We start from the raw sequence: 117,534 nt of genomic DNA, 5'->3' as shown, positions 1-117,534 counted from the left end.
AAGGACTGCAGCAAGAAAGGGATGAAATGCTCCTGGAGTAGCCACCTGGGGGGTGTCAGAAAATCACTAAGGGATTAGTCACCAGATGGTGAATGAGAAATGACAGGAGTCTCACTATTTTGTTGCTGAGCTGGCTTCCTGTGCTCTGGCCTTTTGGCTGAGCAGGAAAGTCTTTATATTTCTAGCTGGAAGGCTGGGGCTGTATGTTTGTGACTGCTCTATTTTTTGTGTTTTCTTTTCTCATGGATTGCAGTGTACTGTAGCCCTTATGGTTTTCTCTCCCCAATATCTAAGAGGGGTATATGTCCCTTAAGTCCTTCATTTGAGGAGGGCCTGAACAAATTTTTTGATGTTTGTACATTTCTTTTTTGTGCACTTGGGTGAGAGAGCACCTCCTCGAAATTCAATAAAAGATAATACTCCAGTTCCTTGTGCCTCCTCATTCTACAAATCACCAGAATACACCCCTTTCTCATTCTGGATGTTACAATACAAATTTTTTCTTTATCTTGACTGCTGCAACCTCCTGCTATCTGGATTCCCTTTAACTCTCTTTTCCCACTGAAATATGTCCTAACTGCTGTGGCGACACTGATCTTCCTCTCTCACTTCCGCAGCATCTCTAAATCCCTACATTACAGTTGCCAATGGCATGTAGCGCTGTGCTGTCCTCTTAAAAGTAGGGAACGATCCTAATTAATCTACTGATCCATTATAATGAATAATGCTGTGCTAGGTATAATACAAAAAGCAGCAGGTTATTATCCAGGGTATGAGAAGTCGGGTAGGTTTATCTTAAACTCAGAGTGAAAACTGATCATTATTTTAAGTACTATCCTGTCCACATTTTCTAGGAGTGTAATATAGAGCCCTTAATGTGATTTGTTGCTACTCGAGTCTTGGGGCATTTGGACTATGTTAGTTAATAAGCTCGAACTCTCTTTAAGGCCCGTATTCAATTTGAGGCGAAAAGTCCAGACTTTTCGGCTGCTGGACTTTTCGCCTCCTTCGCCTATTTTCAAGGCAGAAAAGTATCGCGCACATGCCCGCTATTCCCCGTATTCAATTCCAAAGTAGGCGAAATCAGGAACAGGTGAAACTTTGATCAGCGAAAAAATATGGGAATTTTCGGGAAATAATTGTAGGACCCCCCTAAAGATGTCCAGACCTGGGGGATCACTATGGGTATCCCCGTTTTTGCCTGCAGAAGAAAGTCGGGTTTTTAAATAGCTGCGGCAGGTGCATAACTTCGGCTTTGAAGAAGGTGATGCAGAAGAGCATTTAGAAGGGTTTTTTGGGGAAAAATAACTATGCCCATCAAATTTGGGGTACTTGAAAATGGGTGCAAGCATATTTTTAAGTCCCTTAAATTATTTTTTAAAAGTCTCCAAAAATGCACCTGCCGCTACTCCTGCAATGAAGAAAACACCTGCCGCATATAAGGGAACCCCTCTGGACTCCATTCCGCTAATTTAGAAGTGTGTTCCCTATTTATTTATTTTTTAAATCCCAAAATTTTAACTAATTTTTGGGGGTTTCCCTATTTTTTTTTTATACTTTTTTTAACACACATTGGGCCTGATTCAGAGCCGTTCGCTATTTGTGGTCGTTCGTTCAAAAACAAGGGGTGGCTATTCAAATGATCCGTTCGCAAATTGCAGTCTGTTCCCACCTCTAAGTCTGAACGAGCGAGCAAAACATACGCTCGTTTTTTTGATAAAAACGCCCCCTGGCCGCACGCACCATACGTCATGTCCGCTATTTATTAGATTAATCGAGTACATCATACAGCGTATGAACTGCTCGCTATTCTTGTGGTTGGTGTTTTCAACCGCTATTTTGCGAGCAGTTCTGAGTTAAAAAAAACCAAGTGACGTGGTCAATGACGCTGCTGTATTAATTATGCACTCCCTTAAAACGCCCGTTTTGACCTTTAAGCACGCCTGCGTTCGGATCTCCACTCCCCGTTTTCAAGCACCTTCCCCTGTTACCACCCACATATGCCTCATTCTGTCACTCAAAATAGCAGGCCCTCGCTATATTGCGTACCAACGATTTTCGGCCGCACTGACTGGTTCGCGCATGCGTACTAAAAACCGTACGCATGCGCAGATGTGCGAACATCGCTCGGAACGAGCGTACTGCCGCTAGCGAGTGGCTCTGAATGAGGGACATTATTTTTAGGGACCATTTCCAGGGGTGTAGGCTATTTATTTTAAGCCTGCATCCCTAAACCCCAATTCTGCACTTTTTTTCGCCTGCTAAAGGCAAGCGAAAATTTATCCTTGTTTTTTTACATTGACTTTGAATACGTGGATAATGGAATTAGCCGAAAATGACGGCATCGGCGATTCCGACATTTTGCCTCAAATTGAATACGGACCTAAGTAGGTTGTTGGCAGATATCTAGACACTAGGAAATCATAGCGATGGGAGTACCACTGTACCACAGTTATAGAAGCTGTTGGTGAAGTAACATGTTAAGGTATAGATTACAACGTGACATTTATAAATGGACATCGCCAGCATAAATAGCTTTCTACAGATAACCCAGAACCAGTATCAGGCATTTCATGCCTATGCAGGAAGAGCTATATCATTTAAATGAAGATGTTCACCAAACTATAGTGGGTACATATTAATTGTACAGATGATGTCTATCCATGTAATATACAAATATCTCCCCTTTCTACTGATCTGTCTCTACTGTACAGTCTCCACCCATTCTGTCTGTCAGGTCACATGCAGGTTAATGTCACATTGCCTGGGGACACTGGAACTGTCAAGTGATTCTGTGCCTCATCCTCCACAGGGGTGATGATAATCAGTGGAAAGGAGGAGGGGGAATGTGTTCACAAGAAGCCTTTTGTAGGGAGGTTTTTGAGAGTGGGGTTAACAAGGCAAAGAAAGGAAGTGTTAGAAGTAGGGTGGAAGGAAAGTGGGTGAATTTTGGGAATATAAGTTTAACTCCCCAACCTCTCCATACCGGCCCTACATGTGTGTGTGTGTGTGTGTGTGTGTGTAAGTGTGAGTATATATATGTGTGTGTGTGAATATATGTACACACAAACACACACACTTATAACATCTTGTCCATTTATTTCATGTATAATATATCCTTTGTCCCTGTTTACATGTATGAAACCATGCTTGTGTCTTCAAACTGGCACATTCCATTGAAATACAAGCAGTTATAAATGACTACAGTGTAATACAGAAACAGCTACCAGAGCGGTTCTAATCCTGTTGGTGTTTGTGACATTTCTGCATTTGTAACAGCTGCTGACATGACATCAGTCACTCCTCCACTCCCTCTGAATACAGCTATGCCTCTGGTGTGTTTTGTTGTGAAAAATGTTTACATTTGTGCAATAAAATATACATTTTTCAAATTATATCAGGCTGTATTTTCAGAATGTATGAGTCTCAAGAAGGCGATACATGCAAGACTACTATAATCCCCAACAATACCTAACTGCTGGGCACGATCATAATAATGTAAATTCAATTAATCTTCATAAAGAGCAGATTTAATATAGTACCTTACAAAAGTATTCACCCCCTTGGCTTTTTACCTTTTTTGTTACATTACAACCTGTAATTTTTTTTTTATCTGAATTTTATGTGATGGATCTGCACAAAATAGTCTAATTTGCTGAAATGAAATGCGCAAAATATATATTAAAAAGAATCTTTATAAATAAAATTCTGAAAATTGGCATGTGCATATGTAATCATCCCCTTTGCTATGAAGCCCCTCAAACGTTCTGGTGCAACCAATTACCTTCAGAAGTCACATAATTAGTGAAATGAAGTCCACCTGTGTCAAATCGAAGTGTCACATGATCTGTCAGTATAAACACACCTTTTCTGAAAGGCCCCAGAGGCTGCAACACCACTGAGCAAGAGGCATCACACCATGAAGACCAAGGAACTCTCCAAACAAGTCAGGGACAAAGTTGTTGAGAAGTACAATTCTGGGTTGGGTTATAAAAAAATATCCAAATCTTTGATGATCCCCAGGAGCACCATCAAATCCATCATCATCAAATGGAAAGAACACGGTACCACAACAAACCTGCCAAGAGAGGGCCGCCCACCAAAACTCACAGACCGGGCAAGGAGGGCATTAATCAGAGAGGCAGCACAGAGACCAAAGGTAACCCTGAAGGAGCTGCAGAGTTCCACAGCAGAGACTTGTGTATCTGTTCATGTGACCACAATAAGCCGTAAATTCCATAGAGCTGGGCTTTATGGAAGAGTGGCCAGAAAAAAAGCAATTACTGATAAAAATAAGAAGACACGATTTGAGTTTGCCAAAAGGCATGTGGGCGACTCCCCAAATGTATGGAGGAAGGTGCTCTGGTCAGATGAGACTAAAATTGAACTTTTCGGCCACCAAGGAAAACGCTATGTCTGGCGCAAACCCAACACATCCCATCACCCCAAGAACACCACCCCCACAGTGAAACATGGTGGTGGCAGCATCATATGCTGTAGGGTTGTTTTTCAGCAGCAGGGACTGGGAAACTGATTCAAGTCGAGGGAAAGATGGTGATAAATACAGGGATATTCTTGAGCAAAACCTGTTTCAGTCTGTCTGTGATTTGAGACTGGGACAGAGGTTCACCTTCCAGCAGGACAATGATCTGAAGCATACTGCTAAAGCAACACTCGAGTGGTTTAAGGGGAAAAATTTAAATGTGTTGGAATGGCCTATGCAAGGTCCAGATCTCAATCCAATTGAGAATCTGTGGTCAGACTTGAAGATTGCTGTTCACAAGCGGAAATCATCCAACATAAAGGAGCTGGAGCAGTTTTGCCTTGAGGAATGGGCAAAAATCCCAGGGGCAAGATGTGGCAAGCTCATAGAGACTTATCCAAAGCCACTTGCAGCTGTATTTGCCGCATAAGGTGGCTCGACAAAGTACTGACTTTAGGGGGGTGAATAGTTATGCACGCTGAAGTTTTCTGTTATGTTGTCCTAAATGTTGTTTGATTCACAATATAAAAAAAAACGCAACTTCACAGTTGTAGGCATGTTCTGTTATTGAAATGATGCACACCTTCAAACAATCCATTTTAATTCCAGGTTGTGAGGCAACAAAACCTGAAAAATGCAAAGGGATTTGAATACTTTTGCAAGGCACTGTAAGTACAATTATACAGCATCCTCAACTTGAAATTTGGAATTGTATTATTATCCTTTATTTATATGGCGCCACAAGTGTTCCGCAGCGCCTTACATAGTACATAAACATAGTGCACAAACATAGTACATAGACATAGTACATAGACAGTTGAGCAGAACAAGAAAACAGTGTCATACAGTTTAAGACAATGCAATACAAGTACATGGTATATAAACACTGCTGCAACAGAAGCAGGATGGCAAAAGTCACGGGTTAGGTGCTTTTGAGTATAGAGCAGATAATATAAGTAAAGAAAGGATAAGCACAAGAGGAAAGTGGGCCCTGCTCGTGAGAGCTTACATTCTAGAGGGGATGGGCAAACAGACAGGAGTGACACGGATGGGGTAGACAGTGAGCATTGGACAGAGGGTTAGGATGACAGATGGGTGGATTCCTATTTTACAGTATGTGTGGAAGTCATTTGAATTAAGATTTATGCCACTGACATTCTACTTTAAGAGGCAGTTTTTGTAGGTGTCTGTGGAAAGCCATTGCTGTTATATCAGTTTACGTGAAGTCTGACGGGTAGCTAAAGCCACTTCATGAAGGGCTAATTAGAGAGTTTGGTTAACGTATAAACCAGCAGTCTCAGGTAAATGTAGAAATTGGTAAAAGTAGTTATTGTAAAGAGATGTTCAGAAGTAAAATAATAAGTTGTGATCAAGTGTGAATTCTATAAGGCACATTTATTGATTTGGAGGGTGATGTGAGGTTTGCAGGATATTTATTCCATAGTATATCCGCTGTCCGTGTGTGGGGCCTGGATTTGGTGATATGTCAGCAGATAATAAAAGCAGGAGGATAGAGAAGTAGATATAGTTGTAGGTGTGTAAAAGTTTTTTATAGTGACACAATGAGGCTGTAATAGTCAATTTTTGATGAAAAGAAATCTCATTAGTCTTTAGAGGAGGTGAGTGACTCAATAGGGCGGCAGTGTGCCCTGAGAGGTGAGATGCAGGGAGAGTTAGGGATGTTATATCCTTAGAGAAAATACAAAGGAGGGAGTTGCAAAAAAGAAATGTGTAGTACATGGTGAGTTTTAGGTTTGTTTTTTTTTAGACAAATTTTAAAGTAATGGTATCTTAATCTGAAATTACCTTAGATGTTGGTCAATGTTTGTTCAACTGTTTGATTAACTGTTATGTAATCGCACTTTGTGCATTTAACACTTGGTGTTTTTAACCCCAGCTGCAAACAGCCCCAGCTGCCCCTAGACTGAATATAAGGAGTGGTAACCCATAAATCATATAGAGCAAGAGAAGTGCAGTGGTTTGCAAGTGCAGACTAAAGCTGGCCACACAAATAGCGATATTTTTACCCGATCTGGCCGATTCCGACACCTTGGAACGATAGATTGTGTAAAATATGGCCAAATTGAGAGTAAATCGTGAGTCCCCACTCACGATCACAATGCGATGCGCGTCCCCGCTGGTCGCACATCGCATCGTCAGATCTGCCGTGCAGTAGGGCAGATCTGACAATCTGGGACACAATGCACTTGGAAAAAAAAAAAAAAGTTAAGATGCACGATAGATCTTAAGTCAGATTGGATGCTTTTTACTCCAAATCGTGTGTAGGACTTCCAGGAGCTGCCGGGGGAGAGTTCAGGGGAAATCATACACAATGTCGGATCGTGAGCACATCGCTATGTGTGTGGGCACCTTAAAGCTGGGTCCGCACCTTACCTTAGCAGGGGTTCGGTATGATTTACCCGGCAGCGGCAGCCTGACACAGGTGGAAAGCCCGAATGTCGGAAGGTAAGTATAAACTAACCTATTCTACCCCTTAACCCTCCATTAGGGGTGGCTAACCCTAACCTCCCCCCCCCAAGTGCCTAAACCTAACCCCCCCTTCCCCACCGCCTGAACCTAAAGGTGCCCATACACGGTAAGATATTTTACTCGATATGAACAGTTTCAACAGGTTGGACAGACCAGTCTTATGAAAATAGGTGTTTTTTGTGTCTTCTGCGACCCGATGCGCGTCCCCGCCGTCCTCTAGTTGGATCGCAGATCAGATGGTTTTGCAGAGAGATCTACAATCTTTTGAGTACAATGTGATACACTTCTATGCATCTTATCCTATGATCGTAACGATCAATCGTACACCATTTGACCATATCTTATGAAAAATTTCAAGGGAAGAATTTAATGGGCAATCGTACAACACATCTTACCAACTTTTAATCGCACTGTGTATGGGGGCCTTTAGTCCCCCAGGGGGGTGCCTAACCCTAACCTCCCCCCGGGGTGCCTAACCCTAACCACCCCCTTCCTCTAGCCTGACCCTAACCCTAAGTCCCCCCCGGGAGCCTTAAACCTAACCCTCCCCCCCAGTGGCTGTCCACGCCTGGCGCCCGGCATCCCTTCAATCGGGATGCCAGGCGCCGGTCTCCCGGCGTAGGTAAAATGACAGGCATCGAGATTTTGACGCCTGTCATTTAACCATTGCCAGGATTTAGCAGTCGGGAAGCCGGCTGTCGGCACTGCGTCAGACGGCTTCCTGACTGTTTCCCCCTTAGCACAAGGGGCGATTCAATGAATGATGGACGGGAACGAAGGATCAGGCATACACACTATACGATGTGTACAATGTATCATTCCGATCCGATATACCTGATAATATATCATATGGTGTGTACCCTGCTTAAGAAGAGATATTAACAACTCCAAAAATATATTGGTAGGGTAATTGGCTCCCAACAAAAATGAACCCTAGTGTGTAAGTATGTGTGTGTATATATGATAGGGAATATTGATTGTAAGCTCCACTGAAGCAGGGACTGATGTGAATGGCCAAATATTCTGCGTAAAGTATCGCTGATAACGGGATTTCGCAGCCTAATTGAACACGGCCCTATGATTTTTGCCCCCTCCTGTGTGTAATATTCTATATAGTATACTATGAATTTGGGACACTGCTGTGTGGCATTTTATTTAACTGGGGAGACTGAAGTGTGGCATATTATGAATTGGAGGGAGCAGGGGAGGTTGGTGAAATGTTGTCTAGGGCGCCCGGAAACCTTGCACCGGCCCTGTGCAGGCACTAGCCTCCAGGGTCAGCCCAGCATCTCCAGGGAGTGATGCGGTTGGGATTTCCCGCGAGGCCACGCCTCCTTTTTGAGGCACGCGGCAGATATGAAGTGCGCACCGGGTGTCACCAGACCCGGTGACGCCTCTGACTAAAATAATAATATATGGGCAGCTGTCCATAGACCAAACTATGCAGAGCAGCGGGTGAGCAGCAGGAGAATAGTTTCCATGTGTGCGGCATCTATTCTCAGTGTATTCTCATCTATTCTCTGGGGGCAGGCCAGCATCTTGGAGGTGAGTATCGCATCGCAAGATTTGATGTTGGAGCCCGGCAACCATTCCATAGCGAGCTTCCGATGTTCATCCCTAGGGCTACCCTGTTGAATTATGCTGCTGTCTTTCACCTGCTGTTGCTCTGCTGACCTGCTTCAACACAAAATCCTGTCTCAGCTGCTGCCTCGTCTCCCTTTTGTTCTGGTCTCCTGTTCAGTGCTACCCTCTGGACCCTGTTTGGTTGCTGATTCTTATCTACTGTTGCGGATTTCTTATTGTGACTTTTGGGCCTGATTCAGAAAGGGCCCCATGTGAGAGATCACACGCACTCGGTCGCTGCGTGTATATGCTAATCAATGCATACGCATGGCAACCGCAGCATAAGATGCAGACGCCCAGCACCACACAATGCTGCCCACTTCGTTTTACTCTAAGCCTGAGTAGTCCGCAAGACAGCGGAAACATCGGTAACATTGAGAACCATGTGCATAATAGAGGTTGACCTGATGTCGTGCAGGATTTTGGCCACTTCCTGCATGTATCGAGTCATCTGGCTGTGTATGCTGCCGCACTGCCTTAATTATGCATGCCCCTATAACAGCGTCCCAACGCACAGACACGCCTGTGTTCGCCGAACCACCCCGGGGAACCACCCGCAAACGGCACTGTCAATCAATATTGGAGGGGTCTGCGCACACACTGCGTGTAGTCTGTGTACCCTTACCCAATCGCACGGGCTAGTTTTGGAACGCGCAGAGCGATGCATACGCATGTGCAGTGTGAAACCTCGGCCGAGTGCGTGCGTTTTCTCCCTTGCACTCCTTGCTGCATCAGGCCCTGTATCTCCTGTGTGCAACATAGAAAGTGGAACTGCATGCTGAATTGTCTCTTTTACGTCAAATTCTGCCACAAAAGCGGGTTGGGATTATTGAGGCTTAGAATTATGTTTCCACCTTTATGGACTGTAGTGCCCCTTTTACTGACCAGCTGATCTCTTTGGAGTCTCGGAGGGTGGCCTGCCCGGAAAACTTTGCCGTCATTGAAAGATCTTTTGTTTTGGCGTCCTCTGTCTGGTGGTCCACTGGGATCATTTCTAGCAACATTTTTCTATTATGTTGATCCTGCTGTTCGCTTAAACAGGATTGGCAGGGGGAAATGGTCTTCAAAGCTTTTTCTACAGATTCCCAGAGGACTTCGGCATGGGTCAGCTCACATGCCCCGGTGTGTGGTGACCCTCCTTGAATGAAATATGTGCACTTCCTGTATACTGTTAATGCATGCTTGCCATCATTTAATTTATCCTCCCCGGGAGAAGCCTGGGGAGGAGAAGCAGGTAGGAAGTGTTGGGGGCAGGGGCGGACCGGTCGCATCATTAAGCCCCACCCCCTCTCGACAATTAGCCACAAATGGCTCATATTTAAATAAGGGGGCAAAGCCAAATGACATAATTCTAATAGAATCGCGTCATTAGGCCATGCACCCCTGCTCGTGGACCCGCCGGTCCGCAAGAAAATTCTCCTTATTCTGTCCACTTCACTAGGAAGTGGGCAGAATGTGGGGGAAGTGCCTACCCCTCCGGGGGTGCGGGCAGGGCAAGTTTAGGCTAAATGGGCAGTTGCCCAAGGATCCCAGGATTCCAAGGGCCCGTTGCTAATAGCACCCCTACCCCCCATTGCACAGCTACCACCGCTGATAGTCCTGCATGGGGAGGAGTCAGAAGCGGGTACCGTTTCAGGGCGGTGCAACCAGTGCATTGCCGCCGCTGCACCCCCACTAGTATCCCCCGGGCCCCAAGTGTAGGGAAGACCACAGTGAGAGCGGTCTGCCATACACAGTTTACAAACACAGCTGCCAGCCAGACTCTCATTGGCTGCTGTGTTGTCCACGGTGGGAGCCGGCTGGAGCTCACTCTTTAGCTCCGCCTTCTGGCTCCCCCATAGCGGGTGAGACGTCTCTCCCATTCCACAGTGCAGAGCGAGAGCGGGCCCGGAGAAGTGGACAGTGGCGGTCATCGGCAGGAGTGGGGTAAGTTGCTGTCTTGTGTTTGTGTGTGTGTGTAAGGAGGGCACGGGGACTCGCAGAGCATAGGGGGGCGCTACGGGGGGCCTTATATAGGGGGTGCACTACAGGGGGCACTGTATGGGGATGGTGGCCACTACTGGGGGCACTGTATAGGGGGAGGCGCTACCAGGGGCACTGTATAGTGGGGGCCGCCACCGGGGGCACTGTATAGGGGGGAGGCCACTACTGGGGGCACTGTATGGGGGGGACTACTACTGGGGGCAATGCATAGGGGGGGTTACTACTGGGGCAATGCATAGGGGGGGTTACTACTGGGGGCACTGCATAGGGGGGACTACTGGGGGCACTGTAAAGGGAGGATTACTACTGGGGGCAATGCATAGGGGGGATTTCTACTGAGGGCACTGCATAGGGGGACTACTACTAGGGGAAATGCATAGGGGGATTACTACTGGGGCCATTGCATAGGGGGATTACTACTGGGGCCACTGTATAGGGGGGACTGCTACTGGGGACAATGCAAAGGGGGGCTACTACTGGGGGCAATGCACAGGGGGACTACTACTGGAGACAATGCATAGGGGGATTACTACTGGGGGCAATGCATAGGGGGGACTACTACTGGGGGCACTGCGTAGGGGGGACCATTTCTGGGGGCACTGCGTAGGGGGAAGAACTGGGCGCACTGCATATGAAATTTGTTGTACTATACATGTTCAGACTGTGACTTGTGTTTTTTTCCTGTAAATGATTCTGTTTGTCTGCCGGCACAGCTTCCACCGATAGCATCCCCGGCAGTGGATTGTTTAATAGGGGCCCCAGTGCATTGCTTTGCCCAGGGGCCTGCACTGCTGTTAAGACCCGAGGAGCCTCCCGTGACTTCCGGGAGGGCAGGCATGTATATGTTTACGTTTCGGAGCAATTGACTTTTCGCCATTATTTTTTTTGTAATGTTTTGTCATTACTGTCGCATCTGAAAATGTTTGTTTTTTCCTCTGTTAATACTTCAGGGTTTCATCTTTAATGTCATCCTTTTAGTTTTCTTTCTTTGATTGCTTAGGTTTTATATTAGGTAAGGCTATTTAATTTTTTTTATTTTTGGGAGTTTCTTGTTGCCCCTTGAGCCTGGTTTGGATACACCATGGCCTTAGGTACACTGGAATAGTTGTCCCCACATTTTCATAGTTGTAGAGTAATTGGATGGGGGTGGGGGGTGGGGGGGTCTGTTTGTGGATCCAGATATGCTGTAACTTGGGAGTATGGTCATATAGGATGGGGGAATTGGGAGGAGGGGGGGTTAATTGCTCTATTCTGTTGTCCATGTTTTGGAGATCATTTCTAGAGTATATTTTGTTAGTTTATCTATACTGATCTGATATTTGTTTGAGGGGGGTATCCACTAGACGATAAAGTTGAACGATTGAACGATAATAACAAAATCGTTCGATAATCGTTCAAACATCGTTTGAACATCGTTTGCAAATCGTGCAGTAATTGTTTCTAACGATGTACGATGCACGCTCCCGCTGGTCGTTTGATCGTCTCCTCCATCGACTGAACATGCAGGTCAATTTCACTTGATTGCTTACAAATCGTTTACACATCGTTTACACATCGTTTACACATCGTTCATGCTGAACGATCAAACGATGAACCACTGTCTGCCCACTATAGCTGAAAGCTCTCAATTACAGATTAAAACAACATAGTTTATTGTTAGATCTTTTGCAAATCGTTTGCAGATCTTTTGCAAATCGTTTGCAAATCTTTTGCAAATCCTTTGCAAATCTTTTGCAAATCCTTTGCAAATTGTTCAGAGTGGAAGATCATATTTCAAGGGAAACTTCAAGGGAAAATCGTTAAGAGGTTGGACAGGGATAAAATCGTCTAGTGGATGCCCCCCATTACCCTCCTGATTTGGTCAGGAGCCTCACGAATATCGGGTGCAGCTCCCGACCCCCCGGAAAGGCAGGGAAGCCTCCCGACTGCCCCCCTCCCCCCCGACTACCTACTAGAAATCCCCCGCAGCGGGGGGCCCGATGATGCGATTCGCGCTGAATCGCATCATTGTGGCTCTGCCCCCTGCTTCACAATGCCTTTATTTTCGGCATTGTGACTAGGGGGAGGGGCCACGATGATGCGATTGTGCGGCTCTGCCCCTGGCCCCACCCCAATATGGACCCATTGCCCGGCCACGCCCCCCACTGTTTGCATGCATTCCGCTCTCTCTCGGAAGGAGAGAACTAAATGTCGGCAACTACGCCATCTGCCCTAACTGAAAAGGTTGGTATCAGAGCGACTTGGCCTGGTGATAGGTGCCGGGGTATAGATCCGTTGCGCTGATTAATTTTCTTAGGTTTTTTTTTTTTCAGAAGTGGATATGTATTGGCTACGATGATACCCACTATTCTTCTGGTTTTGTGTTGTGTGGGCCTAAATGGCAGATTTTGGGTTCCCACATTACTACTCCTATATCATAAGGGGTTTTAGTGTATGTAGGTTATATGTTTTATGTGAGATACCACTGTGCTGTGTTTTGAGTCCCTGACTACCGCTGAGCTGCTATTTTTATGCTGTTTATTATGTTCTGTTTATGTCTTGTCTGCTACATTTATTATCCGCTTTCCACTGATGAGACCTGATTCAGATGTGGACGCAATGCAGATATTTACGAAGTTGAGCGATTATCAGCTTGGTTTATCCTTTAACATGCATTCCCATAGCAGCACCAGCTCGCAGGCTATTACTTTTAGCTCCATGTGTTCATTTTAAACTTCTGCATGCATTCTATTTCTATTAGTACAGTATTGTAAATGCAATTATTGTTGATAAAATTTCTTGTTTTTATTTTGCAATGTTGCACTAGATTTTTTTCAATTTAATTTTTCATATGCATTACACAACGGAGCTTGTATGGGAACGATTTAAGAAGGACTCCAAGATATTCTGATTATTGACCTAAAGTAGCCCCGATTCAGACCCGGTCGCTAAGCTGCGCTCGCTCGCTGCCAAAGGGGGTCGGGTATGCAAATTCCACGAATGCACTGTCTGGTGTAAGGACGCCCTCTATGTCTTAAAGAGCGACGGCAGTGAGCGTGCACTGGTGTATAAAGACGCCCACTTTTCTTTCACAACACACGTCATCTCCAGGAAGTGTATGAATAATCGGTAACATCCAGAGCCATCGGAGCTGCTCGCAGCCCTTAATGTAGACCCAACCCCACCACAAGCACTGCTATCAATTCAGGCTCAAATACAACAAAGTGACGTGTTCAATGATGCTACTTTGCTAATTATGCACACCCATTAAACTCCGTTTTGAGGCTCAGACACGCCTGCGTTCGCACATCCACTCCCCCCGTTCACAAGCACCTTCCCTTGTCACCACCCACAAACGGCGCTGTCACTCAAATTAGCGTCCAGTCTGTGTACTACGAGCGCACGATTCCCAGCCGCAGTGACTGGTTCGCGCATGCGTACTTTGAAGCATATGCATGCGCAGATGTGCGATAATCGCCCCTAGTGAGCGAGCGCAGCTTAGCGACCGGGTCTGAATCAGGCCCTTAATCCAGAGAAACTGTGGTGTGGTGAATTGTGTCTGAAAAACACCTTCAACTTGTACTTTTGGGAAGAAAGAATCACTTGTTTCTATTTCCACACAAGGGAGTACTGTATATTTGCATTTATGGTTAATACACAATTGTGTATATTTATATTATTTGTTTACACATGAATTTTTGATCAAAAGAGTATTGGTTGTTCACAGCGCTGAAATAGATATACAGTATATTTCATTATTATCACTTACATAACTGTGTCTCTAGCCTTTACAGTACCTCACCACCACTTCCATACTCCACAGCATCATACAGAACATTTCAAATCAGAAGTTGAGACACAGTATGATACATGCAGAAGTTATTCTCCTTTTTGTAGACGAGCAGTATTTTCCATATAGACAAAAAAAGATATCCACCGCTGTCTGCTACTCTGTCTGCCATGGCTGCCCACACTGGCATCTACTCCTCCTAATATGGCTGCACCTACAGCTCATTTGTAGGCCATAAGCCTAGATATATGGAAGAGCTTCAAATATTTGGCATCCTTAAATATATAGCAAAAAGTGTGTACATTTTATAGACACCAACTTAGTGCAAATGACCACTGTAGTTCATATGTTACTGCCCTCAAATATAGCCACTAGACCAGTTACCCAAACTCTGCCAATACAGTCCATGTTTTAAGGATATCCATGCTTGAGTCCAGATGGTTAAATCAAGTTGACTGAGGTACTAAGTAAGTCATCTTTGCTCAAGCATGGATATCTCTAAAAACCTGTACTGTAATGGCGGAGCTTGGGAAACTATGCACGTGACTAGACAATTGCAAAATACACAGCTGTCTCCTTTACCTGGTCCATTTACTTCTACAGAGACAAGTCACACTAGTACACAACCTAGGCCCTCATTCAGAGCCGTACGCTCTGAGCAGAGCGCACGCTCTGAATGAGGGCCGCCCTCCATAAAAATGGAGCGTCCTCCTGGACGCTCGTATAGCTGTGGGTCACCACCCACAGCCTATACGAGCGTGCAGTTTGATGGCCGCGATGGTCTTGAACCGCAAGGTCCGGAGTGATTTTGGCTCTATCAGAGCCAAAATCACTCCCACTGACATCACTAGTGATGTCAGTGGGCCGGCTTCTGATGGGAGGCACGCCCCCGGCACGCCCCCGGCACGCCCACCAAAGGGGGCGTGCTGTCAATCAACATCGACAGCACGCCCCCTTTGATCAGACACAACGAGCGAAGAACTTTCCTTCGCTCATCGCGTCTGGCGCATACACACGACGGAACTCCCTCCGTCGTGCGCATGCTCAGTGCAGAACATCGACCCACTTGCGAGCGGACAGCCGCTCGCGAGTGGGTCTGAATCAGGGCCCTAGTTCGGTGCCAATGACTTCACCTAGGTGCAGTGTACTTACTATGGGGGCTGTGGAAGACTCAATAGGTGTTCAGATAATGAGGCGGCTGCCGAAAAGCAAAAATAGAGCAGTTTCAGAATATTTGGTAGCCATTTAATTTATCCAACAGTGACGACTATACTAAAATATTGCTAATCTATTCAAATTTTTTTCTTTTTCAACTATTTCTAGCATAGTCTTACCATTTGGTGCATACATATTATGGTTTTAAAATATTTATACCGGGAGTGCTGTGTCTTTTGATGCAGCAGATCTGAGAAGTTCTGCAAACGTCCACTTATTTTTTAAATAGATGCCAACGGCCGCCTTCCCAGATCCGCCACTTGAGTCCAAAGAGGTAGAATCAGATGAACATCGGTTGCACAATCGTACCTCTGAGCAACACTAGGGCCTGTGACACTGCATCCGAGACACAGTCGCTGGCTGCGACACGCCCCTGAAACTAACGCAACACTTTTGCATTTTCGCCACCACTCCCCTGTGCCCTTCCCCAAACGGTTGCTGTCCGTCAATAACCATGTCCCAATCCACACTGCAGCCGCTGTCGCAAGACCAATGCCTCAGTGAGGCTCAGACTCATGGACATTGAACAAAGCATCGTCCAGCTGCGACCAAATTTAAACTGCGCCCACCTCTGAGTCAGGTCCAATGTCAGCTAGAATTTTTTTTTTTTTAAAGTTCAAAGAATGTAAAAAATTTTTTTTAACTTGGGACAAGAAAAGGCAGAAACCGTCCCTGATCATCCCTGCACATTTAGGGAATGGTAATGATGTCGGTAGTATAGATTTCTGCTCTGAGGTGAGGAGCTTTCAGCCCAATATGTCTCCCAGGTCTTTAGATGGCACTGACTTTAGCTCTTGCCAATCAGACTCCTGGCTGGGTAAGTGGATATATTTGTACCACCGATTGTTGATGGGGTTTAAAAGTTGGCAACAGTATGTGCCGTGAAAATGTTAGTTGCATAGTACTTTTGCAGCTCAGTCTGGAAAGAGCCTGTGGCCATAAAGCTTATGGCATACAATAATTTGTGCAGCCCAGCCACTGCAGGTGTTCATAAAGATTTAGCAGATTCATGTAGGACATGCGCAAACATTTGCACTACCTCCAGGGCCGCTGCTACCATTAATCAGCTGCCTTCAACGCCTGCACCTAGGAGGCGCCATTGAGGCTGCGTATCTTCTTACAGGGTGCCTGCGACGCCCGCAGGTTTATTAGCTCTAGCCGGCGCTAGCTCAACACTTCTCCCCCACTCTCTGCTACAAGCCCACGACTGGAAATCGACCATGATGAGTCATAATCGATGGTTTATGGCCGATGACGAATACTTTTGACATCAATGGGGGCGAACCAGATGGTTTCTCTCCATCGATATCTAAGCATAAACAAATGGTTTCTTTTACAAGGTGTCGGGACTCAGAGCAGAGCTTCGCCCCACAAAGACCCACCCACAGGTTCTGATTGGCCCACAGGCCAGTCAGTCACAAAACAGGGGTGACCATCAGTTGGTGAAACCATCGATGGTCATCCATTGAATAGTTTGTAGCCATTGATGGCTACTTGCTATTTTGCCATTGATGGTAACACCACCGATGGCCATCCCTACACAACAGCCCTCAGAGTCCCGCCATCGTTTGCTCTTACCTCCCCTCCCATTCTTTCCCAGGCACGCAGAGGCTCCACTTTCCAGACGAGGCGCTGGCAGCTACTGCTGAGAGATTGGTGGAGGTTGAAGGGGGACTCTGAGGGTATCTGTTCTGGGCCCCCCCTCCTCAAAGAGTCCCACTTGATCATTTTGAGGTAAACAGCCCCGGTGGGCAGAAAAATGAGAAGGTGAGGACAGTTTACCAGTAGGGCGCGGGACAACCCAACACAGTGTACAGCACTGACTCCTGCTGACTGCAAAGTAACATAAGAGATAGGAGGGATGGTGCTGACACAGAGAACTACTCAGCGTTTTGGGTATGATATTCTGACACTCGGGATGACGGTTGTCAATAGACTGACAGTGGCATCCCAATGGCTAGAATCCCGACAGGAGAATGGTAAGTACTGTTCCCCAGCCCTATTTACCCCCTAACCCTGCTTTCCAGCACCCTAACACTAACCCTCCCTACCCCGCACCCAACCCTCCCGGTAAGTGCCTAAACCTAACCCTCACCCCTTAGTGCCTAACCCTATTCTACCCCCGGTGGTTTCTAACCCTAACACCCCCTGTCTGGATTCTAACCCTAACCTCCCCCCCCCCCCGCAGCCTAACCCTAACTCCTCCTGGAGTGCCTAAAACCTAATCCTCCCCTTCAGCTAACAGCTACCCGGCCCCGCTATACTTACGATCGGGATGTCAGCTGTCGGGATTCCGGCGTTGGCATCTCCACTACTATCAGGATTCTAGGGCCGGTTTTCTGTCCGGCATTGGGGATCTGGTGCCGCGATTTTGAAAGCCGGCATCCCGGGTGTAAGCATAGTAACTACATCCCCTACTCAGCCTGTGATGTATGAGAGACATTACATTGGGGGAGATGTATTATGCCATGGAGAGAGAAAGTGGAGAGAGATAAAGTACCAACCAATCATTCTGTCATTTTACAGGCTTTGTTTGAAAAATTACAGCTAGGAGCAGATTTGCTGTTAATTGATTCTTTATCTTTCTCCACTTTATCTCTCTCCAAGGCTTGATACATATCTCCCATATTATACTGTCCCAATCTCCCGCGCGTCGTTAGCAACAACCTCCTACATGCAGGGCAGACGGGGATGTTGCTAGCAAGGGCCATGCTCCCGAATGCAGTTTTAAACTCTTCCTCTGCTGCTCAGTGATCAGTTGCAGCTGGGCCTGTGTAACTGTGAAAACGTGTAGTTCCATATTCTATTGCAGCTGTAGAATGTGCAGGTCTTGTTTTCCTCTCCCACTGTGACAACCTGGAATTCCACACCTCCACTGCTAATGCAGAATACACAGGCTTTACTCCAGCCTCCCTTGGAGAGAGCAGATCCCACAGAAATGTGGGCAATTTAGGTGACAGATAACCCGTATCATTCCCCCCATTTCGCTTTCCCAAGCTTGAGGAAGCACACACGATGGCGGACACCTTTCAGTCTCCTTACTTCCTCTAGAGAAGATGTCCATGTTTCTGTGTCGACTACCTGGCTGATACTTCACTTCACCCTTTTCAGATGTATATCCTTTACTATCCCTGAATGTGGCACGATCTGACAAAGGGACATATAGGGGCAGATTCAATTGGGCGCGGGGTTTAGCGAGGAAAAAACCTTGCGTCCCTCGCGCCCAATTTTAGAATACCGCGGGTATGCGCGCTCCAGATAGACGCGGAATCCAATAAAAAAAATAGTGGTCGCGGAGTTTTCAGCTCTGAAAACCCCACACCACATAAAAAAACAAACAAACAAACAAATAATCCACTTACCTGCCCTGTGGTCTCCGCAGCTCCCGGTGGCCTCCCCTCTATCGTCTTACTGGAGAGAGGGCTGCTGGGAGAGTCGGGGGCTGCTGGGAGGTGTAGTTCTCCCAGTGCCCATTCCGGGGTCCCTCACTGGGGGGGACACACATACACAGGAGTCAAACAGACACACACACACACACTCATACACACTTATAAACATCACACACACTGACATACTCACCCTGCTGCAGAAGAGCCGTCTTCCGACTCTGGCCCTCATTCAGAGCCGGACGCTCTGAGCAGAGCGCTCGCTCTGAATGAGGGCCGTCCTCCATAAAAATGGAGCGTCCTCCTGGACGCTCGTATAGCTGTGGGTCACTACCCACAGCCTATACGAGCGTGCAGGTTGATGGTCGCGATGGTCTTGACCATCGCGACCATCGCCACTGCGAGCCGGAGCCTGCGGTTGAGTTTCTCAACCACAAGGCCCGGAGTGATTTTGGCTCTATCAGAGCCAAAATCACTCCCACTGACATCACTAGTGATGTCAGTGGGCCGGCTTCTGATGGTAGGCGTTCCCTTGGGAACGCCCCCGTCTGGGAGGCACGCCCCCGGCACGCCCACCAAAGGGGGCGTGCTGTCAATCAACATCGACAGCACGCCCCCTTTGATCAGACACAACGAGCGAAGGAAAGTCCTTCGCTCGTCGCGTCTCGCGCATGCGCACGACGGAGCTCCCTCCGTCGTGTGCATGCTCAGTGCACACCATCGACCCACTTGCGAGCGGACAGCAGCTCACGAGTGGGTCTGAATCAGTCCCTCTGTATGCAGAAGACAGCTCTGAAGGAGCTTATTGGAAGCTTCCAATTGCTTAATTAGTCCTAAGGGTGGGGTGACGCCAGGATCCCAGAGCAAGTCCCACTGATTTTTCCTAAAATTAACAATTTTAGGAATAATCACACTTGCTCTGGGGGTGCGAGGGAAAAAAACCTTGTGACATGGCAAACCCCCCCTCCCGCACCTAATTGAATATCAAAAATCTTGCACCTACAGGAATATTCTTACGGACGCTGGAATATTCTTACGGACGCTGGAATATTCTTACGGACGTACTTTTGCCCGCCACTCCGTGGACAACGTATCCCTCCAAGAGCCATTGCAACATCTGAGTGGTCTAACGAGAAGTTCCCGGATAGCTTGTCGCCGTACTTCAGGAATACGTTACAGTCGCTACTTTATGCCCACTCCTCCAGATGTATTTATCTTGTGCTTGTCAAGATCCGCACATAGCGGATTATCTTGGTGGCAGGTCCCAACCATAGTTGCGAGTGGGACACTGCATCATGTCCTGACCTTGTTCTGGTTGTTGCAGGTAGCTGGAAATCCTGTGTTGTCTATGTTTAGCTCATAGCCTGTCATTCCTGTCTGTCTGTGTGTTTTGTCTCAGGTGCTCGCTAATCATCATCTGTCTGTGTGCAGCTCAGGTGCACACTAGCCTGTGATTAGGAAAGGCTCTCTGCAGAGAATGGCTCTGATTGGATCCTGCATCTCATAATTTACAGCCAGTCCTGCACTCAATTGCCGGTTATACTGTCTGTTGTCCTGAGAGTATGTTTGTCTGTTCTCAGAAGACTGAGGCCCTGATTCAGAGCCGCTCGTTCGCTCTGAGCATGCGTATGGTTCGCAATGCGCATGTGCAAACCAGTCATTGCAGTCGGAAATCATGCACTCGTAAAACAACGAGAGGCTGCTAATTTGATTGACAGAATGTACCGTTTGTGGGTGGTAACAGGGGAAGGTGCTTGAAAACGGGGGAGTGGAGATCCGAACGCAGGCGTGCCTAACAGTAAAAATGGCGTTTAATGGGAGTGCATAATTAGTAAAGGAGCGTCATCGACCACGTCACTTGGTTGTCTTTTAGCCCGAACTGCTCGTAGTGATAGCGGGAAGTAAATACTACCACAAGAACTGCGAGCAGTTCAGATGCCTTTCGATGTTCCCGATTAATCTAATAAATAACGGAGATGACGTGTTATACGAACGGCAAAGGGGCGTCTTTACAAAATAGCGAGCGCATTTTTCAGATGCTTGCTCAGACATAGAGGCGTCAACACACCGCAAAGAGCGAGCGCTCAATTTAAATATCCGGCCCCTTTTTAAGAACGAGCGTCCGCAAATAGCGTCCGGGTCTGCATCAGGCCCTGAGTCTTAGACCTCTATTCAATTTGAGGCGAAAACTCCAGACTTTTCACCTGCTGGACTTTTTGCCTCCTTCGCCTGTTTTGCAGGCGGAAAAGTATCGCGCGCGTGCCCGCTATTCCCCGTATTCAATTCCAAAGTAGGCGAAATCGGGAACCGGCAAAACTTTGATAGCCGAAAAAATACGTGAATTTTCAGGAAATAATTGTAGAACCCTCCTAAAGATGTCCAGACCTGGGGGATCACTATGGGTACCCCCGTTTTTGCCTGCAGAAGAAAGTCAGGTTTTTAAATAGCTGCGGCAGGTGCTTTTTTTCCCCCAACATTGAAGAAGTGATTCAGAGGAGTACTTCACTTCTTTTTTTAGTTTTTAAAAGTTGTCCCATCAAATTTGGGGTACATGAAAATGGGTACTAGCATATTTTTAAGTCCCTAAACTAATTTTTTAAAAATTCTGCAAAAAAGCACCTGCCACTAATAGCCTATTCTAGAAATCACCTGCCACATACTTACAGAATACCCCTGAACCTATTTCACTATTTCAAACACTGTTCCCCTATTTATTTTATTTTCACCCCAAAATGTAAAATAATTTTTTTGGGGTGTTCCGATTTTCTTTTCCACTTTTTTTTGCACGTTTCGTTTTAAGGGTGCAGGCTATTTTTTTGTAAGCCTGCACCCCTAAACCCCAATTCTGCACTTTTTTTCGCCTGCTAAAGGCTGGCAAATATTTATCCCCCTTATGGGGATAATTTAAATAGGCGAAAATGACGTCATCAGGAAAAAATTATCGCCGAGTCCGACATTTCGCCTCATATTGAATACGGACCTTAGTCGGTCTTGTACATGTCTATTTGTTCTGCAGCACCCGTGCATCTTGCCTGTGGCAGCTTCATACCTCAATCCTGCTAAGCTGTGTCTTTTTGTGTCCACCGGAGTCTGTCTATAGTGTTCTCATCCTTGCTGCTTCCAGTCTATATTCCTGCTGTGTCAAGTTCACCTGTTTGCTGTATTGTTCTGGATGCACCTCTCGGCCGTTCAATGATACAGTTTTGCATATTAACGGGGGTCTGGAATCCAGGGGTATCGTGCAAAAAGCGGGGTACACAGCGCCCATACTAAAAACCTTACACTCCATAGGCTCTGTTTTTCTGGGACAGTCCCATCTTGAATGACCTGGCTCTCTGCCCTCATAGCAAAGGAGGCTGGTGTCTCCAGCGGTTTAGATCAAACAATGTCAGTGACCCAAACTAGTTGATTAGTTGGAATGAAAATCTGGTAAGGTATGGGAGTAACTGATGATCAGCAAGTTGCACCTAAATGCCAGAAAACAGATGAAAATGGACGTTCAGTTTGTTAAATGTTTGATCTAAACAATTCGTTTGGGAGCAAATTGCTGATTGTCATTTGCTTTCATACCTTACCAGAATTTCATTCCAACCAATCAACTAGTTGGCTGGTTGGACAGATAATCTTTAGATGTGTGGCCAGCTTAATTGCTTTGGGGCTCATTTACATTTGGATGTAAATCAATTTTATGACACGCCTCTCAGATGTTGCAGTACAAGACTTCACGTCTACTTTACTGATGTGATAATAGGTGTTGCTTTCACAACCTCCCTGAATGCTTTTTCAAAAGTAGGCAAGTATGCCTGATATATACAGTCAGGTGCACAAATATTGGGACATTGACAGAATTTTCATATTTTGGCCTCTATTCACCACCACAATGGCTTTGAAATGAAACAAACAAGATGTGCTTTAACTGCAGACTTTCAGATTTAATTTGACGGTAATTACATCCAAATCAGGTGAACGATGCAGGAATTACAACGGTTTCTATATGTGCCTCCCACTTTTTAAGGGGCCAAAAGTAATGGGACTTTCAACTCAAAAGCTATTTCATAGACAGGTGTGGGCTATTCCCTCATTATTTCATTATCAATTAAGCAGGTAAAAGGTCTGGAGTGTGACATTTGCATTTGGAATCAGTTGCTGTCGACTCTCAATATGAGATCCAAAGAGCTGTCACTATCAGTGAAGCAAGCCATCATTAGGCTGAAAAATCCAAACAAACCCATCAGAGAGATAGCAAAAACATTAGGTGTGGCCAAATCAACTGTTTGGCACATTCTTAAAAAGAAAGAATGCACCGGAGAGCTCAGCAACACCAAAAGACCCTGAAGACCACGGAAAACAACTGTGGTGGATGACAGAAGAATTATTTCCCTGGTGAAGAAAAACCCCTTCACAACAGTTGGCCAAATCAAGAACACTCTCCAGGAGGTAGGTGTATAAGTGTCAAAGTCAACAATCAAGAGAAGACTTCACAAGAGTGAATATAGAGGGTTCACCACAAGATGTAAACCAGGTTTTGTGGTGAGCCACAAAAACAGGAAGACCAGATTAGAGTTAGCCAAACAACATCTAAAAAAGCCATTACAGTTCTGGAACAACATCCTATGGACACATGAGACAAAGATCAACTTGTACCAGAGTGATGGGAAGAGAAGAGTATGGAGAAGGAAAGGAACTGCTCATGATCCAAAACATAACACCTCATCAGTGAAGCATGGTGGTGGTAGTGTCATGGCGTGGGCATGTATGGCTGCCAATGGAACTGGTTCCCTTGTATTTATTGATGATGTGACTGCTGACAAAAGCAGCAGAATGAATTCTGAAGTGTTTCGGGCAATATTATATGCTCATATTCAGTCAAATGCTTCAGAACTCATTGGAGGGCGCTTCACAGTGCAGATGGACAATGACCCGAAGCATACTGCAAAAGCAACCAAAGAGTATTTTAAGGCTAAAAAGTGGAATGTTATGCAATGGCCAAGTCCCCTGACCTGAATCCGATTGATCACTTGATGAAGACAAAACTGAAGGGAAAATGCCCCAAAAACAAGCAAGAACTGAGGACATTTGTAGTAGAGGCCTGGCAGAGCATCACCAGGGATGAAACCCAGCGTCTGGTGATGTCTATGCATTCCAGGCTTCAGGCTGTAATTGCCTGCAAAGGATTTGCAACAAAGTATTAAAAAGTGAAAGTTAGATTTAGGATTGTTTAGTTTGTCCCATTACTTTTGGCCCCTTAAAAAGTGGGAGGCACATATAGAAACCATTGTAATTCCTACACCGTTCACCTGATTTGGATGTAATTACCCTCAAATTAAATCTGAAAGTCTGCAGGTAAAGCACATCTTGTTTGTTTCATTTCAAAGCCATTGTGGTGGTGAATAGAGGCCAAAATATGAAAATTCTGTCAATGTCCCAATATTTATGCACCTGACTGTATATTTTATGCAAGATTAGTATTTTGCACATGCAGCACATACTAGTGCCCATACAATATCGTAGCGATTTCATATTATAGAATGTCACAGGACCACTGCTCGGGGAAGTCATTGAGCAGTGCTTCATAATATTTTGGTATGTGAACTCCTCCTACTGCCCATATTACTTTGGTAGGTTGCAGATGGGGCAGCTGTGAGGCATGTGATGAGAGGGCTGCATTCCAGTTTGCAGCGAGCACAATGTCACAAAGGGGTAAGTCCGGGGCGCCCTTAGTATTAAGCCGCACGCAGGCGGGGGTGGTAGGTTTATGTAGCATAGCGGTTGTTTAGGGTTAGGCACCACTGGGGCGGGATAGGGTTAGGCACTAAGGGGTGAGGGTTAGGTTTAGGCACGAAGGGGGGAGACTCAGGTTTAGGCACTAACGGAGAGGTTTAGGGTTAGGATACAAGAAGTGAGGGTTAGCGGGAGAAGGGGGGAGGGTAAGTATACCAACCGTCGGGATGCCGCTGTCGGTATTTTGACGGTAGGCATCCCGACATCCGGCATTAAATACCAATTCCGTCACAAAGGTATGCCAGTAGTAATATAAAGATTATTGCATGGTAATGGCAAAGTGGTAAATGCCCAGGTCAAACATTACATTACATGTGAGTGTCTTGTAATACAGAAGGATGGAAGGATAGTGGTTATGCATGTTGTTGGCTCATATAGGAGTGTGAATTTTTGCAGTGTAAACAGCTCCCTTTATCTAACAATTATACTGGATTATGGAATGGCTCTTCAGTAACACCTGCTGGTCACAAGTAGAACTGCATTGTCTGAGGGAGGAGAAATTCCACACACCAGATGTTCCCAAACTTTTCAGTGCTGAATACACCACTTCACACAAATACAACAGGATTTGCTTTCTCGTGAAATATTGTGCAAATAAAACCAGCAATAATAGAAAAAAAGAGAATTATGGGGTCTGTGTACAGTACTAAGCCTTGGATGGAGATAAAGTGGACTTAGGTAACGTAGCAACCAACCAGCTGCCATAGGCAAACGCAGGGGGGGTTTCCGTCTGCCTGGAAACCCCCCTCCCCAGCCCACACCATGACCACAATAGAAATAGTAATAGAATGGAATTTAACTAGCGCTGCATGTTCTTCTCAGTATCATAAATGAAATAAATAGCACCACCTGTGGATCTTTTAACATGTATCAGTCTGTAATAAATAACCTGTGCACCAATTAGGGGATTTGGAAAACATGCACTGTTAGAGATGCACTGGTATAGAGCCCAATATGTACATATATGCCCAGGGCAGTGCTAGGTTATTCTGCTGCTCCCCCAGACTCCCGGACTTGCTCTAATACTCTGGAATGCTGCTCACATCTAAAATAAAAACATTCAGCTCAGGCAGGATGGCCCTACTGCTGCATTTAATGGCTTACTGTGATCGCTGGTCCTCTACATGCTGGAATTATGACACACAATACACTTTGTATGACGCATATTAAAACTGGATAAGTGGTAATTATGCCCTCTTCATGGACTGGCCACACTCACTCTAAAATCAGGCATTTGGAAACCCCACTCTAGAAATCCTGCATTTGCCACTGAGCTGCAGCCATTTTTCAAACCCAGCCTGTGACATGGCAGTTAGGAGCTGATTGCCTGGTACTTTATCTCCATCCAAGGCTTAGCAAATAGACCCCTTAATTTGAAGCATAAGAAATCTAAATTGTCTTGCCACTAATTTATTTATTTTGCAATTGAAATGTAGTCCAATTCAGTTGTGTAATTTAGTATTATTTAAATAATTTGCCAATGATAACCAAAAACTCTTGTAACCCACCCAGTCTGGTGCCCAAGGCCCTGATTGTCACAATCCCTGCCATACACATACAATTTCTGTACTAGAGCTGCACAATTATATTGGGAAATTTGGACATTGTCTTCCAGATTGCACAGATATTGCTCTATATGTGTTCCAAAAGCACCCAGAAATCCCCATTACTAATTGATTGTAAGTGATAGAACATTAGTTGGCCTCTATCAGTAGTATGTGTTAAGGGGCCCATACACCGGTGACGGATCGCGCGAACCTGAGATGCAGAGATGCCGGGTTGCAGAATCGGTGAAATCCAACATGTTGGATTTCACTGCTTTGCCGATCATGATCAAAATATGATCATGATTTGACAATCTGTGAAAGTTAACATGTATAGTTTCAACGATTCTCAGACGGATCAGAGAACATCGATGGCCGCAGGTCGGCATTCTGATCCCATCGCAGGACCCGGCAATCGGTCGGATAATGTATGGGGGCCTTTATGCAGCCATCACTAATTGTGATCAAAAGTTTGGGTCACTTAGAAATTTCCTTATTTCTGAAAGAAAAGCACTGTTTTTTTCAATGAAGATAGCATTAAATTAATCAGAAATACACTATATACATTGTTAATGTGGTAAATGACTATACTAGCTGGAAACATCTGTTTTTTAAAGGAATATCTACATAGGTGTATAGAGGCCCATTTCCAGCTACCAGCACTCCAGTGTTCTAATGGTACATTGTTTGTTAAGCACGTTAGAAGACTAATGGATGATTAGAAAACCCTTGAAAACCCTTGTGCAATTATGTCAGCACAGCTGAAAATGGGTTTGCTCGTTAGAGAAGCTATAAAAATGGCCTTCCTTTGAGCTAGTTGAGTATTTGGAGCGTCACATTTGTGGGTTCGATTATACTCTCCAAATGGCCATAAAAAGAGAACTTTCATGTGAAACTCAACAGTCTATTCTTGTTCTTAGAAATGAAGGCTATTCCATGCGAGAAGTTGCCAAGAAACTGAACATTTCCTACAATGGTGTGTACTACTCCCTTCAGAGAACAGCACAAACAGGCTCTAACCAGAGTAGAAAGAGAAGTGGGAGGCCCCGGTGCACAACTGTGCAAGAAGACAAGTACATTAGAGTCTCTAGTTTGAGAAATAGATGCCTCACAAGTCCTCAACTGGCAGCTTCTTTAAATGGTACCCTCAAAACTTCAGTGTCAACGTCTACAGTGAAGAGGTAACTCCGGGATGATGGCCTTCTAGGCAGAGTGGCAAAGAAAAAGCCATATCTGAGACTGGCCAATAAAAGAAAAAGATTAATATGGGCAAAAGAACACAGACATTGGACAGAGGAAGTTTGGCAAAAAGTGTTTTGGACAGACGAATCGAAGTTTGAGGTGTTTGGATCACACAGAAGAACATTTGTGAGACGCGGCAGAACAAGTGAAAAGATGCTGGAAGAGTGCCTGACGCCATCTGTCAAGCATGGTGGAGGTAATGTGATGGTCTGGGCCTGCTTTGGTGCTGGTAAAGTGGGAGATTTGTACAAGGTAAAAGGGATTTTGAATAAGGAAGGCCATTTTGCAACGCCATGCCATACCCTGTGGACAGCACTTGATTGGAGACAATTTCCACCTCCAACAGTACAATGACCCAGAGCACACCTCCAAATTATGGAAGAACTATATAGGGAAGAAGCAGGCAGCTGGTATTCTGTCTGTAATGGAGTGGCCAGCGCAGTCACCAGATCTCAACCCCATTGAGCTGTTGTGGGAGCAGCTTGACTGTATGGTACGCAAGAAGTGCCCATCAAGCCAATCCAACTTGTGGGAGGTGCTTCAGGAAGCGTGGGGAGAAATTTGTTCATATTACCTCAACAAAAAACAGCTAGAATGCCAAAGGTCTGCAATGCTGAATTTGCTGCAAAAGGAGCATTCTGTGACGAAAGCAAAGTTTGAAGGACAAAATTATTATTTCAAATAAAAAATATTTCTAACCTTGCCAATGTCTTCTTGACAATATGTTCTATTCATTTTGCAACTCATTTGATAAATAAAAGTCAGTTTTCATGTAAAACACATAATTGTCTGGGTGACCCCAAACTTTTGAACAGCAGTGTATGTATGTATATATAATATATATATATATATATATATATATATATCTACTGTACTACCTTCTTTCGCTTTGGGACCACTTTATTAATGGGAACATTTCTATATTTCTCATATTTCAAGCCTCATTTATGTCTGTGATAAGTCATCTGAGGGTGGGGAAACTGGGTCTGTCTTTATTACATATGTCTTTTCAATAGGGTTCAATCAATTCTCAGTTTTTCTTTAAGATAAAGCTTTGTGCATTATTAGTGTTTATTTCTTAGGTGCATAAATCCGCTGTGGTGTACAGTGGCCAAGTAGGGCATAGAGATGTCAAGGACATATTGAAAGCATAATAATGCAACTCTATTCTTCACCTTTTAATGCTATCACGCCACAAAATCATTAGTCACCTATGTTATCACTGAATAAATATCGTCTGCTCACCAGAAATTCAGGGGTAGTGGCATTCAAATACAAATGTGTTTATTAAATTCACTGTAATTCCTGAATAAAGTATATTTTATTAAATAAAATAAAAATGTTTTTTTTTTTTTTAATTATTACAAGCCATCTAAAATGTTTGCTAGAGTTTGCCAGTCACCATTAGCACCAATGGGATTAAATATTAGCAGTGAAGGCTTTCCTATTGCCTGTTTATCAATTATTGTGTTGATACCTGTTCTGTGAATGCAAAAAAGCAGCGTGTCACCCCCCCCTCACCTCCCCAGAGACTACCAGCCCTAATTCTCTGTCTGGCTCCATTATACCATTATAGTCAAAACATCATAAAATAAATATATAGATAAATTTTTTAAATGAAGTTTTTTTGAGTAAAATCCTCTTCATTACTATCATAAAATCTTATTACTTTGTACTTCTATCAATGTAATAATACAACCTCCCCCCATAAAACCTGACACAACCTGCAGCTAAATGTCTGTGTCCTGGAGCAACCAAAAGCCCAATTAGCTGCTCAGCCAATCAAATGCATTTTTCCACACTGGTTGTTTGTGATTGAGTAGCGCCTAAGGAAAGTCCAGATAAATTTAAGTCACAGTCATTCAGCGGTGGGTGGTCGTAGCAAGCATTTACTTTAGCTTTTATGTGGTTATGTTTTTTCATGTTGTATTACAAAGACAGTAGAATTTTCCATCAATATATGTCATCGTAAGAAAGGTTATCTGTTGGTGTGATATTCAATTATTGAAAATTTTAAAAGTTGTTAGTGCTTTGTTTTATTTTTTTTCTTTTATGGAAATAATGTTCCAGTATGCATTGTAATTAATTGACCGGAAGATGCTTGTGGATTAAGGGGGTCATTCAGGCCCGGTTGTTAGCGCCGATGCGCTCGGACCGGGTCGATGGCCCCCCCACAGAGCATGCGCACGACGGCGCCGGCTCCGTCGTGCGCATGCGTGAGACCCGCTACGACCGACAGCACCGGTCGTAGCGGGTCTCGATCCAAAGGGGGCGAGCTGTCGATGTTGATTGACAGCTCGCCCCGTTTGGAAGGCGGGCCGGGGGGGTGGCAGCCCAAACGGAGGCGTTCCCATGGGAACGTCTATCGTTTGGGGGCGGCCCCACTGACATCACTAGTGATGTCAGTGGGGAGCTTCCGGCTCAGACAGAGCCAGAAGCTCTCCGGGGCTTACGACAAGTGAGACCCTACCCTAGGGTCTCGTCGTAAGCCCCGATGGTCGCGATGGTCTCTGACCATCGCTACCATCACCGGAGCGGTCGTTAGAGCTGTGGGTGTTAACCCACATCCTAACGACCGCAACAGAGGCGGGCGGTTAGGATGCAAGTGGCCGCCCAGTTTCTGAGCGACCGCTTGCATCCTCCTCTGAATGAGGCCCTAAGTGTCTGCCAGTGCATGCTGAAACATGTAGTTTCTCAAAAATTGTCCGCAGTTTCTCAATAGTTTTGGCAAACAGCTTGGGAATTTGCCCTACTCAAAACGTATTTTACTTCCAGTTTTTCAGCTTGCTAAAGCCCAGGGGTGTAGCATAGAGATGGCCATCGATCATCAATGATTAACAACCATTGATGGTTTACCACTGATGGTAGATGGTTTTGCCATTGATGGTGGCGATCCATTGGTTCTCCGTTATCGATGGTACAGAGCCCACCAATGTTTTTTTTTCTACTTGGAGATGGGACACTGAGCTTAGCTCCGCCCCCTGATGCGCCCCACCCCTACCTCTGATTGGCCCGGTGAGTAATAGAGCAGGGATGACCATTGGTGGGTGAAACCATCATTGTTCCCCTGTTGATGGTTTAATACCATCAAGGTCAACCACTAATGGCACCATCGATGGTTAAACCACCGATGGCCATCCCTAGTATACAGATTAGGGATGGACAATCTAAGAGCCTGCATTGATAATATACATTTATGCAGGATCAGCACCAGCACATAGGTGTCAGCCAATCATCATTAATAAAATAAATATATCTATTTTATTTTTTTTATATCTGTGCTGTAGAAACATTCCACAGCCGCTTCTCTTTGCTCAGAATGCCTTATAACTATGGCACAAGGGGGCAGTGTTGGGAGGGGGAAGAGTATACAGTATATCTTACTATATACAAGATTGACACTACTGTGTATACCACTAAGTACAACTGCATTAACTCTGCATATACCACTGTTACTGTTAACCCTGTGCATACCCGGTGTTACTGCATCTTTCCTGTGGGTTATAAACCATTTCGATTAAGCTATTCTTCATATGATCATACATTCATTGCACATCTGCAGTCCCTATCAAGACCAATCGGTTCTGCCAATAGACGGTACTTTTTATACTCAGCGAATGCACCTGTGAGTTTTCATGCTTGTATTGAGGCTGGGTGATGTCATCTAGTGTGTTATTTTAGCAAGTGAGTAAGTGGCAGCAAGAAAGCAAAACGCTGCACACTCTAAAACAGTTGAGGGGAACCTTTTTTCTGCCAAGGGCCATTTTGATATATATAACATTATTCGCGGGCCCGTTGCAGGCCACGTCCCCTCCGTGTGATGTCAGGACAGGGCCACAATCGCCAGTGATTACAGCAATGCCTGGAGCTATAAGGGCAGCGGTGTGACCATCTGAAGTGTCCTAAGGACGCTCCAGGCGGCACTGCTGCATAGATTCTGGCCACAGGGTGCCATTCTAGGCACCCTGCTATCCAGATGAGGCTAGCAGAAAAAAGCTCAGAGGGCCAGACCAAGTGATTCCACGGGCCCTATATGGCCCCCGGGCCTGAGGTTCACCATCCCTGCTCTGCAATAACATTTATCTGTTTTACACTGCAACATATTTAATAAACAACTGTGAATAAAATTGAAGCCTGCATCAGTAGACAATGTATCACACTACCTGCAACAATCACAATAAAAAATAATGAATAGTAATAATAGTAATAGACACATACTGATCTCCAAAGAATGATGATTGTGATTCATTGGTCTTGGATGTCCATCCCTAGGATGTATTTTTAAAGCAGTAAGCATATTAAAGGCTAAACCAGCTTGGTTTAGCCTCTTAACATGCTTGCTGCTTTAAACATATTGGCATACTCACATGTATTCCTGCAGAGGTACCAGCTCGCAGTCTATTACATTTAGCCCATGGACTTTGACTTGGCCATTGCAGAACTTTCACCTTTTTGTTGTTTAACCATGCCAATGTTGCTTTGACCTTGTGGTTTAGATCATTGTCCTGCTGAAAGGTGAACTTTATCCCAAGCCTTAGTTTTCTAGCAGACTGAAGAAGGTTCTCATGCAGTATCTCCTTGTATTTTGCACCATCCATGGGGCCTTCAATTTTAACAAGATGTCCAGTCACTGCTCAGGAAAAGCATCGCCACAATGTGATGCTGCCACTCCCATAATTCACTGTTGGACTGGTATTTGCTGAGGAATGGGCAGTGTTAGGTTTGCACTACACATAGCAGTTTGAATTTAGGCCAAAAAGCTAAATTTTTGTGTTACCTGACCACAAAACACATTTTAGCTCTGTAACCGTCATTTTCTGGCAAACTCCAGATATGTTTTTTCTTCTGTAATCATTTCTTTCCAGCTACCTTTTTCATACAGGCCAGTTGTATACATATAGTAGGTGTTGATATGGTCAATTAGTGCACCTGCACTTCAGTCTCAACCTCTGAACTCTGTAGCTCCTTCAAAGTGATAGTTAGCCTCTCTGTAGCATTCATTCTTGCTCTTATGCTGCGTGTGGCATTTTCTACGGATGGCATTGTCTAGGTTGCACCTGGGTGTATGCTATAGCATCATTTTCCTCACAATTGATCCTACAGTACTCACTAGGATATCCAAGTACTTGGATATTATTTTCAAGCCTTTTTCTATTTTGTGTAAGTCTATAACATTATTTTCAGTGTTCTTAGAATACTCCTTGGTCTTCATTTTCACAGATTTTCTTCAAACTCACAGTATGTCCAATGTTTTTTGAATTAAGGTGTCTTTTACCCATAAAAGCTGACCTTTTTAATTATTCACAGGTAGAGACTAAGTGAAAGACAATTGTTAGGGCAATATTTTTCATATATATAAACTTGGAGCTTCTGCAGCGCAGAGTTTGAAAACTTATGCAAACAGTATTTTTCAGTTTTTATTTTAGAAAGAAAAATCTCCGGCAACATAATGAATTATGAGTTTGAAAGTACTGTAAGAGCCCACTGTTTTGCAATAGAAATACTGTCTGGAACAATTTGTGTGTCATTTGTAATACCTACAAATCTGTTCAATTTATTTGGGGGTTGAATACTTTTGCAAGCCACTGTATAATATAAACAAGTACAGACTATGGGATCAATTTACTATGCGGCGCTATCATCCCTTGCACTTTAAGGGGAATTTAAATACAAACAAACTGGTTTTTGATTTAATACTATTGTCCCTTTCAATCTAGTAGCCGAATCTGCCAAAGAAGCAGTAGCTTTGAAAAGCGCTGGATAGTAAATTTACCCCTAGGTACCTTGGAATGTTGCGTTAATGGGAGGTTGTGACCAAGGTTCAACCTGGGCGGAAACATTCATGCAAACTATACACGACATCCCAAAATGGGACCTGGGAAGAATACTTACCGGAACCACCACCCGTCAGATGTCTGCGTCGGAACTGCTGCACACATGACCGCCTGGACAATGGAACTGGAGCCACTGCAGCCGCCTGCATCAGGTAAATGACTGCTAGTCCACCAGGGTCATTAGATCGACATTCTGTCATGTTGACATGTCATTCGTGTAGACATGATGAATGTGGACATGGTCAACATGCTAACGTGGTCACCTGATGCACAGTTAAATGATAAATGTCGACCTAACATACCACACCCCACAAAATAGCATTTGTGCTGTGCCCTGCAGTTTTACAGCTTTGTTATAACTGATCCTTATTATCATCCTCAGTATGCACTGTAATATGTCAGCCACTAACATTAATATACTAACTGTATCACTGCCTTTCTGTGAGTGACTCAAAAAAGCAAATAGTCGCATTGAGCAACAGATCTGAGAAGAAGGTAAATGGGATTTCTCTGTGGAAAACACAATATACAGCTTATCAGTGTATATTACAAGCACCACTTCTTATATAAGGATAGGGGCCTATTCATCATCGGAGGCCATATGGCCCACGATGATTAAGTAATGATCTTGCTGCGTGGGATACTTAAGTATCCAACTCATAGCGGGGGAAACCTTGCACCGGAGCAATTCATCATTGCTCCGGTGCGGGGACAGCTGCTCCGAAAAGCAGCTGTCCCCTCGGTTAGTATCACAGCTGCAGAAGTAGCTGTGTTACTTACCTCAGGGCCGGCTCTAGGGGTGTTCGACCTGAGCGGTTGAACAGGGGCGCCACCCATAGAGGGCGCACTCTTCCCCAGCATCCCGATTTCAGCGTGGGCCAAAGTGGCCCGCGGGTGGCCAAATCGAGGAGTAGGTGACCCCCACCTCCGCAGCTGTGCACTGGTGCCATGAGAGGGCTGTGGGAAGCCCAGCTAGTGAGGCTAACCCCAGCCTGATGTTATTTGGAGGCGTGCCATGCAGGCACGCTCCTCAGATAACGTCATGTAAGAAGGCATGGACTATGGTAATTGCCACGCCCCCACGATAAGGAGTGCAGAGCACTCGGCCGGCACAGGGCGCTATTAGCCCTGGAGCCGGCCCTGACTTACCTCCTCCCCATCAGTGGGGCTACACATGCCTGACCTGAGGTCACGCGTGTGTAAAGCCGCCGGGGAGGTAATGAGAAGGCGTTGGAGGGATCTGCTCGGATCCCTCTTCACATTCCCGGAACTCCTTCCCATAGAAAGGAGTGGGGACCCGAGAACAAGCGCCAACTCGAGATGGCGCTTGTTCTCGCAAGCAATCTCCGACAACTTTAACTTTAATTGAACCCGTTTTTACAGATCCTAACACACAACAGCAAGCACATATCTCACTGATATGTGCAGGGAGAGATTTGCAGAGAAAAAACACTGCAATCTTGGGTGAGTAATCTCATCTTCACTTGCAACTCGGAGGAGATATCTCGATCTGCTTCACCATCAGCCATCTCATTTTCAGGTAAACTCACTTCTTAGTAACTTGAGAGATGAAAAACAGGAAAATCACCCGAAATTCGGCGATGCAAATCGAGATAAAAAAAAACTAAAATCGACCATTCTCGATTCTTAGTAAATTTACCCCATGGAATCTCCCTGATGCACCTTACACCCATTATGAAGCTGTTTTATATATATATATATATATATATATATATATATATATATATGTATATATATATATATATATATATAAAACAGAGATATATACATTCAAATGGGATCAGTAGTATAATTGCAATGCGTTAGGTATAAAGCACAATCATCCCTATGGCGACATGCATTTTCTGAAAAGTGTCAGTGTGTTTTCATCAACAAATAGATCTTACTATTTGCTTTGGGGCTCATTTACATTTGGATGTAAGTGCATTTATGACACGCCTCTCAGATGTAGCCATACACGTCTACTTTACCACCGCGTTCATACAGTAGGTGTTGTTTTCACAATGTCCCTGAAATGCTTTTTCAAAAGTAGGCAAGTATGTGGTAGAGGGACATGTTATGCAAATGGTCAGTGCCTTCATACGATTGCGGTTAGGCCCAGGCATGCCACTGTCCCTATGTCACTACTGGCCAAGTCTCTCCTCCCCTTCCAGCTGGCATTGTCACTCTTTCCCTGTCCATCTCCTCAGCAGTCACAGGAGATATGGCATCAGAGAAAGTGGCTCTTCTGACAGGCATGTCCCAGCTATACTGAGTCTGTATGTATGTATGTAGCATGATTGCCGCCACCTTCACCCCATTTATTGTCCTCCTTCCTGTGTATTCATTCTGTACCTTTCTTTCTCCTCTATTTACTTCTCTATCTCTCTGTTTTCCTCTTGAGTTCACTCTTTCCAAACATCTCCCGTCTTCACTCTGCCATCATCTCTCTTCATACCCCCTTACTCTGCGTATTTCTGTCCAATTTTTCCTTCTATTCTTTATATCTGTGATTTCCCTTCTTGGCTCAGATGTGACAGTTCTGCTCTATATATATCCCATAGATATAAATAAATGCAGGCGTGTGTGAGTGAATGTGTGTATATTTAGCCGGATCTCTTGTTGAAATGTAAATGTAAAATAATTATACCACCCAGTGATCTGTAAGTCATGTTTGTGTTTGTGTAAAATCAGTGCTACAAAGCTATAACTGTGAGCAAGTCTGTGTATTGTATATGTATGAGCATACAAAGGTATGTAACAAAATGTACAAGTGAATGTTCCTATTCACTTCTAATATACCATAATTTGCTGTTGCGTTTTCATGTAGCATGTTCTATCATTGACCTAAATTTATTGATAAATGCATTGTCTATATAAAGTATATTTACAGAATTGTAATGCAACATCCAGTTCATCTTCTTACAAGCATATGTGCTTTTACATAAGCTCTATTACATTGCATATGCTTAATATCGTTAATATCTATTATTCTCTCTGTTAAGTTACTATGTATCTGTAGATGTCTTAAGGTGCATACACACGGTCAGATCTGTCAGATGAACGATGAACTACGAACTATTTGAACGATTTTACCAACGATTTCATGAACTACGAACTACGAACGATTTTTGACAGTATTAAAATGATTGAAAATCTGACAAATCTGACTGCAAACACATCAGATGTCAAATATTGTTATCTGACAAACGGGAACACGCATCGTTCATCGTTGCAGGGACACATGTCAGATTTTCTTTCAGATATGAATGATTGAACGATTTTTAAAATCGTTATTGTACAAATCTGAAGGAAAATCTGACCGTGTGTATGCACCATTAAGGTGCCCACACACATAGCGATGTGCTCACGATCAGCCGATGTGTATGATTTCCCTTGAAACTCTCCCCAGCAGCTCTGCACACGATCTGCACTTGATCTGCACACGATTTGGTGTCAAATCTTCATACGATCTCTTTTTACAGTGCATAGTGTCCTAGATTGTCAGATCTGCCCTACTGCATGGCGATGTGCGACAGCGGGGACGCGCATCGCATCGTGATCGTGAGTGGGGACACACGATTTACTCACGATTTGGCCATATTTTACACGATCTGTCATTCCAATGTGTCGGAATCGGCCAGATCGGGTAGAATATCGCTGTGTGTGGCCAGCATTAGACTGTAGCACTGGATTGAAGCTCAGTAGAATAAAGTTTTATATATTGTTCCGCTCACTGAATATTTTTATCCTTCTCTTCTTTCCTGTCTAGTATCCATCTGGCTGTCTCTTGTTGGTTGTCTCTGCGATCAGAATGTCTATCCGTCAGTAGGCACCCTCTTTGTACACGAGCTGAACATCAAGGATTACCAACAACAGTTCCTAAATAAATCTGGTGAGCGAAAGAAACATACATTCTCTGTGAATACAGGGCCTGATTCAGAGCTGCTCGTAAGCGGCTGCTCGTTCGTTCCTACCGATGTTCGCACAACTGCGCATGCGTATGGATTTTAATACGCATGCGCGAACCAGTCAGTGCGGCCGAAAATCGTGTGCTCGCTAAATAGCGAATGCCTGCTATTTTGAGTGACAGAATGAGGCGTTTGTGGGTGGTAATAGGGGAAGGTGCTTGAAAACGGGGAGTGGAGATCCGAACGCAGGCGTGCTTAAAGGTCAAAATGGGCGTTTTAAGGGTGTGCATAATTAACAAAGCAGCGTCATTGACCACGTCACTTGGTTGTTTTATAGTCAGAACTGCTCGCATGATTGTGGTAGGAAAAACCAACCACAAGAATAGCGAGCAGTTCAGACGCCTTTCGATGTACTCGATTAATCTAATAAATAGCGGACATGACGTATGATGCGAGCGGCCAGGGGGCGTTTTCTTCAAAATTACGTTCGCATGTTTTGTTCGCTCATTCAGACATAGAGGCGTGAACCGACCGCAAAGAGCGAACGGTTCATTTAAATAGCCAGCCTCTTTTTCTGAACGAGCGAGCGCAAATAGCGTCCGGCTCTGAATCAGGCCCACAAATTGACTTGCCAGAGGTTGTTGGTGCTGACAAAAGTTTAAGTTAATATGTCACTTTAAAGTAATACTTTCTAATACTGGGTAAAGGCCCCTACACACTACACAATATTGTAAATGATTTAGCTAATTCCAACGCATTGGAACGACAAATTGTTCATATCGTGCAGTGTGTATGCACTACATCATGTAGTGTGGACTCCCGTGGGGTCATCAGCCGCATCGCCTGATCTTTTGTACATGCAGTAAAATCAGGTGGTGGGGCTCACGATCCCATGCAGCAATATGTGGCGGGGGCTGGCATATCGGGCGGTCGGGCACCGGATCGTCCAGTGTGTACGGACCGCCCGATATACCGGCCTGTCGGCGCTGGGGTCGTGCGTCGTATCGCTGGGTACACAGTAGTTTAGTGTGTATCCAGCTTTAGTCCAGCAGAAATGTATAATTTTCCTAGAAATTATTATATCTAATAGCTTTGTCTTTCTCATCAGTCTCCTGCTAAGATGCATGGCTTGCAATTTAAGCAAAAGAGGGAGGAGGAATGTACAGCAGCATTCTACAGGTTTAAGAAACAAGATTTCTTCTGTCATCCCAACATTGCCTGTGTAAAGAAAATTTTGCAAAGACTTCTTTCTGTTTTAATACACAAGAACCAAATCCTTAGCTGATGTTTATTTACCATTGGTGCTTCATGTGTGGATGATGGGTCTACTTTAAAGGATACTTACCTATATCTCTCAACATATTAGCAGCCTGGATTGAGACAGGGAGGCATGTCATGACATAAAGAGGGCGTTTCTGTGTCACAGAAGGGTCTGTTGACATGGTTCAACATGTCAACAGGCACCAATCGACATGGTCAGGCATTGCCAGGAGGATTAGGGTTAGGCTGGGCGGAGTTAGATTAGGCTGTGTGTGTGTTTGTGTGTGTGTGTGTGTGTGTGTGTGTGTGTAAGTGTAGGGTTAGGCTTGGAGGGGGTTAAGGTTAGGCTGCGGGGGAGGAGGGGGTTTAAGGTTAGGCCATAGGGTGAGGATTAAGTGTAGGGATTAGGATTAGGAGAATAATACTTACCAGATAATCTGCTTCTGTGCCGGAACTGCTGTCCATGTGACCACAAAGAAAAAAAAGATACTGGAGCCGCTGCAGCTGCCGTGATCAGGTAAGTGACCGCTGGGCAACCAGAGACGTTTGATCAACATCGGTGCTGGCTCTAGACATTGCGGAGATCAGGGCTAAAGTTTCCTTTGGCGCCCTGAGCTCAGGGAGCGTAGCCTGATTGCGGGGCTTAGCAATGGACTAAAGAAAAGTAAAGACACAAAGAAAATACTAATTGTGACCCTGCGCTGCACAGGAGGGGGCACCAATTGGCAGGGAAGGGCGGGCACCGTTTGGCGGGGAAGGGGGGGCACAGTTTGCCGGGGGTAGGGAGGGCCATATGCCAGGGGGGGAGCGTTGTTTGCCAAGGGTGATCTGTTTGCCTATTCTTTCCTTGTGAAGGCAGGCGGGTCTCTCCTCCTTGCTGCTGTGCCTAGTGATGATTCCGTGTCTGCACGCAGCAAGTCTCGAAGCAGCGTGTCACGCTCCGGCTCTTAAAAAGCACTTTCTTACCTCTCCGGTGTCTATCCAGACTAGTGCATCACTCCAGGCCCGCTCGTGCATCACTCCAGGATAGCACAGAGGTCCGCTCATGCTGCACATCGCTCCAGGCTGGTGCTGAAGTCTGTCTGTGCTGCTCCCATCCGGTCAGTGTCCTGTCACTGAGCATGGAGATGGGTCTCCACAGCCCCATGCTCACAGGGTGTTTTCTCAGCATGATGGCACTCAAGCTGCACTCCAGAGTTCCCTCCTAAACAACAGTATGGGTGCACCTGACGCTTTTCCTCCACTCAGACCACTGCTCCTAGACCAGCTGACACCAGCATCCAATCCCTGGGTATCCTCCCCTATAAATTCCATTTCCTGACTGGCCTCTGCTGCCAGCACAACATTGCTTCTTGCTGAAATTACAGCTCTGTGCTGAGCTCTCAGGTACTGAACGGTCCCTGGGCCTGATTCAGAGCCGGACGCTCTGAACGAGCGCTCGCTCTGAATCAGGGCGTTTTTTTTTTTGGTGCGTCCTCCTGGATGCTCGCATAGCTGTGGGTTACCACCCACAGCTTATGCGAGTGTCCATGATGATGGTCGCGATGGTCAAGACCCTCGCGACCATCGGGCTTGCGACGAGACCCTGCGGTAGGGTCTCGCTGCCGCAAGCCCTGGAGTGATTTTGGCTCTATCAGAGCCAAAATCACTCCCACTGACATCACTAGTGTCAGTGGGGCCGGACCCAGACAGTAGGCGTTCGCCCCCGGCACGCCCACCAAAGGAGGCGTGCTGTCACTCACCATCGACAGCACGCCTCCTTTGGTGCGAGACCCCGAGCGACGGCTTCCCCGTCGCTCGCCGGGTCTCATGCATGCGCACGATGGAGCAGCCTCCATCGTGCGCATGCGCATTTGGGTACCATCGACCCGCTTGCGAGCGTCCTGCGCTCGCGAGCGGGTCTGAATGAGACCCCCAGTCCATTATATCCAGTTCCTATAACCTATATATTCCTATACCATCTTGCACACCAGTCTGGTTTTACTACTGAGACTTGTTCTTACAGCTGCCATCGTTTCCTTCTGATACCTCAAACATTGGTCTTATCCGATGCTTCCAACATTGAAGTCATATCAATTAGGTTCTTCAATTCATCAAAATCAGGCCCTGATTCAGAGCCGGACACTCTGACAGAGCGCTCGCTCTGAATCAGGGCCGGCCTTCTTGTTTTTTAGAGCGGCCTCCTGGCCGCTCGCATAGTTGTGGGTGACCACCCACAGCTATAGTGAGCGGCTAGGAAGATGGTCGCGATGGTCAAGACCACCGCGACCATCGAGCTTGCGAGGAGACCCTTGTGGTAGGGTCTCGTTGCCTCAAGCCCCAGAGAGATTTCGGCTCTCACAGAGCCGAAATCTCTCCCACTGACATCACTCGTGATGTCAGTGGGGCCGCCCCCAAATGGAGGTGTTCACATGGGAACGCCTCCGTTTGGACAGCCACTCCCCCGGCCCGCCCACCAAAGGGGGCGTGCTGTCACTCAACATCGACAGCACGCCCCCTTTGGTACGAGACCCGGAGCGACGGATTGCGCATGTGCACTGGGCCACCATCGACCCGCTTGCGAGCGCATAGCCCAACCAATCAAGTTAATCAATTCAATAATATCGGACTCATATCAATTAAGTTCTTTAATTCTTCAACATCGGTCCCAAACCGATCAAGTTCATCATTTCTTCAACATCGGATTCAAATTCATCAAGTTCTTCAATTCATCAACATCGGTTTCAAACCGATCCAGGTCTCAATCCAGCATCATCGGTCCCAATCCGATTCTGCCCATTCCTTCAGTATACTATATATACAGTTCCATTCCAACCTGCTGTTTAATAAAGACATTCTATTCCTGTCCTTGCCTTCGAGCCCATCATCCACTGCCGTACCTCTGCCTACACATCAATACATAAGGAAGTCCTGGCTCAAGCCACCTAAGTTCCTTCACGCCTCCTCTTCAGCCTTCCATGCCTGTTCAAACCGAAACCAACCTTCAGACGTGACAGTTTGTACTGGCTCCATGGATCCAGCCGAGAATCAGGCACAAGCTGCTGGGTTTACACCTGATCTTGTTGCTCGTCTAGAACACCAAGAAGCGATACAGGGTCAGGTGGTACAGTTCCTCCAAGAACTGACTAACCGGATGGATAACATTCAATTTACTCTTAAAGGCTCAGGAGCTGCCACTTCATTCATTCTGTTTTCTCCAGTTCCAGTTTCCTTAGTGGCATCTGGGATGGAGGTTTGCGCACCTGCATCGACTACAGGGGATTGAATGACATCACCTTAAAAACAGTTATCCTATCCCTCTGTCCCTCTGATCACAGAGCTTTTTGAGTAAGTGGAGCCACCATCTTCACCAAATTAGACTTGCGAGGAGCATATAATCTCATACGAATTTGGGAAGGAGACGAGTGGAAGACCGCATTTAACACCTGCGGTGGTCACTATGAGTACCTTGTTATGCCCTTCGGTCTCAGCAGTGCTTCAGCAGCATTCCAGAACTATGTCAATGACATGTTGTTGTCTATATTGACAATATTCTTATATTCGCCAATGATCTGGAAGAACATCGCCGGCAAGTAAAGGAGATTCTAACATGTCTCTGTTCCAATCATCTCTACTGCAAATTGGAGAAGTGTGTCTTCGAGGTCAAGTCTATTCACTTACTGGGATATATCATTTCAGGTTCTGGTCTCAAAATGGATCCAGAGAAACTCCAACCAATTTAGGAATGGCCGCATCCTAATACTCTCAGGACTGTTCAGTGCTTCATTGGGTTTGCAAACTACTATAGCAAAGTCATAAAGAACTTTTCCACCATCATTGCACCTATTACCGTTCTTACCCGGAAAGGTGCCAATCCATCCCGATGAGGAAGCAAAGGAAGCCTTCCAATAAATCAAACAGAAGTTAATTTCAGCTCCTGTTCATCAACCTGATGTCACACAGCCATTTGTCTTGGAAACTGACGCTTCTTCTGTAGGAGTCGGAGCTGTGTTCTCTCAATGTGCTCCTGATGGTCTTCTCCACCTCTGTGGATTTTTCTCCAGAAAATTCACTTTGGCTGAGTGCAACTACTCTATTAGGGATCAAGAACTTCTCGCTATTAAGTTCCATGGAGCAAGAAAATTAGACTACATCTGCTGAGAAGCATCTCATAATTGATCCAGTGGCCTTCTTTGCAGCCATATTAGAATCCTCACCACCTGTTGACTCTTATCAAGCCTGCATTACGCAAGAAAGTGCTACATTTGGCTCATGCTTACCACTTCGCAAGTCATGCAGGCATACAAAAGACCTTCGAGTTCATTTCCAGGTCTCACTGGAGGTCCTCTCTCAAAAAAGACGTCCAAGACTTAATTGCCTCTTGAAACAAGTGAGTCCAGCATAAAGTGCCTCGACAGTCTACAACTGGGCAGTTACTTCCTCTCTTTGTTCCACATCAACCATGGTCACATCTGTCGATGGACTTCATTACTTACCTCCTGGTTTCAAACAAATTCAGCACCATCTAGGTGGTAGTTACCCGGTTCACCAAGATGGCTCACTTCATACCCCTCACTGGTCTTCCATCAGCTCCCAAGTTGGCTCAATTATTCATGCAAGAAATCTTCAGACTCCATGGACTACCTCTGGAAATCATTTCTGACTGGGGAGTGCAGTTTGTCGCCAAGTTTTGGCATTCCTTGTGTTGTTCACTTCAAGTCAAGCTCAATTTCACTACTGCCTACCACCCCCAGTCTAATGGCCAGACGGAAAGAGTCAACCAAGATCTGGAGTTTTCTTTGTTTATATGTATCCTCCTCTCAGGACAACTGGGCTGAATTGCTTCCTTGAGCGAAATTTTATCACAACAATCAGTACCATTATTCATCTGGATCCACGCCCTTTTATGCCACATATGGCCTCCACCCTCGAGTTCCTCAATTTCAGCCTCTTCCTGCTTCACAGGTTCCAGCTGCTGACCGCACTTTGCAGCACTTTTCCAAGATTTGGGAAGAAATCCACTCCTCCCTTGTGAAGGCTTTGAGTGGTACAAGAAGTTCGCTGACAGGAAGAGGACAGCAGTTCCCATTCTCAAGCAAGGAGATCGAGTTTGGCTCTCTACACGAAACCTGCGGTTAAGAGTTCCATCCATGAAATTTGCGCCCCGCTACATTGGGCCTTTAGCTATTGAGCGTGTTATCAACCCAGTTTCATTCAAACTGAAGCTATATAAAAAACTGAGGGTACCAGCAATTCTTCCATATTTCTTTATTGAAACCACTCATACTTAACCAGTTTCATTCAGCACTTCCGAAGGCACCCAAAGTCCAGACTCATCGTGGAACCGAATACGAAGTGGCAAAGATTCTGGATTCTTGAAGCCGTCATGGACGTCTTCAATACCTGATCAACTGGAAGGGCTTCGGTCCAGAAGAACGTTCTTGGACGTTTGCCTCTGATGTCCATGCTCCCCAGTTGATACGAACATTCCATGCCAAGTTTCCACGTAAGTCTAAGAGGTGTCTTGGGCTGGTTTTTAAGGGCCGGAGCATGACAGCACAGGGGATGGGGCACTTCTGTCATGCCCCGCCCCTTAAAAACAACTTTCTTACCTCTTGGGCGTCTGTCCAGGCTAGCGCTGAGGTACGCTCGTGCTGTGCATCCCTCCAGGATAGCACAGAAATCCACTTACACTGCATATCGACACTGCATCCACCTCTGAATTAGGCCCTCATTGCATACTGTACCAACATACCAAAATATAGAAAATAAGAAAATTAGTCAAAATGAATGCATGTTAATGGATCTATATAACGGAATGAACCAGTATCACAAAACACAATTTCTACTAGTAATCTGAAATAAACTAATCAGCCTAGAATAGTTAACTGATCAAACTAAAAATGTACATTTTAATTTTGGATGTGATAAATATTTTACGCCTAAATTTGGAACATGAAAATTTTAATTTTCACGCAAATAGTAAGAAGCTTAATCTGGGAAATGGGTTCCGCTAAGATCCCATCCCGGCGAAGAGATGGAAGCAGAGTGACAGTAATGCTATTGCTTTGCTTCCTGGTTGCAGTCCTCTGTGCGTACTGTGCATGTGCGGCCGTCGGCCAGTGCAAGCATCAGTGAGGGCACATGGAAATGGATCCAGAGGCTTCCTCTGTGAAAAAATTCCTGATACAGTAGCACATAGCTTACTATATGCGAACACCATCTAAAGATGGCGTTAGCTTTTGGGGCCAAGCACCGGAATGCTTTACATTCTAGAGCTTGATAAATCCGACTGAACAGGTATGTCTGGAGGGGGTTGGGTATGTAATCCCGGCGGCAGCATAGCTGCCGGGTGAAATGCTGATGCCAAACGACCAAAGAGTCAGAATCCCAACATCTAAGGTAAGTACCCTATCCCTACCCCTCTCCCCCCCCTAACCCTCCTTTAGGGGTGCCTAACCCTCCCTTAGGGGTGCCTAACCCTAACACTCCTGGGGTGGTGCCTAACCCTAAGTCCCCCCAGGGGTGCCTAAACCTAACCCCCCCTGCTTGCACCCTAAACCTAACCCTCCCTGGGGGGTGCCTAACCCTAACCTACCACCCGGGGGTGCCTAACCCTTTCGACGCTGGCATTAAGTTAGACGGCTTCCAGGGGTGTCTATATTATAACTACATCCCGTCTGGAGAATATTTGCGGGTTACCCCCCAAAAACTGATGTTTTCAGGGGATATCCTGCAAATAATATTTCTAAAGAAAGTATTCAATTGGTCCACAGATATGTAGAGCACTACAACATCAGTTTCATCCGTAAAACATGCAACAGGCGCCATCTGCTGTACAGGGCAGGAATAAAGCGGGCCATAGACTGCTCAATATTGCAGTCAATTAGCAGACAGGGACAATGGTAGGATCGACTGCATGAATTAGAGTGCCTTCATACATTGCAAGATATATGGAGGTGATCTCTATTCACTGCCTGGAGTTGACTGAAGGACAGTCGGGAGGATTGGACAGTTTTGATAAGCAAGCAAAACGATCCTGACAGTTTTTCAGCCATTTTCAGGCTGTGAATGATTATCATTTCATCAGTTGATCTGAACAATTATTGTTCAGTCAATGGCCAGCTTAAGAGTGGAAAAACGGTTAAGAAGTATACAAGAAATTTCTTCCAACCAACCACAAATATGATTCACCGATTCTGGGTGTCTGCCCATCTCCTTAACTACTGTCTGTACCATTGGGGGCAAACACAGGATTTCTAGAGGGGGGTTTCCAAATGCTTAATTTTAGAGCAAGTGTGGTCAATCCATGAAGAGGATATAATTAGCACTTAACCAGCTATAATATACATCATACAAAGTACAGTATAGTGCATGTAATAATTCTTACATATACAGGACCAGTGATAACAGTAGTGTCGAAACTAGATTATTGGCTGAGACAAAATCAGTTTAAAATTGAATCGCAGTGACACCATCTTGCGACTGGCCGCAAGACGCCATTTTGCGAGATGGCCGCCTAAGCGCCATTTTAGATAAACTCACACTTTAGTACATGTGGCGATAATACTATTAGCAAGTTACAGCGATTCACCAGAAGCCTATTTCATAACTTTACGTATTATAAAGAATATATTTCAGAAATGACTTTACAGTATGCCAAAATTGATTGCATTAGCTGAATAAAGCAAATGACTACGTGACAACTAGCTTGTGTAGATAAGCTTCCTGGACAGTGTCTGCTCTCACTACAGGTGGTCTGGCTCGAATGCACACCTTACATTAGCAGGCTTCCTGCAATGACATGATTTCAAAGACTAGAGTGTCATCTTAGGTCTGTCTCTTGTAGCTGGGCTATTTGCATTTCACACAAGAGACTTGGAGAATAAATAATTTTTTCTTTTGAAGCCTGGGACAGGTGGGGGGGACTGCTGACAGAGTGGGCATGTGGAACTATCTGGCTCAGCATGTCACACTGTTAAGATGTTCACTTAGTGAGAGTTAAGTGCACCCTTCCTCATACACACATTAATACGTCTTTATATTAAACCCCGAATACTCACACATTACATATTCACACATAAGCTTTAAAGTATATGATTTAAGTTGGTTCAGTTAGTTTAAATGCTGAGAAATAAAGATATTTGATAACTAAGGTTTTATACATGTTAAGACAGCCATGTTTGGTTTTGTATTGATGCGTACTCTTTCCACAGTATTCCGGCGTAATCGGTGGGGAGATCGCATCATGCATTCTCGAGTTATGGATCGCAGAGACTTCAAACAACAAAATGTATATTTTATGAACAACTGTTAGGTTGACTGTTAGGGGGCGGGTGGGCAGAGACCCCTAGTTGTTGGAGGCTGGGTTGAGTCTATTTGAAGCAGCCTGTTAAACGCTCTGTAACAGATGGTTCCCCATGGGAAGCAATGGCATAAGCAAGAAACTTCTCTATTGTCCTGTCTATTCTGGGGGGGTATAAACATGTGTGCTCAAACACTGGGTCTGTAGTCTTCTTGCTGAATGCTAATAGACAGAGGTTTTTCTTTCTGAATGCCGGGATCTGGTCCAGAGCGCATATGTATGTATACTGTATTTGGGGTCTGTATAATTCCTTTGTGCTAAATTGTACACAGATCATAGCGAGTAACTGACTGTACTTTTACTTGAATAATACTTTGTGCTTCGGAACCACATGTTCTGAGTCTGGAGTCTCTATTTATTGTATGACTGCGTACGCTAATTAGCGTCATCCTTAGAGGTTTATAGGAAGGATTTTAGAAGGTACAGGCAGGGGTATATAGAGGTTCATTTTAATATCGTCAGATGGGGGCTCGTCGAGTGAAGTCACTTACCTACTCACACGGCACATACGGCTATCGATATCTCAGCAAAGGGTGGAGTGGCCACATACAGGGTTTTCCTGTAACCGCTTTATGCTGAAAAATCGCTATCGGTTTTCGTGTAAGCAAAGGAAGCTTACTAGATTCCAGGGACAAGAAAGGAAAAAGTTTGTTTTCCTTTGTTGATAGAACCTAACGTTTAAAAGGGGTGCCGCAGTATTGAAAACGCAGCTGAGTCGCAGCTTTGCGCACAGCAAAGATGCACTTTTGTGTAATCAGTTAAAAAGTCATTATATGGTTGTGTGGTAGTCGCAGTATTGTGTATGCGCCTGGTCGCACAATAGCGTATACACACTTCCGGTTCTGCTGCCACGTGTTTTAACAAAGCCATTGAGGTTTACTTTTTTTTCCAATTGTTACCAATATCTGGGTTAACGTTTATTTTTCTGCGCAGGAAAAAAGTGTGTAACAGTGAATATTTGTTGAACAAAGTTAAGGGTACCATATGACCTTTAAGGGCTAGGTGCAAGGGTTAGTCTAGCCGCTCGGTAAGTAGCTTTACCGTTCTATACACAGTAGCAGGTGTACATGTTGTCTTTGTTGTAGAGAGGTGTGTGAGAGTAGCCAACATATAAACTCTCATAGGTGTGGAAGTTGCCTTACTAAATCTTATCCGGGTGTGGAAGTTGCCTTTTTCAAATCTTATCCAGGTGTGGAAGTTGCCTTACTAAATCTTATCCAGGTGTGTGGGTGCCGCCGACTTAAATCGTCCAGAGGTAAGTGAAAGTATCTTGATTGTCTTTCACCAGTTTAAATCTTTATTGAAAAGCATAGGAGTTGTCTCAGAATGGGAGCCGCGCAAACAGTAGAGATGTTAGACAATGATGTGCTGCTAATGGAGGCGCCGATCGGATTGGTCCGTCGTATCATGCATACTAAGTACGGTACTTATGCAATAAGGTATTGTGATCTATGGTTTAATATGATGAGGAAGAGTGTTAGACCGTTTCCCAGAATTGGTAGTTTTGATAAAAATGTGTTAGACAATGTCCGGGATCACATCAGTTTGATGCGCTCCCGAGAGAAAAAGGTTAAATATTTTGAATGTTTAAAATTGTGGCAGCATGAAGGGGATGCGTGGCTTAAAAATGTTCAAACGACGCAAACTAGCGTCGTGAGCACATTGCCAGAAAATACATCCGCGGTGCTAAATTGCAATACGGGCGAGCCGCAAAATGGCGTGCCCGTGCGGCAAGGTAGCGTTGTGGAGAGTATTGCCAGCTGTTCACGCTCACCTCCCCCACCTTATGTGGATGGAGGTGCAAGTACAGTTACCAAAAATACCCATAAAAATGTAACAAGCAACTTGTACCCTCTCTTAAGCAATTATAAAGAAAATGTTCATGATGCGGATGATGAGCCTATTGTAATGTCTGCCATTTCCCATGCTGTGCAGATGATAGATGCTGCATCACCACAATCACGAGTGGTGCCGCCATCTCCATCGGTAACTGCAAGGGAAGTGTTAATGCCCTCTGCACCCGTAGAGGAAGTTGTTCATACCATACGTAGCAGCAGCAGACTAAACCCCCAGCCAGGTAATCAGGTCAAAGGTAGCAGCGCTACCGGTCTGTATGCCATTCGGACAATAACTTCCAAATGGATATGCAGATGCAAACGGTATAGTGCCCACGAGGGAAGTAGTAATGCATTGTCCTTGGACAAGAGCAGAACTAAATTCCATCATAAATGATTCCCCCGATCCCAAAAAGGAATTAGCCAAATGTCAAAGAATTTTGAGAAATTTGGGTAGTTCACATGAACCCACTAATAAAGATTGGCGTGTGGTGTTAAGGGCCTGTCTGCCACGCAATACCGACGTGACAAAATTTATCACGGATTGAGTATTGGATGGTTACGTTCCCTTAACAGACCAAGTAAACCAAGGTAACATTTTCCGCATTGTAACTCAATTGGGTTTATATTTTCCAGTAGTAGTTAACTGGAACAAAATTTTCACCATTAAGCAGAAGGAGAGTGAAACTGCAGAAGATTATTGCGATCGGGCTCTGCAGGCTATCACCCAGTACACTGGGATAGAGGATATTAAAGATAGCACTCACCACCGGGTGAGTCACAGTACTTGTGAACGGTCTGAAAGAGAGTTTAAAAACTCGGGTTCAGACCTCATAGCCTGGCTGGCGGGGACTAACAATAGATACCCTCATAGAAACCGCCATTGAACATGATAAAAACATCTCCAAGAAGAGAGAAGCCGAGAGCGAAAAACTAATGGCTGTCAGTATACAAGCTCTGGAGGGAATGACGGTAACATCACAGCCAACAGACACACTTGCACTTGCACACACACTCACTTCTGAACAAGTATGTGCTCTCACTAACCTCACGCAACAACACAACTCTATCCCACTAACCCGATGCAACTACAGGTCCCAGGCTACCCACCAACTTCTTATCCCCCGCAATACCCTTACCCTCCCTATCCTTACCCATATCCACCACCTTTACCCTCTGCGCAAACCTCACAACACCACATGTCTTCACCCGATACACAAACATGTTTTAACTGTAAACAAACAGGACACTTAAGTAGAAACTGTACAGTAAAAAGAGTAGGGACCCCACATCAGGGAAGATCTGGATATTCCCATAAGGGATATGCACAAAGGCCAGCAAATGTTCAGCAGGTACCAGCTCCAATTGTAGCCGTAAATGCTTTATTGGAGCATGGTAGCCAACGCTAGGGGTCAGGTCATACCTGTAGTCTACAGATAGTCAGGTTAACGGGAAGTACTAGGGAAGAACTGGTCATGATGGTTGATGTAGCTGGTACTGAATATCCTTTTCTTGTAGACACAGGGGTGACCAGGTCAGTGATAAAATCTCCCGTTAATTTGCAGGTGACCAACGAGACAGTACCAACAATGGGTGTAACAGGTAAAGTGGAACATTATCCTTTACCAAAGTCCACAGAGGTTACTATTGGGCCGTTGCATACCAGGCATTCTTTTCTCCTGGCTGCTGCGGCTCCTACTAACCTACTGGGCAGAAACTTGTTATGTAAGATGGGATGTGTTATATATTGCACCCCTGATGGTGTATTTTTAGATATCCCAGAGAGAATGGTATACGAGGTGCGGGATATGTTAGATACTCCTCAAAGGATAATGTATCACTCTACAGTTTTAAATGAAACTCCATCACAGGTAGATGAAATGTTGTCCCTAATTCCAGATTCCCTTTGAACTAAAGATGGACAGGACACTGGATTAATGGCAAATGTAAGTCCCGTAATGGTAAATTTAAAAAGCGGTAGGCAAGCTCCAAAAATTCCCCAGTACCCACTAAAACAGGAGGTAGAATTTTTCCAATAATTGAGCTATTATTGCAACAGGGAATTTTAGTTCGTACAGCTAGTGTAGCCAACAGTCCCATTTTCCCGGTGAAGAAGAATGGTGGGAGGGGTTATAGGCTGGTACAAGACCTTAGAGGTGTTAATAAGGTAGTAGAGAGCCAATTCCCTGTAGTGCCAAATCCAGCTGTCATTTTGATGCAGATCCCACCAAATGCAACCCATTTCACTGTCATTGACCTCTGTTCTGCTTTCTTCTCTGTGCCTCTCCATCCTGACTGTCAGTATCTATTCGCATTTACATACAGAGGTTTATAATACACATGGACACGGTTACACCAAGGTTTCATAGACAGCCCCAGTATCTTCTCCCAGGCATTGCACAACTGTTTGCAATCTTTTCAACCTGCCAATGGATCTGTTCTAATTCAATATGTGGAAGATTTATTGCTATGTTCTGACTCGTTTATGTCATGTTTGAGTGATACTAAACTTTTGTTACTTCATCTCTCACAAACAGGACACAAGGTGGCTAAGGACAAACTACAGCCGTGCCAATCCAGAGTAAAATATTTGGGACACTGCCTAACCCAGGGGTTACGACACCTTACAACAGATAGAATCCAGGCCATACAAAACATGACACTGCCGCAGAATCAACAGCAAATTAGTACCTTCTTGGGAATGTGTGGATACTGTAGAATGTGGATACCAGGTTTTTCTATTTTGGCCTTACCTTGACAGGAATTAGTCTCTTCCACAAAACCCAATCGTGTCATACCACAGAGGTATCAGAGCAGGCTTTCCTTAATCTTAAGGATAGTCTGATGAAAGCTCCTGCTTGGGAATATCCAATTATGAAAAACCTTTTGATTTGTATTGTACGGAAGCCGATGGTTGTGCTGCAGGTGTCTTTACACAAAAACATGGTGATGCCAGTAGGCCCGTAGCATACTACAGTGCCCAATTGGACACTGTGGCAAGATCACTCCCCACCTGTTTGAGAAGTGTAGCAGCTACCGCTTTATTGGTGAGTAAAAGTGAGGATGTAGTATTGGGCCATGATATGATTGTCTACACTCCCCATGCTGTATCTGCTCTGTTGAACTCAGCTCAAACCAGACACGTCTCCTCGGCTAGGTTCACCAAATGGGAACTAGCTCTAATCGCTCCTGCAAATATTACTGTTAAACGTTGCAGTACACTGAATCCAGCAACATACCTACCATATGTACAACATGATATACAAAGGGTGGCAGGAGAGGAGTTGCTGGCGGGAGGTGAGTTCGGCAGACATAATGATACGCACGATTGTATGACATATCTGAATCAGACCTTTACTGCTAGACCTGACATACATGACACACCTTTAGAGAATGTGGATGTAACTTTTTATATGGATGGGAGTTGTCATAGACAAACAGACACAGGTGAATTATGTACAGGTTATGCTGTTGTAAATGACACAGACATCATAGAAGCTAAACCTCTTGGTCCTCCTCACTCAGCCCAGGTGGCAGAGTTAGTAGCACTGACTAGAGCATGTGAACTGGCAGCAGGAAAATCTGCTAACATTTACACTGACTCGAGGTATGCGTTCGGGGTGGTACACGATTTTGGGGCTCTATGGCATCTGAGAAATTTTATGACAGCAGCAGGCACACCAGTTGCACATTCCTGACACATAAAATATCTTTTAGAAGCAATCCAACTGCCCAAAGCGATGGCAGTAATTAAATGCAAAGCCCATACGTGTGAGGATGACCCGGTGTCACTGGGCAACAACAGAGCTGATGAAGCTGCAAAATGGGCAGCAGGGTTAAAAATGTTTTCTCCAACTGAAACAATTATGTCATTTCAAACAATTGATATGCTGAAATTAATTGAGATGCAAAATTTGTGTTCAATTCTGGAAAAATCCATTTGGAAGTCCAAGGGATGTGGGCAAGAGTCCTCTGGGCTCTGGAGGGACGGACATGGTAAGCCAGTAGCCCCCAAGGCATATTACCCCAGCCTGGCTGAGGCAGCACACGGCCTGACTCATCTGGGTAAACAGGGTATGTGCAAGTTGGTGAGGGCATACTGGTGCGCACCAGGTTTTTCTTCACAAGCAGAAAAGATAGCAATGTCCTGTCTGGCCTGCTTGAGAAAGAACATAGGGAAAGTGATCCCTACCGAACCGTCCCACATTCCACCGACTGATTGACCTTTCCAGGTGATACAAATTGATTTCATCCAATTACCACCCTGCAGGAACCTTAAGTATGTATTAGTGTGCACAGACGTATTTTCTAACTGGGTTGAGGCCTACCCAGCGGCCACTAATACTGCTGCATTCACTGCCAAGAAAATAGTTCAGGAATTTGTATGCAGGTACGGTATCCCTAAAATGATCGAGAGTGATAGGGGTACCCATTTCACAGGTGATGTTTTTCAAAATATGTGTAAGCTGATGGGTATTAATAGCCGACTTCATACCCCCTACCGACCGCAAGCCAGTGCCAAGGTAGAGAGGATGAACGGGACTATTAAAAATAAGCTAAGTAAAATCATGGCAGAGACTGGACTAGGATGGCCAGAAGCATTACCTTTGGTCCTACATAGCATAAGGACCACTCCTAGACCTCCACTGAATCTGTCCCCATTTGAAATATTGTTCGGTAGACAACCTCATTTGATTATCAGTCCACACGAAGACCTGAAGGGTAACAACGAGGTAACTGTAAAGTATCTTATATCAATGAGAAAGCAGTTAAAGCAACAGCAGCAGAAACTGAAATTGTTGTCTAATGATATGCCTGAAACTAACTGTCATGATGTTGAACCAGGAGAATATGTAATGATCAGAAATTTCTTGCGTTCAGGTTGTTTGACTGATCGGTGGGAGGGTCCATACCAGGTGCTGCTGACGAGTACTACATCTTTGAAGGTGGCCGAGAGAGATAGCTGGGTCCATTCCACTCACTGCAAAAAGGTCAATCAACCGGTGGAGAAACAAGTCGGAGACAAAGCTGATAGCGTGGACCTGTCAATCGCGAGCTTGTTCCGGGAGGATTGAACAGGTTGTAGTGAGATACCTGAACTGAGAGAAATTTGCAGATCTTGTTGTGACAATGGACAGGCCTGCTGTGTTCATTTTCATATTCTCTTTTAGATTGTTCACCATCCTGGTCAGTTCGGGGATATCCAGTGTCTGTGATGGGGGACCGATTGAGGAAATGGGAGCTGATGGCAGTGCTGATGGAGTGGAGTCAGGAGGAGTGCAATGCCAATCAGGGGAGTGTCTGACCAATCTTAGTACTGTTATCGTTAAGAGAGCTGTCATTCTGGATACTCGGGGAAGTTGTGGAGGTTTATCGTCTGAAGATTCCTGTATTTGTGAGCTTTGTGGGTCCCTAGTTGATGAGAACTGTATCCAACGGTGCCAACCTAAATATAATCCGTACTGGGGTGGGTATCCTCTAGAGGATTATCATAGTATGGTAGCCAAAGTGTTAAATCAAACTGATTGCTGGGTGTGTTCACATGTGCCACAGGGACAGCATAACGTAGGGTTGGTGCCATTTCCGCTGAATATCACGGAAATTTTAGAATTGCAAAAAGGGAAAACATTGGACGGAAAATTTCTCTCATCCAAACCACCTCATTTCAAACTCCATCAATTCCATGTAGATAGATCACTTTTGTGCTTAAACATAACCAACCCCAATAGACCCGGAAGTTGGGAAGTGACGGGGAATAATCAGACGATGACCTTCTCACAAAGAGCTGATAATGAGTCCATAAACCATGATCTGTTACGCTCCATTAAGTCTGGTGGGAAACATTTTAGGTATCGGTATACATTGAGTTCCACCAAAGAAATTATTGGTAAGGTGCCAAATGGTTACTGTGCTAAAATAATACAGCCAGAACGCATGTACCAGATGGAAGAACCAGAAATAGGATTGTTTGCAAGGGAAATGTGTTTAATGATAATGATGCATACCATTCCTTATGTTCTCCCTGATAATGTATATTTCATCTGTGGAAGAAAAGCGTATAAATGGCTCTCCCCGATTTCCGAAGGTTTGTGTTACCTGGGAAGAGTAGTCCCCGAAGTTATGACCCTCACACATGTTGAAATGCTTGGTATACATAAAAACACACCATCACCATATCTTCACACACAATATGAGCACAGAGGCAAAAGAAATATGGTACCTGGTGACGTACATAAAGCCACTCAGTTAATCAGTGAGACAACTGGCTTTCAATTTCTAGTCGCATTGGATCCCACCAGGATCGCTCGGGGTACATTAAATTTTAGATATATACAGGAACTTGCTAAATTGATAGATAATATCACCGAGATGTACGATGACACATTCAGGTATACAGGGAGAGAATTGCAAGCGTACAAGAAAGAACTGGTGCAACACAGGCTAGTGTTGAATTATTTAACTGCTGTTACTGGAGGGTATTGCGTAACATTAGCCACCCAATTTGGAGTAAAATGTTGCACCTATGTCACCAATGATACCAGCGACCCTAAGGAGGTGATAGACCGGAAGATGGATGAAATTCTGCAGCGAAAGTGGGAATTTCGTAAGAACCATAACGCTTCAGTGGCTGAAGTAGGGGAGAAGATAGATGGATGGGTTTCATAGCTGAACCCAGTGAAATGGTTCTCAGGTCTAGGGGAATGGGTCCAGGAAGTGATCGCCAGCATAGGCAAATTCTTAATCCTTATACTGATTGTCATCATAATAATTGGCATATGCGTCCGGTGTGTTCCTATTGTGTTGAAGTGTGGAAAATGTAAAAATAGAGTAAAACAAAAGAATGAAATTATGATAGTGGCCAGTATGAATACCGAGGTAAATACAGAACTGCATTACAACCCTGAGCTAGGAAATACCATCATTTAATGTATTATATTTAGCCATGCATAGAATGTATTATTGAAATGTTATTTTTAAAACACCTCAGATAATGTAAAGTCCCCTTCAAGACTGCTTTTATAAGACTGGTGCATACCCACACCTTACACATGATCTTCCAAGATCCGCGGTGTGCGTATAATAGTAGTTTTATGTCCCCACTTAGAGACACATTATTGATGGATTAAGAACCACCTTGTGCCATCCCATAATAACACTAAATAATATTTAAATGTAAGCCTAAATTACATTTTAAGATCAGATTGTGATAGCATGTTGTTCGCTATCAAAGGGTGGACTGTTGAAACTAGATTATTGGCTGAGACAAGATCAGTTTAAAATTGAAGCGCAGCGACACCATCTTGCGACTGGCTGCAAGACACCAGTTTGCGAGATGGCCGCCTTAGCGCCATTTTAGATAAACTCACACTTTAGTACATGTGGCGATAATACTATTAGCAAGTTACGGTGATTCACCAGAAGCCTATTTCATGACTTTACGTATTATAAAAGATATATTTCAGAAATGACTTTACAGTATGCCAAAATTGATTGCATTAGCTGAATAAAGCAAATGACTACGTGACAACTAGCTTGTGTAGATAAGCTTCCTGGACAGTGTCTGCTCTCACTACAGGTGGTCTGGCTCGAATACACACCTTACATTAGCAGGCTTCCTGCAATGACATGATTTCAAAGACTAGAGTGTCATCTTAGGTCTGTCTCTTGTAGCTGGGCTATTGCATTTCACACAAGAGACTGGGAGAATAAAGAGTTTTTTCTTTTGAAGTCTGGGACAGGTGGGCGGGACTGCTGACAGAGTGGACATGTGGAACTATCTGGCTCAGCATGTCACACTGTTAAGATGTTCTCTTAGTGAGAGTTAAGTGCACCCTTCCTCATACACACATTAATACGTCTTTATATCAAACCCCGAATACTCACACATTACATATTCACACATAAGGTTTAATAAGCTTTAAAGTATATGATTTAAGTTGGTTCAGTTAGTTTAAATGCTGAGAAATAAAGATATTTGATAACTAAGGTTTTATACATGTTAAGACAGCCGTGTTGGTTTTGTATTGATGCGTACTCTTTCCACAGTATTCCGGTGTAATCGGTGGGGCGATCGCATCATGCATTCTCGAGTTATGGATCGCAGAGACTTCAAACAACAAAATGTATATTTTATGAACAACTGTTAGGATGACTGTTAGGGGGCGGGTGGGCAGAGACCCCTAGTTGTTGGAGGCTGGGTTGAGTCTATTTGAAGCAGCCTGTTAAACGCTCTGTAACAGATGGTTCCCCCATGGGAACCAATGGCATAAGCAAGAAACTTCTCTATTGTCCTGTCTATTCTGGGGGGGTATAAACATGTGTGCTCAAACACTGGGTCTGTAGTCTTCTTGCTGAATGCTGATAGACAGAGGTTTTTCTTTCTGAATGCCGGGATCTGGTCCAGAGCGCATTCGTATGTATACTGTACTTGGGGTTTGTATAATTCCTTTGCGCTAAATTGTACACAGATCATAGCGTGTAACTGACTGTACTTTTACTTGAATAATACTTTGTGCTTCGGAACCACATGTTTTGAGTCTGGAGTCTCTATTTATTGTATGACTGCGTATGCAAATTAGCGTCATCCTTAGAGGTTTATAGGAAGGATTTTAGAAGGTACAGGCAGGGGTATATAGAGGTTCATTTTAATATTGTCAGAAGGTATGCCATTATATGCAGAAGTAGCGCTACCCCGCCTGAGCTGAGTGTTTTTATTTCAGATGTGGGCTCCATTCCAGATGGATGGGAGTAAGTTCTGGGGAGCAGCAAAAGAACCTAGCACTGCCCTGGACATATATGTACACACTGGTCTCCTTATGCACTGGATAGTGTATTATTATACAGTATTAATAACTGACCCTATAGATGGTCTATATTAGTGCATCCCTAACAGTGCATGTTTTCCAGTGGTCCACAAGTGTATTTATTACTGGATCACACATTTTAAAAGATCAAGAGATGGTGCTAATTATTTCATTTGTGACACTGAGAAGGTCTTAAAAAGATGCACCTTTAGTATTATATGCTATTTATATGCTATTTCTATTGTAGTCATCATGGTGTGGGCTGAGGAGGGGGGTTTCCAGGCAACCAGAATCCCCACCTGCTTTTGTCTATGGACATTTAATGCATTTCTGTTGGTTTTCCAAATCAATTCTGGAACGTTGTGTGAAGTGCCCTCTCCATTAATACAGTCTCTCTTTGCTTTTCATTGTTTGCTGTCCCTATCAAATATGTTTTAATGCTTCAATACTCAGCATTAAAAAGTTACCTGTTCAATGTAACAGTTCAATGTTCGCATCGCACTGAAGTTGGATATCATTACCATGAAAATACCAGCACATATATATAAATGAGAAGAATTTTAGCTAATGTAAATGTAAAATAGTAAAATACATAATATATCTGTACTGTCTAGTTGGCTAACGTACCTATTTCAATCCTATCTTTTCTGTTTCCAGGTAATGTCCGTACTCACCCATTTTCCTTTCATGCTAATTTGGAAGGGTTCCCAGACCTGCCACAATGGTTGCGTTATACCCAGCGCTCTCCCTGGCACAGTGCTTATCTGTATGGATCTCCGATCAAGCCAGGGAAAGAACTCATAGAAGTAAAATAATTATACTTTGGAATGCTGACATATTGCATATTTACTGGTCAGTCTAATATATTGCCCAATTCTTCATATTTAGGTAACTGTGTATAACAGGCACACATTTGAAATTTTTCAAGAAAAGATCATTTTCCACATTCGTTCTGCAGCTGGTAAGTGATTCCAGCTCTTAGCTGAATAGTAAATAATGGTGCATGTATAAAGGGGATGCGGTCAAAAGGCAGACGCCTGGAAGCCATCTGACTAAATTTTCGGCGTCTAAATCCCGATGCGGGACTGAAGGCAGGCGTCGAAATCCCTATGCCTGCTTAGATCCCGACTCCAGAATCTAGGCAGATGGCTTCCCGAACAAAGGTAAGCCGGGCACTGTTAGCGCTTAGCTGCAGGGGAGGAGGATTAGGTTTAGGCACCTCCGGGGGGACTTAGGGTTAGGCACCACCCCGGGAGGGTTAGGTTTAGGGTGCGCGGAGGGTTGGTTAGGGTTAGGCACCACCGAGGGGAGGTTGGGGTTAGGCACCACCCTGGGAGGGTCAGGTTTAGGGTGCGGGGAGTGGGGGGTTTGTGTTAGGCACCACCGAGGGGAGGTTGGGGTTAGGCACCACCCTGGGAGGGTCAGGTTTAGGGTGCGGGGAGTGGGGGGTTTGTGTTAGGCACCACCGAGGGGAGGTTGGGGTTAGGCACCACCCCGGGAGGTTTAGGTTTAGGGTGTGGGGAGGGGGGGTTGGGTTTAGACACCCCTGGGGGGAGTTTAGGGTTAGGCACCACCGGGGGGAGGTTAGAGGGGGGGGGAGAGGGGAAGGTTAGGGTACTTTCTAGCCCTAGACGGGATCTTCAACTTTCAGACTTGCGGCATCGGTATGTAGTCAGACGGCTTCCCGGCCGTCGGCATTTCATACCCAACCCGTATAAAGTACCAGAGCCTCAGAAGTGCGATCACACTAATCAAGTGACAAATAGCAATGAGAGGCAGCACTAACATTTTCTTTTAAAAGTGGACATTTCTGCAAAAAACATTGTTGTATTGCCCTTATTGTGGCTCTGTCTTGATAAAGAGCCCTTCCTTTGGCCCAAAATGTTGTTCAATGTTATATATTCCTTCATCGGTGATGGCAAGGAGAGAATGTGCTTGCATTAATGACTGCTTGCCAGTCATGTTGCTGCTGCCAATTTCTTTGCTACTTATTGCTCTCAACTAAACCCATATCCTGGGCTGAGTGTTATTATTAGAGGAATGCTCTCACATGGAATTATTAAAATGGCAATAATTGTAAATGCAAAGAAATCCTGATTTAGCATTATTTCTATTGTCGTTTTAAATCTATCTGTCAAATGATTGTTGGCTTTGACAACCACTGCTTAGTATATATAACCCCAAACACTACTCAGATTCCCAAATTCTGTGCTACTTTCAGTATTGATCATTGACTTGGTCTAGATTTGTGGAATGGGTTTTTCCTTTAAATACATGTGATAGTTTTATTCTACTGTTTTGCTCATTTATGCTTTCCTTTTGTTAGTTTCCCAATATTTGCCACCATTTCATGTCCATCATGTCAGATTTCCAGCCTGTATGACCCTTCAGACATCTGTTCTTGGGACTTCATCATGTTTTTTTTATTTATCTCATCTTACCTTTTCTCTGATCAAATCAAGTTATTTATTTCTCCAATATTAATAATTTGTTCATCTTCATTATCAACTTCTAGATGTGCCACCCCTGTATCAGGCTGAATTCATGATTCAGAATATGGACGTGGAAGAGATGCTCCTACCGGAAGCCCAGCACAATTTTGAGATCCCCCTACAGGATGTTTGGAATACAGAGAGACTCACTGTCATTAACATAACATCAGCGCTGGACAAGGGTGGGAGAATCCCACTTCCACTGCCAGGACATAAAGAGGGGTATTTGTACACAGCATCCTTATCTTTTTTTCCTGTGCCCCTTTTAAACAACTACATACCACTGCCCTATGCCCCTGCCAATCTATTATACTTACAAAGGTCAGGCAAGTTGGCACACTAAACGGCTCTTAACACTATGGACCTCATTCAGAGGCGGTCGTTAGATGCAAGCGGTCGCACAGAATCAGGGCGGCCGCTTGCATCCTGAACGGCCGCCTCCTTGTCGATCGTTAAGCTGTGGGTTACCACCCACAGCTTAACGACCGACCAGGTTGATGGTCGCGATGGTGATCACCATCGCGACCATCTGGGCTTATGACCAGACCCTAGGGTAGGGTCTGGGCACTCGTAAGCCCCAGGGAGCTTTCATGCACTGATGGAGCAGAAAGTTCCCCACTGACATCACTGATGATGTCAGTGCGGCCGCCCACAAAACGGTAGGCGTTCGTAAAGGAACGCCTCCGTTTTGGAAACCACCCCCCCTGGCCCGCCTACCAAACGGGGGCAGCTGTCGATCAACATCGACAGCTGCCCCTTTGGTAATGAGCTCCGGAGCGACAGAGTTTCTCTGTCGCTCCGGGGCTTGCGCACGCGCAGTGCGTCCGCTGCGCGTGCGCAGGCCAAACCATCGAGTCGGTTACGAGCGAATCGGCTTGAGTTTGCATACTCAAACATTGTGAACACATAATTGATTAGTCTAGCTCTATTGCGTTTAATTAATATAACGTGAGCAAATACAAAGAATGTTGCACATTTTTGGACCAATTCGTTAAACTGCTCTGAGAATCCAGTTTGAGCATCCCTGCACAAAACACTTTTCCATGTCCTGGAAGTATTCCACTTAATTAACATGCTAAAAAAAAATAAACTATATGACTGACAATAAGGAAATCTAAAATGTTCAAACACATCTATACTGACATAATACATAAGTGATGTTAATAAATTCAGGGCTGATTGAGGTCTGTGGGGTCCCCTGGGCAACAAACATGTGGGGGCCCCTATTAAATTTTGACGAACTAGGGGTATACCAATGGGGACCTTATGCAGAGCCCACAGTAGTGTCAGTGCCCACAGTGGTAGTGTCCCGTATGCAGTGCACCCATTAGTAGTGCCCCCTGGAGTGGTGCCCCTTATGCAGTGCCCCCTATGCAATACCCCTATTACTAGTGCCCCCAGTAATCATTCCCCCTGTAGTCATGTCCACAGTAGTTATGCCCCCTGTTGTAATGCCCCCTGTAGTAGTGCCCACAATATTAATGCCCCCAGTAGTAATGCCCTCCGAGTATTGCCCCCAGTAGTAATGTACCCTGAGTATTGCCCCCAGTAGTGATGTCCCCCGAGTATTGCCCCCAGTAGTAATGTCCCCTGAATATTTCCCCCAGTAGTAATGTCCCCCGAGTATTGCCACCAGTAGTAATGTCCCCCGAGTATTGCCCCCAGTAGTGATGTCCCCCGAGTATTGCCCAAAGTAGTGATGTCCCCCGAGTATTGGCCCCAGTAGTAATGTCCCCCGAGTATTGCCCCCAGTAGTGATGTCCCCCGAGTATTGCCCCCAGTAGTGAAGCACAAAGAAAAAGAAAAAAAAATGAATAACTGCTGCCTTTGCAGTTTCTGTAAGTGCCTATGCCTCACTGGTGGATAGGGCAACAGTGGGTTGCATTCTGCTTGCCCAGCTGATACTTGTGCCTGCTAGTACAAAAAGATATCTTGTATCATACTTGCCGACTATCTGGCTGCCCCTTCCGGGAGGGAGCAGCCGGATTGGCATGACTGGGGGGGGCGTGGCCAGCAAACGGGGTGGGGCTGGCTAGATGATGAGTGTTTGTGGGTGGGGAAGGGGGCTGAGCCAAGCAATCACGTCATTTTGGCCCCACCCCCGCTACACACTGCCATTATTACAGGCAGTGTGAAGCAGGGGGCGGGGCCAAAATGACGCGATTCCACGTGAATCGTGTCACAGCCGTCCCCCGCTGCAGGGGCTTTACATGTAATTGCGGGGGAATAGGAGGGGTCGCAGGCAGCCGGGAGGCTTGCCTGCCTTCCCGGAAGGTCGGTAGCGGCACCCGATTTTCAGGAGGCTCCCGATCAAATCGGGAGGGTAGGCAAGTATGTCTTGTATATGAAGGACGATCATCCTCATCTGATCCCCCATCGGCATCACAGAAAAATTTCAATGCAGAATTTCCAGACTTTGAAACTCTGTCTACTCTAGATTCAATGAAGTTGAGAGCTAAGCGTTAACAGTAGCCTGCAGTTCTCCTAACTGCAGTCTAGTGTTGTTTCCCAGGATTAAATGCAAATTGGTTCATCCGGATCACAGCATGTGTAATGTCTGGACAAGTTCCAAAACTTGCATATATTAAACCATACTTACCTTCTTTTAGATTTTCCTTGCCGGGAGATGCTGGGAGAGGAGATGCAGGTGGGTGGCGATGCGAGGCAGGGCCAGACTACCCGCATCATTAAGTCCTGCCACTCATGGTAAAATGCAGCGAATCCCGTATATTTAAATAGGGGGCGGGGCCAAATGTTCAGACTCTCATAGAATCGCGTCATTAGGCTCTGTCCCCTACTCGCGGACCACTGATCCACGGAAAAATTCTCTCCATTCTGCTCACTTCACTAGGAAGTGAGCTGGATGCCGGAGAAGTGCCTACTCTTTCGGGGGGGCAGGGGGTTACCTGAAAAATCATGAGCCTCCCGCAGGTTTCTGTAGAGTAGGCAAGTATGCATTACACTTCTATTAGCATTTTGATAAGGAACTTTCCTCAGTTCCTCTTTCTCTGCTTTTTTTAATAGAACATGTCCTCATTTTAATGCTCAGGAGGTTCCATTGACATTTCCTTAACTAATTCTCAATTTAAGAAAGCTGAGTCAAATTCTAATGGGTACAGCAGCAAATCATGCATGGCAGATATGACAATGTCTTAAAGTAATGTACTGTACCTTGCAGCAGCCGAGAAGATTTCCCCGTAGTCAATTCTGAATTATTGTGTATATCCTTTAGTGACAAGGCTGGCTTTATAACCAGCAATATTTTCATCTGTATTTAGCTTTTTACAAACGACCCACTTTTTCTTGACTGTATTGCAGTGACTCGCATGTTTACAACAGGCCAACTATCATTATCATCCAGTGGTGCCAATTCTTTATCTATTACTGATTTCCAATCCTCCCAGTCATTGCTTGACCTTGCTTCTTGAATATTTTATGGTTCACAGAAAGCGATATTTGTGAACTCTTCATAGTATCTCCTAGGACTTTTTCCTTTATTGCTTCTCACAGAACTCCTGCTCTGGGATTGGATATCCACATTAGCAGTCTCAGAATCAGACACACTTCCAGCTGTCGGCATGTCCAGTGTAATAAACTTTTATTGCGGTTCTTGTTCCAGCTTCACATTAGGTGGCGCTGTTTCATAGAACACTATAGACCTCATTCAGACACGCTCGCAAGCGGTGCGATGGTTTGCAAACACGCATGCGCACGCTTTGTTCTGCGCGTGCGCGAACTACTCTGTGCGATCGCAGCCCGCTCGCTCACCCAGCAAAGATAGCCCAGTGAAATGAGTGACAGGAGAGGCCGTTTGTAGGTGGTAACAGGGGCAGGACCCTAATAACAGGGGTATGGAGGTGCGAATGCAGGCGTGCCTCGGTGTTTCAACGCCGTTTTTAAGGCGTGCATAATTAACAGGCAGCGTAATAGTACACGTCACCTGCCTGTTTTTACACTGAATTCCTCGCAGCGCTTGCAGCAGGGTAAGGCAACCACAAGCGCTGCGTTAGCTTCTGATGGTGCTCGATGTACCAATGTCTTAATACACTTCCTGAAGATAACGTGCGCTAGTAGGCTTCTCAACATACGCTAATGGGTGTTTGCATACACAGAGCGATCGCTCGCACCGCCAAAGTGGGTGTGCTTATGCCTTGGCGAGCAATCGCTTCCCATGTTGACAAATTTGCATACGCTGGATGCGAGCGATCGTATCTAGCGAGCGGGTCTGAATCGGGTCCTATGCCCCTAGATTTTATAAGCTTTTTGTTTGTAATATCCCATAGTCTGTATCTTTTAGTTTGCTGGCAGTATCCAAGCATGATACTCAACTGACTGGGGATCCAGTTTACGCCTCTTCTCCATAGGAATGTGTGCATATGCTCTGCATCCAAAGACTCGGAGATAAATGACGCTTGACTTCTTCCAGACCACACAGTGTTTTGCTTTTCACAGTTACTGTAGGCGCACATTTTTCAGATATACTGCAGTAGACACTACTGCTGCCCAAAAACTCTTTTCTAGGCCTGTGTCACTCAGCATAATCCGCCCTTTCTCCACATTTGTGAGTTTGACCTGCTCACTGACATCATTCTGTTCTGACATGTATGCAATGGTTAGCTGGTTCTCTATGCCATATTTCTTCAAGACGACAGCTACACTTCTATTCTCATATTCCCCGCCATTGTTACATCTCAGTTTGTGACCTGTTTGAGACTCCACCAAACTGTTGTAGTCTGCAATTTTGTTTAGTACCTCACTGTTAGCTTTAATGAAGTAAATTTGTGACTATTGTGGTCATCAATCTACCTCTACCAGATAACACACGTCTGAAACGCACCAAGCCTGCCTCAGCTCTGGTTGCTGATTTTGGAAAGGGACTAGGGGTAGGCTAAACCTTTATTCATTATCATACTGTACAGCTCCATAGACTGGCTCAATGCAGAGGCTGTCATTGCACCACATTCCTCCGTGTCTAGAACGTATAGTTGCTGGCACCGGGTTACTGTTGCTATTACAGTCCCTCTTTTATTCTGCACAACACACTTGTTCTCTGCAAACTTCACCTTGAATCCTTTGTCTTCTAGGACACTTATGGTGATAAGGTTGGTCCCCAGAGCTGGTAAGAATAACACATCCTGGACAGGGCCGGCGCTAGGTTTCTCGCCACCCAGAGCCGTCCTGATCTACACTCACACTGCCTTTTCCTTCTCTCTCATGCTCCCTCCCCCTAAGGTTTTCAACTAATAATTTTAGAGTGCGGGTAGAGGGCAGGGTTCTCATGAAGCCGGGCAGGCAGCGGTACTGGCACCCTTGTGCAGGCGCACTGACAGATTGTCCCTTGAGTCGGCCCTGATCCTGGATGTCTGTGTCTATGGTTTCACCTTGAATTCTCAGATGCACTGTAAATGTCCGACTTTCGTAGTTGTTGGGACTCTGGTCCTGATTCAGAGGTGCTCACTATTTGTGAGCACTCGCTCTGAATCAGGGCGGATTTAAAAAAAAAAAAAAAATACACCTCCAGGCCGCTCGCATAGCTGTGGGTGACCACCCACAGCTTGTGCGGGCGGCCTGGCGATGGTTGCGATTATCGTGACCACCGGGCTTGCGATGAGACCCTTGTGGTAGGGTCTCGTCCACCGCAAGCCCCAGTGAACTTCCTGTTCTAATAGAGCAGGAAGTTCACTACTGACATCACGTGTGATGTCAGTAGTGCTGCCCCCAAATGGCAGGCGTTCCTTCGGGAACGCCTCCGTTTGTGCAGCCACCTCCCGGACCCGCCTCCGAAATGGGGCGAGCTGTCGATCAACATCGACAGCTGCCCTGTTTTGCTGGGAGCCCCGAGCGAGTGAAGTTTTCACTCGCTACGGGGCTCGCGTGCGCACTGCCCAACCATCGACCTGCTTGCGAGCGCTATGCGCTCGCGAGCTGGTCTGAATGAGGCCCTCTGTCTCCTATCCTCCTGACTGACATAGGGTCACGTGCTCAATGGTGTAAACCATTCTTGATTGCAGCTGAAATGCCTAGTGGCTCTTGAGTCCATATACCAGTAAGCCTTTCTGTAACTGTCTGTGGCATTTAAAGCTGACTCATTTCTTTTTTCACAGTTGTTTTGTGCACCAGTTGATTATTTCAATCTGTGTTCAGAGGCCTTATGTCCCACTGTGTGACATATGAAACACTTGTACTTAGGCCTTTTGGGCTTAGTGTCCTCTGTGAGTAAAGCAGAACTCTCAGCATTTGTCTCAACCGGTATGCGTTCTTGAAACTGCAGCAGCTTAGCCCTGACAATCTGTTTTAATAGCTTAGTCACACATGATTCCAAAGCAACTACCAAGAAATCAAATTCAGGCATCAGATTTTGCAGCATCCCCATTTTCAACCACCTCGTTGGTCACCTGGATTCCTGCAGATGTCAGTTGTTGAGATATGAACAACTTTTTTGCAATGCACTCATTAAAGTCTCTGCATGCACTCAGTTTGATACTGTACAGTGTATGCCTCAGGTTTATCCTCCACATCAGACTTTTATCTTCATATGCTGCCTGTAGGGCTATCCATGTACTGACACTTTCCATTGAATTATGGAATACCTGTGTTGTTCTTCAGGTGGGTTAATGATCCCCATGGCTCTGTCCACCTCATCAGGATTTGGATTGCCACCTGGGTCATTTGTGATCTTCCACAACTTTCCTCACCTTAGCCTCTCAGCATATTCTATCTTGATCCAAATACAGAACTTTTTGTATGTTTTAAACTCTGTGTACTGGGCCCATAACCTGTTGAAAAACCTATTGATATAACCTGTTTGATTTCAGTAGGTGTCAGCAGAATGTGAAATGGATTTTTGTCCACACATGTCCTTAAGAAGAATGGTGGATTTATTTGGTAACAGCGGTGCATAGAGTGGACACAGGTTTAACAGTGGTAATACAGTAATGGCTGTGGCAATGGTAACAAGTCTCACAGAGAGTCCGTGCAGTTCTGTCGTACTGTACACAGTGGCACTATCAAAGTTCGCCCATGCTCACTAGTATAGCAGTGACATCATCCTGCCAGTGCGTCACTGTACAAAGGAGACAGCGAAAGAGCGCGCTCCTCTATAACAATGTCAACACATTGTTTTCAGTTGACTTTAGCCCTAACCCTAACTGCAGCCTACCCTAACACTGAAGTGGACTGTGGAAATTCTGTCTGTCGATATTATGACAATGTCGATATTATGCACAGTCGACATCTTGCCCATGTCGACATTCAGACCATGTCAGCATTTTGAATGTCAACATAAAGACTGCATATCCTGTGCTTTTGTATGGCTACAGAAATTCTCAGTGATTGGCAGCCTTATAATTTACATCAGGAAGCACATTATACAATACATACGATAGAGAGAGAATCCAAGACCTTTTATACAAATATTCATAACAAAAATAATATGACAATATATTTCTTGTTACATAAGGTACTAATGAATGACATTATATGGTCCTTTACTATATACTAATTACTGTAAAAGGCATTTTAGAAGGGGTCATGGTGCAATAACCAACATCAGCTTCAGCACTTACAGCAAAAACATCAGCGCAATATTTATGTATTACTTCCCACTTCCCAGAAAGTAATCTTCCAGCATTTATTAGTATTCCCAGAAAAATCAATTTTCTTCCCTTTTACATACAATAAGAATTTCATTTTGTATTTGTCATTCAACTTTCCAACTGTAGCAATCCTTTCTTTAAATAATAGGTGTTAGGCTTCACCGAAAATCCAGTGTCCTTATGTTGAACACCGATGATGATTAGACAGATCAACTAAACAAAGTACCTTTATTATTATTATTATCCTTTATTTATATGGCGCCACAAGGGTTCCGCAGCACCTTACAATGTACATAAACAAATGAGCACACAAGAAAACAGTTATTAACAGTACAAACAATGCAGGACAGATACATGATTAATACATTGCTGCATAACACTTAGATAAGCAGCATTTGTCGGCAGCCAAGGGTGGGGTACTGTTGTATATTAAAGTATAATCAAGTGAAGGAGAAGCACATGAGGGAAGAGGGCCCTGCTCGTGAGAGCTTACATTCTAAGGGGAGGGGGCAGACAGACAGGGATGACACAGATGGGCTGGATACAAGGGTGACAGTAATATAACATTTATGGAAAGGTTAGTTTAAACTTAAGACACATATGCTTCTTCCTTGCAGGGTGTTTATAAAGGTGGGATCGGTTGTCCCCTTTCCAGAGTGCTTTTATGAGACCCAGAGTCCAGTGTTCCGACAGCATTGTAAAGCAGGATTGAAGCCAGAGTTATGCATGATTCCAGAAGCAGTTGATTTCAGCATAGATTGGTGCAATGTAAGCTTGGTGAGTACCAGGAGTAGTACTGGGTATGAACACCAGGCGGCTTAGCAAACCAGTATTGCCACACAAGCAGCATACTGTAGGTCACCAGTTGAGAACAAATTTTGAATGTAATGTAGAAATATATAATATATGGTGTGTGTGTGTGTGTATATATGTATGTCGGAACTTCTCTGCTGGTTCCAGAAAGTCTGTGTCCAGGAAGACCCTGGGCTCAGCACGCCAACAAAACGGCGGCATCACACTCCCGTTTTGTAGAGCGGTCCGTGTCGCCGTCCCCTCAATCATGCTGTGGCTAAGGGGAGACTGCAAGTGATCACGCAGGGCCCTTTGTGCACCTGCGCAGACCCAGAACCATCGGATTTGTACAAAAACGATTGAGTTTGTAAACAAATCTGAATCAGGCCCATTGTCACATTATAATATCCTGCACCATGTAACATTATAAATCCACCCACTATTTGTAATTTCTTCCACCATGTCACTTTATAAATTCATTACCATGCCACTTTATAATTTCCCCCACCATGCCACTTTATAATTTCCCCTACCATGCCACTTTATAATTTCCCCCTCTATGTCAGTTTATAATTTTCCCTTATATGTCACTTATAAATTTCCTCCCATCTGTATCACTTAATAATTTCCACCACCGAGCCACATTATAATTTCCTCCACCATGCCACTTTATAATTTCCCCCACAATGCCACTTTATAATTCCCCCCACCATGCTACTTTATAATTTCCCCCTCTGTGTCACTTCATAATTTCCACCACCATACCAATTTATAATTTCCCTTACCATGCCACTTTATAATTTCCCTCATCATGCCACTTTATAATGTCCCTCACCATGCCACTTTATAATTTCCCTCTCTGTGTCACTTTATAATTTCCACCACCATACCAATTTATAATTTCCCCCACCATGTCACTTTATAACTTCCCCTACCATGCCATTTTATAATATCCCCCTCTGTGTCACTCTATCATTTCCCCCACCATTTCACTTTATCATTTCCCCCTCTGTGTCACTTTATAATTTCTCCCACCATGTCACTTTATAAATTCCCCCACCATGCCACTTTATAACTTCCCCCACCATGCCACTTTATAATTTCCCCCACCATGTCACTTTATGATTACCCCCACCATGCCACTTTATAACTTCCCCCACCATGCCACTTTATAATTTGCCCCACCATGTCACTTTATAATTTCCCCCACCATGCCACTTTATAACTTTCCCCACCATGCCACTTTATCATTTCCCCCACCATGCCACTTTATAACTTCCCCCACCATGCCACTTTATAACTTCCCCCACCATGCCACTTTATAATTTCCCCCACCATGCCTCTTTATAACTTCCCCCACCATGTCACTTTATAATTTCCCCCACCATGTCACTTTATGATTACCCCCACCATGCCACTTTATAACTTCCCCCACCATGCCACTTTATAATTTGCCCCACCATGTCACTTTATAATTTCCCCCACCATGCCACTTTATAACTTTCCCCACCATGCCACTTTATCATTTCCCCCACCATGCCACTTTATAATTTCCCCCACCATGCCTCTTTATAACTTCCCCCACCATGCCATTTTATAATTTCCCCCACCATGCCACTTTATAATTTCCCCCATCATGCCACTTTATAATTTCCCCCACCATGTCACTTTATAATTTCCCCCACCATGCCTCTTTATAACTTCCCCCACCATGCCACTTTATCATTTCCCCCTCTGTGTCACTTTATCATTTCTCCCACCATGCCACTTTATAAATTCCCCCACCATGCCACTTTATAACTTCCCCCACCATGCCACTTTATAATTTCGCCCACCATGTCACTTTATGATTACCCCCACCATGCCACTTTATAACTTCCCCCACCATGCCAATTTATAATTTGCCCCACCATGTCACTTTATAATTTCCCCCACCATGCCACTTTATAACTTCCCCCACCATGCCACTTTATAATTTCCCCCACCATGCCACTTTATAACTTCCCCCACCATGCCACTTTATAATTTCCCTCACCATGCCACTTTATAATTTCCCTCACCATGCCACTTTATAATTTCCCCACCATGTCACTTTATAATTTGCCCCACCATGTCACTTTATAATTTCCCCCACCATGCCTCTTTATAACTTCCCCCACCATGCCTCTTTATAACTTCCCCCACCATGCCACTTTATCATTTCCCCCACCATGTCACTTTATCATTTCCCCCTCTGTGTCACTTTATCATTTCTCCCACCATGCCACTTTATAAATTCCCCCTCCATGCCACTTTATAACTTCCCCCACCATGCCACTTTATAACTTCCCCTACCATGCCACTTTATCATTTCCCCCACCATGTCACTTTATAATTTCCCCCACCATGCCACTTTATAACTTCCCCCACCATGCCACTTTATAATTTCCCCCACCATGCCACTTTATAACTTCCCCCACCATGCCACTTTATAATTTCCCTCACCATGCCACTTTATAATTTCCCCACCATGTCACTTTATGATTACCCCCACCATGCCACTTTATAACTTCCCCCACATGCCACTTTATAACTTCCCCCACCATGACACTTTATAATTTGCCCCACCATGTCACTTTATAATTTCCCCCACCATGCCACTTTATAACTTCCCCCACCATGCCACTTTATAATTTCCCCCACCATGCCACTTTATAATTTCCCCCACCATGCCACTTTATAACTTCCCCCACCATGCCACTTTATAATTTCCCCCACCATGCCACTTTATAATTTCCCCCACCATGTCTCTTTATAACTTCCCCCACCATGCCACTTTATAATTTCTCCCACTATGCCACTTTATAACTTCCCCCACCATGTAACTTTATAACTTCCCCCACCATGCCACTTTATAATTTCTCCCACCATGCCACTTTATAACTTCCCCCACCATGCCACTTTATAACTTCCCCCGCCATGTTACTATATAATTTCCCCCACCATGTCACTTTATAATTTGCCCCACCATGTCACTTTATAATTTCCCCCACCATTCCACTTTATAACTTCCCCCACCATGTCACTTTATAACTTCCCCCACCATGTCACTTTATAACTTCCCCCACCATGTCACTTTATAATTTCCCCCACCATGTCACTTTATAACTTCCCCCACCATGTCTCTTTATAACTTCCCCCACCATGTCACTTTATAATTTCCCCCACCATGTCTCTTTATAACTTCCCCCACCATGTTACTATATAATTTCCCCCACCATGTTACTATATAATTTCCCCCACCATGTTACTATATAATTTCCCCCACCATGTCACTTTATAACTTCCCCCACCATGTCACTTTATAACTTCCCCCACCATGTCACTTTATAACTTCCCCCACCATGTCACTTTATAACTTCCTCCACCATGTCACTTTATAACTTCCCCCACCATGTCACTTTATAATTTCCCCCACCATGTCTCTTTATAACTTCCCCCACCATGTTACTATATAATTTCCCCCACCATGTTACTATATAACTTCCCCCACCATGTTACTATATAATGTCCCCCACCATGCCACTTTATAATTTCCCCCAACATGTTACTGTGTAATTTCCCCCACCATGCCACTTTATAACTTCCCCTACCATGTTACTATATAATTTCCCCCACCATGCCACTTTATAATGTCCCCAACCATGTCACTATATAACTTCCCCCAATCCCCCACCATGCCACTTTATAACTTTCCCCTCCATGTGTTCCTTATCTCATATACTGTACATACATAAACACATTTCTCCTACACATTGAGTAAAACTCCCTCTATGATACACACAGACTCGAAATCTTATGCACACTGTCATACACCTCTTCCTCTGCAGCTTACCCTGTGGCTTAGGTGGTGTGAAAGGCAGGTCACACACTGTGGCCCTGATTCAGAGATTGACAGAGGTGAAGTAGCGGCTGAGCCTTTTATTGCAGCTGCTGCTACAAATTTATGCTAATGCCGCAGTCGATGGGCTTCCTACTGAAATGCCCACAGGCTGTAGCTCTTATCCACTGCATTGCGTTAAAAGTCACACCATCAAGCAGACATTGGACGCATTATCAGACATTAGAGTAACCATATGTTTGCTCAGAATGTCCGTCCACCTCTGAATCAGGCCCTGTGCTCTGATTGGCTGTGTGTCTATGTGATGTCACTCAGCCCATGCGGAGCACAGCAGATGCTGCTGATGAGTTGTCAAGGAATTCCTCACTAACACAGGGCCGGATCCAGAGGTGAACGCTCATGCATGCGTGGCTGCATTATTTTTCGGATTCGCTGCCGGGTTAATATGCAATCACTAGTCTCAGCCTTCCCCTTCTGTAATTGCGAGCGCCGGAGATTGAAAGCCCTGAGATGCCCACTGTCCATGGACAGTGGAAATCCACCGGTGTACACGAGCACCATCGGCGCACCATCGCGATGATCATCTACACTTATGATACCCTGTGGCTGCCGTAGTGTTTACTATTACCAGCTGCCTAAAATAGTAAAGGGAGAGGGATAGGATGGAGTGCGCCCAATTAGACACTGTAAGCAACTGACTAAAGTTGCATAATAGTAGCGCCAGGCCTGACACTAAGAGCATCACCTTTATTTATTACCAGATATTCTAATACATAGCCATGTAAACTGAGCTTAATTTATACATATATTATATACTGCTAAGTATGTTCTTAGTGCCAGTGGCGGAACTAGTGAGTGGTGTGCCCAGGTGCAACAATATGCTTTGCATTGTTGGATGGTAAGATTTGAGAGAGTTCTAAGGACCTGGATGTGGGCATACACCTTGAAATTTATACAAGTAGGTGCTGCACAATGATAAATAAGCAGTGCGATTTTTTCTTTTTGTGGTTAAATTAGTCATATTTTCTTTCAAGAACCGTGTTTCGGAAAACTTGCCTACTGTAATGTGAAAATTAAAATATATACTTATTTTCACTCCATTATATCATTACAGATAGAAAAATCAGAACCATCTCCTACACCATATAGTTCTGAGGCTCTGCAATGGGAAGTCGAGTTTAGTCCTCCTTCTGATGACTTAGGTGAAACTCATTACCTTCCGGATTACTTGCTCACTCTTCTCCTTCCTATTCTAATTGCTGTGCTCCTGTGTGCTCTGCTGTCCTATATCATGTGCTGCCGCAGAGAAGGGGTGTAAGTGTTCATGGCAATACTCTATATGCTCTTGAAGGGATTTATGTAGGCAAATAGATATATATATGTATAATTTAAGTTTACTTTTATGGCACTATATAATGGAGAAGTACTGATAGCATGATTGTCAAGAGCAAATTACAGTATGTATATGTATTATTATGACATATTAGAGGGGATCATTTTAAGAGGGAGGCAGTGCTGGGGGATTACATCATCAGACCAGCAGTGCTGGGGTATTACATAATGAGGTAGGCAGCGCTGGGAAACACATAGGGCGGAATGTACTAAGCGTTGCATCCCCAATGTGGTACATCCTGCCTCTTATCGGGTACATACTGCGGTTGATTAAATCACGAAGGACAGCTTTTCCGACAAGAGCTATCCTTTGCGATAACCCTGGTGCCGCGGAGGGAGATGGCAGGAATCCAATCGTATCCCTCTCAGTGGGCATCCCGATAAGAAGCCCATAGACTTCTAATGGGTAACGCTACCTGATGATGGTGTTACCCACTGGGATGAAGCATTCTGGTGCTTAGTACGTATGGAAAATTCGGTAAACCGAGGCTTTTGCCGCATTTTTCACTTTAGTACAACAGGCCCATAATGAGGTAGGCAGTGCAGGGGGATGACATAATGAGGTAGACAGTGCTGGGGGATGACATAATGAGGTAGGCAATGCTTGGGGATGACATAATGAGGTTAGACAATGCTGGGGATGACATAATGAGGTAGGCAGTGCTAGGGGATGACATAATGAGGTAGGCAGTGCTGGGGGATGACATAATGAGGTAGGCAGTGCTGGGGGATGACATAATGAGGTAGGCAGTGCTGGGAGACTCATCCTTGCACATTTGGCCACAAGGAAGGGAAGGAGTTTGTAGTCCATTTGCATAAACTCACAGACGGACGACTGCCAATACACGCTGCTGGGTTCGCTTTTGCATGCGACCAGTGATTCAGAGGTGAATACGGTTTGAATGCACTGCTTATGTTCTCTGCTGCAGTGCCGATGCTGGACTCCAGAGAGGTAAGTATTATACAACCATTTTAGATTCGCCAATGGGGTTGGGTATGGGATGCCAGCGCTCGGGATCCTGGTGGTCAAAATCCTGATGCCGGCATTCCGACAGGTTAGGATACCGACACCGGTCGGTCAGTATCCTAACCCTCACCCTCTACCTAACCCTAATCCTCCACCCAACCCTAAGCCTCCCTCCCCGTTGCCTAAACCTAACCATACCCCCTTAGTGCCCAACTCTAACTCTCCCCATAGTGCCTAACACCAAACCCTAACCCTCTACCTAACCCCAGTACTTACCGTTGGGATGCTGACGAGATTCTGACAGGTGTCGGGATTCCAGTGCCGGCATCCCGACTGTCGGTATTATGACTGCATCCCACACCAATGCACAGAGGCCATGTTCAGACAGAGAAATTACACCTGCCATAGGGCTAGTGCAAGTGTTGATAGTGCGTCAATGGTGGCATGTCAAGAATCACGGTGGGTTTACAGCGTGCAGATATGCTGAAAGTGGGCATTTTCAGTGCCTGCACATTAGAGGCAGGCTACTACACCAGGGGAAGGATAATACTAGTATTAGTGTGATTGCGTGCGTAATCGCAGTTGCGATCCTTGCTGAATCAGGCCCATAATCAGCTCTTGGTACACTAAGGGGGAGATGTATCAAATCTTAGAGAAAGATAAAGTGGAGAGTGATAATGTACTAGCCAATCAGCTACTGGCCTGTTTAATGGCAGTTACAAGCTGATTGGTTGGTACTTTGGAGCTCATTCAGACCCGCTCGCAAGTTGCGGTCGCTTGCTGGCAAAAAGGTGGTGGTTATTTAAATGAAGTGCTCGCACTGCGTTGCGTAAGGACACCTACTATGTTATAGCGAGCTATGGCAAAGTGCGCTCGCAAGTGTCTAAAGACGCCCCCTTGCCACTCGCAACACACGTCATCTCCGGGAAATGAAGGATTAATCGGGACCATCGAGAGCCATCGGAGCTGCTTGCAGCCCTTGGGGTTACCTTAGCCTGCCGCAAGCACAGCGATCAGTGTTGGCTGAAATACATGAAGGTGACGTGTACAATGGCGCTACTTTGCTAAATATGCACGCCCTTTAAATGGCATTTTGGCAGCCTGACACGCCTGCGTTCGCACATCCACTCCCCCGTTCACAAGCACCTTCCCCTGTTACCACCCACAAACGGCACTATCTGTCACTCAAAGCAAGGGGTCTATGTACTAAGCCTTGGAAAGAGATAAAGTGGACGGAGATGGAGATGTACTAAGCCCTGGAAAGTGATAAACTACCAGCCACTCAGCTCCTAACTGTCATATTACAGGCTGTGTTTGAAAAATGACAGTTAGGAGCAAATTGGTTGGCAGTTTATCACTTTCCAATTTATCACTTTCCAAAGCTTAGTACATTTGCCCCAAAGTACCAACCAATCAGCTCCTAACTCACTTTACAGGATGTGTTTGAAAAATGACAGGAGCTGATTGGTTGGTACAAATCCCTATATATTTCTCCAAGATTTGATAAATATCCCCCCTATGAGGTAGGCAGTGCTGAGGGATCACATTGGGACTGATTCAGAGGTGGACGCTATGTCGATGTAGGACGCAGTGGAGCGATTGTATACCACTGCGCATGCGTTACAGCCACACTGCGCACACACTGTGATTGATTAGCAACGGCAGACACAGTGAGGATTTATTCACAAAGTGAATGATAGGTAGTGACTCTTTGGGAAGGTAACAAGAGGTGGCTACAAAAATGACGTGACGCCACCGTTTTTTTGTCGTATCTTAGTCAGCCACTGCAAATTTATTTGCAGTTGGACTAGCCCCGGCATCTTTGTTGGGATGGACATTCTGAGACACCATAGGAATTTTGATGGTGCGTCCGATGTACGAGTGATGTTCCCGATGTACTGTACAGTCTTTTGTATGTAAGCTGTGGATCTGAGACGGTGGAGGTGGGCGTCTCTGTAAACAAAACATATGCTGTAATGAATCATTAGCAGATTTTCACAAGTTCGTTCAGTCCAAAATCGCAGTTGGGCATGCAACTGTGTCCACCTCTGAATCAAGCCCATAATGAGGTAGGCAGTGCTGGGCGAGATCATAATGTGATAGGATCAGGACCCTCAGCCAGGGGAAACGGTATGAAATACCGTCGGCCCCAGGTTCGATTCCCGGCAGTGACAGCCCGACAAATGCAGAGATCCCGGCAGCGGAAGCCCGACAACGCTGGAAATCCAGATCATGGATAGGTAAGTACTAACTAACCTAACCTAACCCCCTAACCCTAACCCTCCTTAGGGGTGCCTAACCCTAATCTCCCCCTGAAGTGCCTAACCCTAATCCCCCCTCTAAGTGCCTAACCTTAACCCCCCCTTCCCCGCTGCCTAAACCTAAGTCCCCCGGGGGGGTGCCTAACCATAAGTCCCCCCCCGGGGGTGCCTAACCCTAACCCTCCCTCCCACTAACCTAACCATAACCCTCCCGGGGGGGTGCCTAACCCTAAATCCCCCCCGGGTGCCCTAAACCTAACCCTCCCCCCCCCCGCGGCTATCCGCTCGCGGCGCCTGGCATCCCTTCGATCGGGATGCCGGGCGCCTGTCTCCCGGCGTCGGGGAAATGTCAGGCGTCTACATCTAGACGCCCGGCATTTCATCCCTCGCCGGGATATGACAGACGGGAAGACGGCTGACGGTATTAAGGCAGCCGGCTTCCCGATTGTATACCCCGCCAGGAGTGTATCTAGGGGTCCGAGCGCCCCCAAGGACCCGGCAGAGTAAGATGGAGTGGGGCACACACACAGGCGAGTTGTGTGCGGACAGATCTGGAGACTGTCCCCTAACCAGCCTCTGCCATCTAAGCAGCTGAACAGGTACAGAACATAGGACGTCACATTGATGCCCCAAGGAAGTAAATAAAAGAAACTAACAAAACATACAGCGTGTGTGCTGCTGCTGGGTACTTCCTACTGAGTGTATATTGCAGCCACTGTGTGGAGAGGCTCGGCCATTCCAGGGCATGCATCATCACCAGGTCATAGAGGAAGGGTGTGTACTTCTTCCAGATCTTGTACTCGTAGTTTATCACCCGCATCATCAAACGCAGCTGTTTTAGCAGGGAGAGAGGTACAGCACAGATCAAGGTACATGGGAACTTCAGCCGCTCTGCAGGACATGGGATAAGGAGGCTGACACCCCTGGTGCCACACACTGCTGCCCAGGCTACTGCTAGCCACATCCCCCAGCGGGAGGGCACCAATGTGGCCGGGCGGCTGTGGCCTCATCCCAAGGTTTATTGTGTTGGTCGGTTTCTCGGCAGTGGGTAGATTCCTGGTGGCCCTGCAAAATAGCCGCAAACTTTCTCCACACTTACCCTCCTTGTCTGCCATGGTGCCTTCTGGGAGCTGCACTGGCGCTTTTACAGCCTCTCTGGTGCGGCATTTCCCATGGCCTCACTCTCCGGACCGTGTCCCTCTCTCTGCCAGGACAGCTAGCTGTGGGGGCAGCACCTCCCCTGAGTCCCATGTCTCAGCTCAACTCCTACTGCTATTGTTTCCCACCTCACCGTATCTTGCACTCATGCACCTTCACATCAGTCTAGGTCAATCAGAATCGTAACAGCAGTGAGTGCTGCAGCCAATCGGCTGTGTCACATGGGAGGCGCCCTCCCTCGGCTGGCGCCCCTGGTGAGTGCCATCCTGGCCAAGGGGTAGATACGCCCCTGCCCTCCGCACACTTAAAAAGGGGGCATGACACAAGTGGAAGGGTGCGTGACGTCAAGTCACATTCCCAATTCCATCACTCCGGGGGCATGCTCAGCACTCCCCGAGCAGCTGGGCTAGCCCCAGGTTTACCCTTGCACTGTTGAGATACCATGCATATATTCTGTTGAGATACACAACATATATTCCAAAATAGAAAAAGGAGGGGGGTTTAAACCCCTATTGTTCCTCAGCACACTGAATAGTACCTGCAACAATATATGAAAACTATATGGTCATAGAAATCAGAGATATTAGTTGCATACATTTGCAAATACATGGGAAGCTGCTAGGCCACGTCACGGCTTCTCTGTCACTAGCAGTCCCTAACACTAAGGGGTTCACATCTGGGACGCAGTGCACCCCGAAAAACGTCCAGCCTAGGACCCCCCCAGGGCATCACACGAAAAATGGAAAAAGAGTGACAGTGCCGTGTAAAGTATAGGTGTGTAAGACTAATTAATGAGTGTTGGAAAAAGGGGTTAAAATATATGTGAATTATTACATGAAAAAAATACAAACATAATATGTGATGTAAAAAGCAACTATGTGTATTAAGTGGTGATGCCATGAGGGGGCCCAGCCAGACCAGCCCCGGGGGCCTTACGCCCGAACGCTCACCCCAAATGTAAAATATACCAATTATAAGGCCTCATGATAAAGGCACATATAAATTTTGTCTAATGTAAGGCCTCCTGATAAAGGCACATACATAAATGCATCCACATTGAGAGCCAGCTTACCTGGGAGTCACCCCTGGGAACTCCAACTAGCACTACTAGAACCAGCATGCCCTACTAATGCTGGCTCCTTTATACCACTCATACCAAACAAACAAAAAATGGCAGCTGCTCAATCAATCTAGCAGCACTAATCAGGTGCATGAAAGGGAGGGGTCATACTAAGTAGAAAAAGGAGGGGGGTTTTTATCATGAGGCCTTATAATTGGTATATTTTACATTTGGGGTGAGCGTTCGGGCTTTCTACATCACATATTATGTTTGTATGTTTTTCATGTAATAATTCACATATATTTTAACCCCTTTTTCCAACACTCATTAATTAGTCTTACACACCAATACTTTACACTGCACTGTCACTCTTTTTCCATTTTTCGTGTAAAGCCCTGGGGGGGTCCTAGGCTGGATGTTTTTTGGGGTGCACTGCGCCCCAGATGTGAACCCCTTAGTGTTAGGGACTGCTAGTGACAGAGAAGCCGTGACGTGGCCTAGCAGCTTCCCATGTATTTGCAAATGCATGCAACTAATATCTCTGATTTCTATGACCATATAGTTTTCATATATTGTTGCAGGTACTATTCAGTGTGCTGAGGAACAATAGGGGGTTAAACCCCCCTCCTTTTTCTACTTAGTATGACCCCTCCCTTTCATGCACCTGATTAGTGCTGCTAGATTGATTGAGCAGCTGCCATTTTTTGTTTATATTCAGTATTCACCTGGTGCAGCAATCGAGTGCTCCCCTAACCTCCCCCACTGCGTCCTGTGGGTGAGACAACAGGACAATGCCCCAGTACATAATTGGTGCCGCATAGGGCTTGATTCAGACTTGCAAGTAAATAAAAATAGGAGCACAAGGAAACAATTTTTTTATCGGGAAGACCATGTTTCACAGCAAGTGGGACAGATTTAAAATGTGCAGAGATGTAGAGTTGGTAAGGGCTGTGTCCATACCTCCCAAACATTTTGAATTCCACACCCGTGATTTTTTTGCACATGCCGAGGCCATGCCCCATGGTATATGATGTTTTAGTTACGGGTGTCATGACTTCCGTTTCTTGTCATGCTGGTGACTTGTCCAGCGTTATGGGACCTGCTTGGTAACCCTCAGCCCCCCCCCTTCCCCAACAGTGGCATGTGTCATCCATTCCCCGTTACTCTGCTATGCAGACAGAGTGCCTACCCAACCTCCCCTCTGTCTTCTGGACACTGCGGCCCACGGGTGGTACAGCAGGACAGTACTCGAAAAGCGTGACTGTCCCACTGAAATCGGGATGGTTGGGTGATATATGTCCTTACTAAATTCTACATTTCAGTGTAAAACCATACATGCCTACCCTCCCGGTTTTCTCGGGAGGCTCACGATTTTTCGGGTAACCCCCCGCACCCCCGGAAGGGTAGGCATTTCTCCCGCATTCTGCCCACTTCCTAGTGAAGTGGGCAGAATTAGGAGAATACCCGCGGCAATCGCGGGTCTCCGTGAAGGGGGCGGGGCTTAAGCTGTGATTCTGCATGAATCACAGCATTTGGCCCCGCCCCCTATGTAAATTGTGCCCAAACGCGGCAATTTTACCGCGAGGGGCGGGGCTTAATGACGTGAATCGTCAAGCCCCGCCCCTGTCGGCCCCCTGCTGCATCTCTTACCCGGGCTTCTCCCGGGAAGAGAATGTTAAAGGTAGGCAACCCTGTGTAAAACAAAGCTTCCCAGTATTTATTCTCTGTAGTGAAAAAGCAGCCAGTATTTTCCATGTATACAAAATAATAAATGCATATGCATTGCAGAATGGTTTGTTCCAGGAGCAAATTGTTCCTTGTTTGACCCTATCCCCAACCTTAATCCTGAATCCTCTCACTAGTGCCTAAGCCTAACTTCAGTCCCCCCCCTCTCTGACAGCATAACCCTAATCTCCTCCCGCAGCCTAACCCTTCCAGTTGCACCTTACCCCAACCATGGGCATTCAGAGATTCTTTGCATTTCACATTCCGAAAATCCAGATGTCGACATTGTGAACGTGTCACATGACATTCTGGGGATGTTGACATGTTGCATGTCGATGTGTCGAACCATGTCGACATTCTAATGTCATCTTCTTTGTGTCAATATGGTCAATGTCGGCATTTTTGCCAACATTGTTGACTATGGGACCGGACCCCGGCAGTGGTAGGGATCACATCATAAAAGAGGTAATGTTGAGAATCATATCCTGATGGAGGTTTTTGCTAGGAAAACACATGTAGTAGGTAGTGCTAGAGAATAACATCTTGAGGAAGACAGGTCTATTGGACATCATGAATGAGGTAGTGTTTGGGGAAAATGCATTATATAGGAGAAATACAAGAGGATAATGTAACCAAGGTGCAATGTTTTGGAGATACAGAAATCATGAGCATAGCAATGCTACAGTAGAGTAATAGCATGAGGGAAATTAATGTAATGTGTAAAGTATAAACGCTCAGGGGTAAATTTACTGAAGTGAGAGTTTTTCCAGGAGGAGCTGTGCCCTGTGCAGAACGGGACTGAGGCACCCGTTAACCCTGCGCGCAGGGTTATGGCACGCCTCCTGTTTAATGTCAGGCTGGGTGCGAGCCCAGCACTCCTTCAGTATCTGGCCTGCCCCCAGCCCTCTTCCTGCACTGAATGCACGTGGCATCCATTCCTCTTCTCCGGACTCCGCACCGCCGCACAGCTGCCCAACCTCCTGACCTCCGGCGTGTGGAACAGCGAGGCAGTGCCCGAAAAATGGAACTGTCCCGCTGAAATCGGGATGGTTGGAAGGGGTGCGCCCTCTATGGGGTGGTGACCCTGTTCGGCCGTACTGGTCGAACGTGCCTCAAGCCAGCCCTGGCCCATAGCAACCAATCAGATTGTAGCTATTATCTTCTAGAAGGTGCTAGTTAAATGTTAAGTAGAATCTGATTGGTTGATATGGGCAACGTCTCCACTTCTAAAAACTCTCACTTTAGTAAATATATCTTTCAGAGATAACGGCCACTTTAGACCTGTGGTCATACAAATTAAGACTAAATGATCTGATTTATATATATTGCTGTTGTTGGATTTTGATGAAACATTTTATTTTTATTTTAAGAGAGAAGAGAGATGCAGAAACATCAGAGTAAGCTCTACAATTTGTGTGTTTTATGCTTTCATTGCACGTGTGCACTGTGTTATTATTAGTATCTTTACACCGACACATTCCACAGTGCTCGGCACATTAGTTCCTTCCCCACAGGCACTTGCCATCTCATTTCCGCACAGGGAGACAAACACCTACACCAATCAAAGGCCAAAATGTGCCTTTGCACAGTTAGAGAAAACCCTGTAGGAAACACATGCAAACACATTAAAGACGCTGCTATATTAACTGCTTTGCCACACTGACACGCATTATGTTAGTGCTGTTTGTCTAATTCTGGTGTATGTTGTTCATTGTAATGTAGATCTTGCCATTTTAAGTTTTAGATCAATGAGAATTGTTTGTAATTGTAAAATAGCATGTTTTATGCTAAAGATTAAACTATGAAGTGACTTCGTATATATTTACAGTGTAATATAGTATTATAGTATGGCATATTGAATTTCTTATAATACAGTATTATTATTATTATTATTGCATTTTATTTACAGGGTGCCACAAGTGATCCGCAGCTCTGTACATACAGTACAGGGTGCACAGAAACTTACTTTACAATACAGTAACCAAAATATAAACAGAGCACAAGTAACAATTAGCAACACAATTATCCATACACAGGGCCGTAACTAGGGTAGTGCGACCTGTGCCATGACACAGGGCACCGCAGGGCAGGGGGCGCTGTTTGGGCCTGTCAATTTTCCTGTTTATTATCATTCTCACTTGTAGCTTCCTCTTCTTTTATCCCCAGCATCTCCTGGCCTCCCCTATCTCTTCCCTGGCCCCTCCCCATGAGGCTATGGCCCTTTTTCAGGTGCACTATCTTATATCCCTATTTAAAATATGGGGGGGGGGGGCGCCAAAGCTCTCTCTCTTACAGGGACCAAAAAGTCCAGTTACGTCTGGGAAGGTGAAGGCTGTCATTGAAGTGCTAGAGAAGAAGGCTGTGAGACAGTAGGGGGGAGGACCCTGCTCCTTTGATCTAACAATCTAGGGTAGAGGAGAAACACTACATAGGTATTCCTGTTTAATAGGGAATAATGAACTGAAGATCAATTGTAAGTGTAGACATTACTCTCCACCACAAGTAGCAGGACAGTGTGGGTCCGTCTGGGGAACCTCAGTATTATGTGGATAAAGGACACAACAATTGAAATTCTCTGGGCAGTAGCACTAATTGTGATACTAGTAGAAAAATTGAAAAATGGCTTGTCTTCATCTCTGGATTTATACATTACCTAATGATTCTACCAACATATAAAGGTGGCACTGGTTTAAGGGATGGATCAACAATGTAGGTGCAGGAATGGCAGGTGTGGTGGGAGAGTGTGTGTGTGTGTGGGGGGGGGTTATTGTTGTGCTGTGGGGCATGGATGTGAAGTGAGTGGTTGGAGAGTGGTGTGTGTGTATATGAATAGAAATTGAATGTACAAACCACTCTTGTTGCATGGGTGTTGCATGAAGGGTTAATGACACATGGAATGTGTTATTTTACATGCACAATTTATGTTACATGCGCAACACAAAAAAATTGGCATTAACAGTTCATACCACATCCACCAACAAGAGGAGTAGACTGTACATTACATTTCTATTCATATATATATATATATATATATATATATACACAAACACCTACCACACACTTCACCTCCAGCACAACAATAACCCCCCCCACAAACACTCACACCCCTCCCATTCCTGCACCTACACCAGCGAGCGCTCTTTGCCATCAATTTTTAGATCATTCAAGTAGAAGCGGGCACCCTTACAGGACTGAGCTGCACCCCCCCTTCCTCCCCACACAACACATCAAGCACAGCAATACAGTAGTAGCGCAGTTCATCACCTCCTCCTTGTGAGGTGGAACATGAAGACTTGAAGAGGCCGCAATTCTGCTATTCAGAGGAAAAGCAGTTAATGTAAATAATGTAAGTGTTTAAGTGGAGGTCACCCCTTTAATCTACACCTGTAATACATTATGGGGTCTATATACTAAGCAGTGTTAGGAGACAGAGTGAAAAGTGATAAGAAAGTGATAAGGTGCCAGCCAATCAGCTCCCAACTGTCATCTCACAGGCTGTGTTTGAAAAATGACAGTTGGGAGCTGATTGGCTGGCACCTTATCACAAACTTATCACTTTTCACTCTGTCTCGTAACACTGCTATATACTGTAGTACACAAGTAACATAGTAGTGTTAATGTTATTTTGTATGACTATTATGTTCTTTATGCAACTTTCTAGTATGTTATTATGCTATTACTGTAGGAACTCCCAATAGATGCCAAAATCTATGTCTACTCTGTAGTGTGGCAGAATAGATCATCTTTAGAGTCTTGATCATTGTACAAAGTAATGTGTGATAGATACTGTACCATGTTTGTGTGTCTCACAGAATCCAGTTAGTTCACCAGCAGTCAATCTTCTCCAACACGGAAGAGCTTCGGCTCATGGCTTCAAGTAGAGACGTTCCACGACCTCTCTCCACGCTTCCTATGTTCAATGTCCGCACAGGACAGAGGACATCTCCAATGGAGCTGTCAGGAGATAGTGCCCGTGTACCTCTTATCCTGTCCGAACAGTAAATGTACCACACTTACCTCATCATTGCTCAGCAAGGTATGTAGCAGTGATTGAAAACACACTTAAATGTATGTGTGCAGTTCAAAGTGTATTTAAAAGACCACCGAAGCTAAAATACAAGTTGTCTTTTATAAGAAAGCTATTTGTAACATTCACCAATACATACGTACAATTTACTGTGCCTTGACAGAATGTAGTTTATTTGACATCATATTCGTATGAGCTATTGTTTTCTGTTGTCAGACATATTAAGCAAAAGGGCTGCCTCCATTGTCCTGCAGTAATAATACTCTTCACTCTAATTGTGTTTTTATGCAGGTTACAGAAATCTGTGCTGAATTCTAATATCTATTTATATTAACATTATTTCCTTATATTTATAACTGGCATCTTTATGTAGTATAATGTTGCAAAATATGTACAGAAATATGGAGTAATACATGGTGAATTATGGGCTAAATATGTATTATTTTTACAAGCAACTAAATAGCCAGGAAAAAAAAAATCTGTATTTACATGAAAATATTTTCTTAATGAAAACCAAAGTGATTGCCTTACAGCTCAGCAATTAGAAGCAATATACAGTCAGGTCCATAAATATTGGGACATTGACAGAATTTTCATATTTTGTCCTCTATTCACCACCACAATGGCTTTGAAATGAAACAAACAAGATGTGATTTAACTGCAGACTTTCAGATTTAATTTGAGGGTAATTACATCCAAATCAGGTCAACGGTGTAGGAATTACAACGGTTTCTATATGTGCCTCCCACTTTTTAAGGGGCCAAAAGGAATGGGACAAACTAAACAATCCTAAATCTAAGTCTGGAACGCATAGATATCACCAGACACTGGGTTTCATCCTTGGTGATGCTCTGCCAGGCCTCTACTGCAAATGTCTTCAGTTCCTGCTTGTTCTTGGGGCATTTTCCCTTCAGTTTTGTCTTCATCAAGAGAAATGCATGCTCAATCGGATTCAGGTCAGGGGATTGACTTGGCCATTGCATAACATTCCACTTTTTAGCCTTACAAAACTCTTTGGTTGCTTTTGCAGTATGCTTCGGGTCATTGTCCATCTGCACTGTGAAGCTCCGTCCAATGAGTTCTGAAGCATTTGACTGAATATGAGCATATAATATTGCCCGAAACACTTCAGAATTCATTCTGCTGCTTTTGTCAGCAATTACATCATCAATAAATACAAGGGAACCAGTTCCATTGGCAGCCATACATGCCCACGTCATGACACTACCACCACCATGCTTCACTGATGAGGTGGTATGTTTTGGATCATGAGCAGTTCCTTTCCTTCTCTTCTCTTCCCATCACTCTGGTACAAGTTGATCTTTGTCTCATCTGTCAATAGGATGTTGTTCCAGAACTGTAATGGCTTTTTTAGATGTTGTTTGGCAAACTCTAATCTGGTCTTCCGGTTTTTGTGGCTCACCAATGGTTTACATCTTGTGGTGAACCCTCTATATTCACTCTTGTGAAGTCTTCTCTTGATTGTTGACTTTGACACATATACATCTACCTCCTGGAGAGTGTTCTTGATTTGGCCAACTGTTGTGAAAGGGGTTTTTCTTCACCAGGGAAATAATTATTTTGTCATCCACCACAGTTGTTTTCCGTGGTCTTCCGGGTCTTTTGGTGTTGCTGAGCTCTCCGGTGCGTTCTTTCTTTTTAAGAATGTTCCAAACAGTTGATTTGGCCACACCTAATGTTTTTGCTATCTCTCTGATGGGTTTGTTTTGATTTTTCAGCCTAATGATGGCTTGCTTCACTGATAGTGACAGCTCTTTGGATCTCATATTGAGAGTTGACAGCAACTGATTCCAAATGCAAATGTCACACCTAGAATCAACTCCAGACCTTTTACCTGCTTAATTGATAATGAAATAATGAGGGAATAGCCCACACCTATCCATGAAATAGCTTTTGAGTTGATAGTCCCATTACTTTTGGCCCCTTAAAAAGTGGGAGGCACATATTGAAACTGTTGTAATTCCTACACCGTTCACCTGATTTGGATGTAATTACCCTCAAATTAAATCTGAAAGTCTGCAGTTAAAGCACATCTTGTTTGTTTCATTTCAAAACCATTGTGGTGGTGAATAGAGGCCAAAATCTGAAAAGTCTGTCAATGTCCCAATATTTATGGATCTGACTGTATGTTATTATCAGGAGGTTATACATATACGTTCACTAACTGCAGTGCTGGAGGGATGACTTTCCATCACTAAGCGAGTGTTGCATTCTGGGAATAAATAGTGCAGTAGAGGATCATGAATGTTTATTGCCCAATTGCCTCCTTTTTTGCCCCTTTCCAGCTCCTTTGCCATTAAAGACACAAGGGTAGATCCTGAGTCAAACGCAGATGTGGGCGCAGCTGCGATATTGCTGCAGTCGCATCTGCATCTTTATGCTATTGCCGCTACAAAGTCCTTATCTGGTGTAAATCCACGCGTCCGAATGTGCAAGGACTGAGACGCTCACTGTCAGCATCCGTAGGTGCTTTACTACTGCTTGGCGCATCGCATCATCAAAACTTGCACCAGTCCTATGGCAGGTGCAGTTTCTCTGAAGTATGGCCTACTATGTGAGTGGTTCAGTGGCTTTGTTCACAACCGTTCTAGCTACATACCCACGACATGCCTCCATGCGTCTTTTTAGCCACCCGCCCTGTTACCACCCAGTCACCATCTCTCCACTGCGACTGACGCTGCGTCCCACTCAGAATCAGGCCCACAGTCTCTGTTCTGAAGTTCTATCTTTTATTTCTTTTTCTTAGGATATATTTTTCTGATTTTTCTTAGGAAATGAAGCATATGTATCCGGGAAGCAGATACCAGGAGGCTGTTTATGGCACAGGAACACTTGTCAGGGCAGGAGCATCTGAAAATCCTCATTGTAGTGTGTGTGCTGTAACTGCAATAACCAGTTATCAGAGCTGCTCAATAAACTCATGTACATTCAAAATACACTTGTTTACCCAACCAATCACTCATTGTTACACTGTAGGCCGCCGCCTGATGCAAAGGTGGAAGTAAATTGGGTGTACTTACAACAAGAAGCGTGCATGCCTGGTTTGCTACACATCACCATCATAATATGCGTACACTTGCACCTGCCCTATACTAGGTGCCCTGATGATCCTGGTCTGTATATCTCACATTTGTATGAACATGTTGTCACTGAATTTTGCCTACATAAAATTGCTCTTTTACAACCTAGTTCCACCTTCTTGTAACATAAGTGTAGATGTCAGAGTGTGAGCAGGAGGAAACAATCACAGGCAACAATCTCTGGATTACGACAATCTCTGGATTACGACAATCTCTGGATTACAGTTTGTGATTGTTCCTCCAGCAAACTCTTCTGCTCATAGGTTTCAGCCAGGGCTATAAGAGGAACGAGGGCAGACATCCCATGGAAATATGGCTACACTGAGAATCCCCCAGCTACAGGGCAGGGCAACTTGTGGTAGTGCAGATTTAATATACAACCATATCTATCTACACTGCCTGTAGTGGAGGACGTCGGGTAACATCTGCAAACCATCATGACAATAGAAACATATTAATTGTGACCAGCAGCCGTATGATGGTTCCACCGTCTCTATGTATCAATAATCTCTGTACTGCCGCGATTATTATCGGTTCAGCTCGCAGGGAATATTTTAATTTTGAATGAAAATATTCCCGCTATTTACAAAGGGGAACTCACAGGGACAGTGGTTGTGGTAACTGCTGTCCCCGCGAGTTATATCCCGGGCAAATTGTGGAAGTCTATTACAGAAGTGAAAGCTTCTGGAGCCGGCCAGGGGCTGCGGAGAGAGATCGAGAGATCTCTCTCCTACCCCTAGAGCCCCCATTGGCTCAAAGCAGTTTATACCATTTGAAGATGGTGTAAACTACCAATGCTAAACTCTGAAAAGATTTGCTTTTTGGAGTTTAGTACATAGGAGTCAATGGGTCAGGGGACTGCGATCTGCAGCGCTAATTAGCACTTTGACGGAGATTTCTGTGAAATCTCTTGCATTGTGCTTTTAGTGCATAGGAGCAATACATAAAATATGCAGAAACTGCAGTTTCTGCATAATTTTATGTACCAAAGCTTGATACAGAGGCCCCTTAGTTATATGAATCTCCCCCAATCTCTTTGTCATTATTTTGATCTGTCCATCAAACTCCTACATTGAACCCATATATCTATCAAAAGCTAAAAAAATATTTCATACCTTAACATCTCATTCTCTCATTCAATTTTTCTCTTTATTTGATATGTTGCAGAGCATCACCTATTGATTTTTACAAGTTGCATAAGAAAAGTGGTGAGAAGTACAGTCTGTATTTAACAAATACAAAAATTACCTATTTTACAGTGCAGTGCCTTATTGTAGCTTCTAGTTGGACGTGCTGCTTTAGGTATTTATTAATAATGTATTCAAGAACAAGAGGCTGAAGTTAGCTTCTTATTTGGCCAGTTTTTTATTTACCAGCTTTTTATTCATTTATTAAATTTCCAGCATCTTATTCATTTTACAGCATCTTTTTCAGAACATGTTATATTAAAACAATTAAATCAAATTGAATCACTAGGTTTACATTGTATAAACAAAATAAAATGTCTATTACACAAAATTCAATTGTATTTTGCTTGGCCCACAAAGGTTTTGGGCATGAAATAGGGTGGTAGAGTGGGCACAGACACCCGGTTTTCTGCATTTGAATAAGTAGCTGTAGTTGTGCAAGGGTTAAATAGGCCTTGGGCAACAAATTTGACACTTGGAATCCAGAGGGGGTCACTAACATATGACCCACTTGTATTTGGCCTTGCCCAACAAGGTTTTGGGCATGAAATAGGGTGGTAAAGTGGGCACAGGCACCAATCTATACATTTGAATAAGTAGTTGTGCAAAGGTTAAATAGCCTTGGGCAACAAATATAACACTTGGAACCCACACAGTGGGGTCATTTACATATGGCCCACTTGCAATTTGCCTTGCCCAACATTCACTCTCATATTTGTCCCCTGGAAACCCGCCTCCCCTTCCTTTCCGGCCCGGCTGTTCTGTGCCTCAGCTGCTGGCGTGGACCCCGGGGCTGTCAAAGGTATGTGGCCAGTGGGGAGATGTGAGCTGTGCAGAGGGGGCTGCTATACTGTCCTCTGTTCTCCCTGTGCTGCATGCTGCTGCCGGAAGAGTCTCCCTTCTGTTCCATAGTGACCCTTGTAAGTTCTTCTTCAATTAACTGTTTATAGGTATCGATTCCTACCTATCTATACACTCTAAAATTGTCACTGTTTAGCATTATGAGTCGCACAAGAAATAATTGCTTTCAGACTTTGATTGTGGTTCCAAAGCACAAAAAGTTATTATTCACCATAAAAACAGATAGTTACATGCTGTGATATAAATACAATTAGCACAATAAATTATACAGACACAAGGTACAGTCGTTACATATACGCACGCGCTCTGGATCCAGATCCCAGCATCAAAGATGAAACCTCCGTCAACAGCAAAGCAAGAAGACTAGCATCTAGTTTCAGAGAGCCTGCATATATACTCTTACATGGATAGGCAATACAATAGAACAGTTTGGCATGATTCCATTGGTTCTTCTTCCTGGTTCTTCTGTTACAGTACAGTTCATAGGTCAATTCGTATGGTCACATTCCAGCCTCCAACAGCTTTGTGTCCATTTTCCCGCTGCATAACAAATTAGACTGGCTGCATTACAGGATACATTTTAATGCCTAACTCTCTATGATCCATAACTTGCAGACACATGTTGCGATTTCTTCCCCGATGGAACCGGAAATCTGCAAAGACACAGTGGTTTAGAATGACACCAAACACGGTCTGCTTATCATGCACTAAACCTTAGATATCAAATAACATGTATTTCACAACATTACTGATAATGAATAAAACCTTAAATATTAACCTTAATGCTAGGGAACCTTTTTATGTAAGTGTGCAGTGTGTAGGTATTGGGGTATTAAGAAAAGACGCTAGTTAGCGTTGTGCGACTACGTGTATTGTGGAGTACACCGTGGTACATGTTTTGCAGGGTTGATCATATTATATGTTTTAGTAACTGTCTGTATTTATATAATGAGGACTTTTAACATCTTTCTATTGCGTGGGAATCTCACAATGCTAAATAATAGCATCGCCGTATGTACTTATGTGTGAGATTCGCTAAAATGGCACTGGGCGGCCAGTCGCAATATGGCGTCTTGTTGCCATTTGCAAAATGGCGTCGTGCAGATTTAATTTTAAACAGATTCTGTCTCAGCCAATTGTCCGGCTTCAACAGTCCACCCTTTGATAGCAAACAACATGCTATCACACTCTGATTTTAAAATTAATTTAGGCTTACACCAAGACACCAAGACATATTATTTAATGTTATATTATGGGATGGCACAAGGTGGTTCTTAAACCATCAATAATGTGTCTCTAGGAGGGACATAAAACTACCCTTATACGCACACCGCGGATCTTGGGAGATCATGGGAAAGTTGTGGAGATGCACCAATCCTATAAAGGAAGTCTTGAAGGGGAATAGGGACTTACATTTTTTAAGATGTTTTAAAATAACATTTTAAGAACACATTTCATGCATGTCTAAATCTTATACATCATCTGATGGTACCTTCTAGTTCAGGGTGGTAATGCAGTCCTACATTTACCTCAGTATTCATATTGTTACTTCTAACCACCATCAAAATTTCATTCTTTCAGTTTACCTTAACTTTACATTTTCCACATTTCAACACAGTAGGAACACACCTGACACATAAGCCAATTACTATGATGACAATGAATATGAGGATCAGGAGATTACCCATACTAGCAACCATTTCCTGAACCCACTCTCCTAGACCGGAGAACCATTTCACTGGGTTCAACCATGAAACCCATTCCTCTACATTCTCCTCTACTTCAGCCACTGAAGCATTATGGTTCTTCCAGAATTCCCATTTCAGCTGCAGAATTTCATCCATCTTCCGGTCTATCACCTCTTTGGGGTCACTAGTGTTATTTGTAATGTATGTGCAACACTTAACACCAAATTGGGTGGCCAAAGTTATGCAATACCCTTCAGTGACAGCTGTTAAATAATTTAACACTAGTCTATGTTGCACAAGTTCTTTCTTGTAAGCTTGCAACTCCCTACCTGTATATCTAAATGTGTCATCATACATCTCGGTGATATTATCTATTAATTTAGCAAGATCTTGGATATATCTAAAATTTAGTGTACCCCGAGTGATCCTGGTGGGATCCAATGCTACCAAAACTTGAAAGCCAGTTGTCTCACTAATTAACTGTGTGGCTTTATGTACGTCACCAGGTATCATATTTCTTTTGTCTCTGTGTTCATACTGTGTGTGAAGATATGGTGATGGTGTGTTTTTATGATTACCAAGCATTTCACCATTTGTAAGGGTCATAACTTCTGGAACTACTCTTCCCAGATAACACAAACCTTCGTAACTCGGAGAGAGCCACTTATACGCTTTTCTACCACATATAAAATATATATCATCGGGGAGAACATAAGGAATATAATCCATCATGATCATCCAACACATTTCCCTAACAAATGATCCTATCTCAGGTTCTCCCACCTGGCTAATACACGTTTCTGGTTGTATCACCCTGGCACAATACCCTTCTGGTACTCTGCCAACCATTTCTTTGGTGGAACTTAGTGTATATTTATACCAGAAGTGTCATCCACCCGACCTAATTGTGCGAAAAGGCCATCGTCTGGTTATTCTCCGTCACCTCCCAACTTCCTGGGTCATTGGAGTTGGTGATGTTCAAGCATAAAAGTGATTTATCTACTTGGTACTGGTGGAGTTTAAAATGCAGTGTCTTCCCTTTTTGTAATTCTAAAATTTCAGAGACATTCAATAGGAATGGCACTAACCCTACATTATGCTGTCCTTGAGATACGTGGAAGCACACCCAACAGTCGGTTTGGTTTAAAACTTTGCCCACCATGGTATGATAATCCTCTAGAGGATACCCACCCAATACTGGTTATACTTAGGTTGGCACTGCTGGATGCAATTCTCATCAACTGAGGACCCACAAAACTCGCACATACAATAATCTTCAGACGATAGACCTTCACACTGTCTCCGAGTTTCCACAATAGCAGATTTCTTAACAATTACTGTACTGAGTTTGGTCAGATACTCCCCCGGTTGGTTTAGGACTCCTTCTCCCGACTCCACTCCATTGATATCACCATCAGCTCTCCTCTCCGTTCTCTGTCCTCTGTCACAGAAACCAGAGATCCCGAAACAACCCAGGATAATGAGAACTCTGGGAGAAAACACAAAGATAACCACAGCAGACCAATCCATTGATCTACAAATTTCTTTAGCTCATATATCTCACTGTAACCTTTAACCTTCCCGGAACAGACTCACAATTGACAGGTCTACGTTGTCTGTCTCGATTCCACCTTGTTTCTCCACTGGTTGGTTGACCTTCTTACAGTGAGTGGAATAGACCCAGGTATCTCTCTCCGCCACCTTCAATGAAGTTGTACTCATCAGCAACACCTGATACAGACCTTCCCACCGATCTGTCAGACAACCCAAACACAAGAAATTTCTGATCATAACAAATTCTCCAGGTTCAACATCATGACAGTTTGTTTCAGGCATATCATGTGACAACAATTTCAGTTTCTGCTGTTGCTGTTTTAACTGTTTACTCATTGTTATAAGATACCTTACAGTTACCTCGTTGTTACTTTTCAAATCCTCCTGCGGGCTTACAATCAAATGAGGTTGTCTACCAAACAGTATTTCAAAGGGGGACAGATTGAGAGGGGGTCTAGGAGTTGTCCTGATACTATGAAGGACAAGTGGTAGTGCTTCTGGCCAACCCAGTCCAGTTTCTGCCATGATTTTACTTAATTTATTTTTAATAGTACCGTTCATCCTCTCCACCTTGGCACTGGCTTGCAGTCAGTTTGGGGTGTGAAGTCTACTATTAATACCCATCAACTTACACATGTTTTGGAAGACATCACCTGTGAAATGAGTACCCCTATCACTTTCAATAATTCTAGGGATACCGTATCTGCATACAAACTCCTGAACAATTTTCTTAGCAGTAAATGCAGCAGTATTAGTGGCAGCTGGGTATGCCTCAACCCAATTAGAAAACAAATCAGTGCACACTAATACGTACTTAAGATTCCTGCAGGGTGGTAATTGGATGAAATAAATTTGTATTACCTGAAAAGGTCCGTCGGTTGGAGGAATGTGGGATAGTTACAGTAGGGAGCGTTTTCCCAATGTTTTTCCTCAAGCACATCAGACAAGACATTGCTCTCTTTTCTGCTTGAGAAGAAAAACCCTGTGCACACCAGTATGCTCTCACCAATTTGCACATACCTTGCTTTCCCAAGTGAGTCAGACCGTGCGCTGCCTCACCCAGCCTTGGAAGCCACTGGCTTACCTTGTCCATCTCCCCAGATTCCAGAGGACTCTTGCCCACATCCCTTGGACTTCCAGACTGCCTTTTCCTGAATGGAACACAAATTTTGCATCTCAATTAATTTCAGCATGTCAATTGTTTGAAACATCATTTGGTTAATTGGCACATTCACTTTTAACCCTGCCACCCATTTGGCAGCTTCGTCTGCCCTTTTGTTGCCCAGTGACACCGTATCATCCTCACATGTATGGGCTTTACACTTAATTACCGCCTCTGTCTTAGGCAATTGGATCGCTGTCAGTAGTCCTTCTATATGTCTGGAATGTGCGATTGGTGTGCCTGCTGCTGTCATAAAATTTCTCAGACGCCATAGAGCCCCGAAATCATGTACCACCCCGTAGGCTTACCTAGAGTCAGTGTAGATATTAGCAGATTTACCTTCTGCTAATTCACATGCTCTCCTTAATGCTACCAGCTCCGCCACTTGGGCTGAATGAGATGGACCTAAAGTTTCGGCCTCTATGATATCTTCATCATTTATTACAGCATAACCTGTACACAACTCTCCAGTGTCAGTTTGTCTATGACAACTCCCATCCGTGTAAAATTTCACATCTACATTATTTAAAGGTGTATCCTGTATGTCAGGTATTGCCGTAAAGGTTTGATTCAGATATTCCCTACAATCATGTGCATCAATATACCTTCAGAACTCACCTTCTGCCAGCGACTCACATCTCTCCACCCTTTGTGCATCATGTTGCACATATGATAAATACGTTGCTGGATTTAATGTACTGCACTGTTTGATGGTGATGTTTGCAGGTGCTATTAGGGCTAGTTCCCATTTTGTGAACCTAGCTGAGGAGACATGTCTGGTTTGGGCAGAGTTTAGCAAAGCAGATACAGCATGGGGAGTATAGACAATCATATCATGGCCTAATACCACATCCTCACTCTTACTGACCAAAAGAGCAGTTGCTGCTACACTTCTTAAACACATTGGGAGTGATCTTACCTCGGTGTCCAATTGTGCACTGTAGTATGCTACGGGCCTACTGGCATCACCATGTTTTTGTGTGAGGACACCTGTTGCACAACCATTAGCTTCCGTACAGTACAAATCAAAAGGGTTTTCATAATCAGGTATTCCCAATGCAGGTGCTCTTGCCAGACTATCCTTAAGGTTAAAGAAAGCCTACTCAGTTTCCTCTGTGTGTATGACATGATCGGGCTTTGAGGAAGAGACTAAGGACCTCATTCAGAGTCGGTCGTTGCGGCCGCACGGTCGTATGGGAAAAGGGGCCGGATATGCAAATGATGCACTCGCATGTTGCGTCCCTAAGATCGGATCGGTAGCTGGCTGACCAAGGGGAGGATGCGGCCAGAAGACAAAAAAATACGCCCCCTTCTCGTACGCATTACACGTCATCTCCGGCCATATAAGGATTAATCGAGACCATCGGGAACCAACGGAACTGGTCGTAGAGCTTAAGGTTGACCATACCCTCTCTTAAGCTCTACGATCATGTCAGTGTACAAACCTCCCATGTCACGTGTGCCATGACACTACTTTGTTAATTATGCACTCCCATAAAACGCAGTTCGCATAATTAGGCACGCCTGCGTTTGGATCTCCACTCCCCTGTTTTCAAGCACCTTCCCCTGTTACCACCCATAAACGCCTCAATCTGTCACTCAAACTACCGACCTGGCTGTGTTCAAGGAGAGAGAAATTTCTGATCGTAGCGGCTAGTTTGCGCACGCGCGTTGCGAACTTTACGCATGCGCAGTTTAGCGAACATCGTACGACCGTGCGGCCGCTATGACCGACTCTGAATGAAGTCCAAAGTCCTGTAATGGCAAGGCCAAAATAGAAAAACCTGGGATCCACATTTGCAGTATCCACACATTCCCAAGAAGGTACGTATTAAGAAGGTATGGATTTGCTGTTGGTTCTGCGGCAGTGTCATGGTCTGTATGGCTTGGATTCTGTCATTTGTCAGATGTTGTAACCCCTGGGTTAGGCAATGTCCCAAGTATTTAACTCTGGTCTGGCATGGCTGTAGTTTGTCCTTAGCAACCTTGTGTCCTGTTTGCGAGAGATGAAGCAACAAAAGTTTAGTATCATTTAAACGAATCAGAACATATCAATAAATCATCCACATATTGTATTAGAATAGATCCATTGGCAGTTTGAAAAGACTGTAAACAGTCGTGTAAGGCCTGGGAGAAGATACTGGGGCTGTCTATGAAGCCCTGGGGAAATCCTCCCCCCTTGTAGTGCCCCCAGTAGTAGTAGTCCCCCCTTGTATTGCCCCCATTAGTAGTAGTCCCCCCCTTGCAGTGCCTCCAGTAGTGGTTGCCCCCTTGTGGTGCCCCCAGTAGTGGTCTCTCCCTTGTAGTGCTAGCCCCCCCCCCTAGTAGACACATGTAGTAAAAAAAAAAACACTTACCTGAATCCCCGCTCCCGCCGTCGCCATCCGCTCCTCCGTCTGTCCTTCCCGGGCATTATGGGAGAGACTTCATATGATGTCATGACGCCTCTCCCATTGCCCACTGCGGGAGCCGGAACATGGAGCGGCTCCTGCAGTGGGCACAGCAGCAGCTAATGAGAGTCTGACAGACTCTCATTGGCTGCTGCTTACAACAAACACAGCTGCCGGAGCCGGCGGCTGTGTGTTTGTCACTTGTGTAGCGCTGACCGAACTCCGTCCGGTCAGTGCTACACACGCAGTGCAGTCTGTGTCACAGTGACACAGACTGCCTGCAGCCCGCATGACGCTGCGGCCCGTGGGGCACATGGCACCCTGCCCCCTGGCCCAGCCCGCCACTGGTGACAGGGAGAGGGTGACAGCAGTGGGTGAGGGCAACAGCAATGATTGACGAAAGGCAGAGCAGTGGGTGACAGGGAGAGGGTGACGACAGGGAGAGAGTGAGAGCGACAGCAGTTGGTAACAGGGAGAGGGTGACAGCAATAGGTGACATGGAGAGAATGATGACAGGGAGAGGGTAACAGTAGTGGATGACAGGTATAGGGTGACAGCAGTGGGTGACAGGGAGAGGGTGACAGCAGTCGGTGTCAGGAAGAGGGTGACAGCCAGTGGATGACTAATATACAATACAAATCAGGCCACAGTATTTAAATTTTCTTTAGTTGGGCCCAGAATTCCTCCTTGCACTTAACGCCAGGCCGGTCACAAGATCGGTCCCTCCTCCCCCTCCAGCCATGCCTGTACTCAGGGTCGGTTCTAGACAATGTGGAGCTCAGGGCGGAAATTCGCAGTTGCCCCACCCCCTCCGCAAAAAGTCTTTACAGATGGCATTCCTCTGCGCAAGCCGCTTTCAAAGATGGGGCATGGCCGATCTGGAAGGGGGCATGCCCTTGCTGAACATCCCCAATTGATCACCCTTTCTAATACATTATGCCTCACGCAGTAATGCCCTTTCTAATACATTATGCCACACACCTGTAATGCCCTTTATAATATATTATGCCACACATGTGTAATGCCCTTTATACAACAATATGCCACACACATGTAATGCGCTTTATAATATATTATGCCACACATGTAATGCCCTTTAGAATATATTATGCCACACACATGTAATTCCCTTTAGAATATATTATGCCACACATGTAATGCCCTTTATAATATATTATGCCACACATGTAATGCCCTTTATAATACATTATGCCACACATGTAATGCCCTTTATAATATATTATGCCACACATGTAATGTCCTTGATAATATATTATGCCACACATGTAATGACCTTTATAATGCATTAAGCCACAACAGGCTCGCCAAGAGCCACGGTGGGCCCGGGTAACAGGAGGCGTGGCCTAGTTGTGGGAGGTGAGGCCACGCCCCCTTCGGGGGATAAAACATTTTTGGCGCTGCACACTGGCGAGGGCACGCTCTGAGCTCCCTCAGTCCGGCGCAAAGCCAGGGGGGGCACGATCAGTGTGATTGCTTCCCACCACAGGCATAGGAGACTGCTGTGGCTGCTGCGCAGCAGCCACGAGCAGTATCCCACTGCAGCTCAGCACACACTGTGTGCTGGGCTGCTGTGAGGGAGGGGGGGCATCAGACCCGGGCCCCCACCAGGCTCCTCAGGAAGCCCCAGTAATTTTTACCCGCTCCCACTCCCCTCACGGCGCCCCTGTGCCACACATGTAATGCCTCCCCCCCTCTCCTCAGCATTCACTGCCTCCTAATCCCCACCCCCCCACAGCAACTCACCGCCTCCTAATCCTCCCGTTTCCCCAGTGACTCACCTGCTGTGCCGCCCTCCAAGCAAAGGCATCCCATACCCAACCCATACATACATAGCTGACATTTCAAGGCTGCAGCGGTGCTGTATAGGGGCATGAGTCAGAAATTAAAATATAGTGCTATGGATTTTCTGAGGGAGGGAGACCCCAAAACTGGATTCTTGCCTAGGGCTCTATGAGGTCTGATTCCGTCTGGGCGTGTGACATCATGACGTCACTCCAGGCCACTGAAAGGGAGGATCCGCATCGCATGAGGAGTGGACTGTCTCGGAGCAACAAAAAGTTGTGGGGACTGGCTGGGGCTGGAGACACATAAGGGTGGCGGGGCTGGAGACACGTAAGAGGGGCTGAGCTGGAGACACATAAAGTTGGCTGGCTGTCTATTTATCCATATTCAAATCTCGTTGCTAGTCAAGTTACTGCATGGTCTGTATTTTGAAAGGTACATTATTGACATACAGTATTGAAGACATAATACAGAACTTTCAGAACATGATCACTGGTACTGTAGTTGCTTTTTATTGTTGGGTCATTTTATTTATTTTTTTACATAGAGTTGTATAGGAGACTATCTTGTTTTGTTATTTTTAAATTGGTGTATTAAGAATCACTGTATGTGTGCTGCAAGTATGTTCTAAACATCACAGCTTTTAAATGGTTCCTGTATGTATACAACCAACAATATCTGACTTAGGACAACATTTACCGAGCTGCTCTGTCTGATATGCCTCAAAATTAATAATATCTCTTAATTTGAAAGCCTTCTTATTAGAGCTAAGCAATGAAAAAGGCGGTAATATAGTGTTTTCCCACATACGCAGAGCCCGTCCCATCCCACAAGTCATCATCATTAGTGAGTGCCAGTACATACTCATTAGTGAGTATGTACTGGCACTTTCCCTATATGACTCCTGACATGCGTATATGTACATAATTACTGGTCTGTGCAGAATTACTGAACATTGAGAACGTCTCTTGCCACTATAGTTCTGTCTTTGGTCATAAGATTCGGTATGTTGAAAATGTGTGCAGGTGTACACATGTGATACACCACCAAAACACTGTTTTAAGCCTATGGTGGGTATTACTAATGTATTTACAATCCCTATAAAAACAAAATACATGTACTGGTGCAGGTAATATGTCATGAGTCAGCAGGAGGTCACATGATGCAGAAGCTGCTGCAGGTGACTGAGGGGGACAGTTTTGGCAGTTACAGGGAGCCCTGAGGATGATGCGCTGAGGAGAGGAGCTGCACATGAGGACTCCTGAGGGACAGCGGCAATTTGTGGACAAAGCAGTGGTCGGCTGGTGCCACCGGAGCACCAGAGACCTCCAACCAACACCTGTGACAGCCTACAGCAAAGGGGTAAAAAGCTGAAGGTGGTCCCATCGCCATCAGAGGCAAGCAGAGAATAGCCTGTATCCCATATAAAGAGACCACTGGGTAGTGCAGTTATCTCCCTGAAGGAGCTGAACCAATGTCCGGAGGGGTCGGTAACACCATCCCCAGCTAAATCCTGCATTATAGACTGCATTACAGCCACAGCAATGAGGCAATAGAGTAAGGTGAGGAGTGCAGGTGTCAGTTATAGTGACCATCACCTGATTATCATTTGCAGCACCATACTCATCCAGCGGTGTAGCTAGTACTGTACCTAAGATACTGGACAGCAGCTATAGCTAACCATAACAGTTATAATCAATACATAACAGCCTTAACCCATCAGGAGTCATCAACTAACCAACATTACATTAGTGAAAGTCTGCAGAGATAACAGCATAAAGTAACATGACAATTCCTTTTAAGCACTTCAAATGGCTGTAATAGTTACATTATAGGCTGCAACACGCATTCAACCCGAGCAACGTACTACAACAGAGCGGAACATCCCAAAATCAACTTATAAGTGCACCACCTATAAAGAACAAACTGAACATATTGTTGGTATTAGGCTGCATGCATGCAATTATAAAAGTGAATAAAAAGCACTTTAAACAAAATGTGTGTTACATTTCTTTTATTTAATTGTTTGGTCACTGATATACAGTAAGTGCGACTGTGCCAAGCTGTTTAGTGTGTAATACATGACAATGTAACTGTAGTTCACTGGGACCAGTTAGTTATTCAGAAATAGTGATATAATTTGTTCCATAAAGACAGTTAAAAGAATAATTGCATGTTGGTAGAGAATATTCATCTTTTCACAGGTGTTTGAAGTGGATTGGATAAACAGAAAGTCTCTCACCAATTTCCAGTGTAATAAAAACTCCATTTTCAATTCAGTGTGATTTTCTAGTAGATGTAAAGAAATTATATTGTAATTTGTCATATGCTAATTGTTACACATTGTGTGATGTTATCTTTTTAATAAATTGTAACTCTTATTTGAGACCAAACTGTGACAATCTGTGCCTGTAATCCCTCCTTACCTCTCTGTAGCCAGAAAAAGAACCAAATAACTCATTCAAATCTTTTAAAATTAGGTGACACCACACCACACCATATACCCGAACTGTTGGGGTGTCACACACATGTTCACTATCTGAGCATGTGCAGATCAATGTACCTCAAGATACACTGGGAACACAGAAGAGGGGCTGGCCGGAGACACCAGGTCCCCTGTTTGAGTGGCCATGCCCCTTTTCTGGAGCGTGCACCGCAGGCAAACGTTCTCAGTCCCCTCTTCCCTATCAGATGCCCTACCCCCTGCAATTCTAGATTTTATATATACAATACATACATATTATATATATAATAACGTTCCCGCTAGGCTGTTTTAGCGGGACCCTGCACCCTGCCCTATTTCTAAAGGGTAAAAAGTACTCTGCCCTTCTGCACGGTGCCCTGTTGAAACAGCCTGCGGGTGCCATTCCCACTTGTGGGTGGTGAAAACTGTGGTGTAGCAGTCACCGCCAGTGAATGGATGCTGGGCGCATATGCCCGGCATCTAGTCACATGGACAGCAGCGCTTAGGGACAGCCTGGCATGTCCGTAAGTGCCGGGTATGCCCCCAAGAGTGACGAAAAGTAGCCGCATTTTAATGACACGCCCCCTTTTCCTTGGCCACCCCCTCTTTTTGGGTGCGTGCGCCTTCGACATGCACAGTTGTGCCCTTTCTCTAGGTCCAGTGCGCTGGACAGCAACACAATATCTGACAATATCTTACATGGCATGGTGCTAAAACTGGGACCACACATTATCAGATCTCTAGTTTTGCCTATGCCAGGCAGGTATATCTGCCTTCAGGTCTGCATAAGTCATAATTATGAGAACACGCCCCCTTCCCTTCCTCATGCCACTTCTCCAGGATCTAAGAAATTATAAGTACAAGAGGTGCCAAAATTTGAATACAAGTGTATAGGCACTTTTTATGGTATGTAGATGCAGTATGAAAATGTGTATCTTACTCAACACAATATATGTACGTCCAACACTACATGAGCCTCATTCTGTATATGTTTCCACAGGTGCATAGTATGGGCCTGAATGTATCACAAACACACAGATAATACACATCACTGCTGTGTGTAATGATTAAATTTCTGCTCATCTTAATTATGTGTTGTAATTTACTGACATGTATTTATCACATTGTATTTAATATTAACCCCCTATGCTCTGCCTGAGATACATGCAGTGTCCCCTGCCAGGGCACCTAGTGATATCATAGTGGCAGCTGATGATGTCACTATTGGAGGTGTGATGGGTATAATAAGGCAGCTGGATGCTCCCTGTGTCATATCTGATATTGCTGGACTAGTGACAGTACAGATATTTTTCTTCTAATTTCTGAGTTGATAAAATTATATTATGATGAAGAAGGCGGAAAATAACCATCCTAAAGACCATAAAATAACTGTAAGTAACTCTTATAGAGCCATAGACTCACGGTATTACTGATGGTTAATGATAATAGGTCACTGCTATATGATTTCATGAACGTTCAGGGTAGAGTTAGATTTAGTTTTAAAAACTCTCTTTTTCTTTGTATCTATACTATTTACTATTAATATATGTTTTGCTTACTAGCTTTCCAGACTTTCTAATATATTTAGATTTCAAATTATTTAAAATAAAAGCAAAAATATTGTGAAATGCTGTTATACAAGGGGAAGTGCATCTATATCACTGTTTGGTTTGCTTAATATTAGTGGTTCTTGCCACTATATGGAAATTACCTTGGCATTAAAAATCCTGCATTGTTCTTATGTCTGTTTCATTATTTCACAGGTCGCTCTACGCATCCGTCCATTTAACAGGACAGAGGCTAAGAGCAGCGCCCGGTGCATTATACACCAGCTCGGGCAGCAGGTAAGAAAATGCTAATAACATTATTTTAGTTTAAACAACTGAATTAGTTTTACATCAAACACATTTAATTATACAATTATTTTCTTACCAATACATTATTCTTAGATTTATTGTTTAAATTTTATTTTATAGCACATTTATTTATTTGATTTTTTACATTATATATATATATATATATATATATATATATATATATATATGATATATAATATATATATATATATATATACTGTATGTAGTATGATGTATATCTGTATTTCTAAATATGATAAAAAGAAAATGTTTTGCTTTGAGTATCAGAGATGGACTGCTATCCACAGTCCCCATGTACCCATAAGCAAATCAGAGTAATGACCTGCTGCTCAGATAGTGCCAGGTTTTACCTCTCTGTGCACAAGAAATAGAGAAATCATGGACTATTGCTGGACTGTGCAAATGCTGCTGCAAACCACTATTGCAGGGCTCCTAAGCTACTCCTCCCTCTTAGTAACCAGCTGAATATGTTTGTCAGACAGGGATGTGTACAGACCAGTAGGGAGTGGTGAGCTCTCTGCTTGTGGCTTCCTATTGGTCTGCATAGTCACACACCCCTAGGCTGCACCAGCTATTGCTATATCCTCTGAAGATAGTATGAGGAGAAGATGTGTCTATGTTTATACTGCAGAGAGGCTGGACAACATCTCTCCATCTCATCCTATCTGCCCAATCCAGGGCTCTCGGTTCAGTAGGGAAAAAATATGTCATGCATATATTTTATGGACGTAACATATGGCAATTCCCTCCAATAAGGAGGTTATGCTGAGAATTGTAGTTCCACAATAGGTAGCAAACAACTTGAGACACAATCCAATAAGTTATTATTATATGTCTCACAGTTGGAAGGATCGCCAAGCTAATGAGTTAGACCATTCTGTATCTTAAGTGCCTAAGAACCAGTGACTAGAAGAGTTTTTATAGATATCAGCAGACTGTTCCTGAAAACTGTGCTGAGATGCTGACAAATATGACTCTATACTCCCAGATCACATTCCCATGTGTGACTTCCATTAATATAAACTGGAGTTAAGATCTTCTGCTCCAGCTGCAAAGGTGCTTGTAGAGCCTGGTGACAAATAGTGAACATGGCTTCTCTTTCCTTACAGACAGTACTACTGCAGGACCCTGGTGAGGATCCTGATGATGTCCTGCGTTGCTGCAGGACCAGGGAAAGGACGTTCACCTTTAATAAAGTGTTTGATCAAGCAGCTACCCAGGTGATTGTAATCCTAAAATATTTACAATGAATAATAAAAGTTAATAGTATAGTTAACAGTACTCAGGGACATCTTCTGAGAGGAGGGTTCCTGTGTGCTGTCTCTGAATGGGTCCCCAACAAACCATTGTACGTGAGGTGTAGTCTCTGGTACTGTGCCAGAGCCTATTGTGCAGGCATGCTGTATACCTCTGGGAAAATGGTGCCACAAGATAGATTTCTTTTGAGGCAGCTGCATGGTAAGTACATACAATGGGTGTCTGGAGTGTGGTGTAAGCCCCTGGATTCAGGTGCCCATGTGCACCACACACCCTACACCCATTATACATATGGCAGTGCTGCTCATGCTGCCGCTTATAAAGGGAGTAAAATAGTTAATGAGAATAATTTATCATTCTATGTGAATGTAGCATCAGCCAGCAATGCTTGTACAGCTGTCATTTCTCCTTATTCAGTATAGGGCATATTTTTTATATTTTTTGCATGATTGCTTATGTAGAATCAATAAATCTGTCTCATTTCAGGAGCATGTTTATCAGTCCACAGTGAAGAACCTAGTGGATGATATCATCTCGGGGTACAGTGCTGCTATATTTGCGTATGGCCCAACAGGTAATATTAATGTTATTAATATGTAAGTCTATTTGTTTATATTGTATTTGTAAAAGTATTGAGCTGGTAAAATGCGTGGTGGTAAAACATGTGGATCATCTGTATTGTTAGTAATTATGAACTAGTAGTTTCCTTACGGGCTGTGCAATGACCCAGGTGGCTTCAGAAAGTGAGGCATTAGGTACATGGCACAATCCAGGTCTGAGCACTGAAGCCTCAGTCTAGTAATGACAGATACAGGATAATTATTAACATTTAAATTGAAAACATCCAATAAGGGCACAAGTCATAGTTCTTAAGGATAACTCTTCTACTGTAAGTGTGGTAGTTAGAAGGTTAATCTCATTTACCAAAATATTGTTATAGATTTCATCTATAGTGTAACAATATATCACACTATAGCTGTACTGGTAAAATTGTATTGGATCACATAACTATGTTACAATGGTGTTTTGTGTTTAATAAAAAGCTCCCAAATGTGCATATAAGATTTATATATAGCATCTTAAATGATGTTTACATTTTAATGGTTACATAAGTAGTCCATTGCTTTATTGTAATTAAACATTGTAACACAACCTTAAGCTAATTTATATATATTAAAAATAACCACACACACACCAGTGCATTGGTTTAAGGTCACAGCATTTATTAATTGAATGATCATATTTTAATTCCTAAAAAGGGTGGCAAAGAAGGCGCTACCAAACTCAGCTCCAGCCAATTAAAACCTTAAAATATGGGGGGCGACTAATACGGCCCCCCCCTGTATATAGGTGTAACCTGCTCTGCAAAGGTCTCACCACCCTTTAATATGGCACAGTCCGGACGCACTCGCAAGGCAGTGCCCATTGTCCCGCCCGCATGGGTGGGACATACCCGCCGTCCTTCAAAAGGGCAAGTGCCCCACAACGACCACTTACACCAGATGTGGCCACTGGTTAGAAGCGCCTTCCCGCCTACAGTAGCTCTATCTATTTTAGTATAATCCCTAAAAGACAAACAAACAAATGTAAAGCAAGGCTTTGGGTGGGAGGGTGGGACTTGCAACTGAAAAGAGGCTGGACTAAATTCAAACTGGCCCTTAAATACCCCTGCAACATATACACCCTCTTGCTATCTTCTAATTGGCTACCCAGCACCCATGCAAAACCTACTAACCTTGCCTAGCAACAGCTTACTTACACTATATAATTACAAAAAATGAGGACTCTTAAATAGCCTTGTGCTTAATCAGCCCTCATCTAGTCTTTTCAGCTTGTGATAGGCTGTGGTTACCACTGCTTCTAACTCTCACTGACCAGGGAATAGGTGCACCCATCACCAAATGTGGAGGCAGCATTTTATGGGCAGAACAATTATACAATAGTGCACAGTCTATCCATTCACTAACAAGCGGTGACATTCCTGAGAGAGTGAACTGATGAGCAGCATCCTGATGAATATTGGGTTATGCTGCCCATCCACTAGACGATTAAACCTAGCGATTGAGCGATAACGACCGTCGTTAACGCTCAATCGCTTGGTAATCACCCGCAAATTGGGCAGTTTAATGTAAAAAATTACTAACGATGCGTCTGCCCGCTGGTCGTTTTTGCCATCTATCATCACCAGTACATGCTGGTCAACCTGACGATAACATCAAGTTTATCATGTACGGGGATGATGGATGTGCCTACACTGAATGACTGAACGTTCAGTGTAGGCACATCACAGACATAGAAACGACTGCACGATTAAAATGTTGTAATCATGCTGTCGTTTCTATGTCATGTAGTGGATGGGCAGCATTTTTCACATGATGTCTGTCACTGTTCATTACTGACATGACACATTGTATAACTACATATCTGCCATTCTTTCTTGTAATGTCAGTGAGTGTATGATTAAAACCTTTATATGTATCACAGGCACCGGGAAGACCTTTACGATGATGGGCAATGGTCATGAGCCCGGAGTGATATTTTGCACTCTGAAAGATCTATATAAGGGCATCGAGGTGCAGAGAGGGCAGAATAAATTCTCTGTTTCATTGAGCTATGCTGAGGTAAATATGAGGAATATGTGCTTGGTTTATATTCTATGTGTCTTATTTAGAGGTGCATGGAATTTGGGGGTTTGCATAAGATAACTATTTTACTCCCTTTACAAGATGCAGCATGAGCAGCACTGCCATATGTACTGTATAATGGGTGTAGGGTTTGCATGTACGGGCAGCAGCGAGCATATATAGGCCAAGTAAAATGCAGCACAGACATGACGCAAAGGCAAATTTTGGGTTATGTGTCCATTGCCAGTGCTGGAGGGCCGGATGCAACTACACAGAGTGATGATAACTGTTAGCAGCGCTATACTCTGATTGGCTGATTGTGTATCTACCCCATCAGCTGATAGTACAAGATTCAGTAGAATCCCGGCTATGTTATATGGAGTCACAGCAATCTATTCACATTACTTAATTGATACCACTAGGACTACTGCAGGACACAATCATCTCATTTGAGTTTTGAATGAGGTAACAACAGATGTTTGTACTATTATTTGTATTATGATTATTATTATCCTTTATTTATATGGAGCCACAAGGGTTCTGCAGCGCTTAACAAAGTATTTTAACAATTGAGCAGACAAGAAAACAGTGACTTACAGTACAAGACAATGCTGGACAAATACATTGTATATAAATATTGCTGAAACAGCGGTCATAACACTGAAATAAGTAACACGGTTGCAGAAGTCAAGGGGTAGGTGCTGTAAATAATAGTAAGGGAAGGAAAAGCACATGGGGAAGAGGGTCCTGCTTGTGGAAGCTTACATTCTAAATGCAGACAGACAGGGATGATACAGATGGGATAGACAGTGAGCATGGGACAGAGTGTTAGGCTGAGAGATGGAAGACTTTGATGAAGATGTGCGTCTTGAGAGCCAGTTTGAAGTTTTGTAGAGAGATGGAGAGTCTGACAGGGAGAGGTAGAGAATTCCAGAGGTAGGGAGCTACATGTGCAAAATCTTGGAGGCAGTCATGGGAAGAAGCAATCAGTTGGCAGGAGAAGCAGCATTCATTAGTGGAGCAAAGAGGGCAGATGGGAGTGTGAAGGGAATGAGGTTAGAGATGTAACTGGGAGAGGATTTGGTGATGACTTTGTAAGTGAGTGTGAGGAGCTTGAATTGGGTTCTGAAAGGGAAAGGCTTGTAGGAGAGGGGAGGCAGTTGTAGTACATTTGGAGAGGAAGATGAGCCGGGCAGCAGCACCGAGGACAGATTGGAGAGGAGAGAGACAGCAGTCAGGGAGGCCAGATGGAAGGAGGTTACAGTAGTCCAATCTGGAGATGACCAGTGAGAGGATGAGGGTCTTAGTAGCATCCAGGGATATTTTTGAGATGGAAATGGCAGGACTGTGAAAGGTACTGGATGTGTGATTTGAATGTGAGACAGCACACTTGGGAGCTAGAAAAGATGATTGTGCTGTCAATAGATAATGAAATTATGGGTAGTGAGGTTATGTGGGAGGGTAGGAAGATGATCAGTTCTGTTTTAGACATATTAAGTTTTAAGAAAGTGCTGGGACATCCAGGAAGAGATAGCAGAGAGACAGTTGGAGATACGAGTGAGGAGAGAGGGGGAGAGGTCAGGGGAGGAGAGGTAGATCTGAGTATCATCAGCATAGAGATTATATTGGAGGCCAAAAGAGCTGATGAGCTCACCTAGAGAGGACTTATAGAGAGAGAATAGGAGAGGTCCAAGAACAGAACCTTGGGGGATGGTAATGCAGTTGTAAACAATACGCTCAAGAAGTATGGGGAAAAAGGGAGGAGATAGATGAGTCGGTAGTTGGAGAGAGTGCTAGGATCAAGGGTAGGTTTTTAAGAATGGGGTAATAAGGGCATGCTTGAATGCAGAGGGGACAGTGCCAGATGAGAGGGAGAGATTGAGGAGTGGGCAAGATGGGAACAGGTAGAAGGAGAGAGTATTTAAAATCATTTAATTTTATCTGCAATCACTGTATCTGTGTACACTATGTGGAACATGCCACTTAAACATTTATTAGTTGTGTAAAAATAGGGTAATGCTACTTAATAATATACTAATAACACTATCAATCCACATATCTACACCATCTCTGTGTAATTGTGAGTTATACACACTTATTACACCTGACATACACCTGCAGAAAATGCTGTATTTCAGCTGGATGCATCTTGAGATGATTCTGGCACAACAAATGCATGAAATATGCTTTCTATGTGTCATCTTTATGTACATTCTGTGCATATATGCATCCAGCTATAAATGATCCCCCTACATATAACAACATGTAATTTGGCATAACTAGCAATTACCAGGGCCATAACAAAGTTTGAGGGGGCAACTGAGACCCCCTACTTCTGTTTTGAAAATTCATAGAGACTGGTGCAGAACTGAAAGCTAAGATGAGCCCCTACCCTATATGTACATTTCCCAAAAAAACTTTCTTCATGATATACAGCATCTGGAGAACCACAAGTAACCCAAGCCCTTTCCAGAGAGTAAATGTGGATTACGCACTTGTCGCACTTGTACTGCAGACAGTGACTATTCCTTGTATTGCATAGAGTGATTATTCCTTCATTACATTTTCAGGTCTACAATGAAACTGTTCGGGATCTGCTAAGACCGTCCTCTGGATGTTTGAACCTTAGAGAAGATCCCTACGGCAACAAAAAGATAGAAGGGATTGCAGAGTTCTTCCCCAGCAGTCCCGATGAGGTGACTATCAATAACCTGTGCTACCCTTATGCAGTATCCATGCTTCACCACTAGTCATCCCTGTCTATATTATTATTATTATTATTATTATTATTATTATTATTATTATTATCATCTTTTATTTATAAGGCCCCACAACGGTTCTGCAGCACTGAACAAGGGGGGTAAAAATGACAATAAGTTATATAAGTACAGACTAATATAAACAGGGTTTCTGTCTGTAAAGAACCTATAAATTGTGAATGAATAAGCAGAGCTCATGAGCATGTGATTGCTGGTGTAGTGACCCTGCTGTAGCTATAATACATGGGCAAGTGTAAAGGTGCCCATACATGGTGCGATGCACCGTGTAGGGCGACTGCTGATCCGACAGCAGACAGATCATGCTGTCACTACTGGCAATCGTTTGGTCCCCGCAGACCGCACGATATGCCGGCTCCCCCCTCCTTCATCTGAATGGGATCGTACATCGCATCCCAGATCAGATGAACATGCAGGAAGACCTGGGGATGTGATTTATGATCCCGTTGGAGCGTGCAGCACAATATCAGGTACGATATAGTGCCCATACACGGCATGATATAGCACCTATATCGTATCGATCCGTTGGATCTGCACGTATATCGTGCCATGTATGGAGGCCTTAACTTTCTGAGTTGTTTTGTGTAGCCAAGAGTGTTGGTGCATCCTTATTACTTTCTTTTTCAGGCCATCGCATTACTGACTAAAGGGAATAAGCGCCGCTCTAAGGCAGCCACAGCTGCCAATAAGAACTCATCCCGCTCCCATGCTGTTGTACAAGTCACTGTAAAGCAGACGAGTAAGGATGGAGTGTGCACAGGCCGGCTGTACATGGTAGACCTGGCGGGATCAGAGCGAGCATGCCAGGTATCACTTGTATTTTCCATAACATTATAATTTCATTGTATGTCCCCCTGCAATGCCAAAGAGAAAATATCGTAAGAGTTTGCTATACTTCTGCAGTGTTCATGCTTCACCACTAGTCATCAGTCTCTACTCTACAAAGAGAATATATGTCAGTCACATCAGTTCCTGGCCCATTGCAGCTTACACTCTAAATTCTCTAACACACTCACATACAGGGATCCAAGTTTTTGGCCAGCAGCCAAGTCACCAGCCAGTATGATTTTGGAGGAAACCAGAGCACCTAGAAAGAATCCACTCAATCATAAAGGGGAACATACAATGTGTTTTCAGGAATATAGAAGATTACAAAAACTGCACTATGCTAAATGCTTTTGTTTTGCACCAGTGAGCACAGATAGTCCACTCAGAGCACACCTGGGAGTGTGCCTACTATGCGCTCTAGAGCTGGGTACACACTGACATATATTGGCCGATCCATTGATCGGCCAATGTATCTGCTGCCCGTCGGGCAGTGTGTACCCGTGATATGTTGGTGAACGTCATATCGCATTGGCTGTGCTGCACAGCCGATGGACAGATCTGTGTGCAGACATATCTGTCCATCAGCAGGTGTGTACGGGCGGTCAGCAGAGCGCCTCTACACACACAGCGGCAGCCGCGAGGAGGGGGCCGGGACATGTCCCCCTCCCGCCGGGACACACCCCCTGGTCGCCGGGATCAGTGGGCAGGCATAGGTGATGGTTGTTCAGTGTGTACGAACAACCATCATCTGCAGATATATCTGCAGATCTCTCAATCTCCAGATATATGTGTACTCGCCTTAAGGCAACACCTCTGCAACCTAAAGAACAATCACCAGATGTAAGCTCTTTTCTCTTATTAATGCTCTTATGAACGTTGTAATTTGTTTTTGCATCTTTTTGTAGTGAAGGAGTTATAACAGAGCCTTTCATGTTTATAGCTCTTTTTTATTGTGTTTGTAGTACTCCCTAAGCGTGGCCTTTATCCCTTTAGAGCGGTGATTCCCAATCTGTTACAGGCCACTGCCCCCTTGGTTACATACATTTATTTCTGTGACCCCCACCCACTGAGACCTTACTCATAACTAATTATATAACATTTTGATTACAGTAATTTTTTAATTAATAACATAAACCAGTATCAAATTAATGATACTAATAATGGAATTACATTGTTTTTTAGTAGCTTGGGTTAAATTACATGCAGTAAGAAAAGCATTTTGGCCAATATCAATAACTAAGGTGAATGGGATTTACTGTCTTGGGACACAATTGAAATAAATTGTGTAATTAGTTTTATCATACACTATCATACAATAGTTTATGTGTTTGTACTACATCCACACTGTGACTGAAGTCAGATGTGTCTTCATTATCTTTTCTGTTTCTATATTAGACTAAGAACACTGGCCAAACCCTGAAAGAAAGTGGCTATATAAACCGCTCCCTTCTAGCCCTAAGGAACTGCATTATGGTGCTACGCAAGAGACCAGGCAGCCATATCAATTATCGGGACAGCAAATTGACCTGGCTGCTAAAGGTATGTTATTACTATGAGATTTCCTATACACATATGACAATACAACTGTACCTGACGTCAACGACAATGATTAGAGAGAAGGGCCCTGTGTACAGTCTCCATGGAGGTCTCCCCCTTCTCTTACAGCCACATGCACTAATGATACTCTGGCACTGCGGTTTCTCTACTGGGCATGTGCAGAACTTTGGAAATATGGCACCCATGTTATTTTCCCAGTGACTACATTGGTGATTACAGCAGCATTGGCAGAGTGTAAGTTATGGGTGCAGGGTGTGCAGTGTGAGACCACTGGACATGTGCACTGTATACCATGCACCCATTATAGATACACCCAGGGGTGTATTTACAATGGGTGCAGTGTGTGCATCAGGGGGGCCTGCACCGCACACCCTGCACCCATACTTTTTTTTTATATTTACCTCTCCGAACTCCCACAGAGTAATACTACACAAAACTCCTGGAAAATGGCCGCCGTGGCTATTTCCCCAGCATTTTACGCATGCTCTGTAAGAAGTCACCCGGAAAATGGCTGCCGCACCGTAGACTCTATTGCCCAGAGTCTACTGCTGACATCAGTTCGCTGATGGCAGCTGGGGATAGAGGAGTGGGCTCTGGACAGGGAGTGAACACGGGCTCCCTCCTCTCTTAATACGCCCCTGGATACACCCATGGCTCTGTATAAGTAGCATTACTCACTTCTTAGATATCTTTTTGGGATACATGCATTAACAATATGAATGTGAGTTATCAACAAGGCAATTAAGAGACTTTATACTAAAGATGTGCGGGTTCGGTTTTACTCGGATTTACTCGGTTCTTTTCGCCAAAATTATCGCAAATTCAGATTTATTTTATTGGTTATTCATAACACTTGATAGCCGATAGCCAATAAAATGCAGTTTTTTAGATCCGAGTAAAACTGAGCCCGCGCGTTTCTACTTATACTAAAGGAGTGTGTGGTCTAGTGTATGGGGATTGGCCACAGCTCATTGTAAATGCTAAGGTCCTGTGTACAGGTAATTTGGCCACAGCATCCATGCCGGAACCCCAGTCATCAGGAATATTGCTCCTAACACATTGTTCTGCTGTGTTATCTCACACAATAGCTGCAATTAACCATGTTATTAGGAATTAGTGAAATCATTTGTTTCTCACAAATATAGCAGAAAACAATAATAGTAGATCTATAAACTGCTCATTACAATGTGTAAGGATTCCACATTGATCTCCCCTATAACCATAGCTTTATCTATCACAGGGCGCACTGAGTGGCAGGAGCAGAATGGTGATAATCACACACATCAGCCCTGCGGATGCTGCCTATGAAGACTCTCGCAGCACACTCACCTACGGGAGCAAGGCCAAGCACATCAAAACACTGGTGAGCAGGCCCAAAGGGGTAACTGCATATTTATCTATGTTACTGGGTATAACTGTGGTGGAACAAGGGATTTATTATTAAATAAAATAAACATTATGAACATTCAAAATTAGTTTTATTAGAAGATTGGTTGGAATGTGATCTTTTATTTTCTATTGGAAAATATGTTAAAAATATATACTGCAGGCTCAATCAGTCATATAAGCTACACATGTGTTATTACATGTCTGTGTGAGGACACGTAGGTTACCCATCCATAATCTTCTGTCTTCCTGTTTTCTCTGACTATGTCGGTGCCCAGTAACTAACTCTCTGTGGTTTACCCTTCCTCCTGCAGGTGAAGAGAAACCATGTTTGTGCCCCCCACAAAATCCCTGAGGCTAAAAGAGAAGACAAAGTGCAGCTGAAAGACCCTCGCCCTCTAGATATTCTTGTTTCTTGTAATGAAAAGATTAAGAGGCCGTTTTATCATAGTTGTGCAATAACAATCTGCATCACCACTTATTGCAGCAATACAGATTGTAGTTACACCACAAATGCTAGGTGGTTGGGAGGTGTGCACATATGCTGGTCTTTACAGTTACAGACAGGGGTTTACACTTCCAAACTATAATCCATTGACTAACTGAAGCAAAACATTTACCAGACATAGTAGTAACTGTACTATTTCTGTATTCATTTCCACAGAGCCAGCCCATAAGGGCCATAAGGACAAAGCACCCAGTTCCAGTAACAATGGTCCTATTAGAAGCTCTGCGTAAGTACTTTGTGCAGATATCACATGAACAATATGTAACAATTATGATAAAGTATTTTTTCTTAGCTATTACTGTACTATATAAATGTTAATCAATACACCATAGTATCTAGCTATGTGTACATTACTGTATTGTACTAACCTTAGCTATTGTTACATTCTCTTGGAGTCCTTTAGGTGCAAATGTGTGTTTTATCTTTTTAGGACTGTGCTGCCTAAATTGTCATCCATGGTTCCTATGCCAAGAAAACACCTGGCAGTACCTGAGGCCATGGTCCCCATGCCAAGTAAACACCTGGCAATACCAGAGGCCGAGGTCCCTATGCCAAGAAAACACCTGGCAATACCTGAGGCCATAGATCCCATGCCAAGAAAACACCTGGCAGTACCTGAGCCCATGGACCCCATGCCAAGAAAACACCTGGCAGTTCCTGAGGCCTTGGTCCCCATGGCAAGAAAACACCTGGAAGTAACTGAGGCCGAGGTCCCTATGCCAAGAAAGCACCTGGCAATACCTAAAGCCATAGACCCCATGCCAAGAAAATACTTGGCAGTACCTGAGCCCATGGACCCCATGCCAAGAAAACACCTGGCAGTACCTGAGTCCTTGGTCCTTATGCCAAGAAAACACCTGGCAATACATGAGGTAAGTGTTTTTAGTGTCATTGTGGTTACTTACCTGCCTAGCATTTATACATCTCTTTGTCATACAGTGTAATGCTTATTACACTGACATTTACATTCTATATTACTCCACAAGTATCACAATTTATACACAATATGAGGAAAGAAAAATAGGTTTCTTGTAGTACAAATGATCTTGCAAGGACATAGGGCCTGATTCAGAGCCGGACGCTCTGACCAGAGCGCTCGCTCTGAATCAGGGCCCTCCTACCTCTTATTGGAGCGGCCTCTTGGACGCTCGCATAGCTGTGGGTTACCACCCACAGCTTATGCGAGTGTCCATGATGATGGTCGCGATGGTCAAGACCATCGCGACCATCGGGCTTGCGACGAGACCCTGCAGTAGGGTCTCGTTGCCGCAAGCCCTGGAGTGATTTTGGCTCTATCAGAGCCAAAATCACTCCCACTGACATCACTAGTGATGTCAGTGGGGCCGGACCCAGACGGTAGGTGTTCCCATGGGAACGCCTCCGTCTGGCAGCCACGCCCCCGGCATTCCCACCAAAGGGGGCATGCTGTCACTCACCATCGACAGCATGCCCCCTTTGGTGCGAGACCCCGAGCGACGGCTTCCTCGTCGCTCGCCAGGTCTCGCGCATGCGCACGACGGAGCTCCCTCCGTCGTGCACATGCGCATTTGGGTACCATCGACCCGCTTGCAAGCGTCCTGCACTCGCGAGCGTGTCTGAATGAGACCCATAGTCCATATTTAATTGTAAATTAAATAAAAATAATTGGAAGTGGACAAGTCCATGGCTGCGATTCAATTCAAAGCGTTGATGAATAGCCCCGGGAGGGGGCTCCCAGAGCTGTTCAATTCAGCCTGATGGTTGGCCCAACTAAAAGATTTCTTCTCGCACCCTCCTGGGGGTGCGAGGAGAAACCCAACAATAGTGCGCTAACAGCCTCGCGGACAGCACTTTAGCAGGAGATTGACGGTTCTCGCAACTAAACACTCATGTTAAGTCGTGCGAGCCGCCATTCTCCGACTTAACAGTGCGATGAATTGAATCATAGCCAATAAGATAAGCTAAATATATAAAATTAAGAAATGTGAACAAAGGCATGAAAAACCTCCAGATAAAACTAGTACAACAAATTTATTCCAATTATATATAATAGATCTAGTCATCCATTGTAGTATTATAGCTGCATACACACAGAACGATTTTTTTAATGAACGATTTGAGTAAACGATTTTTTCCCTTGAAAAAATTTACTAAAATCGTTTACTAAAGTTGTTCATTTACTAAATGTCATGAACGATTTTTATGAACTACAAACGATTTTTGCATATTCCCTTAATGAAAATCGTTGAGTTGACAAGTCTGACTGAACGACAAACTACAAACGACAAACTACAAACGTGAACGCGCAATGAACGATAATCGTTCATCGTTTGACTCAGAAAGTGAATGATTTTTGCCATCAATTACCGTTAAACGATATCGTTTAACGATAATCATTAAAAAAATCGTTGTGTGTGTATGCAGCTTATGGAATTAAATACTGAAATTCTATTTGAAATTCAGCTGCCAATTAAAATATGTTAAAAATATCTACTACAGGCTCAATTATTCATAAAAGCTACACCTGTGGTATTACATGTCTGTGTGATGACACGTAGGTTACCCATCCATAATCTCCTGTCTCCCTGTTTTCTCTGAGTGTGGCAGTGCCCAGTAACTTACTCTCTGCTGTCCACCCTTCCTCCTGCAGGTGAAGGCGCACCATGTGAGTCTTGCCCACAAGATCCCTGAGGGTGCCAGAAAAATCAATGTTCAGCTGAGACTCGACCTTCAGGTATTCTTGTACCATGTAATTAAAAGTTTAAGGGATCTGTTTATCATATTTTTGGACTAACAATCTGCATCAAAGTTTATCGCAGCAATACAAATTGTAGTTACCCACACAAGTTACCATGCTGAGACAGTTGGGAGGTGTGTACATATGCTGGTCTTTACAGTTATACATATTTATGTTACTGGGTATAACTGTGGTGGAATAAGGGATTTATGGGGACATTTAATAAACTTAATTTTAACTTTCTATCACATTTTCTTTACATCTATATTTATAAAAAGTTTGCTGCCGGGACAGCCGAAGTGATAACGGGCTGACCCGGCAAATTGTTACTCACTACAGTAGCGGTAGGGAGGCTGCTGTCAGACAGGGACCCCGGAACTTGCTGTGTTCCTGGCAGCAGCTGCGGGAGGGCTGGGCGAGGTGTGTCACATGTTGTTTGTAGGGGGAGCAGTAGCTGTGATCTGGGAGGAGGGAGAAGAGGAGACCACGCTGCCTGTGCCTGGTGCGACGGGGGAGGAAGAGGATCTGACGGCTGCTGTATGTGTGCTGCGGGGGGAGTCCGACGGCTGCTGCTATGTCTGTACTGCGGGAGGATTGGGGGGATCCGATGGGTGCTATGTACTGGGGGAAGAAGGGGTTGCCGGCCTCTGCAGTTGTTGTGTACTTGACCTATATATATATATATATATATATATTAGGGGTGTGCACCGGCCACTTTTCGTGTTTTGTGTTTTGGTTTTGGATCTGGATCTTTCTTCGTGTTTTGGATCTGGATTGGTTTTGCCAAAACCACCCTTCCGTGTTTTGGGTTCTGGGTTTTGTGTTTTGGATCTGTATTTTTTTTTTAAAAAGCATAAAAACAGCTAAAATCACAGAATTTGTTGGTTTCTCTGCTCCTATGCTATTATTAACCTCAATAACCTTAATTTCCACTCATTTCC

At 44.5% G+C, this 117,534-nt stretch overlaps 1 protein-coding gene across 1 annotated transcript; it reads left to right on the top strand.

Moving 5' to 3' along the window:
- The first annotated feature begins 35,532 nt into the window (after window positions 1–35,532).
- On the top strand, window positions 35,533–87,810 carry SGCA (sarcoglycan alpha). The gene is made up of 10 exons (XM_088443601.1): window positions 35,533–35,605; window positions 37,123–37,245; window positions 58,162–58,310; window positions 58,393–58,465; window positions 60,020–60,218; window positions 68,209–68,368; window positions 73,378–73,577; window positions 82,197–82,223; window positions 84,639–84,862; window positions 87,646–87,810. Exons 1-9 carry the CDS (start codon window positions 35,575–35,577, stop codon window positions 84,826–84,828), a joined length of 1,152 nt encoding a protein of 383 aa, XP_088299727.1. The 5' UTR covers window positions 35,533–35,574; the 3' UTR covers window positions 84,829–84,862; window positions 87,646–87,810.
- The last annotated feature ends 29,724 nt before the right edge of the window (window positions 87,811–117,534 follow it).

The sequence above is a fragment of the Taudactylus pleione genome, unplaced genomic scaffold (assembly GCF_031769625.1).
Source record: "Taudactylus pleione unplaced genomic scaffold, aTauple2 ptg000331l, whole genome shotgun sequence".
In the NCBI taxonomy this organism is placed as follows: Eukaryota; Metazoa; Chordata; class Amphibia; order Anura; family Myobatrachidae; genus Taudactylus; species Taudactylus pleione.
This window is presented reverse-complemented; position numbering and strand designations above follow the sequence as displayed.

Bases quoted from the DNA above. Each gene is read 5' to 3' on its own strand.
- SGCA (XM_088443601.1), top strand. From the start codon at position 35,575: ATGGCATCAGAGAAAGTGGCTCTTCTGACAG. The intron at 58,466-60,019 runs GTAAGTGATTCC...ATCAACTTCTAG, and splicing joins CCACATTCGTTCTGCAGCTG to ATGTGCCACCCCTGTATCAG. The intron at 68,369-73,377 runs GTGAGTACCAGG...ATATCATTACAG, and splicing joins ATTGGTGCAATGTAAGCTTG to ATAGAAAAATCAGAACCATC.